Below are 132193 nucleotides of genomic sequence, written 5' to 3'. Positions count from 1 at the left end.
CAACAAATTTCTTTATAATAATAATAAATAAATAAAAAATAATATATATATATATATATATATATATATATATATATATATATATATATATATATATATATATATATTATTATTATTATTATTATATATATACATATATATTATCATTATTGTTGTTTCTTTGGATTATCTGTCTGTGTATTTCATGCAGAACAATTGATAAATAATTTGGTGTAAATATAATAATAATGGTGTTTCTGATAACTTTTATTTGTTCGGGACAGATAATTGTTTCATTAGTCTGCTTTTCCACTGTACCATGACACGACACATTTAATTAAGTTCCATTCACATTTTTAATTGCTATAATTACCAGCATCAATGCAAATACATTTTTGTTTTTCATTTCCTTTGATTACAACTTTTGAAAACTAATGTAATGTAATGATGGCGTTACGCTAAATGCAATATATATAATATCATGCCTTGAGTAGCAGAAACCATCATAAGCCACCATGAATTTTTAATAAGGCTGTGAATCAAACACAGTCAAATATTCATAATTAGCTTGCATTATACCGATAATTGTTATCTATCCAGATGATGGATCTGAAGTGGTGTGGTAGTGTAAACACTGTTTGTGTTTTACATGCTTGATTATGGTGATGTACTGAAGATTTCATCGTAATGTCGGAAGTTCTATTCCATTGGTTTGTCATGGACATTTTAATGGTAAGAATAATTGGAAATGACAGGGAAAACTATTCAACTAATTGTGAAATGCATTGAGGTGTTGAAACTCATTATCAGAGGAGTCTATAACAAAAAACAAAGGTATCCGTAATTTCGGGCAGAATTTTCTTCGCTCTTAAAACAAAGCGTTAAATAAAGATTCACACAGGCAAAGAAACATCTTTTTGGTATCAAACTTTTGAGTTTACAAGAGCAAAATGTAATGCAATTTGATCATATAGGCCCAAATAATTCATAATTAGGCATTTTAAATAACCAGGTATCTGGAACAACTTGTACTTTAAAGGACTGTACTGATGGGGTCCTTTTCCTGCTTTAAAATCCTTGTATAAATACTTTGTACTCTTTTTTTTTTTTGATAGCACTCCATATGTTCACCAGCCCAGCAGGATGTCCTGGTGCACCCTATGACCAGTCCATCCCTAGAATGGGATATCCTGTTGGATATGCTCCGGACAGACCTCCATCAGTGTCATTCATTTCGTCAGTACCTCAGATTATCCTTCACAAAGCGAGGCTAACACTCAGCTAAATCTGACCTGCATGTCTCTTCTCATCTCTTCTGCGCACCCTGAAGAGAGGGATGAATTGTGGCTGAATGGAGTTAATTGTTGCCATGGCTGGGCCTGTCATCTTAATGAGAGGATTCTGCAGAGTGCCTGCTCGTCCTTCCTCTTCTGCATGGAGCAGGCGTCCGTGAACGTGCCCGAGTAGGACTGAACAGGGGAAAATCAAAGAAGACAGGGCTGGGTTCATGAGGATTGACCTGTAAAAAAGACTCAATCAGAGCAGGTAAAAGATGTCGGAAGAGGAAAATGCTCGGACGTGCATGACATGAGCGAGATACCACAACACATCCTGATCTGACTATGGCATTTTATTGCTTTTTTCTGTTAAAAGGCTGGATAAATTGCAATGTAAAATAAAATATTTATATAACAGGGAAGATGAGATGATACATACACTAGTGTTCAATGGAGTTAGAGTCTGTTAAGGTTTCACTTTATTTTATTAATTTTTTCATTAATTAATTTAAGCTCACCGAGACTTGATTTATTTGGTCAAAAATACAGTTAAATACCGTAAACAACAAGTTTTATAGATTTAAAAATGTCATTTATTCTAGTCATGTTGGCAAAGCTGAATTTTCAGCAACCATCACTCCAGTTCATTTCACATTATTATCAGTGAAGGGATGCCTTTTTTCAAAATTCTTTAATGATTAGAAAGTTCAAAAGAACTTCTGCATTTATTTGGAATATAATTATAATTATAATATAGATATATATTAAAGTTCAGGTTGGGGCAAGTTGTATCATGTATCATCATAATTTAAATTGAATACTTGTTTTGATAAATACATTGCAGCTGAAATTAGCTCTTTACAGAGTTACACACATCCATTCCAGCTCTTATAAAATAATTTGGTGAACCACTCCAGCACCAGATCTGTCACCCCTCCGCTCTGCCCATGAGAACAGCAGTTGAAAGGAGTCAGAGAACAAGCAAATTAAAATCTGTCTCTCAGCACAATTTAAATATGTCATTTCCTCTCTCTCTCTGTCTCTCTCTTTGTTTACTCTCTTGACAAGCAGCCTGTGCTGGCAGCTTTGTCCATCAAATGACACCTGCTTCTCCTGATTGTTTGTTCAACTTCCTGTCCAGAGCTCTGTAGATAAATGTCAGTGTTGTACTCCAGCTAGCTTTACTTCTTTCATCTCCATCACATCACAAAATGTCTTATAGGCACTAGATAAACAAAAGGAATCAACATGAATATTGCGGCAAAGGTGTAAGGCATTCATTTCCCTCACAAGATGCATGAGTATCCTTTGTGAGCTTGAAAATATATAGCATGCACGATAAGTAGATGCGGATGCCCAATCAATAGACAACAAATAAAATCCAATTAATAATACAGCTTCAGTCAATAAGTCATGTCTTTGAGAACTCTTATTCACACGTAAACGGTTGTAAAATCTAGAAAAACCCCTTTGGGGAAACACATTCAGCTTGCAAAGAAACAAGTTCAGAACTGACTAGCTGACGTAATGCAAAACAAACAGCCATTTAACTGTTCTCTTACATGCTCCAATAACATTTGCCCTGGGCACTTTTTCACATTCTGAAATGTATAGCGCTGTCACATCTTTGCAATCAGTTGTCTCAAAGTTATTTTATTGAAGCCTCGTTTGTGTGCATATACAGTCCAAAAATGTGGTGTTCTTTGCTATCAGTTCAAATAATAAAAACCAAGCTTCCTTGGTACAGTGCACATGTTATGCGAGATACTCTTGTCATTAATTCAACTAATTTATTTTTCAGTTCATTGAGGGATCTAAACTTTAATATATAGTACACGCACACACACAACATATATACCATTTAAAAAATCCAGTACCACAAACTGGAAAATAAATTGTTCCTTTAAATGCAATTACTAAGGTGGTCACACATGAGTTCACATGTAGGCGAAACATCTCCTTAATAAATATGACAAGCTTGCCACCCCACATCTCCTCGGAACTCCTTGAGGTTTCTACAGCAATGTGACAAAGTCTTCAGACAGCAAGAGACTGCGCAAGTTCCTCTCGCTGTCAGCTTGCCTTGACAGCTGCCATTTTCAGTGACCCAGCGCTGCTCCCACCGCCTGCACAATCACGCTCCACGTTTGTTATTTTTTCCACCTCATCCTTCTCAGGATTGCAGAACAGAGATTAGAAAAACAGCAGCGTCACATCCGATTAGTGGAAACTCGAAGGAGACTTCGAGAAAGCCACATCTAACTTTATGACATGGTTGAGAAGGTACATTTTGTATAGGGCATGTTGGGACCTTCCAGTAGGTTTACAGGGAAGGGTTTCTTTATCTTCATTTAAGCTCGTCTTCCTGAAGATTTATGCTTTACTTCGTCTCTATTTTTTTTTTGCTTTATGCTTATATATTAGGAAATAAATAGACAAATCAACTGTTCTACTTTCATTTAGCACACCAAGCCAACCTGAGTGTGATTCTGAACTAGTGTGAGCAACACATCACCTGCCATTATGGCTCGATGTGAGGTTCGCTCATTCATTGGAGAGTGCTGTCTGCCATGTCAGTGCACATCGCAGATGATTATATCAGTCATTTCAGCCAAGCAGAATACAAATGGCCAAAAACAAGGCAGTCAAAGCTGCAATGGTCACTCTTCTAGCACATACATGTGGTGTCTGGATTGACTGTCCCGATTTGCACATTTTCAGACAGATGGACATGCACACCTTTTTGTTTTTCCTTTTTTTTTTTTGAGATGCCATTGAGATACTGGATGTATTTGTATGTGCAAATAACCTTGTATGCTCCATCAATGCACCAGGCATCAGTGAAACAAACAACTGTTACCTTGCCAGATGTTCCTGTAGAAACATGAGAATGAGGAGACAAATGCTTTTTTTCAAGCATCAAACTATGCAATTTATTATATAACACTTTAGAAACCTGTCAAGAACATAAATATTTGAGTAACTGCCTTTGTTTTTGTTTTTATGCCTGTTTTAGGGGTTCATACATTTAGCAATTTCTGGTAATTTATTCCTGTGATGCTTAAGCTGAATTTTCAAAGCTTCAGTATACAATCTGTATCACAGTTTATTTTACAGGGGTCATTGGATGCCCATTTTCTACAAGTTTATATGATTTTTTTAGGGTCTTACTGAAAAGTCTGTAACATAGTTTGGTTTATGTTTCTCAATGGTAGTGTAAAAAAAAAAACTTTTTGCAGAGAAAGCCATTTTGAAGCATTTTCCTTTAAATGTTAATGAGCTCTGCTGAACCCGCCCCTTTCTTCCGAACTGCTCTGAGAGAGACTGTTTACTTTAGCCGCATTCATCATGAAATTTGCTAATTAGCACATTATTAGGAAAGGCAATTTGCAAAGATTCATAAAAAAAATTGAATGAAGATAGTTGCATTTATGTAGATCGTGGAGAGTTTCCCTTCAGAAACAAATTTAATCCACTAGATCTTCAGCGGCTCAGATGTCGGGAGTAAATGATGACTGCCATGTTCATTATTACATCCAACAACAAAACACCTCAGTATCTTAGGAGCCATTCTTGTCTACATCTGCTTCGGCAGTGAAACAATGGTGGACTGATGACAGATCACTCGGAGCGGGTCTAAGGTAAGACGCCAGTCCAGTCTGTAGAAACGCTACTGTCAATCAAACTATCATGGGAGGGGCCTGTCTGTATGATGTCAGAAAGATCTGCGTTCGGCTTGATTTGAGAAAAGAGTAAAGATTTTAGTAGACTGAGAGGTTTTAACCAAACTATGTTACAGACGTTTCATTAAGATCCTAAAGGATTGTATCAACATGTGGAAAATGGGCATCCGATGACCCCTTTAAGAACCCAGCCAGTTTCACAGTTTATTACAACGTGATAAAACATTTGAATGAAACAAAAACAGCAGACGGGCTGCATGAGAACTTGATCCACTCTCTTACAACAGGCAGCACTCATGGAACAACAGCGATAGAACATTTTCTTGGTTACCGCTGTAAACAAAGCAGTGCTACAATTTTAAATATTACATAACTGTGCATCATATGGAGTTAAGATAAAAATTGAATATCAAGATGGTCAGTTTCCCTCAGAAATACATTCACATAACCCTGCCACCCCAATTCAGTATTTCAGTACTCTTTGCATTCGTATTCAACGTCTCTGGCTTCTGTTAATGGCCAGTTACAGTTGGTTTATTTGCCCATTTAAATAAATGTTTGTGTCATTAATAGTTCTCTAACAATTAATCAGAAGTGTATGCCGTTAACGGGGATCTCCTCTCAATTCATGACACTGTTTATGTCGCTTAGCACTCGTTCCGGTATGCCATTTTATTTTATTTTATTTTTAAATTCATACCATGTGTGTGATTCAAACTGGTTTAACATCGCCCAGCACTAAATCATTATAATATTTGGTACTCAAGAAATTTGTTTTTGATTATTATCATCACTGTTGAAAACAGCTGTGGAATGGTGATACACATTTTTTTTTTTTTTTTTTTTGGTAACCATGATGAATAAAAAGTTTCTGGCCTCCTTCATATCTTCATCAGTCATCTCAGTCATCCTTTGTTTAAATATAAGAACAACAAAAAGCCAGAATGTAAATGCTTTATAGTAATTTTACAAACGAAAAAAAACAAAACAAAAAAAAACTCATTTTTATGCGCAATTTGGAATATTTGGAAAACACGAAAAAGCACAATCTAAAATGTGTATAGAAACTTGTGCACACAACTGATTAGGATAAAGTTTTTATCCAATAAAAAAAAAAAAAATGTGCAAAAACTACGATGGAAACACATTTACCGAATAAATTCCACCATGCGCATCAAAAAAAAAGTCATGTGACTTTGCACGATGAGACAGGATAACTTGACTAAACAGTGGACCGATCCTGATCCTGAAATGTTGTTTTGGTTGTTCTGAAATGCCTGAGCAAAGTCTGTAATCAATGTATTTCTGTATAATGGTCTTACACAACTGTGTTCCCAAACAGCAGGCATCCATCTCCAAAAGCAATGACCACATTTATTGTGTTTCATCTGCTCACTCTGAGGTGTTATTAATTCATAATATGCCCTGTCCCAAAGGGCACTCTAAACCGTTGTGGTCTTCCACGCATTTACGGCCTCAAAGGGATGAGCACCCTTCTGAATGCTAAAATGATAAATGGGACACCCTACGTTCTCGTGGACTTAACGGACACACACACGCAGAAGCCATTGTAAGTCCTTTATACCACAAGTGCACATAAAATTTTTCATTTGGGACAGGACCGTAATATGAAAATTACTGTATTAAGTGGCCTCTCCTACTTTTTTTTAGTCATATTTAGTGCCAGTTTATCAGGAAGTGATTTTGTCCTCTCTTTAGTCACCATTTTTTTATGCGATATTCCAGTTTTGCCAGGAAGCATAGTAACGCTTTCTGATTATATCTCCCAGCTTCTTAACGGCCTACTTAGAGAACGTGTCTCCCTTCTATGAGGTCACTAACCATCCATTAAATGACTCTAACACTAATAGACAACATGGATGTGTGTTCCAGAGCACCTAAACAAGATTAAATGTGAACACTTACGATACCAGTAAGCTCAGGCCAATCTCTGCAATATTTAGCTGGACATTGAGCTGCACAGCCTCAACCCAAATTAACCTAATACAAAGCACCACACACTCCTCCGCTCTCTGATGGACAGAAGAATGGAAGCCATGCTTCAGTAGAACTTTGATAAAGCTCAGGACCAATCATTGACATACACTGCAGTTGGTTACACAAGAAGTGTGGCAGGACTGCGTTTCATACTTAAATCAAGCTTTTTCCTTCAGGCTAAAATCATGGGTAGAATTATTAGAGCCTGGGAGAATTGATCTGCCATTGATGCTACATATTCTATTCTCTGGCCTTTTGTATTTCAGGTTTTACCAATGTGCAGAATATTCTGTAATTTTAATGGAGGTGCGGGCGCAGCTGTGATATCTACAGACCCCTCACATATCCTCTGCTCATTGTTATTTTGGCATTTTAAACTTTGATGAACTTCTTCCTCAGTTCCACTATCCATTCCCAGAGCTGAGAATCAGAAATACAGAACATTGCCTCTGTGCTGTAAAACTCCCTCAAAAACACTGGTGATCTAGGGGCCAGCCCTCAGAGTCCCACCGTTCCGTGGGTTTGCTGGCTGTCTTTGATTCGCTCTGCCACGGTCGGCTCAGGCCACCAGGGTTTCAGAGGGAACCGGCTGTGCTGACAGCTTCTCCTCAAGGCATTTGCCATCAACTTACCATCTCACCCCTCTTCTGCAACATCAAACACACCTTCTGAAACACACACGCACACACACAACTGAAACAACAACATCAAATGTCAATACCCCTGAGTGTGCTGCTGCTATCATGGCAGAGTTTAATTTATGGAGAACAACAGCTGCATTCAGCCTTTAGTTAGCTCATAGAAAAATAGGCAAACAGTTCAAAATCACATGACAATTAAGCAATATAACATGAGCTAGAGTGTTGCTGTTGTGATATTGTTATAAAAAATAACAACATTAGTGGTCTGTATCCTACAATAACAAAAGTGATAAAGTTCACTTTTGTGCATAAAATGGTCAAAAGTTTGGATGATTTTATAAAGTTTTTTAAAAAAAAGTCTGTTATGTTCACCAAGGCTGTAATTATTTGGAAGTTATTTTATTCCTGTGGTGGCAAAGCTGAGTTTTCCTGAGAAAACAATGAGAAGTCACTCCAATGTAGATTTGGAGGTCAATTATTATCATTATTAGTGCTCAATTATTAAAAACTGTTCTTATTAGTATCAGTGTTGAAAACAGTTTCTACAGCTTAATATTCCTATAGAAATCCTAAGCAATTCCTTTCTTTTTTTCAGAATTGAATAATGATAAATAGAATGTTTCCACAAAATTAATATTGGTTCTGTAGGAGCATGTGTAATGGCTGCTGACAATTCAGCTTTGACATAACTCAAAATACTTTTTAAAATATATTAAACAGATATTTTAAGCAATATTTCACAATATTACTTATTTACTGTATTTTTTACTGTATTTTTTTACTGTAAGTAAATGCGCAAAAATTTGACTAGTATACATTTTTTTTTACATATCTTTCTTCATAATTTACATGCCTTTCTTTCTTTCCTTTCACTCTTTCCTTAAACAAAGGCTCCTCTATTACTAGACTGACCAATCAGAAAATAGATGTCTTTTGCTTCCAATCAAAATGAGGCTGAAAATGAGACAAGGGAAGATAGTTAAATTAATTTTGAACTGAGACTGAAACAACAGAACCATACATGCATTTGCCATAATGAACAGGTGGATGATAAGACAGAGATCATTTTCACAGGTGAGATGTTTCATATTTTATAACGGTCATTGTATAGAGCACTAAATGATTTTTTCCTGTGATTAGGCTACTAGCTACTGTATAATGACAAGTGTTTTGACATGTCAATTCACCTTTATTTATATAGTGCTTTTAACAATTCAGATTGTGCCAAAGCGGCTTTACAGTATTAAATAGAAAATAGTGTGTTAACGATGGAACAATGAAAGGATAATAGTAAACACTTAATAATCAGTTAAAGGCAGTTCTTCATTGAATACAGTGATGTCATCATCCAGCTCAGTTCAGTTTAAATAGTATCCGAGCAATCAAGTCGACGATCTTGCTGGAAAATAAGTGTCCACAACTAAGCAAGCCAGAGGTGATTTTGTCAGTGATCTGAGATATTAATGCGTCATTAATTATTACTTATTAATTCTAAGACTATTTTAAAATATAAGGGCATTATCATTTTGTACATGGGCATGACTGTAAGTAAATATAGGCCATATAAATTTTTTTAATATTAAACCTGCGGCAGTACATATCAGTCTCCAATAAAATACAGCTTAACTTGTGAGCTGTCACTAATAAACTTGCCTTTTTAGCCGTTACTGTCTAGTTTTGCTCTGCAGACAGTTCCACAAAAGCCAGTGAATCAGGGTATTTGAACGAATCATGTGAATGAATGATTCAATGATAAACTCATGAAGTCACTTTTTGCCACCTACTGGTGTATGGATATAACCTGTATAAAACATTATTGACAAATCCCAAAGGTTATCATCCAGACTGACTGTCTGTAACAGTGAAAAATCATAGTTCTGTTGGACTTTGTCAGCACTTTGGAACACAGACCTTGGCCAGTCACATTTGAAGAATACAACAAACTGTTGTACAATATGCTAATCAAATTTTAAGGGCATATATATGAAATAACAAATAACAGCTAAGCTTTTAGTACATGGTGTGCTATATAATATTTCACTCTGTGATCCTGTCCATGGATGAAGTGGCATGTGAAAGGCCTGTGTAAGACAGAGTCTGAAGGACTGCTGGGGCCAGGCCCAGTCCTTCACAGCCAGAAGTGAGCTTTCCTCTTAGTGAAGGGAGGGTGAGCATATGCCCTGGGGCCGCCCAAAACCTGGAACATTAAAACTTGCCATGGTGGCTCAGCTCAGCCATGAACCCTGAGCTAGTCTGGCAGCTTGGCTGCGAGGGAAGATCTGAAGCCTGGACGACTGGGCCTGCAGTCAGAGCCAGGGCTGGACTCCATGCCTTGTACTATGAACAGGTATCATCGATTACAAACAGAATGTACAAATCTCCAGAATTCTGCAGTGAGAGGTACAGGCCACAGTGCAGATGATTTCAACACATTAGAGGGACTACAGAAAACTTACTTCTTGACCTTTAACTTTATTATTATTATTAGGAATATCTGCAATATATATATTAAAAATATATATATAATGATATTAATCATTTTCAGTCGATATCTAACAAACGCCCAATTGCATCCTCATTCACCATATTTTTATAGTTACATTTCTTTATATTTACTTTCCTTTATCATCGTAACAGTCCCTCAAGTCACTAAATCTTTAAAAATGCTAATAATTTTAATAGCAGTTAAATGTAATCTTCAGAAGATTTCAAAATAAAAAAAATCAATTTCTGATACAAATGCTGTTATACACTCGTAGCATTTAAGTTTTATGTGTATTATTTTCTATTTCGACAAAATGTTAATATCTGCCATTTATCAATATAAAAACAAATATAGGCTTATCAATATCAGATAGTATTTATTTTCTTTTAAAAAGAAATAGAGGAAAGACCTCTAACACTATCTTACTATATATATATATATATATATATATATATATATATATATATATAAAACCCATCATATGAAATTGTGAAATGGCTTGAAAACCTAAACAAACGTTATACATTTTCATACAAGCCTATACAATTTTGCCACCTCATACAAATGAGTTTTGATGAGAATGTGGGACTACATACTGTAATAAATCTCATGCTCTGGATACCAAAGCAATGTTTCCCCCCTTGAAGATGCATCAGTCTCTCCTCCAGTTTACAGCAAAGCTGAATAAACACAGAGTCTAAAGGCTGAATAAGTGCAGGGAAAGTGAGGGTGAGTGTAAAATGTGGCCCTAGCACCAGTTTCTCCTCTTGCCCAAATCTTCTCTCCTCCAACACTTACTAACTCGCTCTTGATTGTGCTGTGGGAGTTGCAGAAGGACATCAGTGCACTTGTCTGAGGCAATGAAGCTTTTCCCCCCCCTCTTCCTCTCGCTCTCTCTGCACAGCCCTCGCTGTGTTTTTGGCAGTCGCAACTGACCATCATGAGCCGTGGTGCCAATTTTAGTGAAAACTGGCACATATGGCAGCTGAAGTGCCATATGCCATAACAGAATATTTTTGGCGGTTTCCTCCATTTGTATGATCACTGGATCCGATATAAAAGTGGCTCATTATTAATTATTCCTTTTACCATTTTGTACCCCTTTAAAAGAACCATTTTATGCAAGTGCAGCTCTGTGGTACATATTAATAGGAACATTTGGTCATTTACAAAAAGGATTTGGGATTCTACCTGAGTCTTTTGTAAGTACTGCAAAAGCACCTGTGTGTACATGATTATGAGAAAGAGTCCCTAATTCTGCTTGTTTCCCTCTGCTCTAAACACTTGTATACCAAGACCGCTGTATTGTCTTCCTCTTTACAGGGTCTAGACTCCTTCCTTTTACTCTTCTGCCCTCCATTGGAAAGACCATGTTAAGTCTTCAGAATGCTCAGTGCACAGCCCTAATCAACATATTTTCTTTCTTTCTTTCTTTCTATTACATTTAAGTGACACTGCCATATATCATAAATAATTTTTGGTTTCACTTTTTTTAAGGTGTCTTTGTTACAGTATAATTATAAATGTAAGTACTTATATTAATTACTAAACAACTTAATATATGGTTAGGGTTGGGATAAGGGTTTAGGTTAAGGGTTACTTGCATGTAATAATGCATAATTTATTGTTATCAGGATAATAAGTACATGTAACATGTAACAAGGACACCTTAAAATAAAGTGTTATCGACTTTTTGCATCATCTTTGATAAGCTAAATTCATAAAATGTATTTTGATTGACACTGCTGAGGAAATGAACAGTCAGGACTGAGCTTTGTAGTTTATATTGTAAAACAGCCTAAATCTGTGTTCTCCTGCCAATATGACAACGCCACAGCAGATGTAAACATTAATCAAAACATTGATAAATATGAGCCTTGTTCCTCCATCAGATGATCCCTATTGTTATCATGACATGCTGTATACGTTGTCATACTTAATCTCCTGCAAGAAAAGCAGCACAACAGCTGAATTGCTAAATAAACTAAAAATAAAAAAAACCCTTTGTTAATTTTAATTATACTCTGACTTGCATCTGTTTGAAATATGTTCACGTTTGTCTTTTTAGCTTTCTGGTAATAAAATCATATCATTCTAGATTGGTGCGTGGCATGTCTGAACGTCCAGAATGGAGTTGTTCTTAATCCTTTAGAAGCTTACAGTTGAAGATCACAATCTCTCCTTTCTCCTTCTTAAACACAGGATTATTTTCGCACAATCAGATGGACTTTTAATACAAAAGAATATCTTAATCCCTTGTCCCTAGTTAATAATCAATAAAGTCTTTGTGAAAAAAAAAAAAGTTATTTAACATCAGGGTCATGTTGAGCAACTGACATCAGAGCACTACAATTAGCCTCCGCACGAGGATGCCACCGAGAAATCTGCTCCGTGTTACACTTTACACTGAGAAGGCAGCTTGCCCCAGTAAAGCGCCGCTATTAACAGGGGCTATATGTTTTAGGACAATAAAGGAGGAGGAGGGGAGATTAATTCTGTCCACCGAACAGCCTCTGCCAGCCACCATGAACCTGCAGTTCATGAGCTAAGCAGATGGCTACTGATTGAGCAAGCTTTCAGAACACTGTATGGGAAAAAGTGTCCTTATCATGCTTGGCTGGACAAGTGTTTGGAGCCAGAGGAGATTTACGGTTAAGAGTAAATCTTTATAATGTCAAATAAGGCCTCAGCATTAAAAGAAACTATTTTGTGCAGGGAAGGGTGGTAAAAGTCCCATAATTTGAAATGCATCGTGAATTGCATTTAATATTTTATCTTTAATTTAAAAAATATTGGTTATATAAATAGTTATACACCTAATGTACTAATATTTTTTACATTTTGCATTAAGCTCTAATTTGGGGAAGAATGGTGTAACCAGAATATTTCATTTAGTCCTCTTTTTAAAAAAGCGTATAAAATTCCTGAGAAATACATATTAATACATACTGAATTATCATAATGGAAGATAATAGTTGTAATATAAGACAATACTTATTTTGTCTAGTTAATGACCCTGAAAATCAGAGAGACCTCTTTAGTTAGAGAAACTGTGTTCATTTCAAATACTGATTCATTTGAAATGCATTGAGATGATTAAATTACAATATTGATGATAGTTTTTAATGCCTTGCTTTCATCACATACAAAAAAAAAAAAAAAAAAGATTATTGATGTTGTCCTCAACAAGACAATATGCAGCATGCTGAAGCAGAAACTGTTTTACACTACATTTATTTCAGTTTCTTTCTTTTTGAGAAACTTGATGTCATTTTAACTTTGCACTGAAGTAACCAGTCGCCCACTTGTGCTCAAGAACCAGTCACATTTTACAGAAGGCTATATGACAAATGTAATTGTTTTTTTGTTTTTCTTGAATCGGCCAGCATCTGGTCAGTTTAGCTTCTCCTAATCCATTTACAATCTAAAATATTTTAATTATTAATCTTATTATTAATAATTGCACTTTACCACTTTGCAAAATAGATACAAAACGCTCTTTATATGGCAGCAACACATTTATCTTCTGATAAGAGCTATTCTTGGGGTAAAAGCCACAAGAAAGATGAATATGTCAGCAAAAGGTAGTCTAAATCTCTCTTATCTATTATGTCGGTTTATTAATTCTCTCAATCGAGGTTATGAGTTGGATGACATCCAAAAGAACTATGTACGACCGTGTCCCTGTGAACCTACCACCAACTGACCCCACAGAGAAATCTATTGATTTGTGGTGCTTATCAAATCTTCAGACTGATTAATGTTTAAAACATTTCGCCATATCGGTTAAAACACAGCGGGACTGTAGCGTACCGCCGCAATATGTTGACGGAAGCTCCGGTGTGTGCACTTGGCTTGCTGAATACTCACTGCTGTCTCTCACAGATGTTAATACAGACATCACAATCCAGTCCTGCTGAGGTCAGGTTGAGCACGCGGGGCTCTCGTGCTTCTCTCCTCTAGAGATGGAGCGCCACAGCAGGTGTGCACGCGACGAGCTTCTGTTCTGCGCTCATGAGCCGGATCTCTGGCTGCAGCAAAGCGAAAGAGCGCCCCAGATACAGATAAGTATCAATAGAACAGTTTGATAATTGTCAGTTGGCGAACCAGCACTGATGGAAAAAAGTCATGATAATTATAATGCAACGACATAATGTAAACCGGAACCCGTTGCAAGTGGCGACATGTTGTCTGCATACATTCAAAAGTCCAAGCGAAGACAGGCGGAATCGTCCACGATTCTAAGGAAGCTGTGGGACAAAGACACTCAATGAACAGTTACTCAGTACACTAGCCGAGGATAAACTTTTTTTGCCCATTTAGCTATTGACATGTTTATTAATCGGCAGGTCTCAAATGCAGTCACGAGTAAACACAATTATTTTCCCTAACACATAGGAAAATAATGAAAAATGCTGATGTTTTTTTTTTTTTTCAAAATTTCAATAAAAAACAGTACATGTTATTTTACTGTAAAATGTAATTTTAGATTGTTTACAATGTTATTATAGCTAATTAATTGGAAGGTGCGTTGCCAAAATTCAATGCTGAACCATCACATTTGTTTGGATTTTATTTTTTTAAAGTTAGATGTTCAGGTGATTTACATTGCATTGTATGTTGTAGTTGCTGTTTACTGCTTTATTTTGGTGTCATGTGTGTTGCACTTGTGGTGTTTTTATGGTTAAACTGGGCTCTGTCTTTGTTATTATTGGCCACAATAGTAGTCATCATGTGCCACCTTCCATTTTGCCACCTGTGCTATTATCCATATAGGTAACAGTAGCATATAACAAAAAGATAGTCCAGACAGACTGATATATTAATGACGTATAACCTATTTATGATCAAAATTCCATCCTGTTTGCATGTAACATCGCCACTGCATTTTTTACAGTAAAGCAACACTGTACAATAGCCTACTCATTCAAAAGCAGCAGAAGCACCATCTTTTGATAATAATTTCAACATTTAAATTAAATAAAAAAAATAGCAAATGTTTTTGTTTTACAATGTATGAAAATATGAATTATGAAATATGCATCTGTTTTAGTGACTGCGGTCCAGTTTATGTTTCAGCAGAGATACCCTGCATCTACTAGCTAACTGTCGGCGACCGAAGAGTTAAAGGGAGGAGACGAAGCGTGTCACGCCTCATTGGACAGATTATGTGCAGCAAACAAAAAGTGTGTATGTGGGTGCCACTCAGTCAGTGTATCGGCCCCATCTGCACGCCTCTCTGCGCTCGCGATCATAAGACGGTCGGCAACACTGTCACTTTCAACAGACGGGGACATGTACTGACTGCACGGGCTTCATCGGAGACGCTCAGCACATACTTGAAGATATATTGACGGCAATTGTGACATTTTGTGGATTATTTTATCCTGGTATCATGGTGAGTAAAGACAATTTTGCAATAAAAACAGCCGGAGGCTAGTAGCCTAATGCACGGGGCTGTAGCCTATGCAGCACCCAGCAGCATCCTCGCAACCGTCTAGAAAGCTCGCAGATGGTAGACTAGAGAGGGAAACTGGCTACACATCATAAAGTCATAAAGTTGGAATAACAACAAGACCGCAGATAAAAAGCGCAATAAATTTTAGCCTGAAATAAGGTCAATGGGTTCGTCTCCTGTTTTAGAAATGCGCATATATTCATGGGTCTATTATAGTATTTAGTTGAAATGCATATTCATTGGGTCCTTTGTGTGATTCTAAGGAGTGAGACTGCGACCTACAAAAGGAGAGGATCGTGAAAAGAAGGGCAAAATTCACACTAAGGCTTGTTATGGATGAAGGGAACTTTAAGCATTTGTGTCTTGATAATACAATCGAGAGCCTGACGTGTCTTTCAGAAATAGCCAAACATCTTCATCATAAGTAAATTGTCATTTAAACGCTTTTTTTAGAAATATGTGTTTCATATTTCCACAATTTCATTGTAGTTTTTTTTTAAGCACGTCAGTGTCCTAACCATAGCCTACTTTATTTGAGCGATAAATACGAAGTAGCATTAGATAAAAAGAAAAGAAAATAAAGTCTGCTTTATAACCGCAACCTATACGATTTTGTAAATGTAATACGTTTTAAAAAACGCGTCTGAAAAACAGCTTCAAAATGTAACAATTCGAGCTGAGTTTTACCTGATTTGCAACTAACTGCAGTAACAACATTTCCATCCACTCTTGTCCTTGTGTAGAAATATTTTTTTTTATTGAGGTTTCTTTTTGACCTCTTCAAAAAGCTGAGAAATCATGTAAAATCCTAGCAATATGCCACACTGTTAGTAGCCTATATGTTCAAACTATAATAAAACAATTCGAAACAGAGATGATCGACAATATGGAATAGACTGTATATATTAAATATTTCCCGCCGTTTTTAAATGCTTCTAAAACAAGTTACACGAGTGAACTGCAATTCACGCGTAACAAAATAGCTACGGGACATTCAGCTCATTTGTAAATGTGCATCAGGGGTTTGGAGAAGAAAAATAATTAACTCCGCGTGCTGCCTTAATTAAAGTCTCAGAAGGAAAGTGGTGGATTATGGTAATAAGGAGACATACGTTCCTTCTTGTAGAATGGAGCTAAAGGTTAGCTGACGTGAAATCGGTGACTTTGACAGCGCTATTGAATCCATTCGATACGGTCCTCGATGGTAAAATAGACCGAGCGCTCTCATAAGGCCAGATTTTCATCCTTGTCAAAGGCATGTAAAATATCTCCAACAAGTGAAAGAAAAATCTGAAAATACGCACTGAGAGTTACTAATGTAATACTTTCATAGTCACGCTTTAAAATCGAAATAATGCACTGTAAGAAATGATCTTTTTTCGATTACTTTCTCTGCTTTTTTATAGAATTAATACAACTTAATTTAATTCTACGTTAACATTTTTTATATAGGCTAGATTATATTTTAAATGACATACAATATATAACAGTTTCAAAAATAACAACACTATAAAAATAACAACAATATATAGGCCTAATTTATAACTATCGAAGGAAAATAGCTTTAAATAAACAAACAAACAAAGCACGAGCCTAAGTAAGACTGCGTGCTTGGAGATTTTATTAAACGTTGTTCCGGAGATTCACTTGGAATTGCACATAAGAATTAGGAAAAATATAAAAAATATTTACATACATTTTATAATTGAGAAATAGTGACTATGCGCGGTTCTGTTTATTCACATGAATTCACACACTTTTTTTGTCTTACAGCAAATGATGGAGGAATCCAGTTCGCAGAGACTGGGCTGGGATGGCGACGCGAAAGCGATGCAGCAGTGTTTAACGGATATATTTACCAGCGTGTACACCACCTGTGACATTCCAGAAAATGCCATTTTTGGCCCATGTGTTCTGAGTCACACTTCACTGTATGACAGCATCGCCTTCATCGCTCTCAAGTCCACAGACAAACGAACGGCGCCTTACATCTTCAGGGTATGGTCTTCATAAGTCGAGAGTTTAAAATGTGTAGCCTATTTATTTCAGCCATATAGTCCTTACTCATATATATATGCTATATATCGTTTTTACAAATATGTAAAACTTTGGAGGAAATGTATTCTTTTGAAATGATTACTGATATGTATTTGCTGATGGTTCTAAGGTTTTAGCTAAATATTTAAAATGTTTGCTGGACACAGGTGGACACCTCCGCTGCCAACAGTTCCTCAGAAGGCCTGATGTGGCTGAGGCTGGTTCAGTCGGCGAGAGACAGAGACGAGCAGAACCTAGAGGCCTATGTGAAGAACGGCCAGCTTTTCTACAGGTCACTGAGGAGAATAGAGAAAGATGAAGAGATGCTGGTGTGGTATGGCAAGGATCTCATTGAGCTGCTGCTGCTGAGCTCAAGCAGAAATCAAGCCAAAAGTAAAGGTACACTTTGAAGATCAACACGTGATCTAATATTAAAAAACGATTTGTGTTTAAATAATCAGTAAATATGTTTTGATGAGTTTGCAAAATATAGATTTATCAAATATTTAAAAAATGCAGAAACGTTAAACAAAGTCAATCATTTATAGATATAAAGTCATATTTTTTTAGTTATGTTTAATTAATCATTATCATGCTATCATTATGTACCCGTTGAAGGACACATTTTCTAAAATGTCACTTTTCTTTTTCTCTTCCCTCCCCCAACCCTACCCCAATTAATTATTTGATGCAGGAACATCGCCCTTTTTGTGCCCAGACTGTAGCCAGCGTTTCCAGTTCGAATTTCCCTTTTTGGCTCATCTAAGATTCCGCTGCACTAAGAGACTACAAAGCATGGCCGGCCCAGAGGAGGAGGCCACGGATGCCAGTAACCAGGCTAGTCTACCTCCTGCCAGGTCCAGTCCCAAACTGGGCCGATCTGATGGCTTCTCCAATCCACAGGAAGGAAAGCCATCCACAGACTTCCATAATCTAGCCAGGGATTTGGAGAATAACAGAACCAGTCCGCCGAGCAACAAAGAGGCTGAGATCCTGAGCGAGAGCTCTGGAAAGCGCAAGTTCTCTGACATGGAGGACAGCAGGAACAGTGGATTATCTCAGCCTCTCAAATCCAAAGAGGAGTTGGCCAACTCGGCGCAGCAGTACCGCGGAGCGTACGGTCTGGACGAGGGCAGGCGGGCTTTCTCACCCTCTGTTTCAGAGTCGACAGAAACCAAGAGGAGCGCCTTCACCGAGGTCAAGAAGTCACCTCAGAGCTTGAAGCACAGCGGTAAAAACTCCAGCTCCAATTCGGAGAACAAGGAGGCTGGCCGGTCCAGCAGCAACCCGGCTGAAAAGCACCTTAACATCAGACAGGTTCTCAGCGAGACTCAGCCCCCGCAGTCCCGAATGGAGACCTCTTCAATTGGCAGCGCTTTCACTTCGGTGCCCCAGCAGGGTGGTGGGGGCTCGGAGAGAAAGAGTGCCTTTAGCCAGCCGTCTCGCACCTTCTCGCAGCTATCACCTCTTGTCATGGCACCCAAGCTTCTGCCGGCAGTTGACTGCCATCCTGCGGTGGGCAACACCGTCTCTTCCAATAGACTCTACCAGGCGGACCACCTCGCAGCGAAGCTCCAAGGCTCAGAACTAGGCAGTAACTGCCCTGTGCCGGGTGGCATTGCGAAACAGAACCCTTTCCTATACGCCACAGCCTTCTGGCCCAAGACCTCAGGCCCCATCCAGCTGCAAATGCCCACTGCTCTCACGCTCCTGCCCCCTTCGTTTACTTCCCTTTGTCTGCCTGCCCAGAACTGGTGTGCCAAATGCAATGCCTCCTTCCGCATGACCTCTGACTTGGTCTACCACATGCGCTCGCACCACAAAAAGGAGTATGCCATGGAACCTCTTGTTAAAAGAAGGAGAGAAGAAAAGCTAAAGTGTCCAATCTGTAACGAGTCTTTCAGGGAGCGGCACCACCTTTCCCGGCACATGACTTCTCACAACTGAATTTTTGGGGATTTATTTGTTTTACTGTCTTTCCTTCCTCCTTTCTTTTGTTCTTGCATTTTTAATCAAAAGGGAATAAGGTTAACCTGGAGGAGTAATGCCAACAAGTTTGCTCTCATTTTCAAGACATTACTGTTTAAATAGTTTGATCTCTTCAAATGTCATGTTTTGTGTATGAAGATGCATTTTGACTTAAAAACCTAAAATCTATTTATTATATGAAGCACTTATTATTTGAAAAAAAGGGGACAATAATAATGTAAGTGTACCTTGAATTTTGTATATATTAATGTATAATGTATATAAATCAATTCAGATGCAGATCATTTCATTGAGCGTTATTCAATGACATGTTATGTCTATATGCATAAGGATATCGAACATTGGGAACATGATGTTGAAGTGTATTTAAGAGTGCATGTAAATTATAGTTATTGGTATAAGATGCAGTCTATTCGAGATAATGTAAATACTTGTTTTGTTTGAATACAAAGTGTAATATTTTGTGTCTGTGAGAAATAGATTCAGTGTTTGAAATTTACTATTTGATAGTTTATCTAATCATGTTGAATGCTTTGACAATAAAATAGCTTTATTTTCACCTGATTGTCTTATTTATTATGCCTGACAATAAAATGACAGGGAATTATACGTTAAACATCGCAAGCGTGTAGGCTACTGTACATGTGTAATCTGACCCTCTTAATAGAGGATTGCAGAGCAATGCTTGGTACTGTATCGACAGAGTTCCTTTTAAACAAGAGCCATAATTCATACAAAAACTCTTATATTATCGCTTATAAGCGATCTTTGTCTTGGGTAAATTAGCGGTAGTCTAATATGTCTTTATTATTCTAAAATTGCCTGTAATACGTGCACTAAGGAATTGGAGTAGTCGGGTTCGAAATTTATAATTTTTGGGGGGAAATACACACACACACACACACACAATAACAACAGCAAAAAGACAGTTTGCTAAAAAAAATAGACAATATGAATAGTCTACTACAATGTAGCCTAAATTAAAAACAGTATTTAAAATAGTTTATGTTTATAATAACAGCATTATTATTAGCCTTTTCGTAACAACAATAACAACATTTCTGCTTCGATGCATTCTCCTCACGTGAAAACCAAGCACTGAATTCAAATCTTATATAGCGATACACCTCCAAGAAACACGATTTCCATTGTGATAAAGGTTATTTTAATTCTTAGACAATGAAAATAGAAAATTAAATAAATAAACAAACAAACGAAAGACGGTTGCTAGCTATATTAAACAGGAGCGCTCTCTATTTCCAAAGACTTGTTCTAGTGTCACAATAACATGCATTAAAAGTGTTCATCGTTTGGTTTATTTCGCTGTTTGTGTTATTATAATCCTGTGTAAAAGTGCGTGCTTCAGAAAATTCAGGTGAAAGCAAATACTAGCCTACTTGACTCCATTATTAGCAGCTCTAAAAAGTAAAATACTTAATAAACTACTGAAAAATTTACTCGGTTTAAAAAAATAAAATGAACCAACAGCCTTTAATGTTGCGGATTGGCTAACAGTAAATTTACACCGGCTTTATGCATAAAAGAAAAAATGCAAACGCCCACTCAGAAGCCAATTAAAATTATATAGCCTAATCTCGATTTAGAAATTTACTAGGCTACATATTTATCATACAAGGCACAATTTTAACAATAAAACCTTTGTATTGTCAATATATAGTCTACCTGTCACAATAAATTGTGATTTACAATTATTGTTTTGTAAGACAAAATTAGGCAATAAAACACCATATGATAATTTTCTTAGCTTTATATTACACGTCTTTTTCAAATAGAAATTAATACCAGAACTTGCGTTGTGGGGCTTGAAACCAAGGAGCCGAGAGAGCTACAAGCTGTAAAAATAGCTCAACAGTGACACCAAGCTTTTATAATGAAAAATTCAACCAAATCAAGATTTGTAAAAATGCCTGATATTGTAGAGGCTCAGACTGCCACCTAACGGTCGACACAGGTATCAACAAAGCCAAAGTTCAACAAGCTAGTCATTTAGTTAATGCAATTATAAAAGAGCTAAATGTAAAATAACTACTATTATTTAGTTAAAACAATGTAATTATGTTAATTAGTTGCTTTTTTAAATTATGCATTTATAAAATTAAAAGTGATCTTCTGAGTGGGGGAGGGAGACTTATTGAACAAACTGAACTTTGGTTGAATGTGATATTAATGTAATTAATAAGTGGACCTAAAAATAAACCTTTCCCAATCATAAAAAGCAATGAAAGAAATCAGTCCAGAATATGAGGTAATGAGCTAGGAGATGATGATAGTCACTTATATTACAGAAGATATTTATTGCCTGACCCATGTTTTGTGACTGGAGTCATCCGTCCCTTCATAAGCTCCAGTTACATTTGTCACAGTATCACTCAGCACCTCTCGGTCAGGCTCAGTTTATACCCTTCTCACATGTGGCCAGTGTGGTCACCCTTGGCTAACCCAGCTGGCCCGCTTCTCATACTTTACGTGCGATTGTGTCCTATGGTGAACTGCTCTTCCCTGCATCTGTCTCTTCCCTTCATCTTCCTGTTATTCTCTAACATCCTGGCAATGGGGCCCTTGCATCAAAATAGATCTGTGTGAAACAAACCGATCTCAAACAGTATGTATATGAGCATGGTATTTATAGATGATTCACACTAACGATGCAGTGACATCCGAGATCATGACAAGAAGCATGAGAAAGCCAAATCCATAATTTATAACTGCTGATTGACTGTTTGTGTTTCTCTGCAGAATATAACAGATAGAATAACCTGTTTCATTTTGCAAATCTACTAATTGCTACTGTCGCTACAAATAATATATATATATATATTATATTTTATATTTTATGAAATAGTTCAGTGTTTATTATAATTGATTTGTCCATACACATCATCATTTGATTTCATAATAAAAATCATTATCTCTCCCTCCTTCATCCCATCTAGCAGCAATCTGTCACTCAAACAACATGATATCCCAGCCATTAAGAAAATAACAACAACAAACCAAATAATTCCCAGTGGACACATTGGGACTTTTTTTCACTGCATGCAAAAGATGACGCTCCATGCAAACTTTAATACTTTAATAAATGAGCCAGTGGTTTGATACTCAGCATTGCTATGGACAACAGCGAATATTATGAAATATTAGACAAATTAATTCCACAAGTAAATACATAATTAACAGAAACAATCTATACAGTGTGTGTTTGTTTGAACCTCTAAATTGTTTTCAACAGTTGCCTGTTCATTCCATGGAGTAGCTATGATTGTGTTATAACCTACCATTGGTTGCATATGAACAACAGGCTGCTTAAGTTATTTTAAAGCAGGACTCATTCAATCTTCCTCTGCGCTGACATGGACAAATTTACACTTAGCGTTCACTTCAAAGATGAACAGATCTGCTTTATAGACATGCTTTTGCACTTTGCATGCTCTCTGTCCCTCTAAGATGTTTGTACCTGTCTTCTGTGCATCTGCCTCGCAAATTCTAAGCATTGCTGAGAGTTATAGACAGATCTGAGAGCAGGCAAGTATTTAAGCTGCACCTGTCCTTCCTTTTCAAACTTCTGTCCTTCATGGGTCATACAACATTTTCAAGGAAAGACAAACAGATTATAATTGATTTTAAGCATCTTCTGCTGACACTCTGACAAAATATAATAAAGGGATAGTTCACTCAAAAATGAAAACAAGGGAACACTTGTTGGTTAGTGTTTGTGTTGTTAAGTGTTGTTAAGTGTTCCCTCTATTTTTTTAGCAGTTTATATATTTTGAAAAGTTATTTTCTTCATGTATTATAGGAGAAAAACAATTTAAACATTCTTCGAAATATCTTCTTTTGTGTTCCACAATAAAAATAAAATCAACTTCACGAGTAAATGACAGAAATTTCATTGTAGGGTGATCTATCCATATTCAGTCCATTTGAACTACTAAGTGGTATTATACATTTTCACTCAGAAACTGCTAGTAAATTTCACAAATAATTACAAAGAAATGGCAAGTCCCACTGTGAAATTTCAAATTTGTAAGTTCTAAAGAAAGATAGAAGAAAAAAAATTCTTATAAAATGTAATTTCTTATCATTTACAGTTCATGCCTGGTAAAAGGAGGATATTAATGTGCTAAAAAAAAAGGAGATTTTAGTGAATGGATTTCTCATGTAACTGTATCTTTGATGCTTATGGATCTGCACTTTTTTTTAGATGTAGATTTATCTTTTTCATGCATACGAAATCAAAGCAAAGCGCTCGTTCACATTCCATAGTTACAGTTATACTGAGCATGCAGGTGTCAGCAGCTCAGCCGCTAACAATGTCGGACACAGCTGTTGTTCGCTCTGCTATAATGCAACGGGGTGAACCGCAATCGAACATAAATTATGCAGCCGCACGAAAGATTTACCAGTCATTCATGCACCGGTAATACAGACACCAGCACCATCACGTTGTCATTTCTGGGTCATGCCAGGCCGTAATTTATATGTCATCAACAGGAACAAGCTGTATGCTTTACTAAGGCAGTGTACAGGTCACACATTTTATCTTGACTACCACCGGGTTTGTTGTTGTTTCTTGCTCTGGGTCATTTGTCACAGTGCACAGGGTGCTGCTCTCAGAGAGAGGCCTCTTTAAGCACAGCGGTAAAATATAGGCCTTCGGAAATCCACTGTAAAACTATACGGAACTAATCTTTCAGCGCTGTGCAGGCATTTCGAGTGTCCAGCTCTGATTACTACGCCTTGAGCCAAAGCAGTCAGGTAGGCCTGAAGGTGGATTTATGCAGCGGGAAGTGCACAGGAAACTCCCTGTTGATTGGTGAGAGGGGAGAAATGGTGACTGTTTGTTGGTTTTACTAGATAGAAATAAGGACTAGAGAGGGGGGAGGACTGGAAGATGTCAAAAGATGCATTTCTCTAGTGCACAAGAGGGATAGGACTTCACATCAGAGAGTCCAGCAATTTCCGTATAGCCTCAACTATGACCTGAAGGAATGAAGCCTTGAGCAAAAGCCTGACACTCAAAGGAAGATGCATAGAGCACAGAGAGAGGTAGATGTAGATGATGTATTAGGAAAAAGGCTGTTGTTGAACATTAGAGGTTTTTCAGAGGCTAGGTGGTCAATGAGAAACAAACTCTCAGAGAGACGGCTCACATCAATATATACTGTTACAAAAAAAAAAAATGGTTCAGTTATTCGAAAGGATAAATTATACATATGCGAAAATACACAATATAGCTTGATTACTGACACTCTTCTAGTACACTGTATATAAATAAATATCTGAACAACTGAAAACATTACACATTACAATAATTAAATAACTAATAATAATTTTAACTAATTGCATACTTTTTTTGTTTATTTAATTATTATTTATTGAAAATGACACAAATGGGCCATAACGTTTTTAACAGTTAACATTACTGTGAATAATGTAATACCTAAAAGGGTCATCATCTTGGCATATAAATAAATAAATAACATATATACATATATATATATTTTTTTTCATGACTATGAAAACTGTAGGTTCACATCAAAACTATGAATTAACACATGTGGAATTATATATGGAATTATATACATAACATAAAAGTGTGAAACAACTGAAAATGTCATATTTTGCACCTTTTGCTTTGATTCCTGCTTTGCACACTCTTGGCATTCTCTTGATGAGCTTCAAGAGCTAGTCACCTGAAATGGTCTTCCAACAGTCTTGAAGGAGTTCCCCGAGAGATGCTTAGCACTTGTTGGCCCTTTTGCCTTCTGTCTGCGGTCCAGCTCACCCCAAAACCATCTCGATTGGGTTCAGGTCCGGTGACTGTGGAGGCCAGGTCATCTGGCGCAGTGCCCCATCACTCTCCTTCTTGGTCAAATAGCCCTTGATGCATTCAGTGTGACTCTACAATTTTCATAGTCATGAAAATAAAGAAAACTCTTTGAATGAGAAGGTGTGTCCAAACTTTTGGTCTGTACTGTATATATACAGTTGTGTTAAAAATTATTCAACCCCCTTGACTTGCAAGACAATTTGCTGTGGAGGATAACATTTTATGAAATCAATTTAACAAAGGCATCAGTAAAGTATTAGAGAACGTTTGTTAATACACTTTTGAGTGATTCTGAGAATGGAACACTGATGAATCATGATAAAATTCGAATTGGCTCTAAACATTCATGTTCAAAATTATTTGTGCAGAATTTTTTATTCTTTAAAATCACCAATAAATGCTGTCTGTAAGTGTTTAGAAGCTTCTGTCACCTCTTTACTACAGTTTTGGCCCATTCCACACCTGAAAAAGCTTTCAGATCACTGATAATCTTTGGTTTTCACACAGCCACTGCTTTCTTCAAATTCAACCAGATATTTGCAATGAGAATTAAGCCTGGAGACTGAACAGGCCACTTAAGAACATTCTATGACTGATCCCTAAACCAAGCAGAAGTAGATTTGAATGTGTACTTTGGTATGACTGGACTGCAGGAAAGTCCATTGATCATCAGCTTCAGTTTTTGCACCAAAGGCATCACAATTCTTGTCAAAATGGCCTGACACTTTAAAGAATCCATGATGTCCTTCATACAGTCATGATTTCCACTTCCTTCTACAGTAAAGAAACCCCATAACAGGACTGATCCACCTCCAAGTTTGAGGATGGTTGTACATTGCAGGTTTTTTCTCAGTTGCTCTGATTAAACATTTTATGATATTGTGCTTTTTCTTCCACAACCTCAAAGGTTTTCTGGTACAACACACTTTAAGCTAAGGAATAAGGCTGAGAGCAGAGCCGGATTATCCATAAGGGCACTTGGGCCAGTGCCCAGGGGTACCAACCATTCACAACAACTAGGGGGGCACCACATGACACAAGCTTTTAAAATATTTTTCGTAAATTGTTTTATTAATAACTTGAAATTCTTGAAAGACCATAACTGGTTTATGAACACTAACTTAACAACAATTATAATAATAATAAATTATAAATAAATAAATAAAGATTACATGACCACTATCAGTCCCCCCCTTCCGTAACCAATCTGTCAGAGCTGAGTTGGGCTTTTGAGGTATAGTGCCCAGGGGCACCACACTGTCTTAATACGGCCCTGGCTGAGAGCTGTGTCTCTAGGAACTTTCGATGTCATGGAAATCATCATATAGCCTTAGCCTTTCTAAAGTAATACAATATTTATTCTCTTTTGCTTATGTGAGATCTCTGTTGACATTTTTGCTACTCAACTTCAATACATGCGTGGGCCAAACTGTATGTGTAACGGCTCAAGCTAATTCTGTTTTTAATAGAGTTTCTAAAGGCTTAATTGTGTTTTGAGACTGTTTTATTCCTCACCATACAAATAAGTGATTTAAAAACAGCAATGTTGAATAGGGGTTGAATAATTATGACATAGCAGTATTATTAAAAAATCTTATAACTCAAATATATTACATTATATATTGACAATATCACTTTTAATATGCCAGTGGACTGTTATAGATGCAAGTTTTATTATATCCTGGATCTTCAGAAAAGCTTGTATTTGTAAAGTGCTGCAGTCTGTAGGGGGTTGAATAATTTTGAACACAACTGTATATTTATTATTGGGTGATTAAACACAAAGATGACAAAGAAGATCAGCAATTTTAGAGTTTCATCTCCCTATCTGATATGTACTTGAACAGTTGCCTCACAGGTCTTTCTAAGTGTTCAACTGTGTCCTGTTGCATTAATTCTTCAGATATTAAAAGCAAGGAATGTGTCTTATCAGTTATATCCATTGCTTCTGCATTCTAAGTCTTGCATTCGATGATGACACACAAACCAGGATGAAGATTAGGAAGCTGACTGTGAAAGAAAAGCAAGCAAATTGGATGATAAAAGAAAAGAGGAAGTCAATTAGAACTACAGGAAAAACAAAGGGCAAGGAGAAATCAAGTGTTTGGAAACTACCAGCGACATCAGCAACCAACGATGACCCGATCGGCTGAGAAAAACAACAGTAGTTGATAACAAAAAAATCACAAAAGCTGTGAAAATCTACAGTCCTCAGGAGAATTTGACACAGAATTACAGAAGCTACTAAAGCAAGATGCAAACCTCTGATCAGAACCAAAAATAGGAAGGCAAGATTGAGTCAGTAGACTTTTGGAACTGAGTTGATGGACCAGTGAGACAAAGATGAACCTTTGTCTAAGGGAACTACAAATGATCCTTAGCATACAACCTCATCTGTAAAGCTAGGTGGAGGTGGTGTCATGGCATGGGCATGCTTGACTGTTTCTAGAACAGGAATTTTCATTTTAATGATGACTTAATGTATGATGGCAGAAGCAGAATGAATTTGGAAGGGTACAAAATCATCTTGGAAGTGGAAGTCGTGACATTTGCCAAGTATAGTAACCCATACTCGGAACTGGTGCTCTGCATTTAACCCATCCAAGTGCACACACATGGCAGAGAGAAGTGAACACACCGTGAACACACACCCAGAGCAGTGGGCAGCTATATATCCAGCGCCCGGGGAGCAACTGGGGGTTCAGTGCCTTGCACAACGGCACTTCAGCCATGGGTATTGGGGGTGGAAGAGAGCACTGTTCATTCACTCCTTTTCACCTAAAACTCCTGCCAACACCGAAGACTCGAACCGCCGACCTTCTGATAACTAGTACAAGTCACTAACCGTTAGGTCACAGTTGCCCTCATTAGGCCACAGCTGGCCTCAATATTCTGTTTGAATATGGCTTGAATATGGGTAATATTCAGGAAAATGCCACCAAACTCATTAGAAAGCACCCCATATTAGATCAGGACAATGACCCAAAACACTCCACCAGTTCAGTCAAGGACTTTATCAGGGCAAAGAAATGTAAAGTCTTAGACTGCCCAAATCAGTCTCCAGATATAAATCCGATTGAAAATTAATTTCACCAGCTGAAGAGGAGACTAAAGACAGAAACTCCCCAAAACAAGCAACAGTTGGACTTGGCTGCATTAAAGGCTGACAGTACTGTACCAATACTTATGGAGGGCACTGTATATATATATATATGTGCATACACATACACACATATACACACACACAATTTTGTTTGTAAGTAATGTATATAAATAATGAATAAAAAATGTCATGCACATATACAGTATCAAGTAGATTAAAATGTAGTCCCATTTTAAAATGTACATTATTGTGCATAAGAAATATTAATTGCCAACTTTTTGAACAGCCTCTATTATTAAACTATTATATAACTATTAGAAAGATGAATGATGCATATAATGAATCATAAGGAGATGCTGCAGTTACAGTACATAAAGGCAAATAACACTCACTGACACTTTTTAAAAGTACATTGGTAACCTCTTATTTGCTTCTGACTGCAGTGTCTATCAAGGGGGTTTATCCTGTTCATTTTTATCTTACCCAATCTGTCAGTACGTACTGATGGCTGTACACTGACAGTGTTTTCTTTGCTCACTGACAGGCAGCTCTGTCTGTAACCAGTGAACAGGTGCTTCTTTGTTCCTCAGCAAATGCCCTCGGACACTTTGCAAAAACACAGCGCTGGCTTTTTCACAAATGAATGGGGTACTACTTTTTCCAAAGCAAATGTTTAGATCTATTACAGATTAAATGCTTGGCTGATCCATGGGCTGTTTTGGAAAGACGTGTTTGAAATGCGTGGCCATTTTCACGTCGCCTCATGCTCCAACTCTCAGGAATGGGAGGAGGGAATAGGGTGAGAATCTCTGACCCTTAGAGTACAGCTCAAACATGGCTTTCTGGTTTGAGGAAACCTCTAGATTGAGAACAAAAACCTTCTCCCCGTTCCGCCTTGCTGTGGTGGAATGTTTCAGATGACTGTAGGCACGTTTGCAAAGGAATAAGGCTGAGAAAGTGGTTCAGGGGTCACAACACATACATAACTTGTTGTTATTTCAATAGTGAAATCTACACAAATCATCAGAGAAACACCCTCAAGCAAATGGAAATTCCCTTGTTACGTCGTGACTTAAAAATAAATATCAGTGATTCCCAAATCAGCGGCTGTAAAAGGGCTTGTAAAATAACACTTAATCACACGTAGAGGAAAATTTGAAAACGGCTCTCTATTTTAGAACAGAGTTTATGCATGTTTTATGAAGGTCAATAAAATACTTTTTAAAGACCTTTATCAGGCTAAATATAGGAATAAATTGAAGGAAGCATAACTCTTCCTCAATATTTGTTTTGCTTTCCATTGAAAATGTCAAAAAGATTCTTAAATCAAGGTGCATTTACCTGAGGAGCAAAATAGTATAATAAGTTGTCTTGTTTTCTCAAATATTTTTCAAAATAAAGTAGATTTATGATTAAAACAAGAACAAATGCCAGTGGGCTCAGAACTTAATTCAACTTGCTTCAACAGGAAAACATGTTTTCATAGTTTAAACTAACAGAATTTTGTTTAGTTTCTCAGAAAACAAGATTTTGTATCTTTTTGCATCTCGAGTGTTTATATATTTGTACTGGAAAACAACACAAAATAGAAAAGAAGAATTTCTTTTTTTTTCTTTTTTTTTTTTTTTTGCTGTGAATTCAACATGTAATTGCTTAAATGCCATTAAGTATTACATTTAAGTCTTTCTGCACCTAATAAGACATTTTTAAAACCTTAATGTGTGGAAAAACAAATTAAGACTTTTAAGGACCTTTTTAAGACCAGCAGAAACCCTTAAGGAATTTTTCATTCATTAAACGTATATACCTGCCCAAATGCATTATGATGTAATATTTCCTATTTGCACACACACACACACACACACACACACACACATACACACACACACACATTTATATATATATATATATATATATATATATATATATATATATATATATATATAAATATATATACATATATTAACTTATATATTATATGATAAAACATAGAAAGTCATGCATTTCGTGTAATATTTGCTTATAAAAATCTTTTCCTTTTAAATTTACTATACATTTGATACAGCTTCTAAAAGTGTCATCTATCAAGAAGGAGACTCCATAATGAAGGTACAACATTATTGCCAAAGCTTGTGAGCTAACAACCATCAGCCAACGGACCAAATTATTGAGTATAATCTTTAAGTGGGCCAAACAGTCCCAACACTGTCCAGATGCCGTCATTCATGGCAGTACCTGAAAACTCATCTCCTCCCCTGTTACTCAAAAGCTTAATTCACAGATAATGATCACATGTGCCAAAACAATAACAAATGATTCTTCCCCAAGAGAGAAAGTCCTGCATGTTACTACAAAGTTGTTAAAAGCCAGGATCATTGATGAATCAGTCAGGATCATCAGTGTTTATACTCATCTGGGGTATTACCTCACTGCAGTTACTGGAGGGTCCAGCACAAACAAATGGCCTTTACAATTTGGGAGGTACACAGTTCTGCACTGTTTACATTAAAGTGATCAATCCGTGTTGTGCAGCAAGTGAAACAGACATCACAGACCTCCATGTCTCCATTCACCATTCATCTAGTGATTAAGATTGTAAAGTGTTCAGGACACATTCCTTTCAAATTACTGAAGGCTGCCATCGCATCTCAAAGGTAACTTAAGATGATGTGAGCAAAATCTAAAAAAAATGCTCTAGGATCATGCAAATTCATGCATGTAAGGCATTAAAAGAGCATATAGCATGCATATTTACATAAGCCTTGCCTTATACAAAAGTTCACAATATCTTTGAATTATAAAATATTCATGAATATACATTAAATAAGACTATTTATGTGTTATATATGTGAGGATTTATAAACCTCAAAGATCTTTTGATTTATATGTAGCCTATATGTATAAAGATTTCCTTTCCAGGTTTTGTACAGTTAATCTCACATATAACTGTGAATAACACAACATTGTGTGTAGATGAGAAATTCATATGTTTCAGACATTTTTTTAAAGAACATGAAATTCCCACTGTGCTGTCCATTAAGCAGACAATGTGTAGTGCTGCTTTTCACTCTGCAGGTAGCTGTAATGAAACAACTGGCCTGGACACCACTATTGTTTCATTTAATAGAGAGATAATAATAAGGAAAAGAGGCTTTCAAAGGTCCTAATGATACGGTATACTGGTTATTTAAATAAAGTAGGCTATGTTGTTTCATTCTGTGTTGTCATTAACATGTGGTGCAAATTAATCCATGCAATACAGTTGATCTTATGGTGAGTCACAAATTGCCATAATTTTACCTATCAATAGTTTATAAAACAGCAACATTTCCACTTTGAAATGAATCAAGGGTGATACCAGTCATAACGAGTTATCACTAAATTATTACACTGCATTACTCACTGCCCATGCCCTCACTGTATACAAATGAAAATGGGCTATATATGTAAGAAAACTTAGATTAAAAAGAAACATCAATACTACTATGTTCTGAGTTCTGACTAAGAGAAGACACAGAAAAAAAGAAAATATGAACAATGAATACATTTAATATGAAAGTCAGTCTTCATCCTGAAGGTCCTCTTTCCAAAAATAACTGTATAGTTTGTATATGTAAGTTTGTTGCTTTTTGTCCCAGAAGGAGTCAGAGCTGAGAACTTCCAATAATGCAACAGTCTGTGTGATAGACGCGTTCACGCTCGTGCGCGAGGACGAGCAAAACTACAGCGCTACCTGAGGACGGTGAGCGTGATTTCACCAAGTACAACATGACAGTTTATACAACCGCTTCTCTTCCAGTCATAAATTATTTGTTTGTCCACCCAGTTGTATATATGTTTCCTCGTGCACAAAATACTCAAGGAGTATGTATTTGGTCCCTTTACGTGACGCTCTTTTCTCTGAATCGTTTTTTTTTTATTATTATTATTATTATTATTATTTTTAAACTTAGCTTCAAACATGTTTGAAGTAGGCTATTAAAAGTTAATTAATCTTTTTTTTATTTGAGGTTTCAGGTAAAATATATCAAGGTGGTATCTGTGCAAAATATTTTTATTAACTATATTTTATCAGTCGCAAAATCCTTTAATTATAACAAATAAGCAGTGAAGAGATTTACCCTAAATAAAAGTCCAACGGTGTAACCAAAACGCAGGAGGCAATTTCTCTCTCTCTCTCTCTCTCTCTCTCTCTGTGTGTGTGTGTGTGTGTGTGTGTGTGTGTGTGTATATATATATATATATATATATATATATATATATATATATATATATATATATATATATATACACACACACACAGAGAGAGAGTGAGGGTCAAAGTCACCAAGTTTACAAAAAAATTATAATAATAATAATATTTATTGACTATATAGGACCTTGTATTTATGTACAGTATGCCTTTATTTATTTTATTACTTCTTTTTAAAATGTACGTTTTATTGAATCAAATGGAGAAATCAACCTCTTAATAAAAAAATGTATGATATATTTGTAAATAACCTTGGAAAATAAGTGAAAACTTGTTTAAAAAAGAAAACGGAGCTAAGCTGATACATTATAACATATATGTAAATTTTTTTTATTGTTTTTATGGCAAACATATTCAAAACATGACAAGTCTTACGTTTCCAAGAACTTGCCACGTGTTTTAAAAAAGATTCCCATGTCTCAGTTTGATCACCTCAAACGTCATTAATTGTCACAGACCCACGTATTAAAGTATAAATAAATAACTGCACATTCCTATCCTTGGTCAAATACGCGCTGTTTGGAGCTACATCTCCAACGATAAACAGAACTCAGGAAGGTTTGAATGTTTCGACCGATATAAATTGAGGATGAGAGAGAGCGTCCTGCACATCTCAGGCACGCATCAAGCAGTGAGATCATTTGTGATATAAATATCTCTTTGCCAGCAGATCTGCTCCAGCTCCTGCAGCAGCCGAGGGTAATGCCCACTAGTGAAACAGCGAGTTACCTCAGAGCGCTGGAACAGCAGCAAAATGCTGGAAGTGGCCTAGCACACTCACACACAGCTCTCTGGAAAGAATGAACGTTCCTCTCCTGCTTTTACTCCTCTTTCAGTTGCCTCGCTCTGCATTGCCTACGGGATCCGAACGCGCGTATTTGGAGCACCAACTTGTCGAAGGACGCGTATCAGGGCGCAGGACTGGAAGACTGTACTGTAGAGTTGGAATTGGTTTCCACCTTCAGATTCACCCAGATGGAAGAGTCAACGGGAGTCACGAACCTAATCCGTTAAGTAAGTAGTCATTTCCCTTTCTTTACGGACATGGGGACAGCTAAATTCAAATTAGTGATTAATTGATCCTTTTTTTCCATACTTGGTATGCCTGCACAGTGTTCGATAAGGGTTTTCAGATAGAAATAAACTTACCAATACTAAGTACGGACGAAATTGTGCTCCTTTGCATCCTAAATTAAAATGAATTATTAAAATGACCAAAGAGAATATAAAAAAATGCTTTAATTGCATGTATGTTTAAACAGTTTTGCATAACAGAGAAGGTCCTTCCAAGTCACACAGACAGTCTTATTGATGGGCTGTGCAAAAACACTCACTGGCTCAAGAAACTCTTATTGCAGACTGAATGTATGATAAACTAGTGCTTCCTCTGTTTGGAGTCTCTTGTTTGGAGCGGATGTTTATTTACAGGTATGGGAACAGGTGCAGCGGCTGAGATCAGAATGCCAGTGAGCTGAAAGCTGGAGTGAGTGGCATCATTAACATGCCATGCACTAGATTTCTGTTAATGGCTGAATAGCTGGCTACACATACCATAGTACTAGGTCTATTTAGAGGGTCTACTGTCAAACAGATGATCAAAATTAGATTAAAGTAAAAAGGACTTTGAGTTTGGCTGTTGGTGTTAAGTCCATGTGCCAGGCAGAATATTTAGAAAGCAAACATCATAGACCTAAAACATCTCTCTGAAACAATACAGCCTAAACAATCTAATTTTTTATATCAACAAACATTAATTACCAGTACTGTTATTGCCTAAAATATTAAAAAGATGGATGCTATATCCAAATGCCAGTCAATTTTTATAGTAAGTGATCAACTCTAGTTGTAGTTCACTTATGCAAAACCACCTCAAAATATACATTATATATACAGTGGTAACAAACAGGCTTTTTAAAAATCAACAAAAAAAGCTTATTTTTGGATTATATGGACCCTATCACTACACACACGCTAAATGAAGAGCACCCAAACTTGTAGGACTGGCATTGGGAAGTCACATTCATTTTTCTGGGTGGATGTTTTTTATGATGTTAGTGTGTTTTACAGTGTGCGGTGCAGTGGTTTCTCTATTCTTTACTTACTGTACATGTACAGTAAATTGATCTAATATCCTGACTAATATAAAAGAAGACAAAAAAGATATGTAAAATAGGCTATACAGACACACACTGTATAATATGTATTTATCAATAGATGTGACTCAGATGGTACATTGTCCAGTACAAACAACAGTAGACAGGAGGGGATAGAATAATGTTTAATTGAACTAATCACTCTTGCTATAGCATTCAATAATACTTGTAACCCAAATAACCAGAGAACAATAAATATATAAAGCTAAAAACACTTGATTTTTTTATTTATTCTCTCTCTTTCATAACCAAACCTGAACACAGCCATTGTTTGACCTTTGACACTTAGGACATAAAGGTCATCAGTCGTCACTGCAATTGTTGTGTTTTTTCGATCTGTAGGTGTGCTGGAGCTGTTTGCCGTGTCTCAGGGGGTCATAGGGATCCGAGGGGTTTTCAGCAACCGATTTCTAGCCATGAACAAGATGGGGAGGCTTCATGCAACTGTAAGTCTGACCCAACACGATATAAACTCATAAATCCACTACAAAAAAGTGGATGCAAACTAACCCAAATATGCAGAACAAAAACTCCCCATACACACTTTTGAAGGAAATCTCGGCTTACTGTGATATTTGTGAGCCTCTGCAAATTCTTTCTACAAAGACTTGTACGGCACAAAGGAGTGGAGAGACACACTGCAGTTCCAGAGCAATCTGGCTTTGCAGGGGTCTGGGCTGTCTGATAGAAGGCAGAGCTTATTAGCATGTGTTAATGGGAAGAGCAGATTAAAACGAGTCTGGGGTAGTTGATAATCTTGCAAGGAAGGGGATCAATATGTGTGTAAACAAAGTTGGACAGCTTTAAGGGCACTTAGCATGCAGACAACAAGAACTGGGACTTATGCAAGCAAAGCAACAGTATATGGAACTCTAATCTGCAATTATTGTTTAACTCTCCCATAATATCAACTGTCTTTTTTCCAACCCCCCCCCCCCCCCCCCCCCCACACACACAAAAGAACGGTCTATGAGACACTACAAGTTTATTTTGAGAAAACACAATCTACATCTATTTAACCAATCTATCATTATCAATATTCAGCTTTTAACTCCATATTACACACACACACACACACACACACACACACAAGAAAGTCTCTTACGCTCAACAAAGCTGCATTTATTTTAATACAGTAAAACAGTAATATTCTGAAATATTATTACACTTTTTTAAATAACTATTGTATATTTTATTATATTTTAATGTCACTTTCAAAGCTTAATTTTCACCAGTCATTACTGAAAACTTCAATGTCATTATCCTTCAGAAATCATTATAATAATATTGCATATAATAATATTCTTAATATTTCAGTTGATATATATATACTGTATCTTTAATGAATGTAAAGTTCAAAAGAATAGCATTTATTTGAAACAGAAAAGTTTGGTAACATTATAAATGTCGTGACAGTCACAAAAACACTTTACTGCATCCTTGCTGAATAAAAAGTATTATATATATTTATTATATATTACTTGTGTAGACCCTACTTCACATTAACGGTTTACGATTTTAGAAAAATCTTGTATGGGGCGGATAATAAAGTAGTCTGATAAATCTGAGGATTAGCCTCTGAACTGCCACAGACATCATCTGTAATTAAAGCAGCTGCAGCGGCTCCGTCAGACTTGAATTGGGTTTCATTTCCTCAGACCAACTACAGTTGCATAGGCTTATTTAATAGCTGTCAGCTTGGGTTTTAAACCCCAGGCACTTCACTTCGTAGACAAGTCGGCCTAACCAAAGGAGTATCAAATGGCTTAATGTCTGATTTTTGTTGCACTGTCTGTCATATTTAATATTTAGATGTTTTCATAGTGGCAATTTATTGCTGCGATAATGGCAAGGAAGACAGATGTACATTATGCCTTGTGACATACCCAGCAAGCTATTACTAACATAATCTTTGCAAAGCTTAAGAGGTCACTACATTTATTAAGAAAACAATGGAGAGCGGGTGAGTAACCAAGAGGGAAAAGGAGATGCAACCATCTCCCATTCCATGAAACGTGGATTGCTCATGAGCCAGAGAGGTGTCTCAAATATAACAATGCTCACATGGTCTAAAGGTAAAGAAAACAGCTCTGAATAATACGGCGACACTTACGAATGGGAACAAATCTGCCGTGCCAAGATGTAATTATTCGTATCTGTGTCTGTAACGGTATAATTACTCAATGCTAGTGGTGCAAGGCTGAACAGTGGAGGTACCACAGTATGGGAAATCTTGAGAAAGGATTGTTTGTGGATAATATTCACAAAGAAAGCTGTCAGAGAACAGACACAGGTCAAACAGCTGTGCAAGTTCATGACTTAACAATAAAATGTCTACCGCTTGCAGACACCCGAACAGACACATGGGATTTCTTCTATCTTTTCAAACATGGATCGAAATAACCCCCCAAAAATGTCATAAAAGGATGTATCCTCAACAGCTGGCTGCCGTTTAAAACAGCGGTCATAAAGCACTTCCAGAAGACAGAAACCATGTATCCTAATCAAACAAACGTTCAGATGTTTTTGGGGCGAGATTTAGGGGAGAGAGCCCCTGTGAAGTTATGGTGGGTCACGTTGTGACTGGCATGTTTAGAAAATATTGTAATGGCACCATTTTCTGCTTCAGCAAACCAGAACAGTTTTATTATTTCAGAGTTTGGGAATTATGCAAGACCTCTTACTTGGGACTGACCCTCATTAAATTCATGATATATTTTCCCACCAGATGTATTTTTAGAGAGTGAGGCCAAAATTCGATAATAATGTTGGTTGTGTACAGTTGTTAATATAAGCTGCTGTTTACAAACTACTAACAGTGTTCCCAAAAACTATTTGCACACATTTATTCAAAGGAGTTCAAAGTCACATTCGACAGAGAGCCAGAGATGAAACAATAACAGACCAGTGATGAAGTAATCTTATATAAGTTTGCTTTCTGCCTGCTATCTAGTGTTGATTTGACCACATTCATCTAATTGAACTATCTGAGCTTTGGTCAGATATTTAAAACATTTACTAGAGAGAGATCTAATGGATGTCTGGTCTTGTCAGTCAATGGCTGCATTTTTTTGAAAGCCTACCTAAGGAGAGAGGCTTGCGCATAACCATAGATTGCCTACAAACAAGCATGTGTCCTGCTTTCCTGTGCCCTGGAAGGATAAAGTTGTTTCACAGCCTAATGAGTTTTCAGCCCACACAAACGAAGCTCTGCTTCTGTCGGTCACCCCAGTCTTTGATTGGAAAGTCGGTTTTGATGACTTTGAGCTAGGAGATAAAAGTAAGACTTGCAATTATTCTGAAACCCCCTCAATGCTTCATTCTGGGGCTCGTGTCTATAATCTGCTTGCTGCTTTTCATTAGCTCTCTTTATGAGGGGCTAACTCAATCAGGTCACAAAGTGTTCTCTCTCCAGCAGCTGCTAATGTGGCATCCTACAAAGTGTGTGCACAGTAAATTGTGTGCCCAACTTATTGTGTGCTCAAAGTGTTAAAGCTGAGGTAAAACTGAAGCACAATACAAAAGCAGATCACTTCCACATACAGTTCTGCGTAAAGTGTACATATGTCGGTCTTTTTTTTTTTATACCGACTTTTTTATTTAGTACTGCCTTGATGAAGCTACATAAATTAAGATTCAAGTTGTGCATTAGTACATGGTCCTATAACTTTTTTAATTTCCCAGCATTCTCTGCACACATGGTTGAAAAGAACTACATGTCTGGTACACTGATCATGTAATCTGGTGTTGTGTGTTATCCACTATAATACATCCTGCTACTCTGAATAAAGAAGAATTATTGGTAACACTTAAGTATAGGGTCCAATTCACACTAATAACTAGTTGCTTATTAGCATGCCTATTATTAACATATTGGCTGTTTATTAGTGCTTCTAAAGTACATATAATGCATGACATCAATAATCCTACCCAATACCCTAAACTTAACAACTACCTTATAAACTATTAATAAGCAGCAAATAAGGAGTTAACTGAGGCAAAAGTCACAGTTAATGGTTAGTTAATAGTGAGAACTGGACCCTAAAATAAAGTGTGAGCGAATTATTTAATTCAATGGTGAAGTATGCAACAATGGTCTATTTATTTTATGTGTAGGCTCACAGTAACAAACTTGCTGAATAGCTTGTAGGGAGAGAGAGAAAAAAAACTTATGGCGATTACATTTATACCGAATAGTAAAAGTTATCATCTCAGTTGAAAGTAAGATGTACAAATAGTACAGGAAACCATACACTAAATAAACACCATTGCAGCTGGACTCTGGCTGAAATACAAACATAGATCATCAGAGGGATCTAGTATCATTCACAGGCTGTGAGTGTTGAAAGCCAAGATTCAAGACATATTAACATGACCATTAACATGCACAGGAGTATAAGTATCAGACTCAACAACTTGTTGATATTCTATCTTTGTATCTTTTCATTCCCCCTTTTCCTGTCCTTTTCCCCAGGAGAGCTTTACAGATGACTGTAAGTTCAGGGAGCGTTTTCAGGAGAACAGCTACAACACGTACGCCTCAGTGATCCACAAGAACCATCGCACTGGCAGAGAGTGGTTCGTGGCACTTAACAAGAGAGGTAAAGCAAAAATGGGGTCCAGTCCAAGAGTGAAGTCGCAACACGTGTCTACACATTTTCTGCCGAGGATGCATTTGCATGAAAAGACTGATCAAGGATTCACAATAACAGACAAAGAGCAGGAAAAACAACCACCTCCACATCCACCAACACCCTCTATAACAAAAGTCGCAGCCAACACTGGAAAGAAGAATCGACCAGTAGTCAAATACTGGCCCAAGTTTCGATTCGGATAAACCAGTGCTGTCTCAAAAACAAGGACTAATCTTGCAAAAAAGACAAGCTGGGAAAAAAGATGGTTTGCTGAAATAACCAGTTTTCTCTTCAGGATAACCAATACTTGCTTAACTTACATGACTTGAGCATTCCGGTCATCATGTACATTAGACGTCAAAGGACTGAATCAGCCAACCACAAGACATTTTCACGACAGAACTTCTGAAGTCTGATGTGCATTTCATGAGGATCTTGTGAAAATCTTATGTATTTGAACTAAAGTTGCGTTACAAGAGGATTTGCCTTATTATCCTCAGTGATTTTACAAAATATAACTACATTTTTATAGTATACCTCACTGTATTTATACAATATATTTATGTCTCTACAAGCTTTTTTTGCACAAACAGTTATCCAGCTTCCAAAATTATAATGTTTGTGATGGTAATATGCAAATATATTTTTTAAAAACGGTGAAGAACAGTACAAGAAAAAGACGACATATTTTGAATGCTTCTGGGTTGAATAATGCACATGGATTGCTTATTTGCATGAAAAGTCCATATTTCTTCTACTAGATGTCTGTCCATCAAAACTATCAGGCTATATGCTGACTGTCATGGAAATTAAAATCCTGTCATGACCCCAGTGCATTCCATAGAAGAGCGATGTCTCACAAGGATAAACATGTCTTGTGGGACTGCTCTGTGTATTTTATGAGCTCTGCTCATAGGTGTATCAAATGGCAGACAGTCGTGGTATGACCCTTCACAAAATATCCCTATAACTGTCAAGCAGGGAACTCTGAAACGGTGTGGAACTCATCTTTCATGTTTACAGGTGATTGCAACCATAATCCATTTCCAAACTTTTCACAACAATTAATTTCTAATAAACATTTCACTATAATGACATTAAAAACATCCTGTGCATAATTCCCTAAAATTATTCTAAGGCTATTGTCTGTTTTACAAACTACCACAATATAGGAATGCCATACTTTTGTTTTTGGAATGTGAATATATTAGGATACAACAGAAATCCTTAACACATCATAAATGTTTAATCACAACTATTATTGCACACTTCTTCTATAAATTCTGCAGTAGATTCTCCTGGAATCATCAATGTGGCCAAAATCCATATTGTGCATGCATGGTGGTGGTATTGGATGTCTACGCCTGAAGACTATTGCCCATTGCAATTGACATAACAGCTGGCTTGTGCCATTATCCTGTTGGGCTGATCCAAGGGGTAAAGTCAGGGTTTGGTGGAGGTCAGACATTCCACCGGAAAATGGTTTACAACAGTGTCTCATCAAACAGGTTGAAATACAGGGGTCAAGATATCCACATCAAATGGTGTCTGCATAAACTGTAATGGTGAACAGTTATATGGCTCTAAAGGTTTCTTCATACTACTTGGGTATATGCCAAGACATACATCCATAGCCAGGAGTCAGGACTATGACTTTTGTCTGGGAATACAATCTTTGCCATTCAAATCCTTATAGGCTAACCAGAATCGATTTTTACCAAGTTTAGATAAGAACAAGAATGATGGCAAAATGCATAGAACTCCGAGAACATTGAGAACTGTTTAATAATCGTTTGAAGAGCTGTGCCACCTAGTGGTGATGTATGAATAATTAAACCACAGGTACATTTTGGTCTGTTTGCCTTATGCTCAATATTTTGAAATGAGACAATAACACCACAAAACTGTGGTTCAGCAAAACTGTTCAGTCCACATAAATTAATTCCCACTGAATCCAGTAATGTTTAATGCAGTGAAGATCCACAAAACCAAAAAGTTAATAAGCTTATTGCTATTTTCATTTTAAACACCCTTTAGCATAAATGTATTTATTTGATTATTATACATTTTATGTTGTAAAAGCAAAATGTTTATTATTATAATTATAATTATTAAATTTTTGGGGGCAATACCCCCCAAATATTATTAAAGGACAAAGGAAAAAGCTCTTCAGCAAAAATAAATAAATAAAAATAGATTGGAACTCTTAAAATATTAATAATGAATGTTTGCTGTTAAAAATGAATCAGTCGCATTGTCTTTTATTCTGACATAACAATGACGCAAGATGATTTTAAATTTGCATGAAAACCTTTCATTTAGAATTTATACCATAATATGATGCTCAAAAAAAAAAAAAAAAATTCTAACTAAAATATATTATATTATATTATATTATATTATATTATATTATATTATATTATATTATATTATATTATATTGTATTATATTATATTATATTATATTATAGAAGGTTAGACTGCAAGAAAACATTAATTACACAGAGTAGGTCTTTGTTCGGCTACCAGAAGTAAAACTCTGCTAGACCTCATGATACAACAATGAAATCACGTAAGCATACATCCACCAGTCACTTGTAATGCTTTCACACAAATGATTTTAAAAACAGCTTTTGGATGCATACCATCAACCTTCCTGCTTCTCTTAACATAGCAGAATTAGTACCCTGGTATTGGTTATAACATTCATATCTAAAATAATAACTATTTTGGAGTTATAAGAAACAGCATTTCAGACAAACAAACTTACACTGATATTGTCGCTTAAGATCGTCTAATTTTCCTGCGAATCACGCTTGTTTGGATGGGCGGGGTTCACGAATTTATATTGGTTCGTGATTGGTTTATAACCGGAAAACACGATCCTACTACTACAGCTGTCTGTTACCATGGGGATAACTCAAAGTAAACAAGATGGAAGACGACGGAGGCGTCTTTGCGGGAGAAACCGTGGAAGAGTTTCGCACTTATGAGGACTTCTTAGATTCTCAGATAAAACCTCTGGATTTATTTTACCTCGAGGTGAAGCATTATATTTCACGCTGCAAGTTAAACCGTCTGTTCTATGTGACGTTGTGAATCTCACACACATTGTGAGATCAGGTGCATCAAGAAAACGACTTATTTTGTTTCTTTCTAAATCAGAATTTGTCTCAGTCAATGTGAATAGTCTGGCAGGTACGCTTGTGCACACGTAACGATAGCCTGTGCAGACAGATGGAGTAACAAAATTATGGCCTGTGAAAGTGTACGTTTGCAGTTAAACGTTAGATGGCGACATGGTAACGTTACTTTCCTGTATACTTCTATAAACGGCAACGTTTTCTCATCATAATGTAACGTACAATGGTATCCTAAGTGAGACTCTTTGTAGTTGTATTATAGTCTGATGCGATAAGTCTACATTCAGTCACAACATAAGGCATTACAGTGTCTCTTTTAGCCCACTTTTAGAAATTTGGATGTAACAGTTAATTCTTCAAATAATAACATTTTGTAATATTGACTGTTATTTTGGCTAATGACTGAGTCATGGTATACTGTACATATTTTACACTTAATGTAAGAGCCTTGGAAACTGTAAAAGGCTTTGCCTGTATTGACTTTAAAAAGTTCCCCATTTGATTTACTTGGGATTTGTTCTAGCTTGGAAGAAAGTAATTCAAACCTGAGTTGTATGAATAGTCTGTAGCAGTCTATGAATGCCAATGTGTGGTTTCCTTCGCAATGAGGACTCGGGGATATATTCAGACACATTCTGGTTTAGTTTCATATGTGGGGGCTTATTTCTAGTTAGAGGAATGAGCGTGTCTTAAGTTATAAGGTGTTGTATGACTTGAGTGGTTACACATTCAGTCATTCATAAAGCGCTGGATTCAAAATTCAAATCTACTGTCTAATACAATCAGCTATATGGTTTTTAGGTCATAAGTGTAATTAATAAGCAGTTCAAAGAAAATAAAATATATATATATTTTTAAAGAAATTAATACTTTTATTCAGCAAAGATACATTAAATTGATCCAATGTGACAGTTTATAATGATCAAAGATAGTTATAATCTTAAAAAAGTTTTCTGTTTCAAATTATTATTTCTGCTGAAAATCCTGCTTTGCCATCGCAGGAACACTGAAAAATCTTTAACATATCTTTTAAATACTAAATTAGACTCAGAATATAATCCATTCACATTAACATGGTTTCAGTGTCAACCTTAAAGATATATATATATTTTTTTACCTATTTTTATTTGACATTTAAAAGTTTCACTGTTTGACTTTTAGTGTATTTCTATTAAGATTGAGTTTCACCCTTCACAAATGGATCTTGCCGTTTGAGTCTGAGTTGTTCCTCGGCAGCAGCTCTCTACAAACTCAATGCCCTGTTGCCACATGAAAGCAGCTCCTCCTTCTGAGGGCATAAGGAACCTCACTAAATCATATGGAAATGATACTACCCACTTTTAACTACGCTGCAGTGACATGTGGTAAAAATCCTTGATCCTGGCAACCATGAAATTGTCAGCGCAGCTCATGTAATTTTGTCATATAAATAGCATTTATACTAAAATAGGATTGATATAAATAGCACTTGAGCACAAAACTAGCAGAAATGTGTCATAAAACACTGGCCTGTTTGTACAGAAATGCCATTTGTTCATATTATTCAGTCAGTTTTAACCACCCCCAGCTCAGCAGATCTGTGTTATTGCTCCTCCAGGATCAGGAACTGGCCCGCCAGCTGGTGGAGCTGGGCCACAAGGGTAGCAGTTTGGAGAGAGAGGAATTTGAGACAAGGAAAGCAGCTGCCGAGGCCTCCAGGCTTGCTTCAGGGAGCCAACAGAAGTAAGGTTTTTGTGTTGTGACCATGAAAAGGGGACAAATTTCACACCAGTATGTGACCTTGAGAACATGTATTTTCCAGTACATGCTCTAGGCCTCATTCGTGAAACACGAGCAGAATGAATTTCTGTGCAAACCGTTTGTTAAACCACTCTGACGTAAATTGTCACATTCAATTTAATGGCGCAATCTACGTAAATGCGCAATTTACGAACAGTTCATACAATGATTCGTTCTGCTCATGTTTCATTAATGAGGCCCAGTAGCTTTAAAGAATGGATTAATTATTGATTCACATTCACTGTACAGTAAATATCAAAAACATCAAATTACAGTAAAATGCTAGCAAATAATCTGAGATTATAAGATTTAAATGTCCAAGGACACAACAGGCTCTTTTTAAAGCAATGTTTGCTCAAACCACTAAGGACTTTCCGGTGGTGTTAATGCGCTTTATAGATGCACCTGACAGCTCATGTGTTTAAGCACATATCCTCCATCCCATCACTTGTGAGAGAGGCAACAGCTTTATTTGTGGGAATTTTTGGGATGCTTTGAATTTGGACTCCGACTTGGACGAGGATTGCATAGTTGCTGTGGTGAGACTTCAGGAAACATTTTTGGAGAACTATATTTGTGTTTTCTTCCTAACCACCTGCAGACGTGTCGTTGTGGTGTTCAGTGTTTGTCAAAATGGACAGAAGTTCTGGGTCTCAGTTCAAGTAAAATAATATGTCAAATGAAAGAAAAGAAAAAAAAAAAGAGTCTACTTCAGTTGAAACTGTAATTAAATAAGAAAACAACTTTTTAGGCATATACGGCCCTTTGAAAGGCCATTGTGTTTAATTCAAGCCAATAAACTCCTTGATAGTGCTCCTACTGTGTCTTTCTTAACCAATAAGCTCAAAAAGTCAGTAAAGCGCTGTACTGCAGGCCCCAGTTATTTGGGCTTTCTTAAATCAATAGCTTTTAACATGCTGTTTTTGACCATTTAAGTGTATTTAGTCATTTTTTCACATAGTGAATAAGTAAAAAAGTGGCTCTTGGTTACTTGCTTAAATTGATGCTAGCAGAGTGTGATCTAAATGTGGTTTTCACATCTACCTTTCTCTCCACACGAGGGCCCTTTCACGTCAGTACTATTCCTAGGTTACCATGCACATCTGATGGATAGTATGCATATCAAGTCTAGGTTTAGTTGTATGCTGCAGATTTACTTCATTTAAATTCTGAACAATCTCCTGTAAAGTTCTGTAAAAGAGTTAGTCTAGACTGTTATTTATATACTGTGTTGCTATAATTCTTAATCATTGGACTTGTATTAGTGACCAGGATCACAATAGCCTTACTGCTTCTGGAGATGGTGAAGACAAGCCAAACACTTGTAATAAAAGACCAAATGACATTTTTTGCGCCGTTGAAGGCCATGGTGAGGAGGGGACATGAACCTGTGTGGTTAAATGTAAGTGAGCTATAAATATGGTAATTAATAGAGTATGAATTCAATAGCATATTGAAATTTTTGTTCATTCTTAAAGAATTAGAAATTCCTGTATGATTTAGGGGCTTTAGCTCAACAAGGCCGTGTATTTTTGATTATAATAGAGTGAAAACCGTAATATTTTGAACTAATTCAAAGTAACTCTTTTCTATTTCCTATATTTAAAATGTAATTGATTCTTGCAATTATAAAGCTGAATTTTCAGCAGCCTTTACTCCAGTCACTTCAATTCTTCTGCTGATTTGGTGCTCAAAAGCATTTCTATTAGTGTTGAAGACATTTGTTCTACTTAATATTTTAAACTGGGATATTCTAAAGATCCCTGGATAAATCAAATGTGCAAAAGACCATCATGTATTTGAAATATAAATAATTTGTAGCATCATAAATGTCTTCACTGACAGTTTTGATCAAGCTAATGCATGTTTAATTAATAAAATTATTAATTTCTTTCAATAAATAAATTATACAAACAAACCAAAAAAAAATAAAAAAAAATACTTACTCAGCCCAATCCTTGGATGGGTCATGAATTAGACAGAAAAAATATTTAAAGTTTGAAATCTTTGATTGATTTACAATTACCTTCAACTCAACAAAACAAATATTCTCTATATCTCTCCCCTTTAGTGTCTCTCTCTCAATTTCCATCTTCCAGTGTGCTCTTTCTTTCTCTTTGACTTTCTCCCTCTCTTTCTCTCTGCCTTTTTAGGCCTCCTTTTGCTCTCGGAGACCTTTAGTGCCTGCAGGTGTATAAATAGAGATGTTTTCAATTAAGACCTGCTTTGCCTCTAGCGTGCATCTGATCAATGAATGCTCTTGCACCTGTGGTAATAAAATACCAGAGGACGAGGGAGACTGAATGCTAATCAGATGTTGCCCCTTTGTTGCCACGTTATAGGCTAATCCATAACATGCTTCATTTGACAGATAGGCATTGTTGTATCCTGCCAACAAATCACAATTGAACAAATGAAGGGATTCCGCCCAGAGAAACTCAATACTTGACAGGCGCAATGGGAAAAGTTTGACTGAAAGAGACTGACTAAAAGATGGCTATTGTGGTGAAAAGGTTCCACAATGACTTATGACTGCGTTGAAATAATGCACAACAGTAAACGCAAGACTTTATGTGATTAAAAGTTGACGAGGGATTGTCTGAATGCCTCGCTCCTTCGTCACCATCTCTTTTTATCTGCATCTGTGACTTCTTCAAGATGAATGTGAATTGAGCAGATGAGTGAAAGCATTATTTTTTTCCACTAATAAATCAGGTCCATAAAGACAGAATGGGAGCCATCATGAGTTTGGCTCGGATCTGAGCATATGGATTGTGCAAAAAAAGAAAAACACTGCAGTCGCATATAATTCGTTTCTCCTGTAGTACTGGTGTTTAGTGCCGGGGCCATGTCGAAAGCCAGCTCATGCCCTCTCAGCAAGTTTACAGTTCACAGTGTCCTCATAAATGCTGCACCACTAGGCCTGGATCAAAAAGCGTAAGGTCACGCAGGTTCCGCGCATTCTGGTGCGAGTTTCAGAGAGACGAGGGAGCCTGGTGGTTTTACGCAGGCCTGATATGAGGCCCTGGCAGGAGCCCTGAAACCTGCAGTCTGGCCCAGGCCCAGCAGTAAATGTCAGCAGATGTCCTGACCTCGCGTGCTCATGACAGGCTCTGGAGACTCAAGCTCGAACCCTCCCCCCAAACCCCCAGCACAACCACAGCCATGCTCTTTGTCCATTGTTTGACTCCTTCGAAAAAATGCCACTCTCCACAAATTCACCCCTTTCGAAATTGATGGTTTGGAGCCATCTCTCACTAGCCAAGTAAAACCCTGCTGCGAACACAGACTGTACATATGCACGCCGGTGTTAATCCCTCGCTCACATAGGCTGAAATAAGACCTTAAGGCCTGTTTTTCAGGGCACGGTCAGGAGGATCGCTTGGACTATGCTAGTTGTCCCACAACGGCCCAGCATATGAGGTGCTAAATGAACGCTAATTGGGAAGTTGCTGTATATGTGATAGTCACTCAAACACATTTTTACACTGCTCCGAAGCCAGCAGCATGTCATTTGAACACTGTAACAATACTTAAGCTTTATATATTAAGATTTGCAAGAGTCTGCATAAGTGCAGTGATAAACATTCAATTCGAAGAAGGCAGTTGTTTGCCTAAACATCATTTTATGTTGGGGATGTCCACACCACTTTTTTCCCATGGTGATAACATTTTGTAATAGTATTTCTTCTGCTGTAAAGGGAAAAATAGCTTGTGGCAGTGGTATCTAATACAGAGGAACTGTCAAGCAGATCTCTTTTCTATTCTCTGTAATATTCAGGAGCTTGAATTGATTGATTGTATCCACAAATCACTATGTAAAGTTAGTGTATGCTTTGAATAAGAAATAAGTTGAAACTGTTGAAACATATCATACATCATTTAAGGGTTGAGCATTCTTCTGCTTATCCACAATGAAGGGATAATTTACAAAAAAATAAAAAACCTGTCATTATTTACCTGTCATTATAAACCTCTATGACCTTCTTATGTGTGGAACAGAAAATAATAATTAAAAAAAAAAAAATACTGAAAAAAATAATGTTCTGCCAAATACTTCCAAGAAGAAAGAAATGCATACAGTTTTACAACAACATGAGTGATTAAATGACAGTATTTTTACATTTTTGGATGAATAAGGTGGTTGGTTTGCAATTGTTTCAACACTGTGCTTAGGTCAACTTTGTTTCCATCATCCTGCCTTAAAACAGACGTTTATCAGGCTCTATTTGTGCATCCTCATTTCCTTTCCTCCCTTCCTTTCATCATGTCTTAGCTCCACCCCTTCAGGATGCAAGGGAAGGACGCAAGGAAAAGACGTGAGGATGGTGGACTTGAATCAAGTGAAATGATTTATCCACATTCCCTTCAGCATTACTTCAAAGTGTCATCAGCTGTGATTAAAGGGGTCTGCCCTTATGTTGTTAAAGTTTTTAATTAAGACATTCATAATAAATATTAATAAAGCAAGATGCCCTATTTGAAATCTGGGTAGTACAAGAGACTTAACCTACCTGATGTGCTCTCTCTCTCTCTCTCTCTCTCTCTCTCTCTCTCTCTCTCTCTCTCTCTCTCTCTCTCTCTCTATATATATATATATATATACAGACCATAGCAAACCTGAAAGTGAAGGGTCAGCAATTTAGTTTACAAAATGCTCGCTGATGGTGGATTTGCTGATCACCCATCTACCTCAACAGAAAAGTCCAGAAAAACAACAAATAATTGAACTGTTAATGACACAGTATATCTACAGTCATTATTATAAGAAGAAATAAAAGGTTTGATGACATAAATAGTTTTTTTTTTCACCATACATTTCAAAATATAAGCATAGGTTAGCTGATTTTAACTATGAACTAAATTTTGGGTTATATTCAAATCAACTGAGCAAATATTCTCACTCACCAGAATTAAAAGCCAACTTCCTTGCTCAGCATGTTCGCGTTGAAAAGAAATGGGATTTGTCAGAAATAACAAGATCTTGTTTCAGTTTCCTCTAAAGAGCTTTGCAATGGATTTATTCAATCTGGAAATAATGTTCTATTTCACTGACTTGTCCCTTTACTTTTCACATCCTTATTACGCTTTTTGAAGCAGGCAACCTTTTGGAAATGCTATTGGATGTTGTTTTGAGTAAAACTAGGTTTTTCAAAAATTAATTGGCCACATGTGGAGTCATTTTAACGGTGTGGATCTTGTTACGAAGCTGGTGTTGAATTGAGCTCTGAATGATTGAGACCAGACTTGCACAGAATCAACAGTGCTGATGTGGATTAGGACTAAGAAACAGCATATGAAATGTAAAAGTAACAAAGTGAGTATAGTCACAGAATTTTTTGTTAGACTAACACGGTTACAATCAATCTAAACCAAAAGTCTTACTTTCATTTTGTAATGAGGAGTCAAAGGCATTCGGATCCATGTGCAGAACTTTATTCAGAGAATGGTCGGACAGGCAGAAATCAGGAATGGAGTCAGGTATGTTAAGGGGTAACCAGAATCGAAAACAGAGCCAAGTAGAGATTGGGACAGGCAGCACAGAATCAGAGTCAAAATACAAAATCAGACGCGGGAAGAACAAACACAAGGGAAACCGCTCAGAAATATTAGACAGGCTAAACAAGACTTTGCAATGAGTGCATGTGTGAGAGCAGCTTATATGTGTATCTAAATGAGGTGCAGGTGTGGCAAGGAGATTAGCTGATGAATGAGGTGCAGGTGTGGCAAGGTGGTTAGTGATGCAGTGACTCATGGGAGAAGTAGTTTGGGGTGTGGTGCAACAGTATGAGAGGTGCTAGTGTCCAAGTGATGATATGGTGACATCTGGTGGTTGATGGGTGGAATGGTCCTTAGTGGAGTGCCCTCTACTGAAGTTCATGGGCACTCCAGCTCATGATCGTGACACATTTCAAGTCTCAACAAAAATGGAACTTGATTAAGGGCAACAAGTTAAAATGTCAATTTTGCATTATATTGAACCACACTGTTTTTTGTTTTTTTTTATTTATTGTAATCAATTTACCTTTTTTTTTTTCAAATAGACCTAAATCAAAAATATGCTTCAGTGTCATGTTTTTTTATTTTACTTGCATGAGAGAATGAAAAGAACCATGTATTATATTAGTTAGTTTTATTTTTTATTCTTTAATGATTTGTTATTATAATCTGACATGCACAAAAAGCTACTTTTCCAAATGCTTTTCATGGTTTTCCTTGTCAAACTTAAGTGATTTGTTATATAATATCCAAATCTAAATGTTTGCAGTCAGAAGTCTCTCTGCATAGGTGTATGATATTTTATATACATGAGCAGCATTGTTTTCTGTGTGGACAGGTGTAAAAATAGAAACCATGCATCCAAAAACCATATAACCATAAAATGTTTGCTTGTTGCTGTGTATTTAACATGAATAACATACATTTCCTCATTTGTTGCTTTATGACATAGCTTCTTTTTATAGGGAACAATGTTACTCTCTGAGTTACAGCAGATGTGATTGCCAAATGACCAGACTCAGGTTTGGTCATGCAATCACTAATGTTTATACTCTTGTGATTATTCTCACCACCACATGTTACAACTGTGTGGTCAAACCTTAAATAGACACTTGAGTTTGATGATTTAGTCTTCTTTGTGTCTGATTAATATGGATACCATTAGAGAATTATGCGATTTGTCTCAGTTATGTCCACACCAGATATTTCCAGATAATCAACAACAGCGGAATATCAAGTAAATCTTTGTGTACTTTGTGTGCTCAATTTTGTTCTTAATGAAAGCATTGTTTTGTTATGTTCTTCTTTTAGCCATTTCCTCTCTGTGTGCTGTTTGTCATGCAAGTGGCATTTTCCAGAGGTGCAAAGTAACAAATTACTTTTTGAAGTATTTTTTAATATCTGTAATTTTACTTTTACTTGAGTAAATTTAGTTTGAAGTATTGTACTTGTTTTTTAATTTAAAACACTTATTACTGAGTAAAAAAAAAGTAAAAAAAAATAAAAATAAAATAAATAATAATTAATGTGCTCCCTGGAAACGGGCAGGAGAGCAAACGCACATACCATGTAGTTTTCAAATAAGCCTACATGATTAGATTAGCTGGATCAGATGTGTTTAATTAGGGTTATATTTAAACTGCGTAGCACTGCGGCCCTCCAGGAACTGAGTTTGACATCCTTAACCTATCCCATGTTTGCCTCCCTCACACTCTGAGTAAAATTTAAATGAGCTACTTTTTATTTGCATAGATTTTTAGACTGGTACTTTTACCTGTACTAAAGTAAAATTTTATTAATGTAATGGTACTTTTATTTTAATAAAATATGTTCGTACTCTTTCCACCTCTGGCATTTTAAGTCGAGAAGGTGCATTTGTGGCTCAGGCTCTGGTCTTCTTTGAAAAACGCTTTCATTATGAGCTGTTACAGTAGTTAGTGACTTTGCAGAGGTACGTATGAGTTCACCTTTTGCCCTGTACCTAAGGCTCTAAGGCCTGTGATGTTTCATGATGTGGCTTCCAGTATCCCAGTGCAGAGGTGGAAGTGTTTTTCACATTATGTAGCCTTTCGCCATAAAGATACTAGACAATCATCTGCTTTGTAGTTTGGCCTCCTCACAAATGCCGGATGTATATGATGGATTATGCAGTGACCTGGAGGTATTATGATGAACGCATGTTAATAGCTTTGTCAGTGCAGAGACACTGAACAGGACCACCTTTTAATGTGTAGAGGATTTACCAAATTAATGGTGGAACAAGATGGGAGTGGATGAGAAATTACTCTTCTGCATTATTCTGAAAGCCAAATGAAGGTGCATTAAAACGTATTTGTAAAAATATCAAATGTAATTATTTTCTACACTACAGCTTTAACATTTGATAAAGATGTGAAACTATCAAAGACTGGACAATTAAACAATGCAGCAAAAGACGCAAGTAAGAAAGCTCAATTGCACTGGTCAGAACATTTTGTAAGATAGAGTCCTTATGTTTTCTTAGTCTGCCTGTGGTTAATAGCCACTTTAGCTTGCTGTATGATTAGAAGGTCTTGCAGACTGATGAGGTTAGAACCACAAGCCTAACATGTGCAAAGCAGATTAATCTAATGGACCACAGTGCTTGTGATGGAGGAATCCTGCTGAATGTCAAAGTGAGATGAAACAACACATTTCATGCAGCACAGGCATATTTAAATATCATTTAAATACCTTTTCCCTTTTCCTACGTTTTGTACATCAAAGTTGCATGCAAAGGATATATTTTACTAACATTATGCTAATGTTAATAAGAAAATGGACTTAAGTAAACCAGTTCAGCTTCAGGTCAAAAGAATAATCCATAAAATTCATATGAGGAGTTTACAACTAATCAAATGAATCAGTGTATCGTTGAATGTTTAGACTGTGTCTTGACAGCACAGGTTAAAATGTAACATTTTGACAGGACCCCAATCATATAAAAAATATCCTCAGTATAATTTAATGATTCTGCATGTTTCATTTACCACAAACATCAGTGGTTAACAATCTGTAAAATGGAGTACAGTATGTGTAACTGATACGTTTGACTCAATATAATCAGAGGTGACACTGAATTTCTTTAAAAAATGAGTTAAGTAAATTGTCATGCTGGGTGGAATTTCCCTTGACGTTTAACAGCCCAAAATAATATTTTCCATAAGATTCTTTTTCTCCATGTGCCCTCAGGAAAAATATTTCACAAACTGTACCTGCTGAATTTTAGAAATCACTGTACTATTGAAAGCTGCCAGGCCAGTATGAATTAATGTTTATTTTTTTCTTTTTATTTGAGAAAGATTTGAAGCAACTGAAGGACTGAATTCTCAACACAACATCTGTTGTTCTTAGCGATGTCTTAATCATTGTCAGGGATCCTTTTTGAGGTTAATTCGGCCAGTTTGTAAAATGTGAGGTTTTTCTATGACATTCCATCAGTAATGATGATGACAATTATTTGACAACACTTCAGCCATTTGATTATAATTAGGAATCAGCACAGATCAGATTTATTTAGCATGGTATGGTCAGTAGTTAGCCTGACCAAAGCCTGCCTCTCCTTTCAGCTGTACAAACAGATAGTAAAATTGAACTTGAGAGCAGCTAGGAGATAAATCATTATTCGTAGTGTTGGTCAGTGCATAGCTAAGAGAGCGCAACTGGGAATACTTTGTGTCCTGTGGTTGATAAAAAAACTTCTTATTTTTCTGGCCGGCCATAGTCCCAGAGGTCTTTAATAGTGTATGAGCATGGTAAGCACATTCTTTTTTTTATCGATAGAACATTGAAATAATGGAAATTGATGCAGTTAGCTGAAGGGCGGGCAAATATCTTGCTGCCATATTCAACAATTTGGTTTCTAATTTCTAATTTTCTAGTTTATCTTGTGCTTTCATACAAGAGCGAGAGAGAAACTGAAAAGTACGACCAAGAAACGAACTGCACATCAGTGGCCATGGTTGAATCAATCTCTCTTTTATGGTGAAAAATAAATAAATAAAAATGTGAGGGGAAAAACAAGTGATTTATTGTAAATTCAGCTTACTTGTCTCCTTTGGGGTATGGTTTTTAAATTCTGAAAAAAAATTAATTTGAAGAACTGGTTTTTCCTCAACTAAAGACAGATTAATTCAGAACTTTACCAAGACAAACTCTGCAACATGTAAGAAGATGAATGACAAACAGAGTCCAAATTATTCAGAAATACCCAAGTTTCATGTCTTGGTGCACCTGATCACTAGCTACAGCAATTGCTGTGTGAAGGCAGAGGCCACATTAATTCTCTCAAATGAGACCTAATAAAGAGTCATGTCAGACTGATGGGGAATGTTCCATTTGGCATGGTTTATGGTGGTAGTTTTCACTCTCCAAGCGTGACTTTTGCTGTTTCCCTAGCTACTGGATTGGGGTTACCCCTTTTACTTGCCTCTTCAACACCTGTGTTTACATTGGGGCCTTGGCCCCCATGATCCTGCAGCGGTCCCTCGCTCACACCGAAGATGAAGTGGGTTCCCAGCTCTCAAATATATGCTGCTCCTGCACTTTCACCGCTATGCAATTCCTCTAAGAGTTCCATTGTGGGCATCAGCAACAGAGGCTACATTCCTCCTTCATATTGGAGTTTATTTGAACACGGAGGGGTTGAAAACAAAGACAACCTGCACCACATTATTGCAATGTGAGTGTGGGAAAAGGCTTCTTTATGCTTGTCTTTGTCTTTATTTTTGACCAGCGCTACTAATGGAAAGTAAGGAAAAGGAAAGAAAGGAAAGTCAGCACAGTTGTCTTAATAAATCATTCTATGAAACATACATCTCTACACTACATGTGAAAACAACATGTATTTTTTTATTTTTTGGTTTTGAAACTCAAAACATCTGGAATACCATACGTTTGAGCTAAGGACATTTGACGGGGCTAATAAATTTCATGATGGGGGTTGGATTGCATTATAAAACTGTAATGTACACTTCTGGAGTCAGCCTACACTAGGAACCTTTCAATTTACAGTTATAAACTGAATCTTTCTATTCAGCAGATTTGTGATATTAAAAACTTGTCAAGGCTTAGAGATTCTCTTGTCATTTAATTGTTTTTGGACTATTTCACAGTGATGATAAAGTTGTTATGGTGCTTTTCTTCTGCTTAACCTAGTTATTGACACAGTTACACTCAGGGGCTATATATCAAGAATAAAGGCCATCTGTACTCCATTTTGGGAAAGAATCTCTTTTATTATCCTTCACTGTGATTAATTGTTTCTGTGGGCGCAAGTCTAGTCCATTTGATTCCCCTCTTTTGTGGTCATGAATTGAAGTTGACCAACTTACATGTATTCATCAACACACACAATCTAAGGGGCCATTTACCAATTGGCATTGTTTTCAGCCAAAAACAGGAAACGTTTTATGTGTTTTGACTGTTCGTTTACTCGACAACTGTGTTTTTGGGGACTGAAAACACATATTTTTGAAAACAGGTTTCAAAGTTTTTCCAAATGGGACCATTATCGATTCTATGTAAACACCCAATACGGGAATCTTTGAAAATGGTGACGTCATGCACGTGCTGTATAGTACATGTTAGGTATGTAGACATGCGCAGTACATTTTGATTTTAAAGGCATGTGCGAACAAACATACAATGGTGGATTACATGGTACTGTTGTTGCTGCTCAAGAGTTTGCTAATGCTCCTTCAGCAAAGTGTGGATTTACTTCACCAATATTACAACCAACAGCAGAGACGCTTCATATACATCATATAATCGTCACTTCCCTACAGGTACTATTTACTAACAAGGTGACAGTGCCAACTACTGGCCTGGCATACGTTTGACAGCGCTTTTGGCTGTTTTCACAGATGTGTAAATGCAAATTGTTTTGAAAACGTTGTCGTGTATACATGAAACTTTTTAAAAATGCAAAGGAAAACCGTTTCCATTTTTGACTACACCACTGTTGTGTAAACATAGACTAAGAAAGCTTTACATACATACTATTTGTATATACATAACTTTTTTGATGCTTCAGAAATGTACAGAAGCGCAAACGCACCACAATGAATTTACCTTTCTCACACCAGTGCGCAAACACACATTGTGCCCTTTCTTTAATTTGATGCTGACCAGCTGAGTGTCATGCCTTATGTCCGAAACACCCTTAAATTGAATGTAAATAGCCAAACCCTCTGTGTGCATCAACACCATATTTCAAGGGCACTTAGGCTTGTTCTCTAAGGGCCATTCATCATAGTCCAATAAAAATGGGGGCTTGGTTTCTTTGCGACTCTGTGTCTAGGATGCTGAAGCCAAAAGAAACCATTCTACCCCAAAACCTCATTTCTGGCAGTCCATCTATGCTCTGTAGACACATGTTATCTTGTATTTTGACTTTGCAGTAATACTTCATGCTATTTTTTAATTTTTTTTTTTTACTTTACACATAAATCTGTTCTGACAACCTTGTGCAGATTAAGAAAACACAATTAGACCCTGAGATACAAGCTCCTCCTCTGTCATACCATAAATTTGTGAATATTAAAAGTATGCCGGATGTAAGGAATCCGGGTTGGTAAATTTAGCTAGACATAATTTATGTTTTCTTAGAAACTTTTTATGTTTTTATGTGGCATCTGGCAAATGAATAAATCTGTACTTTCCAATTAGCTATGTAAAAATGTTATTGAGACTGTTTGATCTGTTTGACACTCGTATTGAATCCAAATAGTACACAGCTGTGAGTATCTTTTCATCATAAGAACTAAATTAATGGAAACCCATTGTGAATTCTAGAATAGTTTGCTTGCATTTGGGAAATTAAGACGTACTGCTTACTGCAATTATGCAGTTGTCATTGTTCTATTTTTTTATTTATTGTATATAAATATTAGGTTTAGTAATTTTAGTACTTATCTTGGTTGATTGCTAAGGAAACATTGCTCATTTTCTGTGTGTAAATACATGAAACAATGATATAAGGCTTTAGGTGATGGACTAGTCAAACTTTCAGGCATATCTATTGCTGTAAAATTGCTGTAAAAATGTCAATTTTACAGTCGTCCGTTAAACGATGCAGGACTACACTCTTTATTTAACCAGGTTAAAACAACTCATTGAGATTAAAATCTATTTTGCAAGAGTGACCTGGCCAAGAAAGCAGCAACAAATAACAAGGTATATACAAGTGTATGTCATAATACAAAACACAAATCAAAGATCACAAAAACAATTCACCAAAGGGTAAAACACACAGCTTGTTAAAAGTAGCTTAAATTCATGTAATGATGGAAACACGGTCAGTTTTAGAATACTTTGTAGATTATTTCATGCCAAAGTTGCATTATGTCCAAAAAAATAAAGGTGCTTCACGTCACCATAGAAGTACCTTTTTGTAAGAACCTTTAACATCTGAAGAACCTTTCTGTTTCACAAAAGTTTCTTCGTGGTGAAGGAAGGTTCTTCAGATTATAAAAAGGTAAGAAAGAGATGGTTCTTGAAAGAGCGGTTCTTTTTTGGATCCAATAATGGTATTTCTACAGCATTGTTGTGAAGAACCTTTTAACCTTTATTCTTAAGAGTGTAATCTAAAATACTTATGCTAGGTCATTAGTCTGCAGTGAAGTGAATGAGATCAGTATGGCTTGAGTTCCACCCCGAAGTGTTCTCAAATTATTTTACGTAATAATAAGAACACACACAGTTACTCTCAAATCGCCGTCTATCACTGACGGATCATTCTGTTTGCATTATAATTATACTTGCTCATGGCACTTCTATTTCAACCATTGTCTTCCTAATTCAACACAGCCCTGATTGTTGATGCACAGTGACATGTTAGCATATACTTGCTAGGTAACGTCATCCAAATGTGTTGAGTAATGTGTGCGCAAAAAAAAAAAAAAAAACTTGGAAGACCCTGTGGATTGCTTTCTTTAAATAGATAGCCAATGAAGTTATACCTGAGATGTACTCAAACAGGCTGGTCATATTTTTTAACACTTCTGCTTATTGATACTAGACTTAATTGGGTGGTCACGTATCTGATCAAGTTTTGGTGGTTTGACATGTTCAGGCTACATTTCATGTCGCACCTGTAGGAATCAATGTACAGATTTGTTTGTGTGAATTTGTTTAAAGAGCAAACAAAAATAACTAATCCTTTTTTTTTTTCATTGTTTGAGCATATAGAAGTAGATTATAGATATACAGGTGCTGGTCATATAATTTGAATATCATCAAAAAGTTTCACTTATTCACTAATTCCATTCAAAAAGTGAAACTTGTATATTATATTCATTCATAACACACAGGCTGATATATTTCAAATGTATATGTCTTTTAATTTTGATGATTATAACTGACAACTAAGGAAAATCCCAAATTCAGTATCTCAGAAAATGTGAATATTACTTAAGACCAATACAAAGAAAGGATTTTTTTTTTAATCTTGGCCAACTGAAAAGTATAAACATGTATATTATGTATATGGTGCTTGGCACGAGCCCTAGATCAACTTTGACGGCATTATAGCCTCTGTCCCGCATTCACTGAGGAACTATAACAAAGGCCTCTCATGCTAGTATTACAGTGCCTGGCATCCGGCTGCACGTTTCTGAACTACAGGCAGCCGAGTAGTTGACCAAAATAAATGTCATGTGTGTGTTCCATTTACTTAGAGCTTTCCCCCCAGTTTCTTTTCATCATCCAGAATAAACAGAGCAGGGCCCCAAGTGCATCATGGTCTGTTAAATCCTTTCTGAGCAGCAAGCCTGTTTGTAAAAGCCCCCCCACCTCCCCCCCGTAACCCGAGTATAGCAGCAGAGGTGGGTTGCGGGGTCTTATTAGGAATATTATGCCAATAATATTCAAGCCAATACAGGTGCATAACTTTTTGGATTTCAGTTATTTCTCATTGACTGATAACAAAAATAGGCATAATTAGAGGTCACCTGTTCATGCGTATGAGATTTGTGTGTTCATGCTACTCCTGTACTAAAAGTCACACATTGCAAAAATTATATATATAAATCCTAACCTAGATTTATGATGTTGATAAAAACTCACAAGCATACTTGTGCAGATCAAGTTTGATAGGTTAAATGAGGCAGTTTGTTAAAACTTTTTGTGATGCGAGGAGAAAGTAATCTCTGCTGCCCTTTTCACCTGTTTTTGCTCCCTACGAACCTGAAGTTCTCAAATACTTGTTTATTGGCAGGCAGATGATTCTGCGGGTATAGTCCAGACATTATGAATGTTGAGCAAATTTGGGGTGGATGACAAGGCGCTATTGCTGGTACTGCACTGTGAAACGTCTGAGAGATGAATGCCAATGAGTGTTATGTCAGGTGTACAGGCTGGAGTTTTCCAAATCTTTGCTTTCATGGAAAAAGGCCAAATAGCACACAGAGAGAGAGAGAGAGAGAGAGAAAACCTTAGTGAGAGAGATTATAATTCAAGAGAGGATTTATTCAATAGCAATTCCACTGTGATTAATTACCAGTAGTTTTAAAATGTGGAGGCAGTATCATTTCTTTTATGAAGATATAATTTTGTCGGAAATCACTCCTTTAGATTATTTAAATTTTTCAGACAGCTTATTTTACAAATTTAAATGTAACTCAGTATTCTGGATATTTTTATAATCCGTATCACTGTTACAGTGCTTGTAGATGTTTGGTGTATTTTACAGTTCAGTTGTAATTTAAATGAGAGCTGGATTTGGATGCATTTGCCAAAACAAATATTCTTGTGTCATATTGTAGTACTCTGTATACAGTGGATTTCTGAAAGAATTGTATTTAATCACTCCATTTTTTGGGGTCCATGAAAATGCATCAGTTTCAAAAAGTAATCATCAGTGTTTGCCTGTGAGAATGAACTAAACTGCGAATGTTTAGGCATGGAAGAGATTTTTACAAGAGACATTTCAAACTGTTTAAATGTTGTCTTTTCCAGGAAGCTGGCAAGTACAGGAAAGGAACTCAAAGATAACTTCCTGAGAGCCCTGGCGGAGCGGGAGGAGGCTAACCGCAGTGGGGCAATGACTGTGAGTACATTATTACAGCACTCCTTTTGCTACGTAATGGGATTCCCCCAGAATATTTCTGCAATTCCATTAGGACGGGAACACAATCCACACTGTGTCAGATTCAGAAAGGTTACCCCCTTCTCTCACGTACCTTGCTTTATTGCCACCTCAGCCTTCTTTCTCAGAGAAGACGCATCATAAAGAGTAGGAGCCACTGGTCGGGCCCCTTGCATTTGGGCTCTTGTATTTCTCCAAACAATTTCATTTGTTCTAGTTTTTACAAGGCTATTTAAATGAATAAAACATTTGAGTATAGTCTGGGAATAGGCAGAGAGAATGTTTTTTATCTATTCATTAGAAAAAACAATATAGTAGGTATAAATAATTCAGTTTTTTCAAGTGGACTAACTTTTACCAGACTTCAGTAAATAACATACTCTAGCAGTTCACTTTATCCAATAGCAATTTCCACTGACTTTATTGACTTATAACAATTACTGACTGAATTTAATTATTTATTTATTTATTTTAGTTTGTCTGTTGCCACGGTCATCTTGCGTGATTTGATATATCCTTTCATCACTTGCTAGCATGTGTGTAGCTGCTGTGTTTGTAGACTGCAGAGCTCCTTACAATCACGCACAGTTTGTCTGGAGCTACTTTCAGTACTAATGTTTGAAATCCAGCAAATTTGATGAGGTACAAATCTGGAGATGCTGGTGAAAATCTAGTCTACTGCTGTACTGCACACTGTATACTAAAGAACAACATGACAAGCTGCAGTTTGTGAACAAAGTCCAGATGCTTTAGTAGGATGTATTGATTTAAATGTATTTGGTCATTAGCTTTGATTTGTTGCTCTTGTTCAATCATTTTTAAACATTTCGATTGGTCAATCATCACATTTGTACATAGTTGCAAACAGGAAAAATCCTAATCCAAATCTGCAAGTTTTTATTGCTGCAGGTCAAAATTGTTGAGGTTTTTCTTCCTTATCCAAGCAGTTATATTATTAATTTACAATGAAACAATAGCAAAGTCCTTTTTTTTGTTTTGACTGAAATCCAGATTTTGTTCTTAGTAAATCTGAAATGAAATCATGCTGTGGAATTGATGATACCAGGAAGGACAACAATTTAAAACAAAAAAAGTAATGCCCGTAATTCAACTAAATGATAATTGTTCATGGTCTATGTGCTATAACAGTTTAATTAAGAGCCTTATCACAATATCCAAAACAGACATCTGAACAACATGTGTCATGGCCTTGTGTTCTGAAATCCTTAATAGACGAGACTCCTGTCCAAAAGAACCTTGTTTTGTTTAATAAATCTGGGATAAAAAGATCTTGTTTGGGGTTTTTACCTCCTACACAGGAGAAATTGTTTATTATAACTGCTTCATGGGTCAAATGGTGGAAGCATTGCAGAACTCTAATAAATCTGTGTCAGTGCAACTCAAGACCAGAGAAATAAATGAAAGTGGAATGTAAACTATACTCATATTTGTTCTGGCCAGCTAGGAAACTAAAAGTTTTTCTGCACTCGCCTTGTCACAACCAGATAGAAAGCAAGTGTTTTACCTGACCCTCTTGTACTAACCCCAGCGGGACGTGTGTGTTTACGATCAAATGAGGAGCACACGGCAAGCTGAGCCAGTGACTGCTGACAGACTTGCCCACTAATTGTTGACTTTGTAAACAGTGCTATTTTAAAGCCCCAATTCAGAGTCATAACCTAGTATAACTGAGGCTGATATAAAGACTACAGGTTGTCCCTATAGTGCAGAAAAACTCTTTCTTGCATTCATAAATATGAGTGAAAATGTACTGTGCCAGATCAAGCAATGTTATGCTGACAGATCCTCAATTACTCAAAAGGTTGTGCTTTGGAAATGAATAAGAACGGTTCATAATCTTCATCGAGTTTACATCAGGACTATTTTACTGTTATTTTACAAATTATGTTTAGGAATGATCAGTTAATTTAATTACAGAATCATGTTGATTTTTTTTCTGGCTTCCCAAGTCATAAAAAAATGAATGTCTAAGTTGCAGTATAGATGATATAAATAATGCACAACTGTGATTGGAAACAAGCTTGGGTGAACTCTGAACTATAACACTAAAGTGGTGAACATTTTGAACACAAGGAAAACTTAGATTATCTTTGACGTAGTCATTTAATTCGATTTTTTTCTGGACCTCCAAGGAGAAAACCAGACAGTTTTGCTCACTAAGTATTTGAAACAATTCTTTTATATTCAAATATTTGTAATTTCTATCAGATCAGCCTAGTACATTTGCCTACTGCAACTAATTTCATGCCTAACAAACTAATGGCAATATGTAAAAATAAATATAGATAGATAGATAGATAGATAGATAGATAGATAGATAGATAGATAGATAGATAGATAGATAGATAGATAGATAGATAGATAGATAGATAGATAGATAGATAGATAGATAGATAGATAGATAGATAGATAATAGATAGATAGATAGATAGATAGATAGATAGATAGAGGAAACCATTATATCGTAATGACTGTAAGTTTTGTTTGGCTTGCATGTGTCAGTTGTTTAAGCACAGCGTGCAATGAATGTTCCAACTTTTAATCTGCTGATGTGGCATTTCACCCAAAAAAAGGTGCAAGTAACTTAATCATGGGCTCAGATTTGGTCGAAAAGAGGGGCAAAACAAATGCTAGTGTCATTTAAGTTCTTATCAGTACCATCCAGGCAGGGTGTTCTTCAGTCCTTTGGTTGGTGTTATCTCTTCAATCAGCTGAGCTCATAAAGCACTCAGCTTAGCATACATTGTACTTTTTTCCTCCTTGGTGTTGCGAAAGTTGCCCTGCTGCCAAAAGTCACATAAACAAAAGGTGCACCTGGAAAGCTTTGGCATTATTTACTATGGGTAAGAAGTTGAGTTTTTTTTTTATCAAATCCAGGTCACACCTGTGCTGGATGCCTGAGGAGCTCCATTGTTGGGTGGTACACATTTGAAACTGAAGGTGCTCTAACCCCTAACCCCGCCCCACCCTACTGCTTTTTGTTTTTGCTCTTACCCCAGTGGTACAATGATGTCAGCATTCATGCCCTCTTCAATTTCAAAGCCAGTGGACTTGATTTGTGTACTATTCATTCTCTAGAGTTTGAATTTCATGATGGAATTCATTCATCCAAGTGCATCGTGGGTGGTTCTGAGAACAGTATCTGCAACCTCGGTCATATTGTTGCCATTGTGTGAACATGTTTTTGAGGTGATATGTGAATAAACAGTCACATAATAAATTAATGGGTGGTGGTTGGTGGTTTTCTCCCTCATGCATTTATTTATGCAGAAGAAATGTTGCACATGCTAGTCAAACCACAGTTGCCAAGTAAGTCGTAAAGATGAAATTCTTTATATGTTCAGGTTTATTATCAGTCATGGTTACTGGCAGGTCTGAAAATACTGTTGAAGATGCTCACAAAATGCTTACATTTCACTCTAAGGTGTCTGTAATGTGGAAATAAAAACCTGTGTGGGTTTCAAATTTATATTTACAAATTTAAATTGATTGCAGTATTATAATTCTTATTTTAAATGTAGTTTGTTGACACTTCCTATGGTGTGACATACTGGATTCTACATGATTTAAACATGTTACAGTATTTTATTATCTTTTTTGAGAGACTACGTAAAATATTTATATTTCCATATATTTATCATTCCACAGGACCATTTAAATTGAGCTAGAAAGGGCACATTGGAACAAAATAAATGAATCTTTAACTCCACAAACTAAAAAGCAGTTATATCTTCAGTGCACTTTATTGGAGTTGAACAGATTTTGTTGTCTCAAGCAAACATTGCTTGCATTACCCAGGTCTGTTTATAAAATAGACGTTCTCCTGCTGATTATTATTAAAAACCTGAGTGAACCTCTTTTTTGCGTTTTTCTTATACAAAGCAAGTTCTTGTTTTTTGTCCCCAGACCTAGCAAGTTGTGTATTGATAAGTTCATGTATAGAATATACTGTGGTCAGCCATGCAGTTCAAAGATCACATTAAGAAGCATAGAAATGAGTGAATTTCCCAGCCATATACCATTACAGTGAGAGTGTGTGTCCCGGCCAGTCATCCCTTTGTCCTTGTCATGGCCAGTAAAATAACAATAGCATGTTGGTTTCAAAGCACTTGACCAAAGGTGGAGGTCCCTTAGAAAACAGTCATGCAGAGCTATCATGTGACCTCCCCTTGAAAGCCCCACAAAGACTTTCAAAGGGTTGAGGTTTGGGGTATCTGACCCCACTAAGTTTGGACTCATTCATAGAATAGACAAAGAAGTCTCTTTGTAAAAATGAATTTAGATATGCTTTGTATTTTGTTAAGGGTCCTTCATTTTGTGAATTGACACATTATTTTTACACACCATTATACTCTGAATAGCTAATACGATTAATATCTGGACTTGTGTTTAATCTATAGAGAAGAGATCAAGGTATGTTGCCAAAATACAAATGGCATGATGTTTTTCCTGCTAACATGGCTGGAAGAATCCATCTTAAATGGTTTCCTGTTGCCTGCCTCTCTAATGAACAGCTGCAAGGGCTTGACCATCTTCTCAAATATGTGCGGGAAGATTTTTAGAGGAGATGAAATTGGATACACTTAATCTAATTTCTCAAGTCTCTGGGTTTTGTTCGTCTGCTTTATGGATTCTCCATAAAGACTCAAGGTTGTAGACTGTAATAAATGTTGAATAACAATGCGGAGGAGTTTTTGCTTAACACATTTAGTGTCTTGGCTTGGATAAAAATGCATGTTTCTATACAGATTCAGTGAAAGTTCACCCAAAAATAATGCACGTTTATAAAATGTTCCTAAAACAACATTGGACCCCACTGACTTTCCTTGTACTGAGTTTTTTTTCTTTTTCATACAGCTTTGGACCAACATGAGGGTGAGTAAACCATCATTTTTGGGTGAAATATTCCTTTAACATAATTTCTCTGGTTCTACTTAACCGGTTTAAATGAATTGTGGTATCTTGCTGTTTTACTGTGATTTCTAACATATAACAGCTTGATTTGATACTTCCGCCATAAATCAGAAGACACCTTAAGTGTTTAGAAGCATAATGGGATACTCATGCTATACTCAAAAGTTCACGTTCTCTCCTTGCACTTGTTTATCAGCCGCAGCAATGGAATTCTGTCTAGTCCACTTTCCGACATCGTGATGTTGTTATTCCTGATACTCCTATCCACCGACATCATTTTTCAGCATGACACATGACATGTGCTCTCTTACTTGTAAGGAACCAGTTAACCTCTTTGCGCTGAAGGGTTCTTGGCTCTTCTTTCTGAGGAATGTACACCTGCTCCATCAAGGCCTTCTTTTTCCTTTCCGAAGCTTTATAACCTATGCTGTAGAGTGCTCACGTCAAGAATGAGCTCAACATAAGCTGGACATTGTTTCAGCAGCTGAAGATGTCTAAGCAATAAACACATTATAGATGATGTGTGGAATTACTTGGGTGAGAATACTTGTCCTGTAGCGATCAATTATTTCATCTTGAGAACTTTAAGCGTTCAAGCACATCCCAGTGACTGCAGACGTGTGGCCGGGGTTTTGCATGGACCTCTGTTGTTGGTAATGGCTGCCCATCCAACTGGGAAATGTAATTATGCTCGAGAAGGCTCACAAGCTCACAAAGCACATTCTTTGGAATCCTTTTTGTTTTTTCAATACATAATGCTTGAATGTGTATTATTCCACCTGAGCAAATACTGCACACCATTTCACCCACAAAGCCCTCTCATTCTCTCTCTTTCTCGCTCTCCTTCTCTAACCATATGCTAATGTTATTACATCTTTGCCTTTTTTTGACAAGCTCGAGGAATTCCATCTTTGCAGAGATTTTTCCTTAAGAGGTATTAGGAACAATGTGCGACAGCCTCCCAATGAATCATTGGCATTGTACATGTGCGCACCAATGAATTTGGTTTATTGTAACACTTGCTGTTTCAAAACACTTGGCGAGCCAAATTCTTCCCATATTTTCATTTTGTTGTACTATATAATAGCAGGTGCACAGATGGATTGCCTTCTTGGCTTGAAAAAGAGTTGTTACACCTGCCAGAATACTGAAGGGTATTAAATGCACATATTTAACCTAATACTTGGTGTGGAACATGGAATTTGGATACATTAAAATTCATCAGCCAGATCTTCACATATGTAAGTAAGTTATATTGTAGCCATGAAAATGCTTATATATTAGTATATGCTTATATTAATTATGTATTATCTAAAATGTAATGACCATGAGTAATGTTTTGTACATGTGCATAGAGGATGTTCTGGGGAAATGTGTTTTGTCTTTGCCACAATAGTGATTAGAATTGATATAGTAGTCGAAAGAACGACACAAAACTACATGAGGGTAGTAAATTATAAAAAATTTACATTTTAGTGGACTATTCCTTTAATTACATTTACTTATTGTAATTTTTTCCCTCTAATAATATTTTGAGGTTCATCCGTCATTCACAAACCTATGGTGCTATGCAAGTCTTTCTTAGCTCCTATATCCCCCAGAGCGAAAATGTCATCATTGCCCTCTTGAATTTCACCTATCAACTTCCTACTTCCAGCCGCCATCTGGCAATGTTGATATCGCCATGCATTCCATGTCTTTGCTCCCTGACAAACCCAAATCTGTTCATCATCTTCAGACAGCGGAAGACCTGTAATCTTTTGCAGGAGACTGACAGGCGTGCTAAAATAAACATATTCTGACCGCCGTCACTCTGTGGTGCTCATTCAGCAGGGGTGACACTGCTGTGTGCATAAGATACTAGATTCCCTTTTCCCCCCTTACACTGTCAAAATACTTATTGTAGTTTATTCAGCATTTCTAATTGAAAACACTGAGAAAAACACCATATTAGACTGATTTGATTAAATAGGTACAGCTTTATAGCTAAAAGTAGGATCTACATACTTACAGCTCAGTATTTTGTCCAGTAGTGTTGAATATTTTGTTTTGCCACGGATGTATTTGACATTGGTTCAGAAAGTGCAGAGAAAACACTGAACTTTCCTCTACATAATGCATCTGAACAACTGCTTTTAGGTCTCATGGGCAAACTTGAGGGAGATTCTTACTAAATTTATCAGGCCAGTGCAAACAGTGTAATATTTGTACACCTATTTCCACTGGGAGTATGAAAAAAGGACTGCTGGACTTTAATCAGAATCTTAAAACAGCCGGGCCTTTGATAAGAGCTTTCCATGAACATTTATCTTCCTTCTCTAAAGGGTGTAATGGCATCCACTTTGATCCTGCCCTGGAAACATGATGTTTGAGTGCTGCTGTAGATAACAGTGGTCAGCTTATGTTTTGAGAGTTAAAATGTCTTCTCTTTTTTTTTTTTTGGTAATTTTCTTGGATAGCCTACAGCATCCCATTCATTTTACAGCTTCTTGTCATAATCGTCTTGACCCCCCTGGCTAAAATGGTACAGGGAAACGGTAGAGTCCTGCAAAGTGGTGGGGGAATAATATTTGTCTTGGAGAAGCTTCCAGCGATGAGGCCAACAACAGCAAAATGTCTCCTGACAGGTGTCATGGATGAGAGTTCTTAGAATAACACAGTTGCAAAGTTTGCACCAGCGTAGGAAGAGGGAAACTTGAGAGTTTACCATGCAAACGGCTCAAATCCTGCTAACTTGGACATAAATTACATGAGGATAATTTGACACGTGTCTCAAGCATTTAAAACTGAAAAGCCATTTTACGCACTATTATCTAAATTAGACAATGCACATCAGAGGTATACATGATTTTGCTTCTGTATTTTTTCAGCATTATATATATGCTTAAAAGGTGTTTATGAAGACATTGAATGTCTGTTTGCATTTTGTTAGACAAGACTTGATTAGCTGTGACTTCCTGTTTAGCACATGATGAGCTTAAGAAAGATTGTTATGTTTACATGGGAGCAGTTCATGATCCTTGGGAAGGAAACTCACATAAGGGTGCTACGGAGCATGTTTTCTTTGCCTTGTCATGTACAGCTGCTACTTATTCAGACTGACTCCAGTGCAGCATCAGGGCAGACTTAACTAAAAAAAAAAAAAAATTGCAAAGGGCAGTTCATGTTAATGGGTTGTAAAATAGCTTTCTGATTACAGTCGTTCCAGGGTTACAGTCATTCAGTCCTCAGAGGTTGCAGGTGTGATTTGTTTAGCTTTTTTTTTCTGTGATGCAACACATTTTGGGAATCTGTTTTGGTCTGCTCAAACAGTGGGTTGTAGAAAAAGGAAAACTGGTGTGTGTGTGTGTGAGTGCATGTGTGTGTGTGTCTTTTTCAGATACATATCATATATATAATTGCTATGGGATATTGTTACTCATTTGTGTTCCAGGATTGTGTTCTGGCAGCTACTTCATCTAGTATTTAAATATGAGTCTCTGAATAAATTTGAAGCCAACAACTAAATAACCAGAGGCTAAACATTATGTCTTAAGTAGAACCAGAAAGCCCATCACTTTATTTTGAGCATAGTCAGCTGCAGCCATCAGCCCAGTATGCTTTGATGCTTTTAGCAGCCATTATGAAAGAGATGAATATGTTGAACAATGATATCAGCACACCTTGTACTTAGAATACAAAGGAAAACTTGTTTGGCAGCACCACATCACAGAAGGCAAAAATAAATCGGAAATAACTAATATAATTTTACATCACACCTGCTCGTTCAAAAGCCGTTTTCAGTGAATTTGATCACCTAGTCATTCTGATTTCACTGAAACATAATGTATACGTCTTTTCTAGATGTGACAAACAAAAACTAATGGAGGTTGTTTATGATACCAATCAACAGGAAAACACTTCAGGATTCTTAGACACACTCAAGAATGTTCCTGCGCTGTGTTAGTAGAGAGGACATTTCATAGATAACAATTTACATTTGTTTGGTAATTTACAGTCACCGAGCAATATACAAAACTTTTACTTCATCATTTAATTTTTACTCAAAATGTGGAGAAAATGTCGAACATGTAGCAAATAAAAAATACCTAGGCTAGTGGATTGTATATTTATTGTGTATCCTTTCAACAAATCAGTGTGAATTAAAATGATATTGTAAATCTTTTAAAGAAATATGCAATTGTAAACTACTCGGAATAGCATATTGCATACATGTGCATTATAAACGTATTGGTCTTAATACAGTTAAGTCCAATATTACTTTGTAAATCATGAGTTTAGACTCCGTAGTCTGTCCTTTTGTGTGGGTGGTGGTGGTAAAGCTAAGCTGTGGTTGTGGTTGTGGCTGAGGTTTATCCTGATTTACCCATTAGTCACAGCACTAATAAAGTTATTCATGTCTTCAACACAATTCTTACAAACTCTTATTCTGCCATATGGCTGATTTTCATCATTGTGACTTATATATTATTCAATTGAAATTTATTTTCACTCTAAGGACGAAGCCAAGTTGAATGAAGTAATGGATTCAGTCTTAAATATAGGGCAAACTTGTCTTCCTTCTTAGGCCTATCATGCTTTTCAAAGGTCTAATCATAACCTTGTTTCTCTACTGTTTATTTTTGTCTTCCTAACCTTTAATTACCAAGCTAAGAATCAATCTTTAACAGGTCTTTCATTTGTTAAATTGTTTTTGACCACTGAAATTATTATCTGTATTTAGCCTCCAATAAAATGTTACCACATTTGCAAGCAATTATCCAGACAAATAAGATTTTTTTGCTCTCCTTTGATTTTTCTTTAAGACACTTGCAGATGGTATAGGATTTAGATTGTTTCAGTTCAGTAAATAATTAATCAAATTAGAATTGTCTAATTAAAATAATTAGCATTTACGCTTGGTCACGTGAGTCATGTCAGTTTTGAAACTTAAAGCATAATACAACCAAGGACTACCTTTATCCCTGCAGTCCCTTTTTAGGTTCTCAAATATAATCTATAATCTTTTTCTAAATTTCTTATTTTTATTTAGAAAAACAATTATTCATTTTGTAATTTGTAGAAATTGAAATTTATATCAAATTTCCATATCTGTGGGATAGTGACTATGTCTGCTGTTAATTACACTTTATCTATTGAACTTTGTAACTTTGTCTTAAAGAAAATTTAATTTTTTTGTGTATTAACTCTTAACTTTTACTTACTCTAAGACTACTGCTAAATATGTACCATCTGCAAACACATCTTTTCAAAGCATGGATTTGAACCAAGGGTTTATGTGCAGACTGTTTCACTCAAGTAGAAATGGGAATTAGTCATCAAGAGCCCTGCCAGCCTCACACTGTTATGCCACTTGCTCTGTCACACCAAGTAAATATAAATAGCACCACTAACCACATGCAGTCCGGTGAAAGTAACCCTATGCTTAACTGAATGCTTTGGAATTTTATGGAAAACTGTAAAGGTGTTTGCAGGTGTGTGGCACACTCAAGAGAATCGCCTTTTAGAGTGTGATAAAAAAAAAAAATCATGCATTAATAAACGTTTCTTTTTTCAGTACTAGTAAATAATAATCTTTGCTTTCTCTAACTGTTGGTATAGTCTGTGTGTCTTTATTTAAGAATGCCTTATGTACATAAATAATATGTAACGGGTAACAATTAATTAATCTAAACCAGAGATTTAGGAGATCTAGGCTTTAGGAAAATAAATCTGTCTAATGAAGGCAGAAGCATATTCTAACTAAAATAAAATTCTGTATACAAAATTGTGTCAGTTTGACAGAGTGGAGCTCTATAGAAAATAAGGAAGCCTGTAGCAGTGAAAACATCCCTGAGGTAACAGTGTTTTAGACCTAGTAGCAGGAGTGCTCATTTGAGCTTCAAACAGTTGTATTAGCTGTTGTAAAAAATTAAATGAGGGATTAATATAACTTGAAATGAGAATTTCGGGAGAATTTCGAGTATTTAAAGCTTTGTGCCCAGCACATAGTGTGATGTATTTATTTTACACAGATTATCAGCTTTTTCTTGTTCAGGGCATGGGTTGCAAAGTGACAAACTTTGCAAAGAAACAAAGTTTCCCTTGTTATTTATTATTTTAAAATATTAAATAAGTTATTTTTTTATTTTCCTAATTCACAATGTATGTATAGTGCCACAAACAATCAATAATTAAATAAATGTTTTCAATACAAATACAGGCACAAGTCAAGCTGCGATACCAAACAGGAGCACAGGGAGACGCCAAAGACCACTAAACCTCCTGCCTTGACCTGACTGTACCACAGTATATGATCCATTCAGAATCACTAATCACCTCTGACCACCGCATAATCTAAAACACCTTCAGCCAGCATCTGTATTTTAAGCCAAAAAAAGAAAGAAATAACAACACTTACAGTTAGATAATGATAAAATAAAATAATAAACAAGAATGTGTTTTATGAGGGGAATATATGTTTGTTTTTTTCTAAACCTTGTTAAGATCACAATGATATAAACATTTTTGGGTGGAAATTACACATTACACTCCACCCAGTGCTTTGAAGCCATGCATCATTTGTTCTGCATGCACCAACAAATCTTTCTTTCTTTCTTTCTTGCTTTCTTTCTTTCTTTCTTTCTTTCTTTCTTTTTCTTTCTTTCTTTCTTTCTTTCTTTCTTTCGCCCCATGTAAGGCATCTACTAATATCTTTGCTCATTAGAGCCTAAGTCTCTTTCTGTCACTGCTTGTGACAAAAGTTGAGCTAAAAAAAAATTTGAACATTAATTGTGACCAGTTTGTGGTATGTGGTTCTGCTTAATTATATCCCAGCACAGATAATGAAAAATCATTTCCATATAGTTTATCTGTGGCTATAGTCTGCGATTACGGTAATCACACAGGGCTTAAACCATGCCATAGCTTGTAATAATCTTTGCTTGCAGCTAAATTACTTGACCACTCTGAATGGAGTCCTAGCATTCCCCAAATGAATCCCCAGGCCCAAATGGGCAGATGAAAAGCATTCCTTAACCTCTAACAGTACAGTAAATATCACAACACCCAACCTCATTTCGTCACTATTGTGTAATTTACGGTCAAGAACATCAAAGATGTCTTTAACCACATTGAGAGAAGAAAAAAAGAAAACTTGTGTGTGGCTTATTTTCAAACCAGTTTGACCACTGCAGAAATGACTTCACACTGTCAGTAAATGAAGGCAGATAGTTAAATGGATAAAATGTTACTAAGCTTTTTTATTTTAACATTTTATATTACATTCTTTTAATACATTTATTAGACTTTTTAGATTTACAGTACAGTATTTAACTAATATTTTCTTCAGTTTGTTGGAATGGGCTCTGTTTTTCTAATCAAAATGCATAGTTAGGGCTGATGAAATATAAAGTAATGTTTTCTTAAACAGCCATTATTTCCTTTTCCTCTTCAACTTTGCTATGACTGAATATCTCTTAAAAACAATTAAAACACTCCAGAGGGATGTTCCAAGCAGCCGTGCAGTTTGTTAAAATCTGAGATTTACTGGAATATGTTAAACACTTTGCACAGTGCTATGATGAAAAGCAAAGCATTTTCCAAGAAAAAGAAGAAAGGAAAATAATTACTTCTCAAGGGTTTTTGACAAGAGGCAGAGCGGACAACACCCTACTACCCCCTCACAGTTTTTTTTTTCCTTCTCACCCTCTCTTCCTCTCTCTTTCCTAGGAAAAAATGCTGCCTGCACCTGTGTGGGCTCTTTTTAACACCTCCTGTGGCATTTGGTAATCGCTCTTCCCTCTGATCAAAGTGTCCAAGAAATGTCGTGAGCAGAGATATTAGATCTCACCTGAGGTAAAGAAGAGTTTTATTTTTTCAGAATAGCTGAGAATAATGCACAGCTGTTATAATAGACAGTTGAAGGGGAGAACACTGTGATGATGAGGAGCTTCTGCCCTGTCCCTGCTGAAATGTTGTCTGTGTCGGGACTGTAGGTGTGGCATTTTATGTAAACAGTCAAATGCAGAAAAAAAAAAAAACATGTAAACGAACCTTCATGAGTCTGTAGTCTGCAAGGCAGAAGACCGTCCTGTGCAAGGCAGGAATGTTATCATGGTGCATTTGGGACTGGCCCTCCTAATTACAGGAGGGTAAGTTTGGTTAGGCCAGAGGCACTTTGTAATTACTATGATTGCAATGCTTTAGACATAAGTCTATCCTGGCCTGCAGTTCCTTTTGAAGAATGAGGACCAGAAAAGACTATATTAAATGTGTACCTTTTCTTGTTAAATCAGACATAGGCAGAGCAGTTATGAATTTAATGACTGCTGAATAGTGGTGATTGACAGTTGACCCCATAAGGACATTGTGTATGTATCAGTGTCTTTTGGAATGCAGTAAATGCATAACCATTTGATAATTTGATTTTACAGCGAGAAATACATATTTGATATTAATTCATTAAAACTTTTTAGTGTGCTATTAAACAGCTATGATTAGCCTGTTAAATATGAAATTAGTAGAAGTCATCTGATGATAAGCAAACTATCAACTGTCAGCATGTCCTGACTTCAGAATTGTCTGGTCCAGGTTTTATCTGGCATCATCTGCATGCCTGCATGCCATTGGTCAAGTAAATGCAATGCCTGCAAGCTATTGGTTAAAATACTATTCAGTCATTGCCTTTAGCAAAAAAAAGGGAAAACAGAGCCAAAACCCAGACACTTTTGACAATTTAGATAAAATACGACATATGTCAACATGAACTGTTATTGCAAGGTTGCAAAGCATGCAGTTCATAATTGCTTTCTAATTGTTTCTTTCTAGATCGTAACCTCATCAGTAACACTTTACAAAAGGTTCTCATTAGATTATTATTTAATGATATTTGTTAATATTATTAATTTAATTTTAATATCTTTTTTCATTGTTAGTTCATTTAGTTCAGGCCTATTAGATAACATAATAAAATAGTACAGTACGCTAAGATTAATAAATGCTTTAAATCCTTTTTTTAGTTCATGGTTAGTTCATGTTAACCAATGTGGTTATCTAATGTTATCAAATGGAACCTTAGTGTTAAGTGTTACCACTTTATCTTATGTCCAGCTAGGACAGGTAATCCTAAAGTCTGAAAATCTATAAATTTAAATTACATCCAACACCACATTATATGAGCTTCATTTTTTGTTCTGCTCTCAGTTTAACACATCCTCCTTAAATAACAGGAAGGGAGTGCATTCGAAAATAAAGTTGTTTGTGGCCAGCTTTTATGTCCAACCGAAGAATTCAGCAAACTGAATTTTTTAACACCAAGTTCCTGCTACATTCAGAGAGGGGACGCATGGCAGCTGTGAATGTGGTTTCAACCCGAGAACATTAAGGTTTAGTAACGTGACTCATTTATCATTCTACTCCATTCATAGAAATCTTGAGGTCGATTGCGTCAGACTTTCCTCCCAGTTCTTTGACTCAACACTAGTGAAAACCTTGTAATATTGTACCAAGTTAAAATCATAGCAACGGCCCTGCAGATGTCTGAGACAAAAAGATTAGGTTTTAACTCATCGTTAAACACAGCTACTGTTTGCATACCCTTGTTTAACAAAAGTGATTTGTTAAGTAAATGTTCAACAAAGGTCTGGTTACCTAGCTGCAATCCACAGGAATACAGAGTCCAGAATATACCATCATCCTCTGGAAAATCAAAGGGAAGGTTTAATGAAAACAAGCCAGATTCATAAAACCTTCCCATCTTGACAAATCCCAGGACTACTGCTGGTCATGTGCACCCTGAACCAGCAAGGACAGCATACTAATAGGTTGTGATCTTGCTGTTAATCTCCTTTACAAATCCCTGGCATAACATCTGATTGATCTAAATGGGGAAAGGGGTGTTTTTATTGCAGGAAACAAAAAAGAATTCCCTTGAAAATGAACTGTGTAGTGTGCTCGCTCAGATGGCTCTGCATGCCCTGCAGAAGAATATATGGAAGAGCGATTAAGTTTGTTTTCCAATTTTGTCATTGTGAAATACACCTATTTTTATGAAACCATGGAAATTATGATGTTTCCGAGTTTTTCATGCAGTGAATGTATGAGCTTAGGAGGTTGTCAAGATTTGAGGTTTAGCATTTTTGCATGTGTTTGGTCAACTCTGGTTCACCTCTGCTTTGCTTCACTTCATGCGCTTGTGCAGGTGGCATGCTTCAATAATAAAGACAAGCTTTACAAACAGTATTGTTTTCCTCTGTAGCCAAAGAGAATTCTTCATTAGTTTAAGAAAGGGATTTGGGTTTAGAAAAAAGGAAGCCTGATTTTCAACACCTTCTTAAATAAAAGGTGTGTTATGTTAAACATTGTGATTGAGGGAGCTTTTGTAAGCCCATTGAAAGTTCTTCACACTCAAAAAACAAAAGAGCAGAATCTAAGTAGTCCATGACCTTTGATATTTTTTTCCCGTCTGTGTTTTTTACTACCCCACAATGTGTAAGAAACGTAAAATGTTATGATTTAGGAAAAGGAAAGTGTCCGATAAAATTGATGAGCACTTGATCCAAAAATGTCAATCTTTGGAAACACTTCTCACAGGTTCACATATATGAAGCTCTGAGTCCCTAAGGGCAGTGCTGCTTTGCACATGTTTCAGATAAACTTACATTTTCCCAAAAGTAACATGGAAGCCAAAAGAATGTGGAAAATGGCTGTAGTGGTAGCAGCACTGCTGGGGATGGGGAAAGCTGTCTGCATGGAATCACATTGGTGTAGGAAATCTCAAAAGAGACCTAAACTCAACTGATTTGTGTGCTGCCACTTTTGTTGACCCTGTGGTGCTAGTTTTTTGAAGCTATAATTCTCAACATAATTTAGCTGTGCCCATAATTTAAGTCACTTTTCCCTAGACAGTATACACTGACTCTCCTCATCAATATAGACCTCTGAACTTAACATTCAAACAGACTTTACTCAGTCTGGAACATTTTCCACCTGTTGCACAGGCATTTGGTTTTTGAAAGCTGTGCTTCTTGCAATTTATGCATGGTTTCTTTCTTTAAAAATTAATGAGCATGCATATTTTTCAGAATGTTTAATCCTTGAATCCAAGTAAAATTGACCATACAGTTATAAAGTTTGTGTGGTGCTTTGAAAATAGCTGATTCATTTTTAATGGCCAGCAGCTAAGAAAAGATGCTTTTTGCCTCCATAATTGTGTAGTTACAGCGTTTACCAGCAGGGGCGGTCTTAACCATGCTCCTAACCAGCCAAAAGCCACCTATTAAGTGGTTTGGTCTCTACTTTTTAGCTTTCTGCCCAACTGATTGCTCGCTTGGCTTCCTCCACCCTTGGCAGCGTCCACAGTTGTCAAGCCCCATCTCAGCCCTCAGAGTGGAGCACCAGCTCTTTTCAGGGTGTTTTGTAGATGGCCAGAGGACACCTGCCCAGGCTCTGTTTATTTTCTTGCACAAACACCCAAGCAATGTGTTTATGATTGGAAAAGCCGAGCACATGAGTAAACATTTGCTTAAATCTCATCTCCCCTTCGACCTCTGCATAAACAACCCCTTTTTGTCCTTTTTTTTTTTTTTTTGACGTACATTCTTTTCTACTCACAACCACATATCTAGACACAATCCTATGTCTGTGTTTGCCAAAAAGTCCTGTCACAATTCCACCACCTGCTTTAAATTCACTGTCCCACGGTAACTTTTGATTACTTTCTTTTCTTTCCTTCTCTCAGTTTCTTCTTGCGAATAAATAACAAACTATTTTTAAAACTCAGAAATTCGCAAAGTAAATCCAGATTTGAATGTCCAGCTGCCAAAACGAGCAACCAGTCTTTCGGTATGGTTAAGTTGTACATTTTTGTTCCTCGTGCCAGGACATCTGTCTTCTGACACACCCTGTCATTATAAGAAAAAGGAAGCAGCATCTTTTGATTATTTTCATTCGTATTGCATACATTTCCACCGAAACTCTGTAAGTCTGTCAGAGACATTAAAAAAGACGTTAAAGACTGCCAAATTGATTCATTAATTTTTTGTAGCCACTCTGTGGCCTTGTCCTGTCTTGGGATTTTTAAACCAATTTCAATGCACACTGATTGTCATTTATAGGCTGACCAGGTTTGACATGATTATGAAAAAAAATAAAATAATTAAAACCCCTAAACACTTCAGTGGTTCAAGAAGCACTATTAAACACATTAAACATTTTTACTGCTTCTGTGGTCCAAAGTTTCATTATGTTTAAATTTAAATCACTCGTACAGAATTACAGCCTTCTTTTCATGCAGGCTAAGAAAATTCCTCAAGAAACATTTATATATACACTCACACACACACACGGATGTTCCCACAGTATTATATTTTATAATTTGTTTTATAATATATTTATTTAATTTTAATATTTCCCTATATATATATATATATATATAATATATATATATATTTGGTTGGGTAGTTATGCGAGTTCAGAGGTGGTGTAATATCTATGTTCTGACTGAAAAGAAAAAATGTGTATCACGTTGCCCACTTAGAGGTTTTTTGTTTGAAGTACTGTGACCCTGTAGAGCACTTCCAGGACCTCTTAGTTTTCTAAAGGCCAAATGCGATTCTGGCTGATCCCAACAGAAGCAGAACACCTCAGCACATCTGGACACACCGCTGCATCTATTACACAAGCCCCACTATGTGAAGTCACGTCCAAGGCAAATAAGCAACCCCCCCCCCCCCCCCCCCCCAAAAAAAGAACACCTAAAGGGGGACAAGGGTAAGGCTGCCAAAAAAAAAAAAGGACCCCGACCCCAAGCATTCCTCTCATCCTGGTCATGTTTTCATTACCCCGACAAATTTACACAGTTGTTAGTGATGGCCTGGGATTCCTCCAAAGCACAGCCCACCAATAATAAACAGATGCCAGCTGACACCCTCAGACACCTGCAAGCCTCCCTGACAGTGCAGGATTGTTCCCAGGCGGAGAGCAACAAGAGGCCCTGCTTTCCTCTCAAAGTGTTATCCATTCAAGAGGGTGCCACCTTGAGAGAAATGCGTCATTGGTAAATCCTACCAGAGGAAACATGCTCATGAACCTGTCAGACCGGTGATAAAAGAGTGTTTTCTCTTCTTTCATTGTCACAGTGCCCAAGAGTGGGTTTGTGAAAACAGATGCAACTCATTTTTTCATTTTTTCTTTTTTGATGTACTGCAAAATTTTAAGTTAGACTACTAAATTAATATTAAGAAATGCACCAACATTATAAAAAATTTGTAAAGATTATTATTTTCATTAAAATCTACATTCCTGCAGTAATGTTCAAAAGTTTGTGATCAGTAAGATGGTCAGTAAGGTTTTTTATATATATATATATATATATATATATATATATATATATATTTTTTTTTTTTTTTTTTTTTTTTTTTTTTAAGAAATTAATAGTTTTATACAGCTAGGATGCATTTCACCGTTTTCACAAAAATATTAAGCAGCACAGCTTTTTTCAATGTTGATGAATTTTGCTTGAAAACATTGAATAAAATGATTTCTGAATGATCATGTGACACTGATGACTGGAGTAATGGCTACAGAAAATTAAGCCTGTCTTTCACATGAATAAGATACTCAAATATATAAAATAAAAATATTTTCAAATCAATAAGATAAAAACACGTATTTTAAATTGTAATAATGTTTCACAATATTATTGTTTTTACTGTATTTTACATCAAATAAATGCATCCTTTGTGACACATAAGATTTTTCTGATTGTTTACTATTTTGTCTAAGTAAATAAAATAAAAAGTGAAAGCTAAAATAATTTTTTTTGCAAAAAAGAAAAAGAAAAATCTAATATCAGAAATAGGCATGGTACCAAAACATTGTGAATCCCTATTAATGTAAAGAGGCAAAGACCAGATTGTAGTTTTGTGTTGTTTCGGCGAAGTAGACTTTTACAAATAGTTTGTAATATCAGTACAGTTCATTTGTTACTGACATAGTCTGTAAGTGATGTTTTCTCGTAAGAGGCCATTTCCTTATCAGATACCGTAAAAGAGGTAACTTCTTAAAGGTACAACACCTGTTCTCTCTGACTACAGGAAACTGATGGAAACAGTCAGTTCCACAGATCTGTTTTTATCATTTGGCCTGTGGACTTATGAGGGCGAGAGGAAACCTTTCTGCCATTGTATGACTGTGGGCTAGAGGGTTTTGATTCCTCTTCTGCAATCGAAAGAAGATCTCCACTCCTTGCTCTGCCCACTGTAATCCCCCACCTTTGCCTGATGATTTCTTTTCAAGACTGACGGGGGAGCGCAAAAGCCACAGATAAGGTAGTTGGATCAACCCCTGGCCAGCTGTGAACCAGATAGCATCTGTTTAAAGCATCTAAAGGAGGGCCGTTCCTTTTCAAGTCTGCAGTGCTAGTTATCTCACTTTTATCCTGCACATGTAAGGGAAATCCACAGATGGCCAGGGAAGTGATATCATTTACTATGCTATCAAAAAGGATGATTTCACACAAGAAGTGTGACTCTTGTCTCTCGCTGTCTCTTAGAGGTAAACAGACAAGCCAAAACAAAGATCCTCTTCACAGCAGATGTGGTTGGAAGATATTCTTTCATCACTAGCATCCAGACAAAACAACTGCTGACTGAACTCCGAAATGTGCAGAGTCCAGGTCTTCCATTCTAAAAGAGACTCTTTTAAAAAAAAAAATCTGATTCATGGTATGGACTGTTACACAATTTCATTAAAGGTGCATTTGTAACAGAATCTTACATATTGCAATGATTTATCTCTCTCTTTGGTCTAGTTTGTCATTATAGGATACTGCACTCCAGATTATTTATACAGCATGTCCTCCTGTTTTCCTTGCAGTCCATCATTTTCATAAGGGACCGAAATTCTCACGGACAGGAAATATCTGGGTATATAGACTACTCCCACCGACTAAAATCTGAAGACTTTGAACCATATTTCAGCGGAAAGAAAAAGCTCATGCCAAAACCAACTGACTTAAGGTAAGCCTATATATATTATGACCCATCCATGATGATTTCCGGTTACTATTGTTTTAGTAGCTGTGCTACTGAACATCTCAAAGTTCGATGTTCTCAGATTAATGTGCATGCATCCTTTGATCCCTGAAGGATTTTTATTTCTAAAAAGGATATCTTCTGCAAAATATCAATGTGCAAGTAATAAAGTGAAAGCAAAACAGATTTCCTGTTTATAATGGAGGAAGAGGAAGTATCTTTTTGCCCTGGGCAGTGCATTAAATGGGAGTGTGTATGTTATGAATGATGCCTTTTTCATCCTCTAATATTAATATTAGTCAAATAGTGATCCTCTGTAAACCAAGTTAGGGAGTCATAGCCATCCAAAAAGAAAGCATCACTAATCTTCATAAAGATTTCCTTTAAGAGCAGTTTGTTTGAGATTCAATTGAGATTAATAAAAGCAAGCATCTGAAATATATTATAAGATGAATATACAATATTTAAAAATCGGTCAGTGACATTTTTTATGCAAAAAGAATATGCTTATTCAACAAAGATGCATCACAATGACAGTCATTTTTGTAACACTTATAATGTTACAAAAAATGTCTGTTTCAAATAAATGCAGTTTTTTAAACTTTCTGTTGATCAACGAATCTTGACAGAAGAACACTTAAGCAGAAAGCATTAGGTAGCACTACAATTTATAACTGATAAAAATAAAGAAACGTTATTTTGTAATCAAATCAACATATTAGAATGATTTCTGAAGGATCGTGTGATACTGAACACTGTAAAAAAGAGTAATGGCTGATGAAAACTGATAATAATAATATTGTAAAATGTATTTTCACTTCTAATACAATTCACAATAGTGCTGTTTTTTTATTACTGTACTTTTATCAAACATAAAACACCTTAAATATAAACATAAAACATATTTCAAAAACATCTAACCCCAAACTTTTGAATGACATAATGTAGATGTGCATATATTTATGAATAAAAAAATATGATGAAACCCAAATAAATATTGTAAAATAAACAATATGCAAACACAGTAAAACACTGAGTGGGTTTTTAAGACCTTTAAAGCTGGTATATCCAGTATGCAAGTATATCCAGGCATGTTTGTGTTTGTATATCCACCTCTTAACTGTCACAGCACATGATCTAATCAGGGTAAGTAATGGAAGTACACTACAGCATAAGCATTCTCATTTCCTGTTACTCTCAGCCCCATCTCTCTTCCTCTCCCTATCCCCCCCCACCCCATCTCTCTCTCTGTTCTCGCTTTCCTCCACCATACTTCTCACGGGAACAATAACAAGCAGTGCTTGTGGTTGCCACTAAGATGGAGCAGATGTTGTGTTCTTCCTGTACAGATGCATGAATCCACACTACAGCTGACAGACTTTGACTGCCTCACCACAAAGATAAAAAGTACAAAAATCATGGCCACCAGCTGAGGACAATCACCAAACCTTTAGTAATATAGAAGGAAAGTCATAGCTAGATGGAAAGGTGGATATTTAGATCATTTACCCTCTTTATAGAAGACTGGTTTCTTTGGTTATATTGACTCAAAGCAGCACCTCTCAGTAATTCTAGGTTACCAGCCAGACTATTCTCTTTCTCCTTGATCCATAGAGTTACAGCTGGTGGCTTTTTAAAACACTCTTAAAACTCTCCATCAGGCTTTAGTTTGGTAACCATGGAGCACTGAAGTACACAAACATCTTTTTCTCTGTCAGTGTTGTGTAGTGTAATGGTAAAGATGCAGTCCTGTTATTAACGCCACAATAATTGTTTCCACAAAGCCCAGGTCTTTCACACATTGGTAAGTTAGTTTGGGTCGGGTGCCATTCAGCTGCGCTATGAATATTAAGAATTTCATGTTACCAGGTGACGTCTCTGCAGGGACAGAAGGGACCAAAAGTGGCAAGGAATGTGTTCAATCTACATGTGTTGCTGCACTCATGCGTTTTCAATCAAAAAACGAATAGACCAAATGCTCAGAAAGCCCAGCTTTCTTCGAGCTTCCTCTGACTTGAAACTTTTTCAAGGCTTTGGAGCCTTTTTCTGCCCATCTTTTCATGTTCTCTGTTAAAATATCTCACATCTGTCCTGTTTCTACGACCAAAAGTAAGTGGTTCACCATTGCATAAAAGTGGTCAACCCAAAAATGCTAATTGCTATATGGCGTTTCAGTATAAATAGACACAGAAAATGCTGTCAAACCTTATTTTAAAAAGGAGGAAGTGAATATGCATCCTACATGCATCCTTTTACATTTTGTATATGTTATAAACCATATGGAGAGAAGAAAAGTGAAGACTTTCTATTTGTTTTGTGAAGATGCATCTATATAGAAAGTTTGATCCAAAGGCAAACATAGCGAGAGCTAAACTTGTCATTTCATGCAGCACTGTATTTCTCCACAGAATCAGGGTCTGCCATGTTTACCGTGATGGCACTCACTCCGATGGCAACCAAAGGAAGTCTTTCCTGTGATGTAAAATGGCAAGCTCAGACCCTGTGAGAACGTTTAATTCAGACCATTACTTTTTGTTTAGATCTTATTATCCAGTCTTTTCATTTCAAGCTTTCTTTTGTTTGCTTTGGTGACCAGCACCATGGTTTCTGGTCACCTTGACAGGAAATACTGGAGCGGACAGGGAAGTGTGAGGTGTCTTTCCATCATGCATTCGCTATCTTACACACAGAGCCATATGTAATAAATTATGATAAACTGGAGTTCTTTCAAGATGGTACAGCCACAGGATGGGCCTGCAGAGCACTGAAAAAAAATAGACTTAAATCACTTTTTTTAGATTTACTTACATTTGGTGTGTAAAGAAGAGCTGATCAAGAGCAACTATCCTCAGGTGTTTTAGGACTTGTAATTTGTTTAAATACTTGACACCACAATGACATTAATTCATGATTTAGTTAACAGACATATTAGTTATTTATTAGATAGTTCTATGTCTTAGTGTCCAAATGTCCAAGTGTCTTTATACTGCACCAGGGATTGCTACTGAACCAAATGCTACATAGCTAGAAATCAACTGATTGAGAATCATATCCCAAAAGGCAATGATTTATATCCTTGAGGTTAAGGTCATAACTTCTTATAAACAGCATCTGTAAAATGTTTTAGTAGCACTGCAGCAGTGCAAAATGTAAAAAGCTTTGGCTGACATCCACAGTGTTATCATAACAGAGAATGAAATGCTCTTGCATCCATATGCCTCTCCCTTGGACTTATAAAGAGCCTCTCCCCAAAGTCCAGCTTTGTTCTTGGACCACAAACTACTGCTTGGGGAAAGCTGAGGTCCATTTGAGCAACCCTTGCTGCCTCAGAGTGTGACATTTGGAATTGGTGTTTCTGCAAAGCAGCTGTCTTCCAGCAGTTAAGCTTGTGATGAGAACCACTAACACGGTCCAGATAGTCTCTTTTTTTCATTATTGCTCATTGCGTGCGTTAATTACATTTAGATCTATTCCCACTGCCATTTTGAGTGGCCTGCTGGGTCTCAATCTTTACATTGATCAGTGCAGACAGAGGAATTTTTTGGTTGTAGCTGTGAGAAAGTGTTTTTTCCCTTTAGCCTGGAATGTCTGGAAAGCTTTGTAGAAGCTCATGTGTGAACATAGATTTTTGAATCTATTCTTGAACATATTCAAATAACTTTTCTAGAGTCTTTGTGTTCAGTTGGAGGAAAACTGATTTGTAAGTGAAACTTCTGTCCAACAAGCATGTCAACGGCTAAAACAGTAAAGTACCCTTCAAGAATTCACATGAAATATGTAAGCATGTATACTGAAACAAAAAAAAAACAAAAAACGGGTAATTTTCTGCCAGGACATTATCTGTAATGTTTATGGACATTACCTTTAACCTCTAAAACAACACAATGCATAATTGTGTAATTCAGGTAAAACATCTGTGAGAAATCAATGCAAAGTACAAAGTACATTATGCCCTATTTTGTGACAAAATATACAAATCTTAAACATGTTTGACATTTACAGTACACAGTGTTTTAGTCCTAAAAAGTAAAACCCTGCATTTCTGGTACTTTCTAACACCGACAAATCCTGATGTCTTGTAATTTGTGCTTAATATGTTTAATATAAAATATATCTTCAATATATTTCCCCATTAGATTTACTCTCTACAGCTAAAAAGAATGGTGCTTTGCTTCCTTTATTTTAATTGAATACATTCTCCAGCAATTGAAGTAGTTTTCAGTCATTTTCCAAAGGTGTTTCAGAAAGCAACCCTCACTTGTAATTTTGTGGATGTCAAGAGCACAATTGTTCTCTTGTCTTCCACTTCAATAGTGGAATAGAACTAGAATAGAGAAAAAAAATGATTGGCACTTATTCTAAAACATCGAACAGACTGATTTCCTTATACAACTTAACACCTGGCTTTCCAAGCGCACCTTTTATCAAAATGGGAACAAATGTGTTATTTCATCTTTTTGTGAAAAGCACACTAGACACATCCTGACATTTTGTCAGGTGAAAAAAACTTTTAACTTTAGTTTATATACTACACTACATTTCACTAAAGCCATTCATCCATACTGTAGAGTTTTTCTGTCAACACCTTAAAAGCATGCATTTTATTATCTTTAGACCATTATAAACTTATTAACCCTAACTTTATCTTCAGCTTCTACAACTGGGGAACACAGGTGGCCAAACATAATGCCAGCACAAACTATGAGGTAATCACAGAAAATCCAAGCGGCCTGCTCTTCAAGTGCAAGAACGACAGGAAAATCTTGAATGTTGACCCAGAGGTGAGCATGTTTGATCTAAACAGACACTGGTAAACAGAAAGTGCTGACCTCTCTCAACTCTCATTTAACATCCATGAGTAAATGAACACCTGAACTATGTTAAGCTGAATATTTGCTTAATAAATAACTCAAGAAAGAAATGCGATTTACAACGGAACACAGTGTCATCTCCTATACTACTCCTTTTTCGATGCAGTGCCTAATCAGTTGATTATGGCAGATAATCATGCAGAAATGTTGATGCATTTTCAAGTCTTTTTGAAACCCTTCTGTCGTGATAATAATTATAATAAATCAGTACATTTATAAAGCACTTTTCTAGGCACTAAATATTGTAGAAATTTAATTTTCTGTAAAATTGCTGTGCAATGATTTGTATGGTAAAAAGCACTATTAAAAATAAACTTAAACTGAATTGATCTCAAAGTGCTTTTTGAGCGGGGATCTCCTCATCCACCACCAGTGTGTGCCAGAATGCCAACCACACACCAGCTTATTGGTGGAGAGGAGACAGAGTGATTAAACCAATCAACAGATATGGTGATGGTTAGAAGGCCATGATGGTCAGAGGCCAATGGGCAAATTTGGCCAGGATGCCAAGCAAGGCTGGACTGGGACAAAAAAAATCGGCCATGGCATTTTTTGGTTCAGGCAGGCCACCACTCAGGGCTGGATTGGTAATCAGGCATATCGGCATTTTCCCAGTAGTCCGAAGCACCTAAGGGGCTGACAGAATGTTTTTTGGGGACAGCCAGCAGCCAGTGGCCCATTGATTTGTCTCCTGTATTGATAACATAAACCACCCAATCACAATGTGCTATGGAAGGGGCGATTAAGTATTTTGCTCCACCTATATAAATATCACTGCACCCCAACTTCTTCCTCATCAGCTTTCCTCACATTTTCACAGCAGCTTTATCAAGAACAGTCTTGCTCTGTGGTGAGTGATGTGGCAAAAGAGCCAGGCAGGAGGACTCGCAGTGGAGGAAGGCATCTAACCTATCCTGCCCACACTGCCAAAAGCACCAAAAGTTAGTTAAATGACCATGGTGTTGGAGTGTCTGACTGGCCAGCAAACTCACTAGACCTTAAGGTATTGTCAAGAGGAAAATGAGAAACAAGAGACCAAAAAAATGCAGATGAGCTGAAGGCCACTGTCAAAAATACCTGCTTCCATACAACCTCAGCAGTGCCACAAACTGATCACCTCCATGCCATGCCAAATTGAGGTAGTTATTAAAGCAAAAGGAGCCCCTACCAAGTATTGAGTACATGTAAAGTAAATGAATATACTTTCCAGAAGGCCAACAATCAAACATCACTAAAAAACATCACTTTTTTTTTTTTTATTGGTCTTACGAAGTATTCTAGTTTGTTGAGAGATAGTGAATTGATGGGTTTTTGGTAAATGTGAGCCAAAATCATCACAGATAAAAGAACCAAAGACTTACACTACTTCAGTCGGTGTGCATTGAATTTATTTAATACACAAGTTTCACAATTTGAGTTGAATTACTGAAATAAATGAACTTTACATTTAGCTGATGCTTTTATCCAAAGCGACTTACAATTTCTATATATATATGTCAGAGATCACATGCCTCTGGAGCAACTAGGGGTTAGGACACATTGGTCGACTCACAGTAGATTTGAACTCAGGTCTCTCGCACCAAAGGCATGTGACTTCTCCACTGCACTAACACCAGCCCTTTTTCCACGATATTCTAATTTATTGAGATGCACCTATAGTTTTATTCGCATTGACCCATGGAGACCTCTATGAACACACTTGATTTGACTTGGCCAAAAATCGCGAAGGACAAATTTATGTTTTAAAAACTGTATGATGGTCCTCGGTAGTGTTGTTTTTGGTGGCCTGTTTTAATTTTAGTTTTAGTCTAGTCTTTGTGAGAAGCTGTCATTTTAGTTTTTATTCGTTTTAGTCACGTTCATACTCTTTTTAAGTCTAGTCAAGTTTGAGTCAACTAAAAGTCTGAGCATTTTAGTCTCATTTTAGTCAGAATTATCCATTACTATTTTCGTCTAGTTTTAGTCAACGAAAACTGATGACATTTAGTCTAGTTTTAGTCAGTGAATATTGTATTTTAGTAATGCAATTCTATTTAACCCAGTCAAAATAGTATAAGTACCTAGTAGTATAGATGAAACCAAAATGTTATTTTAGTCAAATCCATTTCAAACAAGTTTATCTTATTATATTATTGTTACCTTATAGACTCAAGAATATATCCATTCCAGACACGGAAGACGCTCTGATTTGAATATATTTATTTTACCAACCAAACATAGTACACACATCAGTCCCTTTCTCTGTATCAGGCGTAACTTTGTTTGTTGTCGTTGACGATGTTAGTTGACGATGATATTTCGTCTTAATTTTCATTGACGAATTTTCATTGACGAAAGCAACACTAGTCCTCTGCAAAAAAAAAAAAACATTTTGTCGGCCCCTTAGGTGCCTCAGCCCACCAAGAAAATGCCCGGTATGCCTGATTACCAATCCAGCCCTGATGCCAAGGTCACACCTCTACTCTTTTCGAAAGGACATCCTGGGATTTTTAATGACCACAGAGAGTCAGGACCTTGGTTTCCCATCTTATCCGAAGGACAGTGCTTGATGACAGTATAGTGACCCTATCACTATATCTGGGCGCTGGGGCCCACTCAAACCACAAGGTGAGCACCCCCTGCTGGCCTAGCTAGCACCTCTTCCAGCATCAACCTAGTTTTCCCAGGAGGTCCCCCATCCAGGTACTGAGCAGGCTCAACCCTGCTTAGCTTCAGCTACAGGAATATATGGCTGCCGGCTGGTACCAAATGACTTCTTTGTAAAGTGGACAGATAGTGTTGCACCTGGGTAGCATTTTTGTTCCAATCTCTGGAAATATCCATCAGAGTGGGTTAGAAGGAACCGCGAAATTCAGTCCTGGAACCTGTGCCACTGTTTTTTTGCCTGTGTGCCCAGGAGCTATGAGTGCATGCTATTTTGGAAAAGAGGCAACGCTGCAGACTGGCCTCTTTGAACACAAACTCACCCAGGCTGCCTCGTTGAGGGCGAGATGGCAGAGGCGAGTATTGCCTGTGGTCGAGCACACCCCGACCAGGCCGGCTATTAAAAACGAGGGGAGGCTAAGGAACCCAGACACTGAAACCGCCAGTGCACCCAGAATCCAACCTCAGGCCCCCACCAGGCATGACCTCATTGCCCATGTGGATGCATTCCTTCATACAAACTGGCGGTATTGTGAAATATAAAACCCTGAATTTGATTTGTTTGTTTTATCGACCCATTAATTATAGCCAATGTTGTGAACATTTCAAAATGATTATCCCAAATTCTTCTTCTTTGGGTTATGTTCGCGTTTGATGAAAATATGTTGGTTATCCCTCCAAAGTAACGGTAGGTGGTTTAGTTTGATAACCAGTCCTTATAAATCAACAGCTAATTATTTTTGTTTGCTTCATTTGATTTTTTTGGCAATGTTCAGCACGTTGCTCTAAACAAAATGTGTATGTTAGCCCAGACAAAATGTACAGTATATACACAGAATGAATGTAAATCTAAATCTTCTGACAGTTACCCTTTAATAACAGATCCCATCTGGCTTAAGATCTTATATATTCTTGGTGGAGGCACCCTATGGAGTCACACCCAGAGTGATGTTTAAACATCAAATCACATTTATACTGCAAGACATGTATTTTTCCTCTCCTTTATAATATAAATAAATGTAACTACATTATTGAATATATTAATTGAATGTTATTATATATTAAGTAACACAATGTCTGTATAAGATCAGTTGAGTTGACAAAATGCAGTGAATCATTTTTGTCTCCTCTAAATAGAACAACTATGTTACAGATACAAATTTTAACAAAGTAGTTTTCATCATTTCATGGGGGAAAAAAGAAAGTTATGAAGAGCTTTCTTCTGTTGCAATAAATTTGATCTGACATACCAAAAGCTATCCAATAAATAAAACTGTTCACATTTTTAAACACTTCAGTCAGTTTAATACTAATTATTATTTCTCTAACCCAACAGGCAGCACCCGGCGATAGCTCCATCCGAACTCCTGTCCAATGTGACCTATATTTGCATGTTGTCATTTATGACCACGTCACCAGAAAACCTGCAAACAGTTCCTGTGCACCGCTCTCCAATTAAATGTATTAAAAAGCACTTGGAGCCTCTAATTTAATCTACATTAAAGCAGTTTTAATCTTATATATTTCTGACTCCATATTGTGGCACAACATCTGGATGCATAGAGTGGCATATTAATGCAATAGTCATTTAACAGTGTCTGAATAAAAAAATAAGAAAAAAGAAAATGATTATTTTTTGTCTTATTTATTTTTTATTAATTACTGTGTGCTTTTTAAAATATTTATCATCTAATTACACCTTTGAGACACTTGGTGACATGACTCTCAGAGACTGTCTGATGATGCAGTCACTTACTTTGAAACCTGAGCTTTGTATTGTACTCTTATCTAAAACAACTCCTCTGTTTGTCTGAACAAATCAAAGATAAAGCCCTTTAGAAAGATGGGGGTTCTTTCATGTCCCCGCATGACTGCTTGTAGCTTCATTTTGTCTAAAAGCTGCCAAACACTCAATGAAATGGTCAACGACACCCATTCCACATGATTTCAGATCATGAGATACTGCAGAGAGTTCCGGAATTAGATATCCATCAGTCAATAATTTTGTCTTTGCGAGTCTACTAAAAGGAGTCAGCAAGATACTTCTATGGTGGTGGCTCATGGTATTTGATGGTGCCATCGTGGTACTTGAATGGTTGCAGTTCACTCTAGTTTTTGGCCAAACTCTGGATAAAAAGCTAATTAACAGAAAGAAACATTACACTACGAAAAGTAAAAAAAAAATGGCAAAAAGGACAGCTTTAATCCACACTAGACTGAATATGCAAACAGACCGTCTCTAATCTAAATCTCTAATGCCGTCCAAGTATTTTATTTACACAAAATAAAAAATAAAAAGGTAACACTGAAATATCATTACATTTTAAAATATATCTTAGAATATGATTTATATACTGTGGTGGCAAGGCTCCAGTCTTTAATGTAACATGATCTTTCAGAACTCATTCTAATATGGTGATTTATATTTTCACAGTAGACAGTGTTTAAAAAAACAAACAAACAAAAAAAAACACTTTGAATAAAAATCTTTTGTAACATTCTAAATGTCTATAATGTGACTTTCCATTTAATGCACTCTTGCTGAAAAAAACTTATTGACCTTAAACCTTTGTATATTAGTGTATATATTTCTAACAATATATTGTTATTAATTAATTATTTTTTTAGGATTATACTGATAACACACTCATAGTCCCCAACATATCTCCAATACAAAATATCAGATCATACTCAATCTGACAGAAGAAAAAGTGTATATAGCTACATAAAGTTTCTGTTTAATCACCAGGATGAAGGCAAGAGAAGTGGGTGGTGATTCACCCACATTCACAACTGTTTAACTTCACAGGCCACAGTCCTTATTCATGTGGTGGAGTGGCAGTGTGATGAAACTGCCCACTCCCGTCCCTCACAACGGCACAGTTCATTCAAACACCTACAAATCAACATAGCAGATGTGCTTGTGAAAATCTGGGTTCTTATCCTAAAGTGGACTCTCCTTTGGAGAGTTTGGTGGGAAATAAAACATGATAAATATAGGTTACTGAGGCAGGCCACATATTTTCTCACTACAGCAATTACAGTATACCTCGGGTACAGATCTGACAAAACCATGTCTTGAAAATATGCCCACTGGCATCAGATGTCTGGGGTGGGAGTCAGTCACTTCCTCCTCAATGATCCTGTAAACGAGACCGTGACAGAGGATATTGAAGCCTTGCACTAGTGTGCGGAGGGGACGCGGTGCAGCATCCGGATCAGACTCCGCTGTGCAGGATGTGTCTGCTCATCGCCATTGAGCTCAGCTAAATGAGACAGAGAGCCTTTAATGCTCCCCATAAGCCATGTCATTCAGCGCGTCAGCCCAGACACACAGCTTTGCTGAGAGACGTTTCACGGATCTCACAATCGAGCATTACAACACAGATCCACACGACTCATAGAGACAGCTGAGAGCGTGCTTAGTGTACGACGAAGACGTAATGTTTGTTTTGATGCCCCAAACGTGTCGATAAAGAATGTATTTACCACATCGTGTAGCTATTTTCAGTGTGGTAGGCTATATATATCGCGAAAAAATAGTTACTCCTCTATTATTCTTTCTTTTTGTCACGTAAACTTTCCTTGCGCATTTCTCTCTTTGTAAAGAAACGAATCGGATCTTTTCAGTAAATCACTTCATAAGGTTCAAAAAAGGGGATTCGTTCTTGAATTGGACTGAATGAATATTTTGAACAAGTCCGACTCGCACATGACAACCGAATCTCTTGACCAGAGAGCCTTGTATTGACCAATGGTGTGTGAATAGCCTACTACGAGTCTACGACTATCTAAATATCAAAATTAAAAGATTGTGTAGCCTATAGTCTATAGAAGTTTAGAATTTATTGTATGACAGTTTTATTATTAATTATTATTAAACCCAAAACTATTTCAACCAAGTGATGTGAATTAACTGTAAGTTGTATTTAGTGTAAATGCAAATTACATGTATAATTTCCAAGTGGATTTGTGAGCTGAATCATAACTTTAACAATGTGAGCAGAGCTTATGATAAACGTTCTTAAAACTAGTACAAAGAGATGGATGTTAGGGAACGCGTGGTGACTGGTGACTTAAAAGCACACTCTGTTCAGTGAACCGGTTATTTGAAAAGAACCGTTCAAATGAACCGATTCGGAAATCAGTCGGATTACCAACACTGTCCGACTGCTCCCATAAACCCTATATATTACTAGCGCAACAAGCTTTACCTTCAATGAACGCAGGGAAGAGGCGCTATTGGCTGAGAACAGCGAAGCTCAGACACAAAACCGAGGATCAAGCCTGACCACCAGGACTACAACAGATCAAACTCACACTGGCATCCTCGCATATTTTGCACAGGGACTGCGATATCTGCTGCAGGAACGTCGATCTTAGGAAACTTGCATATGGACTATTTTGAGTACACCAAAGTGACATCTAGTCTAAATTTCCCCCTTCTTTTTCTCGCTGTCTTTGCCTTATTTTGGGGGTCCATGTGATGCTCTCCCTCTCAAGAGACAAGAGTTTGGAAACGCATTCAGCACTGATATATTACACCTAGATCAGCTTCAGCAGTCCCGTACCTCCAGCATGGATCGCTGTCAACGACTGTTTGTCCTCCTGCTGGGATGGGGTTATCTGTGCTGTGGATACGGTGCTGTGCTTAAACCACCCTTCATGGGTTTCTCAAAAGACGTGCATTTTGGACAAAAAGTGGAGGCACAACATAAGCAACCAGCAAAGAAAAGCGAGCAGGACACGTTGTCAGAACACATGCAGATGCTCTACGCCAAATACACCAGCGCGGGGTTCCTTCTCAAGGACGGGAACACTGTCCGCAGCTTCAAAGGGCATTTGGGTAGGTGTTCAATTCATTTAATAGTGAATGACTAAATTGAGTAATGGAGTCGTAATACCACCTCACTTTTTCTCTAAGCCCACTTTAGTTTTGTGTAGTGTTGGTCTGTTTATCAATTTTTAAGCTTCATCTCTTAAAGGTAAAGTGCACCCAAAAATCTAAATCTCGTATAGACCTACTCACCTTATTGTTTTATCGAAATTTACTTTTTCCCACAAAACGCCAAAAAGTTTGATGCGTGACAGCATGTTTACATTCAATTTAAAATGCATATTTTTCCCCCATATATATGAAAAAACACCGAGGCTGTCAGTCAATCCTTAACTTCTCCTGTATATATAAAAAATAACAGCTTAAAGGAGCCTAACTCTGTAAAAGCTTGTGTTGCAGTTGGTGCTATTACACCTGTTGATTTGCGTGAGACAGCAGCTCCAGGCGAATAGCTTATCCTATAGCGTTTCATAAATCTTTTCAGACGTTAAATAATACGTTTAAGGCTTTAAAACGGATGTTATTAGATGTCGATAAACGTCATGAACCAACTCTACATCGGAGGTGTTACTCGTTGATTGTAAAACTGTTGTAAAACGAGTCTTAATGTTTTGCAAGTGGATTCAACGATTTTGATACTGTTCTGTTGTTTTAAAATAAAATGTCATGTTAATATACTGTATATAAATTTATTTTATAACTTTTCTCTCGTGCTGAGAAGTGCGCGTAGGCGCCGGTGTTGCCAGATCTCTCGTCAAAACAAGCTCGAATCAAGCGGCTTTCCACACCACATTAGCATTGCCTTTTTAATGATTGTACGTTACATTCACAAAAATAACCTAGCAATCTAAGTCACGGAATAAATATTTTTCTTGCACATGTACGGTAAACTAAATAGTGAACGATTATTAATGAAGTTATGTAGAGTGGATCCTAGGTTTTAGCGATTGTTCGTGCAAAGTTCGAAAAAAAAAAAACTCAACCAAAAGCGCAACACGCGAATTTACACATTTATGAGAGACTGAAAAAAAAAAAAACAAGCCCAGTTTCTTGTGACTAGTGGACATGGCAGCACAGTCCTACATTCATATCGCCTCCTAGTGTTCAGTTCTGGTTTTATCATGCTTGTCATACGATTTCTAAATCATCTTTATTAAAACTCAGTGATCATATGTCAATGAAAAATCCATAGACAAAGTTTGTCTTCTGAAATATGAGTTTCAGACGAAGAGTGATAGTAATGCAACGTTGTTTATTTATTATTATTATTGTTTGCTTGTTTTTTTCTTATTAGGGACCATCAATAATAAGCAGTTACAGATCTTCAACCTCACTTCCCTCACTAAGTCTGAGGACATTCTCTCAGCAACGCTGCACTACTACATTGGTGACCTGCACAACAGCAGCCATAGATGCACAAGGCACAAAAGTTGCGCTCACCATAACCTCAGAAGACAAGGTCATATTCACCTTGATGTCTGGAGCTTTAGTTATGTGGATAACACCACCAGAACAGTCGGCCATTTCTCCATTAACATCTCAACAATGTACCAGGACTTCATATCATGGCAGTGGAAAGACATTACTCGTGTAGTTAACCAAGCCAAGCGACACGACCAGCTTCTCATAGGCATTGACATTGACTCAAAAGGACATCATCCTTGGAAGAAACTCTTGTCAGATAGGTCTCCTTACATTCTGGTCTATGCAAATGACTCGGCTATCTCAGAGCCTGAGAGTGTCGTGTCCACCCTGCAGAGACACAAAAACAGACTGGTGCCTAATCTTCACATGCTCGAAATACATAATCGCAGTGCCTCCTCACAACAACGGACCAAGCGGTCTGCCAACATCCTGCTGCCGCTACAGAACAATGAGCTTCCAGGCCCAGAGTACCCTTATGAGATACCTACATGGGATGAGACCAGCCCTTATGATCCAGTGGAGAGTAAACCAGTCAAGCGCCCTCGCAAGAAGCCTCGCAAGAATCCACGGCTCAAGACCCCTCTCCTGCAGTTCGATGAGCAGACCATTAAGAAAGCGCGTAAGAAGCAGTGGAACGAGCCGAAGAACTGTGCTCGCAGATATTTGAAGGTTGACTTTGCAGATATCGGCTGGAGCGAGTGGATTATCTCTCCCAAGTCTTTTGATGCATACTACTGCTCAGGGTCATGTCAGTTCCCCATGCCAAAGGTACGTTGTTTATTTATGGTTCCACACATTTTTTGTTGAAAATGAGCTGGATTTGTCTAAAAATTAAGCACCCATTTAGTTTACTGGCACAACTCAAATTTGTTGTGAGACAATCTACTTGAGAAGTGAATAAGCAATGCAAGCAGTGGGGAAAAAGACAGAGACAGGCATGAAGAGAAGTGATTTATAAGCACCACCTAGTGGCAGTCAGGAGACAGCTGTAAATCATTCCGCTCAACACTGTGGGCAACTTCCATTATCACACCATTTGTCATTCTTCATCACAAAACCTGCCCATTGCCACTTTAAGATGTTGCTACCAATGAATAAAAAAAAAAAAAACAGGAAGTCTAATTTACTTCAGTTATGTGGGAGTTTACTGAAGTTTATGTTTATGTTTTAAAGCTGATTATACAAAACCAAGATGCATTTGTTTCATATTCTAAAATATGTGGATAACCCTCTTACCATCCTTTCAGATAAGAATTAACTTAATTTTGTATTAGAAAATTTGTGATTTTTTTATTATGTGTCAGTGGATGTTTAATAGTGCATGCCCCCCCCCCCCCCCCTTTTTTTATTAACATTGTCTAATAGTCCTAATAATATAATGAAATGTCATCTTTAGCAAATCTCAAAACAATTATCCATTTATCATAATGAACATTATAATTGCTAAACTCACATTCACCTGTAAAAATGGTTGATTGTTAGTCTTTTATGACTAATTTATTTAGATAAAATAGTATAGCATTTTAATATCTACAATTTATTGGTTATTGGCCAGAATTGTAACACTGGTGCATTACCAATGTTTTTCGATACAGTTTATTTTTTTGTTTAGTTAGTTATTTTGTTATGCTCTTTTGTCTTTTTTTATTTTCATTTATTTTATTTAAAGATGTATTTATAGTTTTAGTAATTTTAGTATTCATATTGATAGTATTCATTAGTTGCAAAAGCACCAACATTTCTAATTTCATTAAGCTTTATGTTTATGTATTTTTTTCTACTGTTTACATTTTATTTTATTTAATCTTTAATTTAGCTATTTTTTAATATGGCTTTTTCTATCATGCTTGCTTTGCTTTTCAAATGATTCTTAACCAGTTTCTTTTCACAGACAGTGAATCCACAATGTTTTACTTCACCCTTTAGTTTAGTGAGAGCCAGTGCTTCTGACTGGTTTATCAAAAACAAACTGTACAGTCCAAAACACAGTAACAGGTTCTGAAAAATGTCTAACCTCTTGCTCTTGTGACCTCCTCTAGTCTTTGAAACCTTCAAACCATGCCACCATTCAGAGCATCGTGCGGGCGGTGGGGGTGGTCCCGGGCATCCCAGAGCCCTGCTGTGTACCAGAGAAGATGTCTTCCCTCAGCATCCTCTTCTTTGATGAAGACAAGAACGTGGTCCTCAAGGTCTACCCCAATATGACAGTGGACTCCTGTGCCTGTCGGTAAACGCTTTGGTCTCTTTCACAGCCTTCCTTCCTTAAACCGATTCCAAATTTTTGCACTGGAAGAAAGACTGAAGATGTTCGTTTCATAACCCTTGAAGAACTATCTCCAGCTTTAAGGATTGTGAAGAGCAAATTGCTTTTCCAGAAGGAATTCATTACTGTTAGCAGGAGGCTTTATGCATCACTAGAGATATGAGCATACGAAGAGACTGTCTGTCTGCGTTTGACCAGGAAATTCTCATGTTTCTATAACCTCAGCAGTTAAGCATACAGGGACAAACATTTGCTGTCATCCATCATGTTTCTGTACAGTTTGTATGATCTGTCATTTATTATAGCTATATATTTTGCTACAGAGGAATTGACTGACTCTCATCGTTCATATTCTATGGCTGCTAAACCGAGGTAGACTTTACTCCAGAGCCCAAATGTGCTGAAAGAGGACTTAAAAAAAAAAAAAAAAAAAAAAATATATAAGATTTATATTAAAATTATTACCTATATAAGTTACATATTCAGTTTTCCACATTAAGCTTAAAACAGTGTTTAATTTCTGGGTGATTCTGTACTGAATGTCTTTAATCTTCAGAAAATATATATATATATATATTTATTTTCTCTGAAAATGTGCATTGTTACGAGCTTACATGTAATAGTGTTACATCACGTTTTGTAAACTTAATTTTGTTCAGTCAGGCTTTTTTTTTTACTTGCAATTTGTAAATATGTTCAATCATGTTTCCATCTGACCTACTAATACAAGTTGAATCCTCACATTTAGCCAAACTCATAATGTGTACGCAAGCGTTCTGTTTCACGTGAAAAACTTGTCTGCTGTTCCTCTGAAAACTGCAAATAGATCTCAAACTGAGAAATGCTTCAGATGATATGTTCAGGAAGATGATTAAGAAAATTGTATGTAGGTTATGATAAGCCTTTTTCTCTTTAACATAACAATGCCTATATAAAGTGCCTTACCATCATACATAAAAATATTCTACTAGAATATTTCTATTTCACAAAGATGAGTGTAACTTATGTAATGTTTTATTTTGGCAGAATATTTTTAGTCTACCAGTTTGTTTGGATAAAATGTGATTATCTGTTCTGTAATGATACATTTTGTTCTGTTTTTACTTTGAAATTAGCATAGAAGTAAAGCAATGTCATATCGTAAGCTGCATGTTCAGAAACGGGGTGCATTCAAGCTGGGGTTTTTTGTTGATGTAAATTCAACCTATGGACAACAGAGAAATGTACACATATATGTTAAAGTGGGCTATTATCCTAATATATAACACATACATCAAGAAACACTATGTAAAGCACGCCTTTATATTTGTGTAATATATTTTTTGGAAGGCTTCCACCACACTGTGCGTTTTGTAAATGTTAGGATGTAGGTGAAAGGATGTGCTTTGTACTATAAGCTTCATAAGAAATTATATTTGTATATGGAAATGACCTTTAAAAGCATTTATTTATTTTCTGTATGATGCCTTCTGTATCTTAATTTTGTGAAGCGCAGAGGGGCTTCTTTAAATATTCATGGAGCTTTGCCGCACAAAGGTCAGACGGGTGCAAAAGGAAGCAATCACATGACTCGAATGAGTGCGAATGCTTATTTTTGTAACACATCTCTTTAGTTGAAAGAAGCCCTTTTGGCAGACCATTCAAAGAAAACTCAATAAAGTGTTAAGAATTATGTAGCCACGTGTTTATCTGTCATGATTTGAAGGACTCCAGCACAGCTTTACTGAATATCGATTGCATTGTTATGCAATCAAAAACATGTTGAGACTGTTGCATCATGGAACTTGATGTAAATGGCTTAATGGGTCGATAAGGACTGGAAAGTTACCACACAAACATCAAACTCCATTATTTAATAGATATTCTCATTTACAAACCACTAGAGTTCACTGACGCCTGCTGGGAACAAAATTGTACATTTCAACAGACATTTTTTTATTTACAATTATTGCAAAATAGCTTGTAGAATGACTAAACAAAATGTAAATTCTCACACTAAAAATGAAACATTTTTCCTATTCACAAGGATAAATTAAGCAAGCACCAAGCATTACATCAACACAAACATATTTGGCTCAGGTGCAGAAGTTACAGTCACCTGAAGTACTCAAACTCTAGGAAAACTCACTAAAAATACTCTTCACATATCTCTGCTTGAATTGTGCCAGTCACCCGCTGAGGTTAACCTTTGAAACTTCATCAGTGGCATTCACAGTCACAGGTGGTTATTACCTTCAGGAGCTCAAATATGTGACATCACCAGGAACATCTCACCTTCGTGACAAACCACTAACCCTTCTGCACTTCTAAAGGTAAATATTACCAGTGGTTGATGCCCTGGCTACATCATTCTCACAAACTGATCCTGCTCTGACATCTCAGTCAAATACAGCAACGTTTATCTTCACAATGTAGGAGTATATTTCCCGGTGAAACAATTCCCTTCTTGTGTCTGTCCTCCCACAGCACTAACAGCAGTCTCCGGTCAACGAGTCCATTGTTGTGGCACATACACTGCTTCTGGTGACTTAATGGTCTGAGGTTCCTTGGAAGAAAGGCTGACATGTTGGAGAAGAGTTTTGTTTAACTCACACTGTTTGAACACATGGGTGCACTGAGGGGTCAGTTAGAAGTCTGTGTCCCAACCCGACGTTTCATCTGGAGGGATTTCATCTTCAGGAGGATAACTGTCAAAGTAGCTGTGGTCAGTGGGTCCCTTCACCTGGAGAAAAACAAGAATACATTCTGATACATTAATGTATATTACTGTGTCAGTAATATACAGTATATATATATATACATTAGGGGTGTAACGGTTCACAAAATTCACGGTTCGGTTCGATACGATACACTGATGTCACGGTTCGGTTCGGTTCGGTTCGATACGTTTTAGATACAGCAAAATGTAAAAACATCTCAACTTTTCAGAATGCCGCAAGCGCACCGCGGGTCATGTGACAAGAACTAACCAATCAGCTTCATCCTTTCCCGTAACAACGTTGAGAGCTCAGCCAAGATGAAGGATCAGCTGATCATAGTTGTATATATGGATTGCAATTTTGAAATAAATTTAGTAGCAGAGCTACTGCAAGCGATTTTTAGAGCTGCAAATCCATTTATCCTTCGCTGAAATTTCCGCGTCTCATGGAGAGAGCACGTCATTGTTGCTTAGCAAAGACAGACGCCTCATGAGCGCTTCTGCCCAAGCGCTTTGGAAAGGAGGAGAAAGACGCGCTTAGCGTTTTCCATGCGTTTTTAGGCACGATATGTGAACGGCCCCTAAGGCGCTCGCTCACTCAGCACGCGCTGAAGGCTCGTTGCAAAATGTCGAATGCCTTTAACAGACCAGAAATATAAGATCCTAAAATAACCAACAGGTCTGGTGTTTGGGTTGGATTCCCTGTAAGCTATAGTTTCTAAATGCTGCAGGGATAGTTTGCTGCGTGCATGTTTCTCCTTTTTTTCGTCTTTTCCCAGATAGTACTGACGCATATATCCCAGATAATCCCGCTGGTGTTTTTTTTTTTTTTTTTTTTTTTATTCCCGCTGGTGTACCCTGTCATGTTGCAGATGCGACATACCGTTGTTTTTTTATCCACCACTCTCTTGCCATCACCATTATAGCTTAAAGGGAATCCAAAGTGCACCCAAACACCAGACCTGTTGGTTATTGGAGGATCTTCTCATTTCTAGTCTGTTAAACGCATTGGCTATTTTGCAACGAGCCTTCAGCGCGTACTGAGTGAGCGAGCGCCTGCTGAGTAGCCTAACATAAACATATAAGATGGTGTTTTTTTCTTCTTCGGGAGTGTCAGGGGCGTTGCCTGTTACGTTGTTTGGGTTATTGGGCTACCTTGTTGAACGCATATCATTATATTTCTCTCTCTCTCTTTTTTTTTTTTTTTCAAATATAATTAATTACTCCAACGAACCGTTCGGTATACATAATGCGTACCGCGTACCGAACCGAAAGCGTCGTACCGAACGGTTCAATACGAATACGCGTATCGTTACACCCCTAATATACATAGATGGTAATGTTTTCTATTGGTTAATTTCTCTTGGTTAATTTCTCTCAGTTCATGTCAAATTAATTTTGATCAATGAGTCGCACCTGACTATAAGTCGCAGGACCAGCCAAACTATGAAAAAAAAGTGACTTTTAGTCCGGAAAATATGGTATATATATATATATATATATATATATATATATATATATATATATATATATATATATATATATATATATATATATAATTATTCGTTGTAAAAATAAATAGCTGTTCTTTGAAACTTTCTATTCACTAAAGAAAAAAAAAGTGTTCCAAAAGTTTCCACAAAAATATTAAGAAATGCAACTCTATTCGGCAATAGTATTTTTTTTTAGCAAATCAGCATTTTAGAATGATTTCTAAAGAATCATGTGACGCTGAAGACTGAATTAATGGATGATGAAAATTCAGTTTGGCCATCACAAGAATAAATTACATTTTTAAATTATTTTCAATTGTAATAATTTCACTTATTACTTTTTTTTTTAATTGCAACCTTGGTGATTGTAAAATAAATATATATAAATATATTATCATATTTGGTATTATATAGGCCTATGTCATCTCATATGACATAAATAAGATAAACTCTGTCCAGGTAATGTAGGTGTGTTGTACCTCTCTTTTAAGTGGTGATATCAGACTTCTGGATTTCAGACCACTCCAGCTAAATCCTGTAAACCATCTAAAACACCAAAAGGCAACATCATGAATTAAATCACCATTGTCAAATGTATGTACAATGTAGGTGACAATGACACAGATTTCAAAATGAGTGTTTATTAATGCCCAGCTTTCAGAAAGTTAAATGCAAGTGTAATGTTTCCTAACATGATGGAAACGTGTTTAAAACATCCTCAGTGTGACTTTTGTTGGAACAATAAATCAAGAGGACATTCTTTAGTCAAACAGCAGCAGAATGTGACTGTTGTAGTCTCACCTGTGTTTTTTAATATCAGTTATTCCATTCTTCAAATTCCCCAGTCGCTCTGAAGGGTTTTGTCTTCATGAAAGAAAGAGGACAGCAAAATCAGATTATAGTTTATAGGTTCAAAAAACATGTAAAAGACATTAAAGGGATCCATGATCCTACCTGCACAGCTTTCGAATAAGGTCACCGGGCCTCTTGGTGATCTTTTTAGGCAAGTCCATCTTCTCAATTCCTTTCAGAATTAATGTGTATATAATCATCTGATCTGAGCCAGTAAAGGGGGGGCTTCAGGAACAATCAGATCAAATATGTCACAATATGATAGTCTTTCATATGCATATGTATTAAGAAATGTCTTTCACATGACAAGAACATGAAAACTTAAGTTGATGCAAACCTTCCTGTGAGAAGTTCAAAGATCAGGATTCCAAGAGACCAGAAGTCCACACTGAGACCGTGACCTTTATTGAGAATGATCTCAGGCGCAACATACTCTGGAGTCCCACAGAACGTCCAGGTCCTCTGGCCACACTTGAGCTTCTTAGCAAAGCCAAAATCCACCTGAGAAAAGATCCTTGCAATCGATTTGGCTGCACTGAGTTTACTGAGCAAGGCTTGCTGATGTAGCAGAGGAGCTTACCAGCTTGATGTATCCATCTGTGTCCAGCATGAGATTCTCAGGCTTCAGGTCTCTGTATATGATGCCATTGTTGTGTAGGTAGTCAAAGGCCTCTGTTACGCAGCCCACACAGAACTTGGCAGTGTATTCATCGAAACTCCCTCTGTATTAAAACAGAGACACGTTCAGCTTATGTCTTAAACCACTGAACACTGACCACTTGAAATGGAGCGTACCTGTCTCTAAGAAGACTCCAGATCTCTCCACCCAAACATGCCTCCAACAGCATGTACACATACTTGCTGTCTTTGAAAGTGCGGTACATTCTAAAGTGAAAAATGAAGAGATTAGATCAAAACACTCACTGTCACTGGCTTTTCTCTTTTATTTGTTTATGATCCTTCTCTCTACATTTGATTCGTGAGTGTCTCTTTAAAAGCAACACTGAAGTTCAATTATTATTTTGAAGATGTTCCAATATTTCCTCAAACTCACAAGACTAAACAGGCATTACTAACACCAGATGAACATACTTCACAATGAAAGGAGAGTTGGTCTCAAGCAAGATCCTCCTCTCGGAGTAAATGTGTTCTTCCTGCCTGTTATCCACGATGTGCCGTTTCTTGATGCATTTCAGAGCAAACGTCATATTCTCATTTTTCACTTTGACCTAGAGCAAAACTGACATCATTATTGCTCACATTATTCCCTCCCTTCATAGAAATGTTTAAAATGATGAAGAGGACGTGGGATTATTGTCAACAAGCTTCTAACCAGTTCAACTCTGCCAAAGCCTCCAACTCCCAGCGTGGAAATAACCTCGAGGCAGCTGAAGGATATAGTGGATGCAAAGTTGCTCTCTCGCTCTTTCAGCTCTATCATGTCATGTGACACTGGGGTGGTGGGAGGAGTGCAGCTTCCTGACCTCCTGAATGAATTTCATTGAATATAATTACCGTAAATGAGCAAATTTGTGACAATGACCATTGTTCTGCTGGTAAAGTCATTTTGGACCCCACTGTGGACTGGGGATTCAAATACTTAAATCTAAAAAGTAAAATGTGCATATGTAAATGTTATTAATTCTATGAGTTATATTCTGTCAATTGGAGATTGGTGGATATACTCACTTTTAAAACACTGTTTGACAGCACAATGTAGAGGTCATTAAGATTATAAAAAATAAAAAAACAGCTAGTACTTACTTAGCATTTCTCTTCTTATCGTCCCGTGTTAAATTCTCCACATAGCTCTGGAGGTACTTTTTAAGCTCATCAAAAGTCCCAACAGTCTGAGTGAAGGTTCTAAGAAAAGACCACTGTTACTGTCAGCGAGTACAAAACAAACCAGGAGCATCTCTGTGATGATCTTGAAATGGGAACTCACTCTCGATCAATGACAAGGCATTCCACAACATCCTCGTCTGCGATTATGTTCGCAGATCGGACATCATCGCTGTGGTTTGACGAAGCACATGTTAAGGGCATTAGACATAAACTGAGCTGAAAATGGCTCCTAAAATGACAGTTCTGTGGATTTGATTGTAATAATATTGTGTTAAGTCAAATACACGTCGACAAGACATACTTGCTCTCTGCTACTACAGTAATACAAAAAGTCCTCATACACCAAAAGGTTACTGAAACAGGATTAAAGTGGGCAAATGAGAATTGAGCTGGGGATTGAAGAAGGACAGCACCTGATGAGGGCCTTCTCTCCGAAATAATCCCCTTTCCCCAAGGTGTTGATAATCTGAGGCTCTTCATGATCCTGTGTGCTCTGTGTGACTTGAATCTGGGTAGCACAGAAAGACAGACGTTACGTTTCTAACCAGTTTAAGAGAACAAACGTATGGGTTATGATCTGTATTTTGCATTTGGATTAATAGTCCGAATCTGTTTTTAATTATATAGATTTTATGTGTGTTGAGATGCTGCATCACATACTGTGTGTAATCAACAATAATGACACTGAAAAAATGAATTCGATTCATTCAAAACCACGATGACCTTCTTGACCTTTCTGGTTGCCCGTTTTTGGTGGCGGGCACTAATGGCATAATTCCTGACACGCTCTCGGACATGATGGCGACAGGCTGACGAGAACCATCATTTCCGGTAATTCAATTCTCTCCCACTCAGTAAAACATCTTCCTCCCCGCTCCATTTTGAGCGACTGCAAAGAAGAAATCAACAGGGGATCCAAGCCTGACTAGCTCATGCTAAACAGTTCCTGTTGCTTCCCAGCGGAGAGTCCTGTCTCTTAACCCCTTCAGTGTCGAATTACTGATTTATCTGAAAGCGTTCGACCTCCCACAGTCCATGAGGGTTAGAGAAGTGGAAAAAGTGGGTTAAAAAGCTTCGAGTGGGTTAAATCACTTTTTGTTTTGTTTTTGGTGTATAGCAAAACCTCTATACTGGGTAGTAATAAATACTTAAGAAATGTACCTGTTGTATTCAGTGGGCTTGAAAAAAGGGCTATTATTACTAAAAGCTTCTGGGAAGGAGGAAATGGGTAATGATCACATCAACCTCCATCTGAAATGTGTTTGTATTTCATTTTAAGCAACCCCATGGAATGAGAAACAATTCAGTGTTAAGCATAATACACTAATGCAATAAATGCACAGAACCAAGACTAACAAAACAAACTGATGATAATATATAGCAATTTACCTTTCCATTGGCAATTATGTAAAAGGTGTTTCCTTCTTCTCCCTCTCGGATGATGTAGTCTCCTTTATTATAATACTCCTGATCAGGAAACACAAGACAAAACTCATTTAGCTATTGATTTTACCATCAAGCCAGTGCCGTCATATTCCCGGAGAGATCCCCCCAGGGAGACAACAGGAAGGACGCCATGTCTGCTTCTACAGTGATATAAGTAGATATGCCTCCTACATTTACTGCTTACGTACTTTACAAACTTACTAAAGTGTGTTTACACATTAAAAGCAGTTGGAAATTGGATTAGTGACATTAAGGTAACACTTCACTAACACTTCAACTTCTTTATAATAAATAACAAAACCTGTTGCATTGAACTAAATGACTGAGCTGATCAATTTTTTTGCAACAATGATGTTCTGTTTACAGTGGAATGGAACGTTTGAAAAGAAACTGAAACCTGAGTTCCAAACGTAATCATTTAAACATTCTAGAACATTGTCCGTCAGAGACATTCCAAGGCAGGTTTCGCTGGTCCATGTTCTCACGTGATCTCCATCCCCAACTGTCTTTCTGACAGAGCTCTGCCGTTTCATTAGAGAATCTCTCTAGGCATGCCACACTCCTCTGAGGGTCTCAGAACATTTGTCTGCTCCAAGCGTCCCGTCTGCATTCCATTCCCCACTGTTTAATGATAGAGTTCCACATTATCTGCATGTTTCAGTCCAAAACATCTGGGCCACTATTGGGTTACATTGCTTCCTTACCCCTAGAGAGGGGAATATAATCAACTCCATCGGAGTGATTGAATAACGACATTCTCCCATTCGACCCCAGAAGAATGTCCTTGACGTTTTTTCAGCATGGAAGAACATGAGGAGGCTTATTTGACACTGAGTTGACAAAGCCCACACTCTTTCAGAAAAACTCACTTTTGGCCCCTCATGGTGAAATGGAATAAATCAGTCAGCAGCCTGTACTGGCTGCTACAAACATCTTTAACAAATCACTCGTCCCCTCAATTGGAGTGAACACTTCGCTCAGCCTTAGTCAAATAAGTATGGTAACAATATACTGGGCCAGGGTGAAGAAAGATGTAATATCAACACTGTTTTGTCCCTTTGGATCTAGACATTTGAAAACAAGTATTCACCACAGATGGATATATATTGGATCTGAGAGGACTGGTTATTTTTCTTTTTTAGCATTATTAATGCTAAAAGGTTTTACTTACCACCTCTAAGCAGTCCACAATCTTAGTTAGTTTGTCCCCAGGTAGACTGGCAAGAAGTGAAACACTAAAAATAAAAAAATGTAATTAAATAAAATAGAACAGTTGCAAGATCATTTGATTTTCTAAATATAACTTTTGCCATTTGTGTCTCTTACGCATTTGACGCAACATGAAATCAGTCCAGTGTTCATTGGTCATAAAATACATTGGTTTCTTTATTTATTTTGATCTATGACTGTTATATGGCTAAACTAATACAAACAATTTAAGACTTCCCCTTCGACTCGGAATGAAGTGATGGTTATGGAGAACATTTGTGTTTATTTAATCTAAGATCGTATCTCTAAATCTTTTCTTATTAGAATGTCTTCAAGAGCCCTCAAATTGAATTACTGCATTTTCCTCCTGTCATGTTTGCTATTTAAACTGATACTTACATAAGCAAGGTCACAGAGTTCACTTGTACCAGACCATGAAGGCCATCAAACTGACCTTCATTATTAATAGCTTGACTAATGCCACCCAAAAAAAGCCTAGCTTTATTTGATCTCCACGACATTTCATGCAAGAACCACTCTTTGATGTTTTCTGGTCCAGCTAAAGCTTGGCTACACATTATGTGGTAGGACAGCACAGTAAACAGCGGGAGGGATGAGCAGTTTGGATTACCTCCTCAGGAAGTTGCGGTATTGCTCGTGTCGAGCCTCGGCAGTCATCCGCATGATGTTGTGAAAGACTTCTCGATCGAGGGCCCATGTCTTCACATTGCTGGCAGCTGCGATCACAACAAAACAGCAGGTAAGCGTCCTCGTGCCTCGCTCAGTGGCATCCATTTAAACTTCAGTGGTTCAGTAACCAAGAAACAACAGCTGCTTCCAATTGGACCATTAGGAAGTGATTACATTTTATGGTAGAGGAATAAACGGTCACATTAAGAATTAACCACTGAAATATAATGACTTATAGTTTAACATTACTGGTAAAAATCATGTTTTACCACATATCTCTGTTTTCTTAGGAGTGGAAATAAAAGAACAGGCATTTGACATCCGGCCACGCGAACAAACAAACAAACAAACAAAATTAGAGCCAAACCAATAAGATTAAGGCTACAAGACAAAACAATCTTGTTTTAGTTCTTGCTGGTGTTTATTTGATCGCCTGTGGCTACATGAGGCCAATGCATGGTCACAGCATGAAATAAACCCCCAGAGCTGCCATGCAGGGACCATTGAATTCTCTGTTAACCAATTATATAACATGTTTGTCAGAAACAGCTCATTGAGAGAAATAGTATGGAGCACAAAGGAAATACTTCACCTTTGACTGAGGCAGTCCTGGTGCAATTGTACAAGATGGCTAATTCACCAAATGTGGTCCAGACTGCTATCGATGTGAGCATCTTGCTGTGCTGGAAGACGTCTAGTTTGCCATCTGTAAGCGAAAACAGTACTTAAACACAATTTGTGTTTTTTGCACCTTCATTCATTTTGGTTTGTCCTAGTCATAAAGAGAAAACAGATTTATTCTGAATGGTGGTAGCTAATGACTAAAACTGGGTTCCATGTACAGTATTATCTTCATATTAATGCCTAGTCAGTGACTATATTGGAAAAATACAATCATTTACTCAATTTTTTTACCTGCAAGCACAAACAGGTGGTTTCCCTGCTCTCCTTGTTTAATGACGTATTCTCCCTGATGGTACGTCCTCTCATACATGCACTCCACCATGTCTTTGACCTGTTGCACTTCAAGTCTTCTCAGATACTGGTTCTTGTTCAAAGCATCTGTGAGGAGCTTCTTTATACTGTTAGAAACACATTTGTTAGAAGAGGAACAAAGTAAAATGAAAAGAATACTGTTTAGCTTGAAACTGTGATAGTGGTAATGTAAATCTTCATGTTATTAAAGAAAGACCAGTTGGACAGTTGACGCTATGAAGCGCACCAGTTGTTTCATTTTCAGTGTTAGAACAGAGACAAGATAATGAATCTCAGCATGGTGTTTTGCAGGCAGATTAAACCAACTTAAGCCTCCTGACATAATGAGCATCTACGCACACGGTCTCCCATAAGCTTAGCATATGAAAAACACTGACTAATTACCAACGTAAAAAAATGGCAGATCTATTTTAGCTCTTTGAGGATGCTTGATACAATAATGAATATTCCTGTTCAAATACACAAACACAGTATATAGCTCATACACATTATTGCATGACCTTTTAAGGTAACGAGAAATATAATAAAATACTGCTATCCTTTCTTCTCTTCTCATTTTGCTTAAGTTAGGAATTGTCTTTGTGATCAAAAGCAGAGCATAAGGCAGATCTCTCACCTTTGTTCTTTCCAGACTCGTGCACTCTCAAAGTAGAACTTTGGTATACCACTGGAATCATATGTTCTAGATGAAGGTTCTGCAGAAACTCCAGCTTTTGCTCCTTTCCTCCTGTTGAGGGTATCTCTGAGCAGGCCAGTGAGACACTGACTGACCTTTTCTTTGATAGGTGATGGCAGAAGACCTAACTCCCCTTGATTCTTCAGTGCATCCTGGAGCTTGCTGAGCTGTAGACACTTGTTCCTCAAGGTGTCAGAGATCTCTGAGATGGTCTGTCTCTGCAGGGCCAGCTGCTCCTCTAGATGTTTGATCTGAAGCTCTTTGGCATTCAAGTCTTCATCCTTCTTCTTTAGTTGACTCTCCAATTCTTCCACTCTAACTCTGAGAACTTGAGAAACCGAGCTTGATTCTCCATTGTTTTTGGATTTGGTGGAGCCACTGACCTGCTTAAGAGGGTTCAGCTTCATCGATCCATTTCCCATTTTGGCACTTTTATTCTACAATAAAAGATGAAGTTCAGTTTTCTGTGGGATGATATCACACAATATAATTAAAATGATAATATGATTAACAATTGTAAAATATTTAATATCTTATAGTCTTAACCTTTATTTTTCTTTTGTTTTGATGCCAATTTAATGGCTGGAAAAATGTATTTAACATATTTCCTAATCTTATAAGAAGTGATTATAAACAAAATTACAACTTACTTATTATTGCTTAACTTATATTACTTACACCCTATTTATAAAACAATAGGTCTATATAATTGCAATAGAATACAATCATTTTGGATTTTTGAAGTGATCTAATTTACTGATAGAGTTAGTAATATTTGCCTACTGTGTTTTCATTAGGTCAAGTGAATTTAGTAAAACATTTGAGTTGTTTTACAAAAAAATTATTTATTAATTTTCCCCATACATCCAGAAGAAGGTCACAAGGACAAGCAGAGCTTGAGGATTAAATATGTGTGTGATTGCACATGGTTTGTTCATTTTAATATTGAACCTATTGCCATTTAGTCCCTATCTCAACACAGATTTCTTGACAAATAATATAGATAATGCTGCTGGGTGTGTGCTGATCTTTTTTTTTTTTTGTCAGATTTGATGCTGGCATTTGTGCCCGGCAGAACACAACTCGGATGGTAAAGGTTAGGGGATCCTCCCAAGCCTTTCATCTACCTGTCAGGTATCTCATTATGAGGGGCTTAGACAGTGGCACAAGACACAAAATGATCGTCCATTTTCTATACCTCGGATATAAAGAGAGCGTGCGTTTTACCAGGGATCTGTAGCCCCAGTGATTTAGACCTAATCAATAATTTAGAGGCACAGTAATACCGGATGGCACCAGCAGCACCCCGTGAGTGAGCAGTATGCTCTTTCCTGGACTATCTGGTGATGTCATTCTTTTGCCCTTCATTGATGGAAAAATGAAATAAGATGTTTGGTAATTCGCTCTGGGTTACTAATGCACAATGGACACTGGACACTCCCACCACAGAGAAAAATGTCTGAGCACAATCACAGTATTTACAGAACAAGAGCTTTGAGCAGACCTCATACATCTCTACATCTCCATACAGAAACTTCGTTAAACACAGTATGCAACTCACAGTAAGACTGTTGTTTTGTTTGCGTCTAATCTGGATGTTGAAATCCCTGGATATTTGATTATCTTTATGTACTTACATCCATAAGAGATTTGTGTTATTTAATTTAGACAGGATGTTTACAGCAGGAAATACATATTCAAGGTAATTCACTTGCTATAAGCTAAGCATAAAAAATACATAGAATTACAAATAAACTTAGCCTATAAATCAATACATTTATAAAGTTTTTTTTTTTTTTAACAATGCATGCTTGACAAAAAACTTCAATAAATTAAAAATGATACGTGAAATGGTACTGAATTGCAGTTTAAAATGCTATGACGCTCTAGCATAAGACATACAGACGTTACAGCTGTTTAATCTTTTAATCTAAACTCCACTGAAAAGCATAAAGTTTCTGAATGGTTTCAAATGACATGAAAAACCTACCGTTTTCGTGTACAGGAACTCTTCTTCGATGACTGAAAGACAGTGTTGTGTGTTTGAGGCAGCCGCCCCGGTCTCTCTCTCTCTCTCTCTCTCTCTCTCTCTCTCTCATTTTTGTCATCACTTAATTATTCATTTATTTGTTGATGTTTTCTCCTGCTGAGATGTTGTTGTTTTAACGTTTGAAATATTTTATTACAATTTTATTATTATTTTTTTTTTAAACAACACAAAACTGTGAAAAAAAAATACTTTACTTTATAAAATTATTTGGAGTCTACGTAATGTTTCTATGTACATACATGTATCCAGAGAGAGAGAGAGAGAGAGAGAGAGAGAGAGAGAGAGAGAGAGAGAGAGAGAGAGAGAGAGAGAGTTCTCAGTGCTAGCCTATTACAGCGGTCCCAGAGTCAGATGAATTGATTTATTTGCATTCACGTGAATCCGGGCCAGTGACTTCATCAGAGAAGCTGAAGCCTCTGGCAACTGAAAAGACTAATATATCATTCAAAGCAGTCATTAATATCAACTGTGCTTCACATATTTTCAGCAAATATTAATTGAATACTGAAATTATATCCAAACAAATATATATACATGTCCAAACTTTTGGTCTGTACTATGTATATATATATATATATATATATATATATATATATATATATATATATATATATATATATATATATATATATATATATATGTGTATATATATATATATGTGTATATATATATATATGTGTATATATATATATATGTGTATATATATATATATGTGTATATATATATATATGTGTATATATATATATATGTGTATATATATATATATGTGTATATATATATATATATGTGTATTCATATATATGTCTTGTCTTTGTTCATTTAATTAAAAAAAAAAAAAAAAAAAAAAAAAAAATCCTGGCTATGCGTTCTATACTAGACTAACTGAGACTTGTCATGGCACTTGTATACTGTTGTTGTTCTCCTGTTGATCTGACTGCTTCTATTGTTCTCATTTGTAAGTCGCTTTGGATAAAAGCGTCTGCTAAATGATTAAATGTAAATGTAAATGTAAATATATATATATATATATATATATATATATGTATATATATATATATATATATATATATATATATATATATATATATATATATATACACACACACATTAATAATAATACATAGCCTATTACAAATAGATATTTCTGTTACAAATTTATATTACAAAATTCTAGATTTTTTTTTCAAACCATCACATGTTACTGACTCTACTGAATAAATAGAAAGAAATCTGATGGTTTGATAGTTGACCAGTAGATGGAGGCAGAGCACTGATCTATATATGATCAGAACAGTACAATACATCATGGCTTTTAACATTGTTTTCAAACATTGTCATTGCAGTTATTAGAATTTAAATAAATGCATTGTGTATGCTACAGAAATCTGCATATACAATATAAATTGATTAAAGATCCTCGTTCTAAATCAACCACCATCAGAAAATGGTTTGTTCTGACATTTTTGTAGCCCCCTTCTCATCTAAATATACATCACTTGGTGGGGTGCTATCATTCTTCCACTACATGACTCCCAGCTCACTCCAGTCTGTTGATCCTACATGGACCTAAATCCTAAACAAATCTCAGACTGGATAAATGAACATTTCCAGCTCAACCTGGCAAAAAAACTGATTACAGCGTCACTGTTCAGCTGAACAAGTCAGGTCAGTCAGGATCTATGGAGGACTGTCTGACGAGCTTTTACATTGTTACTTTCAATTCATAAAAAAGTATGTTAATACAAATATTTAAAAACATGTATAAAAGTTTTCACTAAATTATTAAGCAACACTGTTTTCAAATAATACGGAGCCCCGCACATGACATACAGGAAAAAACAGAGGGCTAAATCATGCGGAATAAACTGATTACATTATTACAATATCATTTTTAAGTTGAAATAATATTAAACTGCAATATTTAAGTAAGACTACTTTCAAAAATAATAATAACGACGACCGCAAACTATTTTATCATTACGAGGTCAAAAAGAAAAAATTAATACTTCAGTGTACTATACAAACTCATCTCCTTAGAATATTATTCACTTAGCAATTATTTTTAATATGAATATTCTGCATACTGAAAATGACCCTTTCCTGACAGGATTGACACACAAAGACACAAAAACACAATGAGTCTCAAATAGCTTCTTTCCATAGGCATTATTTATTTCCTCTTTTTTTCTTGTTCACTCCATACCACTGTTCATGAGGTCTCATAATCTGCCTGAACGATCAAAATACATACCAATATACAGAGTGGAGAAAACGACATGATATTTACACAGAAAACAAAAAAAGTATGTATTTGTGGAGTTTCCAATAAGAAAAAAGGGACTGACTGACATTAACTTCATATGTGCTAGTACCTTCAAATATTAGTTTTTCCTCATACAAACTTTTATAAACATTATAAAATATTAGATAGAGCACTATCTGATTACTATAAAACATGTACCTAGTACAAAATAACAGAATATAATAAAGCCTGTAAATATCTTTAAAATACTTTAAAACAGTAAAGCAGACGACAACATATTTTTGAAGCCAATAAATAAAATCTAATGAAAATATTAACAAAATAACAGTAATAAAATGTTATACATCATTCAAATGGACTCAAATCCCATCTACCACAGGTGTGATGGGCCTTCAGGTAACGAGCTCATTTTCACTTCGCCACCAGAGGGCGACAGAACACCAGTGTACTGAGCTGCACTTCTAAAAATATCACCTTCATTGTGTAAGAAACAGCATTACAACTGTAACACTGACGAACGAACACCGTCTTTCCATCAACAGTCAACATACGTCTACAGCGAAGCCTTGACAACAAGAAAATAGAGATGGGGAGCTTAAAGCTGCAGAATTATCACAAAAGAGTTTACACAAGAAAGGAATTGACATCTTTATTCACAGAAGCATCCAGTGCATTCGGTAACCATCTTTCAGGGTTAATCACGCACATATCAACGATCACTCACAGAGGTTAAAGCAATGCATTACTCACATCTCATATGCATAAAAAAAACTGACATACACAATATCAAAAAATAGTGATAACATAAATCTATACTTAAATTAATGCTTCAGGTACAATAAAAATACTGGAACAGTACTGGAAGCCAGTACACATAATGCTGGTTTATCATCTTGGTTTTTTCTTTTCTTTTTTTCATTTTCTCCAAACTGTTTCAATTGAGTTTTTACCAACCAGCGGCAAACTCTTACAGTCAATAGAGAAGAACTACAGCATAGACTGGAATTGGTTTGGAGGCAAGCGATATGTCGTTTTCCTTCTGCTCAAATCATGCTTTAAAGACGGAGAAAAAGGAGTACAAAAGTCTGCACAAAGACATGAAATAGCCTGAAATATCCAGTATGAAAGACAAAAAGAGAAGGGCCTTGTAAAGAGATGCTGCTCTTTCCAACATAAAAATGCACCGTTCAGCAAAATATGGATTGTCATCTCCCTTGAAAAACAGGGACACTTCTCACTTTTGGAGGGCGCAAAAGGGGGACACAGCTTGCTTGTCAAAAGGTTCACTTGATTTTGAGCTCCTGTCAGGATCTATGTCCTGTTCAGCAACGAGGACCTGCAGAAATAAAGAAGAAGGAGTTGTTTAATGAATAGAACAGTCAAATACAATTATTCAAAATGATCTCTCTTAAACATGGAGAGGCAAATACACAGAGTATTCAATGTTTAGTCACATTTTAAGGTCAAAAACGTTGTATAGTGTCTGCCTTGTGTGGTGATCCAAGTCCAGTGCCCCACACCTGATAAATCAAGTATAAACTGGTTTCAGACTAGCAATAAAAGACAGCTTTGCCCCTATGGATATTATTCTTCAGCTGGATTGTCTTTTCTTTGTTTCCTGGAGGGCTACTATTCTCAAGCCGAAACAGAGAGAGAGTTGAGTGTGGTGGGGCACGAACTGCTGAGACAGACAGAATCTGGTGCTGTGACAGATCCTGTCGCAGTGAGAAAAAAAAAAAAAAAAAGCAGCCCACCGTTTGCCTCCGCAATCTCGCCTTTCCTCCCTCCCTCTCTCTATCCATCCCTCCTGAGCTGTAAAGCTATCAGGAAACGTGACTAAGCAAGAGCCAAGAGGTCTCATCCTTTCCAAGCACATATGTGTGTGTATCTATCGCTGTGTGATCTTTGGCAAGCATTAATGGAAGATGTTTTTGTCGGTTGTTTATTTAGATTTTTAAATAACTGATCGAAACAAATGTGAGAGCAAAAACAGCTAATGCACTCCTTTAAAAAAACAGTGTCAGAACCCTGTAAAACATGAAGTCTACCCAATATAATTCTCAAGATACCATTTCAGTCATTTAGATTGCATGTATTGTTCCAGTGAGACGTGTAAAAAATAATAAAAATGATTTTTAAAATACGTCATTCAAATAATGTGCTTAAAATTAAGGTTTGTACAAGTACTGACTAGTGAATTTGCATAATTAACAATTGTTATTAGTGAATAATCATTTTTTGACTTTGTGAAGTGTTTCACTGAAAAAAAAAACATTTAAAAGAAGGATTTGCTTACAGATCATATTGGACTCTAAAGTAGTAATATTTAACCACAAGAAGAACATATTAATAATGAATAAAACATTTATTATGAGTATTTTTCAAGGCGTGGACAACTCATTTTAAATTCCCTGATTTCCGTCAGTGACAGTGGGAACCTTTGTTAACTGAATCTGTTCATTTGGAAACAAGTCACTACTCTTCAGACAGGTCAGGAATAATCTCAGCCCTTGATGAATGGTATCATACACACCTGAGAGATTTCCATCTGTCTTTCTCCATGTTGTTCTCTGGTCCTTCACTCTCATACGATGCCAGATACAAAGCTGTTGAGAGATCAGTGAGATGAGACGAGTGTGTCAGCAACAAAAACAAAGCCACCTGTTTTCTTTCTTGAGGAATGTTCTGAACCCGTGTCACTTGGTTATTTAGCGTGACGGCATTTCACACCCGAGGCAATCATGACAAGCGCAATTGTCTTTGTGTCTGGTATCTTGTTTGCTCACTGCGCAACTATCATTAGAACAGGTTTATGACGCGAGTGGCAGAAAATGAGTGTGCAGAAGAGTTCGAGCTCAGACAGGAAGTCCAAACTGACAGTAAAAAAGCAAGACAATGCATAAATGATGTTTAATTAGCAAAACCACTGTCTGGCCTCAATGTTTGCATTTCAGAAGTTGAAATTAAGGGGCTTATAATTGATGTTCGCCACTGCAAATTGTAATTGCAATTAATCATAAACTAGCATTAAAAAACATCCTTACCATCTTCACTGAAGACTGGTGCGGTCAGGAGATACTGCAGGATCTTGCGGTCTCTGTCAAAAGGACACTCCACCTTCTTCCACGTCATGAACTCCATCACTTGTTTGGCCAGCTCCCAGAATTTCTGCAGCACAGTCAAGATTCATTCTGTTAGAAATCATTGCCTAGGTCTCATTTCGCACTGAACTGATGCCCTTGAAACTTCATTTCAACAGATGCATACGTCAATGGACTAAATCTGGATGCTTCCGTTGCTATGTGACAGTGTTTTCTCAAGCATCCTTTGTTATTCAGTAGCTGTGACGGCAGTTACCTCAAAATTGACTTGTCCATTCGGGAGCCTGTTGGCACATCCTTCATTGAGGAAGTAGATGTCTTTAATCAAGAGGCTGAAGAAAGGGATAACAATCTGAAAGGCAAAAAGGGAACACAAGATTACATAACAGCTATAACTGACCAAAAACTAAGAAAGAAACATGCAACCAAATGGAGCAGCCTCATTGGAGTCCATCTAAGTGTTGTCGTCACAGTAAGACTGCACTAGCTGCACAGCTTCTAGAAGCCTACAGGGCACAGCGCAACTGGATCTACCACTCTGGAGCGCAATGAGACATGACACAAGGAAGCAGTCATGTGTACGTGACGCCAAAATATAAACACCGCTGTAGCAAATTTAGGTTCGAAATGATAAACAAAGTTAAATATGTGTGTCAATCCTGTATTCAAAAAAATACAAAAATAAATAAAATGCTATTAACAATTCTAGAAATGTAATTTATTTTACTATATCAATTAAATAATTCCATGCCATCAATATCCTGAAAATCTATTTTTATTTTTATTTAACATTTATTTATTTATTATTTAAATTGTCATTTTTAGCTTAAGCGTAACTGATAAATAAATAAATAAATAGACAGACAAATAGATAAGCCAAAATAAAACTACTGCCATAATTAGAGTACAGTCCCATGTGAATAGTTAACCTCAAGTTCAAATCGAGCTTAAAATAAGCGCAATATCCATAGTGAACAAAACAAAGGGTCAAAAATATGAGCGGTCAAACCAGTTGATGAGTTAAAGACATTAAGAGAGCAGTAATGCATTCCTGATTTCATTTGTTTACAGTGGAAATTCCTGTCCTGGAACATGCACTTATTTTCTCCCATATATATTTAAAGTAACAATACTTGCTAAATCCTAAACACTTCTGATTTCAGGGAAAAACAAGTGACATGGGCCACTGTGATGCAAAAAAACCACGTCCTCCCCACCCCACGGAAGAGAGGGCTAAGCATTCCAGTACTGCTCTGGAACATTCTGTCTCACCCAAACCCACACGGCGAAGATCTCCTCCCTAACCAGTCGAAGATGCAAAAAAATCCTTACAAATGCTGACAAAAACATATCAACAACAACAACAAATCCTATATATTAGAATACTCAAAATAGTTGTGCATCTTAACGAAGAGATTAACAGTGTTGAGTTTCATTTTGGCACACTTAGATGCCGGATGGATCTTATTGAGTTTGCGCTCTGAAAACACTGAAGAGCATCAGAACATTTTGTTAAGTGGCTGAATGCCATGTTTTTATAACTAGAATGGAGCATATTTAGCAGAGGAAACAGAATGTCCCATTTGATGCCGTGCCCTTTGCAAATCATCCTGAAATGACCCACCGTCCTCTACCCTTGTTATTACATAACTCTCGGCCAAAGAGGCCAGGAGCTACCTCAATTTTGTGTAAATACAAAGCTTCTGGACTGGGATCTGCACTTTTAAGCCAATCACTGGAATCTTTTATGTAATGAATGTGATTTTATCATCGTCCTCGCTGCGTTTGTTGCTAATATCAGTCCAACATATCACACTTCAAATGACTTTTTTGTAAGTAAATGCCGCCCACACCCAAACAGTGTTATAAAACCAACTTTCCTATGATTTCTGTGAGAAACTTCTGCGCATTACCTTCTCTCTGCTACTATGAGCAGTGATGGATCTCTGAGTGGCTCCACGCAGCGCTGTTCTGTAGTTGTAGAAATTGCTAGAGGGATCCATCTGGTGCTGCGAATAGAGACAAAAACAGGTTTAGGCATCAACTTCAGGACTTTCCCTGAAAAATGTAGATGTAGTTTCTACAAATAAAAGAATCTAATGAGCTCTAAGCCCATTCAACATGGTTAAGTCTCAAAAAAAGCCACTCTAGTTATAGTTACAGTTCACTTAAACCAGTATAAAGAAGCAGGTTTCATAGATACACTATGGTTCAAATGTTTTTAAAAGATCTCTTATGCACCAAGGCTGCATTTATTTGATCAAAAATAGCTTGTAGTCCTTTTGAACAGTACTCCAAGGCTACATATTCTAGTTTATTGAGGCTATTTTAGGTGAACAAGTAATAACCTTAATTAGGGACTAGTGGTGAATATCTGCAGATTTTACACATTAAAGATTTTGATTCTACAGGGCGTAAGGTCTAAGCCTTTTATCCTCCAATCCTCCACTGAAGACAGAGTGAGAGAAAAGAAAAAGCATTGTGTGTTGAGATCCAAAGGCTGAACCTCCCTCAAGACTAGACATACAGTCCCTATTCACACATCAAAATAGTGAAAGCCACAAGGCGAGACTGAACAATGTGTAGGTGTTTTTTTGCCTACATAAGTCATATATCAAGTTCAAGGCCTCTGCCTGTCTAAAGATAAAGCAAGACCTAAACAAAACCCTCTTTAGACAGTAAACACAGGGTGCAGATTCAAAATGAAAGCCTTAAAGGTCTCAATCTCTCTCAAATTTGGCCTAAACATTTGCACACCCACTCAGAGGGGGAATCGCTGTGCTTCAGAAAAATGATGACACAAAAGCAACAATTCTCGCCCACTTGGGACTAAAATTGGCAGAATATGGTGTCCATATTGTCAGGGGTTTGAGCATCGTGCAACATGAGTCACGGGGATAAGAGCCAGGGTCGGACAGTTAATATGATTAGTGCCATGTCAGCACTGCAGCCCCTACATGATCAGTGAGTCACAGCCACCCACTGCTGTAAACAGAAAAGACAACATCAAACTCAACATGATGAAATGCATACCTCTAGTATATCAAATTTGGCAGTTTTGACTTTGCCCCAGGTCTTCTTAAGCCGTGACACTGGACTCATGTTCATCCCAGCTGAAAGACACATAGAAAGAGACACAGGTCAGCACACCGTTTCCTGTCAGAAGTGCACTTTCTCTATGGCAAATAGAGCAGTGGAAGCCCATGGGCCAACATGAACAATGACATTAGCAGGAGCACCATTTCCCTTCGACAATAGGTGAGGCTTATAAAGCTGAGTCACAGTCAGCACTAACGTCCAGATGAGGTCAGAGTGTTGACTGGAAATCACTTGGAGTGGGTCAACCAATCAGATTTCTCTGTACTGACGACAGCATCATTTCTTGCTAGGTCTTGATTAGACGTTAAGTTACTCGTTTCTGAAGCTTTAAAATAAATTCACCTCTACTACTTTGCTAAAACGCATTCCTTTTATAGTTACGACATTGTTTAGGCTCTCAGTTTGGCCATGTTTAGCTATATATAAAATACACTTTTCAGGATATAAACAATTCTAGAAGGATAACATCTAGTCGCTGTTTTTGTTAACACAAATACACAAAGTTTGTGGTCTGGAAGCTTTTGTAGGTCTCTAAAGCTCAGCAAGGCTGCATTTAAGTATTTAGAAAACAATGGTTTTTTTATTTTAATATTTTTTTAAATGCATTATTAATATTATTGTGCTTAGAAGCATTTCTTATTAGCATCAATGCTGAAAACGTTTTTCTGCTAAATATTCTTGTGGAAACCATGATTTGTTTTGATGAATATGGCTTTGGCTTGAACCCAAATATTTAATGGTAGTATGTGTTAAAAAGTTAGACGGCTTCAGGGAAACAAAGGAATTAACTGATGGATAAGGGAAACATTGATATTTGTAGTTCATACATGCACACATATGCTGTGATCTGTATCTAAAATTCAGTCATTTCAGACGTTTTCTTTCCCAGTTTTAATCCTGAACAATAGCAGCAACATGATCTATTCATCTATAAGAGAGCCATCTGAGGCTTTAGTACCATCAACAGTCTGTCGATAGGAACAGGTGTCAGGCCCAGAGCTAACATGATACGAGAGCAAGTGATCGTTCAGTTCTAGCCACGCACTGACGCTCCATTCACGTCACACAATGTACGCTGCCTCCAAAACACACAAGCAGGAGTGATCAAACTTTCCCATGACTTGTTTGTTCTCTTTCAGTGACTTTAATATCAGCGCTCCATCTCCAGGGAGAGAGGCTTGTGTAAGAGCCCCGGCCCGTGGGCTCGTCTCCAGGGAATGGCCAGGGAAAGGACAGCTGGTTCCACTCCCTCCCTCCCACAATCCCCCTCTCAAAGAGTCTGTCCCTCGCTCAGTCTATTGGATTGGTCAGCACTGACCATCTGCCTGAGGGACGCAGCTCCCTCGCTCCAGCTTTCACTCACACAGGCTGAACAGCTGCTTCTTCTCCTGGCTCTATCCACTCCTGTTCCCTTACCCATAATGCCTCAGGCACAGGCCTAGGTGAGTGTTTAGAGAACTGACTGAGTGAATGATTAATGAAGCTAATCATTATTTTATTATATTATTGAAGGTAAAATGTACTATATATTATCAGAAGTCTAACATAAGCACAAAATTGTTTATTATTATAGATTATTGAATAATGGATGACACGGATTAGTGAAAATGTGATTCATTATCTAAACCTTGACGCATAGCTAAACAAACACACAAATTAAATAAGATCTGTGTATAAGAGGTTTGACATTGTTTTGTGTGTTAAGCGTACAAGAGCAGGGTTTAGAAAAGCAAACCAAATCCTGCCAAAACAGCAAACTGTATTATCCAAAGTGATTTGTGGGGAACAAAAGAGCTTTCTGTAGCAAAGTCTTGCAAGGGACAGGAAAACACTCACTAATGATGGCCATGAGCGAGTTGAAGTTGCCAATGTTGAAGCATTCTCGTGCCACGTCGATGAAGAACTCAATGACTCGAGCCCGATGTTTCTTCTTTACAGGCTGCAGGAGAATATCAAGCAAATATTTTTAATAACACCAAAAAGTGATATTTATAACAATCCACTTTAAATACTCAATACTTTAGGAACTTTCATGATATGAAATCTACTGCTGCCTACACCACCATTCAAAAGTTTGGGGTCAGTAAGATTGTTTTTAAATGTTTTGAAAGTCTTATGATCACCAAGACTGCATTAATTGGGTCAACACCAAAAAAAAAAGGATAGAAAGAGAAAATTTTGAAGTATTTCAACAATCTGATGAAAAAAAAAGAACGGAATGACCTCGGGAACCGACTGAATGTTTTGAAAGGTGGTGTATATTTTTATAAGGCTTATATTAAATCACATTAGAATCACTAATAGTGCAACAAAACCTATAGGAATTTAAGTTTCTGGATGATTCATAGCAATAAAAGCAGATTATTACCATGCAGATCTCTGTCGCCACCAGGTAGCTGAGTCTGTTGAACCACTCCACATAAGCCTCCAGGTTACTGGCTTTTTTGTGATCGCTAAAGCATCTCTGCAAGAATCAACATTTCAAAAGGGTCAGTATCATCATTCAATTACAGTTGAGGCTTGAGTTTTGGTCAAGAGCTTCATTTAGGACATTGTGCCACAACGTTTTCCTGTTTATTTTTCAAATTGTCTTTATTAGGGATGCGCACTTTATCTGTACCATACTGGTTATCTGCCAATATCAGCATTTTTTTTTATCAGTATGGGTACATTTGATTTATTTATTTATTATCATCAGACTTGCACAGATTCCAAATATCAGCTATTTTAACTCTATATCTATCAGCCAGAATATTAGCGTTGGTGCATCTATTTTTCATCCTAATTTCTGAGCTCTAAAACGTTTGGCAGGAATGCAAACAGTTCATCATTGGTAGAATATTGCTCTTTAAGTGAACTCAAAGAACTTTGCATGCTGGGATCTGTGATTCCTACAGTCCTAGCCGAAGAACAAAGATCTCCGAGATGACTGATGATCTCCAACAAAGCACATTCAATCAGAGAGCTTGTTTACCCTGCAGACCCTCCACGCTCACTGGGCCTTGTGCTATTATTCGTTTAGGGAATGTATACAGACACTTTGTCTGAAAGCTTGGGCCACTCTAACCCTTCATTCCTCAAATTCCTATGGTCTGACGGTGCCGTCCGTCACACAATACCCAATCCACCCTACTCTACTTTTGACGGACAACATCAGAGAACCACAGCGGTGCACAAGGACCCTCTGGAGAGACGGCGACCAGAACAAAAGAGAAAACTCGCACTACTATCGCCTTGACACGGGCTGTTGCCTAGCAGCCCAACAGCAATGGGCATTACGAGGCAGGGCTGAGTAAACTTTTGGCAGGTTATTGTGAGAAACCAGTTGCTAGGCTTTGACCACAAAAGGACACCATGTGGAACATGAGGAGGGAAACTTGGACGGTGATAGATTAGACGAGGAATGTGCTGTGAATGCTGTGTGAAATAGGTGACACCTCACTGAACCCGAAGGTTAGTGTAAACATTGTGCGTATTGATTTGTTGGAGTCAGATATTTGTTGTAGTAAGCGCAAGATGTGACGTTTGCATTGTATATATTTTTAGTTGACCTTGCGGACCATAAACAGGAAGGGACTGTTACCTTGTCGTTATCAAGAGGGTCTTTCTGAACAAGCGCCTGAATGAACTCCTCTGGACCGATGTAGCTCAGTCTTTCCTGAAAAATGAAGATGATGTCAACTTAACCTTTGCAGTTAGTCCAAAAGGTCAACCTGAAAATAACTGCACAGATTATTGATTTGGTAAATAAATCAAACCAAACCCACAGTGAGGTGAGGAATGTAAGGTCATGTCAGTTCCACTCACCAGTTCAATGTGTGTGAGTTGCTGTGCCAGGGTGAAGGGGTCGCTGCAGATGGTCAGAATGTCTCTCTGGATGGACTGAGGTTTGGTCTTCAGCACAGTTAGTCTGTCTGTCACAGAGGAGTTAATCTTGGCTAAAGCCTCCTCATACTGACTCAGTGTGGTGAGCTTACGGATCAGCGTTTGTGTCATCTGTTGCACCGCCTTGCGATAGAGCTGAAGAGAGACGGGGAGACAGAAGATGTGGATTTGCAACCATGCATTTATTGACCAGAATGACAAGGTAATCATTCATTTGAAAGACTGACAACAAAATGTGTCCCACGCTGATAAGGAAGCTGAGGGAATGCACAACGTATTTGCCCTGCAAACATCTAATGGACCTTTCCTCTTGATCGGTCTGCTATGACGGTGGTGCTGCTCTCAGGGTCTAACGTTTCAACATAGGGTCTTGAGTATGTTATATAAATGGTTAACGCAGGCTTACGAAACAGCAGCACTTCATTCATGTCCTTCAAAGGTTCACAAGAATCCTGAATGCCGCCCACATCCCCTCGTAACACAAGATGGGGTCGAGTTATCTAATAACAAGAGCCTGACACAGTTCTGGACTTCTGTTGCGTAAGGAGAGGACAGCAGCGGTCAACATCAGTCAGACAAGAATCTACATCCTCTGCCTGCTTGACATCAAGAAGACGACGGCACGCAATTAATTTAAAACAGACTACTTAAAGGAAGCCGTACCTAAACTTGTTACTTAAAGGACAATAAAACAAACACATTTTATACTTCACTTCACTTCAAGGTCCACCATATGCTGACACATTATTTTTAGCAGGAGTTCTTGGTGATGGCTGCTTGACATTTTGAGCGGCAGATCAGACAACTCACTTGTTGTGGAAAAATAGAATAAATAAAAGCTGCTTTTGTGCTGCCTCCACTTTTTTTTTTTTTTTAACCCTGGCATGAGTGTGCGACAGCCGTCCACATGGCACAACCTTACCGTACAGATCACTCTGGCATGGACACACCACACCCAGGTCAAGGGTGAATGCTCTCCATTACTTTCCCAATAAACAGGATTTGTGCAAAAGGTGTCCAAATGTGCACCAAATGGCTGTGTCTGCAAATGCACAACTGGGCCCTGCCTTTCCTATACAGAAAACCACATGCATAATGACAATCTTTGCTGACCAGAAGCCTGAGGACCAAATTGTGGTCTGGAGACAGATGTTACGGCATCTATTCTCAGCTCCTTCGCTGAAAGCAAGAGATCTGTGACGCAACTGCCAGTAAAAAGACAGAAAACAGCAGGTCAACAAACTGCTGGCAAACTCTTCAGGGCCACTGAGGTCTAGGAGAGGTCAAAAAAATAAAAGGCCTAACTGGAAACCACTTCATAGTGGTCTTGTTATGATGGGCTGCAAACACTGGACAGTACATTGGACTCAGATGGGCTCATGTCTAGCTATAAATACACCCATTGTCTATTGTGTGGCTCTGACTGCTGTGAATACCACGTCAATGTAGAGTGCTCCACTGTAACAGACACTCTCATTAACAAAATTCACGTACAAGTACATGCCGTTCAGATGGCGGGAGAAAAACATAATTACATGAATGAGATAATACAGTCAACATACTGATGGTATGAACCATGAATGCATTCTTCACACTATGAGACACTCTTTTCATGCATAGATACAGATCTACTAGACAGTCATATCTCAAAACGCAGATTACATTTGTGTCGCCTACCTAGCAAATGTAAAGATTATAAAGATACTTTGAATGGAGAAAACATGAAGTGGTCACACTGTTAAAGAAAATGTTTGATCCACATCAAGATGTAAAAATAGTAAATAAATAAATATAATAATAATAATTGAATGATGCTAAAAAATGTTAGTGTAGAAATCTTAATTATTAAAAAAAAATCAGACAATTGTCTTATTTTGATACTGACTTATAGCAAAATAAATTTTAATAAAAAAAAGTAAACTTGCTCATCATATAAGAGGTGTATTCAGGTTATTATATATATAAATTGCATTTCAATGTTTTTCAAATAAATGCAGGTCAACTACAGACCCTAACAGTTATAGTTCTCCATGTTGTTATTTTTTTTTTGTGTGTAGATGCCGTCTTATTAGCTTATCACCCTTTCACTAGATTGAGGAGGCGGTGCAACACGCACACATTTCCTCTACGAGCTTAGCGGAGCCGCAGAAGGTCATCGATCTCCTGGGTCGGGATAAAGCGGATCAATTGTCACACATGTGTTTACTATACAAGCTACCAGAGGAAGAGTCCTGCTTGTCTTTTCAAGTTAGTGAAACCCCATTCATTTAAATCTGATGGAGCGATGTCCATCTTAAACAGTCTATTCTAACTAGTGCCCTGTTGTTAGTCATTACACTAATGCTCGCCAACCGTGTGAGATGACTACAGCGAGCTTCTGCAAATCTCTTTTTATTTCACTGTACATTAACTAAATCAAGAGTTCGCAACAGGAGGACTATTCAGATGTGTACATAGAGGGGGAAAAAGGGACGCTTGAGGACAACACTTGATAAGAGCACCCAACTTTATCCAGATTCAACTTCAGTTGATAGTCGTAAAAAGGCGTGTGTGTGAACACAAAGGAAGGACGATTACTAGATGTAAAATAAAATCTAATCATGTAACACAACCACTGCTGGTTTTTGTGTCTAGGAAGTAATGTGGTGAAAAAGTCCCTTTGATAAAAAAAATGCTTAGCCAGTAACATGGTAACAAACGAGTCGACGCTAACAGAACTATTTAAATGCAGCCTGTTGAAAAGCACCAGTGAAGACAAAAGCAGCTAAACAAAAGAGCTTTCTTCTCTCTCCTCGTCAGAGAGCTTTGGAGTAAAGAAATCTCACCCCCTATTGCTCAGGTGTTGACACTCACCCAAAGTGTTACATCCTATGTCTTAACCAGATGAATGTTAAAAAAGACATGCTAAAGACATATAAAGGTGTTTTACACTGTCTATGCTAATAGTGGTACTAAAGGCATAAAGAAAAGCTAATGTCTTTGACGCAAGTGTTCACACCTTTCAGGTGACTATTATTTTAAAACGGTGTTGCCCTTTAGCTGACATTTCCTCAAGAATGCAAAACTCATTGTTTCCACTGAAATTATATTCCAGCACTTGAAAATGGCAGACTTACTTCATCTCCAGTACTCAGACGATGTGTTAGTTCCTTCAGGCTCTTCATCATCCTCTCATCCCTGAAGTCATAGGGAAATGTCTCCGTCCACTCAGTCAGCAACTGCAGGAACTTGGGAGCTATTTTCCTGACTCTTGCCTAGAGATTAAGTTAAAAACAAAACAACATTGTAATTGCAAATTATTGTCCTTGGATCTCACTTTGTATGACAATCAGTATAAAGACATTCTTGTACCTTATCAGCCTGAGGATCAGCGAGTCTCTGCTGCTCCACACACAAATGGCACACTTTGGACATCAGCTCATAGGGGTGAATAAAGAGACGGGAACTGAGCAGGAATGTGAAGATGTATGTTCTCTGCGAGTAAATAAAAATGAGATCAATGTTGGTGCAACAATCCAAATCATTAATATCCGTTTTACATTATTCAAAACCAAACTAACATTGGACAAAGCTACATAAAATGTATTTAGATTTCTGGAAAATCTATCTGGTGAGCTAGACTACTCCTCAAAAGGATTTAAACTCTTACTTTAAATAAAGTACTTTGAAATGATACAAAGGATTTATGTCTCTTTAGATCAAATGAATGAATCCTTACTGATTAAAATTAATTTCTTTTTAAACCACATTTTTGAGCAGAAGTGCACATTGCTAAATTATAAGTTGAGACCAATTGCAAGTCATGTTTGTGGTCTGTGTTCAAAAAAGAAATAAATGTGAGATATAAAGCTGAGCAATTCATATTTGTTTTCAATACTCAAAATCCAATAAAGTGAATTGGCTTAATAGCTACTTTACATACTCACATCAGGATAGTAAGCCACTGTAGGGACCAAGTGCTCAATTAGAGCCTCCAAGGACCCTGACACCAGGTTGTTTTCATGGTAATACAGGCCTTCATAGTCCTCTTCCTTGGCCTTATAGAGATTCTTGTTGTAGCCATTGGACCCATACATCACTGGAAAGGGTGGTGTTTGAGGCATTTTGTCCTGTTGAAGAATATAAAGAAACATAAGCCTGAGGAGCCTAGCCTAAGCACAAATACAATCAAAAACAGACATTGATGCATGAACTAATTCGTTGATGCTCAGCTTCCATCCTCAACTGAAAGTTTTGTTTACCTCTGTGTAAAACACAAGGTCTCCAGTATCATTATAGGAAGCTGAGTGGAAAATTACTCTTCCTCGGATGGACGACTCGTGGGGATGAATATGTCGCGATTAATCTCAATGTGCAAACACCTTCCCTGATTGAGCCTGTGAGAACTTGAGTTTAACCTCCATTCGCTTCATATTTTAGACCCTCGCTGGCTCTAATCCACCATAATAGCAGCTGAACATACCGCCGGTGGGTTTCACTCACAAACACCAACAAATTAATCTTCATGGTACTTTTACCTCACGTGGACGTACAACAAAGAGGCTCTTTCAATTATGGGTTGATACAAAAAACATAATGACCTAGGAGATCTAGTGCTTCCGAAAAGAAGGATTCTTAATTTCCCCCTCATAACCAAAATGTGGCCCATTACAGATGAGAGTCCTATGAGTCAGCATTAGCTAGAGGTGATAAGCAGCCAAAAGCAGTTCTTCACCCACACAAAGAGCTCTGGCTCACATTGCCTGCCTCTCTCCCTCCTACTTCTGTATCTTCCAGGCTCATGTGGAACGGCAGAAAGTGAGTTCTGCACATGTCAATGCATCAGATAATCACGCGGGCGGCTCCAGCATGCCAGCACGAGCTTCTGTGCCATTTCAGAGCTCAGCCCGTGACTTTAAGTGAGATTCCTGGACACCGCGCATATGGGCCCCTCAATAGAGGCATTCAGAGCTACGGCAAGGGGCGTCAAGGGACACCACGAACAATGTGCAGCCCCAATGGCCGCCTGCCTATTCAGGCCTGCAGGCGTTTGGGTGCCAGATTCGGACGGAAATGCACAGGAGGGAGGGGGTGTCATACGATGAGGTATATTCTCAGTCCACGGCCCCCCACAGAGACCTCTTCATAAAACCATAGACATTAGCATCAAAATGGAGGCCCAAGAGGTCAAGGCAGCAAACGCCCCCCTGCGCATCTGCTTTACCATGTGTTACACCATATGAACACATCAATGAGATAAAAAGCAAAGGAAGGCCAAATGATGTCAAGAATGACTTTGTGCTCATCACCAGAAATGTACCATTTTTCAAGTCCTTTATGAATGATGCCTCTGGGAACCGTGCACGGTTTTATTCTCTAACTCATATTCTGTAACAGAATTTGCCAGAATTTTTTTAGAAAACTAAACCTCTTTTTGTGTTTGACAAAGCAGCATTGAATAAACTCTACTTTTGTCTCATTATATGGCCCAAAATCACCCGACACCCATGCGCATCTGCCCATGCAACCCTATTAGTGAAGCCCCCAGGCCACAATGCAAATCTGCTAAAAGCTAAAACAGAAAAAGTCAAAGCCCTTTTAAACTCTCTAGGCGCACCAGCAGCTGCTCGACTGAATTCTGTAAACGAATAAAACAAAGCTGAAGCTGATTAGTAGCAGGGATTCTGGATGTGTTTACTTTTTGGTTGCAGGTGTCAAGTATGGCCAGCCACATGTCCTCTCCTCTGTCCTGCTTAAACAAACACGAAGCACAGCCTTCACCACAGGGGCTGTGTAGAATATAAGCAAACAAAAAAGCCCTTGCTTTCACACAATTACTGCAATGTTTTCGCCAGAGCTTTTATTTGGCATCCTTGCATGGCTGCATTTAGAAGCTGGAAACATTCCGTCCCACTCACATGTTGACTGTATTGTTGATTACGGTGTCTCAAGATCAAAACGGGCTTCCTCAAGCGTAAAGCAACATTTAAGTAAACGCTCTGATCTTTGGGGTTCCCACACCATTTGACTAATATATTTCCATGGTTTTACTGGAGAAGGATTTTTTTAATTCTTTGTATATTTGAATTGCACTCACAAGTCAACAAAATAGAAATAAATGATTCTACGAATACTACAGACATAGAAATGGAAATGTCTTTCCAAGTGAAAATACATTAAATAGAATTTTTATATATAATTTAAACTGAGTTCGAAGTTATGTTTCAATTCATAGAATATTTATTTAATAAACAGAAAATACATTTCAATCTAATAATATCCATGATATTTCCATGACTTCTTGAGATCAGTTTTCATGGAAATCACACTTTTGACATTCCTTGATATTTACAGGTTTTCAGTGGCTGTGGGAACCTGGTCTAATGCAAATGTAGAGGTTAAAACAACAAACCCAAACGTTCTGGAGTGTTTTGAAACTGCATCCTCAACAAAAGGGTGTGTTGTGCACACTGGCATAATATAAGGAGCTGTTAAGTTGTTGTGGCAGTCTTGTCTTTAAAAGGTCGCTTCATATCAAATATATAAAAACAAATATGAAGGAATGATCACTACTGTGATGACAGAAAGAAATGACTCCCACTCACATCTCTACAAACAAATGCCTGGTGTATGGACCATAACACAGTTCCATGTAAATTGACAAATTACTATAATGTTACGAATATGATGAAATGAGGAAATAAACATGTCTGTTCATAGCGCTGTAATAGACACCAGTATGACACAACATTGTCGGCTTTCGATAAATTCAACAAAAGGATCAAATGTATCCCTGGTCTTTTGGTTTCTGTCAAAGTGGGTTAGATGTTAGCCTTGGGAAACGAGCAGGTGTGTGTCCGTGTCTGTGTGTGTAAGACGGTGGGGGAAGGGAGCTATAGCTTCACTGAAACTACTCCAGTGTGTCTTGAGTAAATAAAGGGCTTGGCTGGCGGGACAGATTGGCAGGGCATAGTGTCCTTCCCACAGTATCACAGAGGCATAGTCCAGCCAAATCACAACAAACTGATGCAGATCAGCATTTCAAAACAGAATCAAATTGTGTCAGACACTCTTCTTTCCACAATCTCGACCAAATACAAACCCTCATTTTGATTTAAAAAAGTACAACAGAAGACTGTCGATATCACTGAGTAATCAATTAGATAAGACAATCTGTTTAAGCCCCAAAATAGCTTACTTATGGAGAGGAACACATGGGTAATGATCATCTGAAATCAACAAGGGAATATCAGCAACAACCCTTCAGTTTCCACACCCACCCACCACAAGACCACTACTGCACTAATATATGAGAAATGAAAAATGATTTCCCCTGTGAATACCCTCAGCAAACACTCAAAACTCCATAAACCTGGCATCTTCATTCTGCAGTGCAAACCATCAGTTTAGTACACACCATGCACATAATTTTAAGCTAATTTACTGTAAAATTCCCTCTTATATCCAGTTTTTTTCAGACTGTGGGAAACTTGTCTGAATTACCATTTAACTAACGTTAGTATTGATGTAACTAGCAAGCTTAATTAACATTACAATCCTTCAGTAAAATATTATACAGAAAACTAAGTTACCATGTAATACAAAACAACATGCATTTAAATTAAATTATCAATGAAACCAATTTAACCACCAAACTAGTACACCAGAAGTCTAGAATAGAATATTAAATCCACTAACAATATCACAAATAACCAATAGTACATGGCAATCATTCATTTCCATGGTAACATGTATCAAAATACATGACAGCTTGGTTGTGTTTTAACGTTGCATGTTTTACATTGCATATCACTTGTAAGAACTCACTATCAAGACCACAATGTTAAGTCTGTTAAGACTTAAGTCAGTAAGACAGAAGGTGAATATCGTCAGCACATAATATTCGTTTGCATGTTTATATGCGAGTACTGACTCTGCCTCCGCTTGCGCGTAATGTATTGACTGACGTACACTGAGCAGGTCGTAATGTGGAATAAAATCATAATGCATGCAAAAACCAAGCCGCGTATTGAATGCATTAATCGAGCGCGTTAAACATTGCTCGAATTTCTCACCTCCAAAGGCACCGAGACTCCGCTGTAGATCAGCCCTGCAGAAGTTTGGCGATGAATGGCTGTGCGAGATGAACCTCCGGACATATGACAACAAGCTTCAAAAAATGATTCTCAAAACATTGGAATCTGAATAAAAAGTCACGCTGCGTATTCCTATGTCACACGGATACCGACTGTGACACTCAAGCGCATGATACTTATAAATATATCCAGGCAGTATGTGCGACGTGCTTCTCGCTCACGATCTCAAGCAAGTGTGTAATGCTGATCCACTGAGTGAGCGCGCGAATAGTAAATTATAGTAGGCTGCGACGTAGATTCCGAAACAGCCAATCAGCGGACAGCACCAGACACCCGCGTGCATGTCAGCGCGCGCCCATCAGTCTATACTTGAAAACGAAAACATATTGGAATTTCACTAAAAAAAGACGACTGAAACAAGAACTAAATGTCTGCCTCAGCGAAAATCCCCTGAATATAATCTTCATGGTTAACGTTACTTAAAAGTCCGCTATTGTGTCCTGAAAGATAGCGGTCTCATTTGAATCTAGCAAGACTGATGAATTTATTAAAAAATGCATTTATTGATATGTTCAAAATTTACATAATATTAAAAATGTTAGCATCATGGGCAGAGCAAAAATGGAAATATTTGTGGGAACTCAATATCATTTATCATTTATATATCAAAATGTTTGTGGGAAATGTCTTAAGCTGATTATACATGGGGCAACTGTCTGAACAATGTTTTTTAGGCACTTTCTCACTGAGACTGGGTAACAAATTTCTTTCTGGATTCTCTAGATCAGTAGTGGGTCCTGTGTCTCACCTGGTTGGTCCTTGATGGCAACATTAAACAAAGCTGCCCCACAACATTCCTTTATCATTAGCTTACATTTTAAAGACAACAACGGATAACACTATAGGACAAAGTGCTAATATATTTAAGATATTTTGGTAGGCCTATAGCCTATGTAATGTTTACCTGCATTGTCTTTAGCTTAATTTTAAATAGGTTAAATTAAATCTGAAACACACTATATACCCATCTCATTTTCACTGATACTGCAGGAACCCCACACTAGATACTGCAGTGAATACCTGAAAGAGTTCACAGAGAGGTTTTCCCTCTCTCGTTGCAGGTCAAGGGGCCGAGAGTTCGTCACCTCTCTCACCTTTATGAGGTGTACTTAATGGGTTTCAGCAGCATGTTCTAACAACAACAAATTGCCAGAACAAAATAATTCATCTGATAAACATGAAGGTAAGAACATTGAGAAGAAAAATGTGAAAAAATAAAAATAAAAATAATGAAAACTAAATCACAAAGTTACTTAATGTGATAACTCAAAAATCAGTAATTCATGTCTATGCATATTTAAGAAGCAGATCGTCCTCTCTGGGGTTATATGCAGTAATGGCTGGCTGACTGTACATTATCTTTCAGTTATATTTTTGTAAATGTGTGTGTGTGTGTGTGTGTGTGTTAAAGTATCAAATGTCTTAAACAGACCAGCACCATAAAATCATAAATAATAACAATATTAATAATTAAAAAGCAAACAGAGTAGCACAAATTTGTAAAGCTTTAAAATAAAAGACATGTATGAATCATCTTAAAATCTGCATCACAAAAGACTCTTTAAACAATGTGTGATAATTAGGTTTCTTCATGCCTTTGACAACCAATCTGAATAAAATCTGAATATGGGGACCATTATGTTTGAAAATAACTATTCACAGATCTCACATCTTGACTAACACCTCCACAATCGGCCCACAG

The 132193-nt window shown here is 37.1% G+C and overlaps 6 protein-coding genes across 9 annotated transcripts; 4 read left to right on the top strand and 2 right to left on the bottom strand.

The window, feature by feature from the left end:
- The first annotated feature begins 13839 nt into the window (after positions 1-13839).
- Positions 13840-20106, top strand: LOC127958844 (PR domain zinc finger protein 8). 3 transcript variants are annotated; one of them, XM_052557860.1, is made up of 4 exons: positions 13842-15461; positions 17295-17519; positions 17726-17957; positions 18253-20106. In XM_052557860.1, the coding sequence occupies exons 1-4, from the start codon at positions 15459-15461 to the stop codon at positions 19503-19505; spliced, it is 1713 nt and encodes a 570-aa protein (XP_052413820.1). In that variant the 5' UTR covers positions 13842-15458; the 3' UTR covers positions 19506-20106. The 3 variants fall into 3 exon arrangements, with proteins under 3 accessions (XP_052413819.1, XP_052413818.1, XP_052413820.1); XM_052557859.1 differs by having other exon boundaries at positions 13840-17519; positions 17726-17951; XM_052557858.1 differs by having other exon boundaries at positions 13841-17519.
- A 13447-nt stretch (positions 20107-33553) lies between these two features.
- Positions 33554-40497, top strand: fgf5 (fibroblast growth factor 5). The gene is made up of 3 exons (XM_052555384.1): positions 33554-33767; positions 35249-35352; positions 39381-40497. Exons 1-3 carry the CDS (start codon positions 33554-33556, stop codon positions 39741-39743), a joined length of 681 nt encoding a protein of 226 aa, XP_052411344.1. The 3' UTR covers positions 39744-40497.
- Positions 40498-42460: 1963 nt separating this feature from the next.
- Positions 42461-89399, top strand: LOC127957301 (cilia- and flagella-associated protein 299-like). The gene is made up of 6 exons (XM_052555762.1): positions 42461-42581; positions 44280-44404; positions 59936-60026; positions 79857-79999; positions 84666-84795; positions 88865-89399. Exons 1-6 carry the CDS (start codon positions 42474-42476, stop codon positions 88985-88987), a joined length of 720 nt encoding a protein of 239 aa, XP_052411722.1. The 5' UTR covers positions 42461-42473; the 3' UTR covers positions 88988-89399.
- A 2203-nt stretch (positions 89400-91602) lies between these two features.
- Positions 91603-97729, top strand: LOC127957114 (bone morphogenetic protein 3-like). Its single transcript, XM_052555503.1, has 3 exons — positions 91603-92374; positions 93660-94558; positions 95830-97729. Exons 1-3 carry the CDS (start codon positions 92107-92109, stop codon positions 96019-96021), a joined length of 1359 nt encoding a protein of 452 aa, XP_052411463.1. The 5' UTR covers positions 91603-92106; the 3' UTR covers positions 96022-97729.
- Positions 97730-97909: 180 nt separating this feature from the next.
- On the bottom strand, positions 97910-108541 carry LOC127957131 (cGMP-dependent protein kinase 2). Its single transcript, XM_052555519.1, has 18 exons — positions 107899-108541; positions 107202-107368; positions 106879-106992; positions 106228-106333; positions 105559-105622; positions 104331-104408; positions 103355-103449; positions 103042-103110; positions 102861-102959; positions 102430-102583; positions 102189-102325; positions 101892-101981; positions 101677-101818; positions 101434-101597; positions 101199-101321; positions 101046-101108; positions 100724-100790; positions 97910-98775 (listed from the first exon to the last, which is right to left on the bottom strand). Exons 1-18 carry the CDS (start codon positions 108378-108380, stop codon positions 98680-98682), a joined length of 2310 nt encoding a protein of 769 aa, XP_052411479.1. The 5' UTR covers positions 108381-108541; the 3' UTR covers positions 97910-98679.
- A 3614-nt stretch (positions 108542-112155) lies between these two features.
- LOC127957973 (ras-GEF domain-containing family member 1B-A) lies at positions 112156-130686 on the bottom strand. 2 transcript variants are annotated; one of them, XM_052556721.1, is made up of 14 exons: positions 130411-130686; positions 126283-126465; positions 125708-125830; positions 125473-125610; positions 122279-122491; positions 122055-122129; positions 120840-120935; positions 120308-120410; positions 118406-118485; positions 117286-117381; positions 115629-115724; positions 115316-115439; positions 114805-114877; positions 112156-113607 (listed from the first exon to the last, which is right to left on the bottom strand). In XM_052556721.1, the coding sequence occupies exons 1-14, from the start codon at positions 130492-130494 to the stop codon at positions 113583-113585; spliced, it is 1509 nt and encodes a 502-aa protein (XP_052412681.1). In that variant the 5' UTR covers positions 130495-130686; the 3' UTR covers positions 112156-113582. The 2 variants fall into 2 exon arrangements, with proteins under 2 accessions (XP_052412681.1, XP_052412679.1); XM_052556719.1 differs by having other exon boundaries at positions 120840-120939; positions 122056-122129.
- Between the last annotated feature and the right edge of the window lie 1507 nt (positions 130687-132193).

Source organism: Carassius gibelio, chromosome B5 (assembly GCF_023724105.1).
Source record: "Carassius gibelio isolate Cgi1373 ecotype wild population from Czech Republic chromosome B5, carGib1.2-hapl.c, whole genome shotgun sequence".
In the NCBI taxonomy this organism is placed as follows: domain Eukaryota; kingdom Metazoa; phylum Chordata; class Actinopteri; order Cypriniformes; family Cyprinidae; genus Carassius; species Carassius gibelio.
Note: the sequence above shows the minus strand (reverse complement) of the source record. Positions and strands in the feature narration are given on the sequence as shown.

Excerpts from the sequence above, each read along its gene's own strand:
- LOC127958844 (XM_052557858.1), top strand. The coding sequence starts at position 17,265 with ATGAATTCACACACTTTTTTTGTCTTACAGCAAATGATGGAGGAATCC. Across the intron at positions 17,520-17,725 it reads CGGCGCCTTACATCTTCAGG|GTGGACACCTCCGCTGCCAA; the intron begins GTATGGTCTTCA and ends TGCTGGACACAG. Across the intron at positions 17,958-18,252 it reads AAATCAAGCCAAAAGTAAAG|GAACATCGCCCTTTTTGTGC; the intron begins GTACACTTTGAA and ends TATTTGATGCAG.
- fgf5 (XM_052555384.1), top strand. The coding sequence starts at position 33,554 with ATGAACGTTCCTCTCCTGCTTTTACTCCTCTTTCAGTTGCCTCGCTCT. Across the intron at positions 33,768-35,248 it reads TCACGAACCTAATCCGTTAA|GTGTGCTGGAGCTGTTTGCC; the intron begins GTAAGTAGTCAT and ends TTCGATCTGTAG. Across the intron at positions 35,353-39,380 it reads TGGGGAGGCTTCATGCAACT|GAGAGCTTTACAGATGACTG; the intron begins GTAAGTCTGACC and ends CCTTTTCCCCAG.
- LOC127957301 (XM_052555762.1), top strand. The coding sequence starts at position 42,474 with ATGGAAGACGACGGAGGCGTCTTTGCGGGAGAAACCGTGGAAGAGTTT. Across the intron at positions 80,000-84,665 it reads CCAAAACCAACTGACTTAAG|CTTCTACAACTGGGGAACAC; the intron begins GTAAGCCTATAT and ends CTTTATCTTCAG. Across the intron at positions 84,796-88,864 it reads TCTTGAATGTTGACCCAGAG|GCAGCACCCGGCGATAGCTC; the intron begins GTGAGCATGTTT and ends CTAACCCAACAG.
- LOC127957114 (XM_052555503.1), top strand. The coding sequence starts at position 92,107 with ATGGATCGCTGTCAACGACTGTTTGTCCTCCTGCTGGGATGGGGTTAT. Across the intron at positions 92,375-93,659 it reads CAGCTTCAAAGGGCATTTGG|GGACCATCAATAATAAGCAG; the intron begins GTAGGTGTTCAA and ends TTTTCTTATTAG. Across the intron at positions 94,559-95,829 it reads GTCAGTTCCCCATGCCAAAG|TCTTTGAAACCTTCAAACCA; the intron begins GTACGTTGTTTA and ends GACCTCCTCTAG.
- LOC127957131 (XM_052555519.1), bottom strand. The coding sequence starts at position 108,380 with ATGGGAAATGGATCGATGAAGCTGAACCCTCTTAAGCAGGTCAGTGGC. Across the intron at positions 106,993-107,201 it reads CCACCTGTTTGTGCTTGCAG|ATGGCAAACTAGACGTCTTC; the intron begins GTAAAAAAATTG and ends TTTCGCTTACAG. Across the intron at positions 105,623-106,227 it reads TACCGCAACTTCCTGAGGAG|TGTTTCACTTCTTGCCAGTC; the intron begins GTAATCCAAACT and ends TTTTATTTTTAG.
- LOC127957973 (XM_052556719.1), bottom strand. The coding sequence starts at position 130,494 with ATGTCCGGAGGTTCATCTCGCACAGCCATTCATCGCCAAACTTCTGCA. Across the intron at positions 126,466-130,410 it reads GAGTCTCGGTGCCTTTGGAG|GACAAAATGCCTCAAACACC; the intron begins GTGAGAAATTCG and ends ATTCTTCAACAG. Across the intron at positions 114,878-115,315 it reads ACCAGTCTTCAGTGAAGATG|CTTTGTATCTGGCATCGTAT; the intron begins GTAAGGATGTTT and ends ATCTCTCAACAG.